Source organism: Telopea speciosissima, chromosome 9 (assembly GCF_018873765.1).
Source record: "Telopea speciosissima isolate NSW1024214 ecotype Mountain lineage chromosome 9, Tspe_v1, whole genome shotgun sequence".
Taxonomy (NCBI): Eukaryota; Viridiplantae; Streptophyta; class Magnoliopsida; order Proteales; family Proteaceae; genus Telopea; species Telopea speciosissima.
In genome coordinates, this window is record NC_057924.1 from 43,191,136 (window position 1) to 43,335,314 (window position 144,179).

At 40.5% G+C, this 144,179-nt stretch overlaps 1 protein-coding gene across 2 annotated transcripts; it reads left to right on the plus strand.

The window, feature by feature from the left end:
* The first annotated feature begins 8,851 nt into the window (after positions 1–8,851).
* On the plus strand, positions 8,852–74,204 carry LOC122640881 (putative callose synthase 8). 2 transcript variants are annotated; one of them, XM_043834149.1, is made up of 41 exons: positions 8,852–9,202; positions 9,563–9,663; positions 11,647–11,768; positions 11,886–11,973; positions 12,089–12,199; positions 12,340–12,453; positions 12,641–12,733; positions 12,818–12,909; positions 13,098–13,224; positions 25,199–25,333; positions 25,416–25,492; positions 25,624–25,783; positions 53,719–53,844; positions 53,934–54,051; positions 61,522–61,850; positions 62,002–62,054; positions 62,144–62,204; positions 64,612–64,693; positions 64,787–64,836; positions 65,062–65,148; positions 65,236–65,370; positions 65,469–65,563; positions 65,643–65,727; positions 65,808–65,968; positions 66,176–66,299; positions 66,402–66,496; positions 66,581–66,719; positions 66,802–66,953; positions 67,724–67,830; positions 67,924–68,049; positions 68,160–68,228; positions 68,468–68,654; positions 68,747–68,855; positions 69,908–70,027; positions 70,094–70,209; positions 70,855–70,938; positions 71,229–71,341; positions 71,429–71,658; positions 72,293–73,141; positions 73,627–73,812; positions 73,899–74,204. In XM_043834149.1, exons 1-41 carry the CDS (start codon positions 9,001–9,003, stop codon positions 74,127–74,129), a joined length of 5,841 nt encoding a protein of 1,946 aa, XP_043690084.1. In that variant the 5' UTR covers positions 8,852–9,000; the 3' UTR covers positions 74,130–74,204. The 2 variants fall into 2 exon arrangements, with proteins under 2 accessions (XP_043690084.1, XP_043690085.1); XM_043834150.1 differs by lacking the exon at positions 9,563–9,663 and having other exon boundaries at positions 9,083–9,202.
* The last annotated feature ends 69,975 nt before the right edge of the window (positions 74,205–144,179 follow it).

Sequence of the window (144,179 nt, forward strand, 5' to 3'; positions counted from 1 at the left end):
TCTCCATTTTTGTGTTGCACAACACTTGTCCTTTACAAAAGCTTAGTGCACAATTATATGTTACAGCATCACAAAAAAAACCTTGGCAGAGAAATCTGGGATTCACTCAAACACTTTTTTTTTTTTTTTTTAAATTTATTTGTAAAAGAAATTTATTTTGAAAACCTATGGTTATTCACATTCTGACTCAGTAATGCACAATTCCACATAGGCATATTATTCACATCCCCGTTACACGCGTAGGCTCGACAAACATCGATTGGCCAACATCGAACGAGTGTTGGATGAATTTTTGACAAAGCGAGTCAAAGGGTAAATTGAGGGAATGTGTATGAACAAGATGGGTGGATAGGTCACTCTTCCCTTCCTTTTTGGAGAGAGAGAGAGAGATCACAAATCAGTCCTTTGGTGTAAATACACTTTTTGAGTAGTATACAATTTTAATTATGTTTTTAGATGTAATTAATAGCAATTACAAACATGTAACAAATCATGTATGTATATGGTATGAGATGGCTGAGGCCAGAGTTTTTAGATGTTCTAGCAATGTTTAAAGTATTTCTATTTCGATATCCTGATGTCTCTAATATTATATGGTAGATGTTATAGTTTCCACATACAGAAAGTAACAGAAATGAATGTCTAGATGTTACTTAATGGCGGTCTGTGAGGGCCTGCACCATATCTTTAACTCGGATTTGGGAGTGTTACATGACTAGCATTAAGATCTGTAGGGGGTCAGGGTGGTGAGTTACCAATTACGCTTAGGCTACATCAAGGATCAACCTTAAGCCCTTACTTATTTGCGCTTATCATGGATGATTAAACCCGAGACATACAAGATGAGATCCCTTGGTGTATGCTTTTCACTAATGATATTGTGTTAGTAGATGAGACAAAAATAGGGATTAACGCCAAGTTGGAGTTGTGGAGATCTACCTTGGAATCAAAATGTCTTAAGATAAGTAGAACAAAAACAGAGTACATGGTGTGCAACTTTAGCCACAATATGACAGTTAATGAGGTGGTCGATATTGATGGCAAAGAGATACCTCAAAATGATTTTTTTCAGATATTTGGGCTCTATTATAAATATTAAAAAAAATAGGTGAAATAAAGGGTGATGTTTTCCAGATAAAATAGGATAGTTGAAGTGGAGAGGTGTTAGCGGCGTTCAGTGTGATTGATGTATTCCTTTAAAAGTCAGGAAAAAATTTATAGGACTGCCATTTGACTGGCTATAATATATGGTGTAGAAAGTTGGGCAGTGAATAAGCGACACGTACACAAACTAAGTGTGGAAGAGATGAGGATGTTGAGGTGGATGTGTGGCAAGACTATAAATTAAAGTAAGGAATGACCATATTAGAGTTGAGTTGGGAGTAGCCCTATACATGAGAAGCTACGAGAGAGTCATTTGAGGTGGTGTGGTCATGCTCAATGGAGGCTTCGGGATGCACCAGTTCAGAGGAGTGACTTGAGTCAGATTGAAGGTTTTAAAAAGCTAGGTGCAGGCCTAAAATGACCCTTGGAGAAGTAGTGAGGAAAGACATGCATAGTTTGGGCCTTCTATCAAGCATGACCTCGAATAGAGATGTATGGAGGACAATGATCCATGTTGCCAACCCCATTTAGGTGGGTTTTTTCTGAGTTTTCGCCGATGTTGTTGTACTCTTTCCCTTTAATATTTTTTAGTTTTAGCCTTTGCAATGATCCATGTAGCTGATCCCATTTACTTGGGATAAAGTTGAGTTGTCGTTGAAAAAAAAGTCTAAGAAAGTATAAAGTTTTCCTCCACCTGTAGTGGACGGTCCACCCACCATCCTAGGGTTCATAAAACCCTATAGAGTTTTAGTATATTCTCAAAATACCCTGATGCAATCTCCCGCTCATCCCATGCCATTGTAAATGGAAATCCTTTCATCATGGGTGGAGGGAAACTCGGTCATAAACAAAAGGGGAAAAGATTGAGGACACCGTCAGAGTGCCCAGGATGCGTCATCCTCTCCTCCCCTTTGAAAAATATCCCCTTGCTCTCTTGTGTCCAGTCCTATGATTGTTGATTTGTTGACTTCTTTGTCGCCTCAATTGGTATATCTTAGCTTGACACCAGGGTTATAAGTTCTAATCTAAGGCGAGAAATAAGTTGAATTGTTTGCCACACACACAAACTTTTTTATTTATTTTTGTGGTCTATCCTACTCAAGGGCCCAAAGGCCAACTACAAGCCAAGGGGAAGGCTTAGACAAGCCCACAATCTACATCTACGGTGGGGGTGGGGGAGGGGGAGAAAGGTGCCTTTTATTTTTTTTGACACAAATGCAAAATGTGTTGTTCCCTCTATATTATTTATTTATACACGTATATAAATTGGTTACAATTGAATGAAACAAGACTACATGGTGATGACATGTGAGATGACAAAGTGGCCTGAATGGGTCGTCATACACACAAACATTGTGATCCCTTGGAGAGAGAGAGATAATACGTATCTTTCGAAATTGGTGTCAAGGATACGTGGAACTGCCCTTCTGTGGTGTTGCAATTGATTTTAGAGATCCATACCCTTGTCATCGGCTTGCGTATCTTTCGATCACTCAAATTCGAATAGAATAAAGTGCTCTGTTATTACATTAGTGGGGTTGTAATTAGGTAGATTTGTAACCATGGTCTGATTCTCTCACAAGTACGGTTGCAAGTTTGGCCCTGTCGGCCTGAACCCACCCTGGCCTGCCCTGAGCCCAAGCAGGGTTTGGACTGAGATATTTAGCCCTAAGAGCGGGTCAGGGTCGGGTTGGGTTAGGATTGAGGCCTCAGGCTAAGCCTGGCCTGACCCGACCCTATTTTAAATTATACCATAAAATATATATATAGATATAATATATATATTATAAACTTTAAACGCCACCCACATTTTGTTATAAAATATATTATATATGAAGAAAATATGTGATATAATATATTTTATTATAATGTTATTTTACGTAAAATTGATAATTTTCTCTCCGGCCCATTCCTCAGCCCATGGATTTCCTTCCCCCTCCCCATGATCAGGGCCAATCAGGGTCAGTTCGGCTTGACCCTGAGGGCGGGTCAAGGTTGGGTTTTCCAGGCCCTGAGTCAGGGTCGGGTGGGGTTTGGGCCCAGGTAAGGGGACTCAAGGTTGGGCTAGGGTTCTGTAAAGCCCGGCCCAACCCGACTCTATTGCAACCCTACTCACAAGTAAGAATGATGTCATAAATTTGTCTCTTGGAAAAGGGATTAACTAGCTTGATCACGTGTCAAATTTCAAGTTTAAATTCAGCCATATTCTTTCATATAATGTCATACCCTCCCGTGACCATCTTTACTGAGGAAGCTCTGGCCATTAGATCAGGTTTATCTCATGCTCTCGCGTCAGATCTTTCCCATATTCAAGTGAATCAGATAGCAGAGAAATAATCCTTTATCTTAAAACTCCCAACTCACCCCTCCTCTTGAGGCATTATTAGTCCATCAGGATATATCTCATTTTTGCCCTCTTGTTTTTCGGTAAACTTTTTGCCTTTCTTTATAGCTTGCTATTTCAACTTTTTCCCTAGGGTGACTAATTGTATTGCTTACTCCCTAACTAGGAAGGCCTCTGTGGATGACATGTAAGAGAGTGACTGTTTTCCCCTCCTTGATTTCATGATCCTTGTGTCAATAAAGTCTTGTTTGTGCTCCTCGTGTCATTCTCCTCAATAAAGCTTCTCTTAATCTAAAAAAAAAAAAAAAATAGATAAATTAAAATCAGACTGAAACTTGACATGTGAATAAGAGACCTGAGGGTCTATATGTCTAAAAATTTTCAACCATATTTAATAAGCTACCACATCGTAGAATCATGACCATGAACACAATCTAAGTTGTCACCAATGTGGATAAAATTGTTATTGGACAAGAAACGAAGAGATGAGGGAGCTGCAATTAATCCCTACCTTCTTTTAAACAAATGAAAGATTATTTTTTTGAAGCCTTCATCATAAGTTATGGCTCTATATATAGATTTTCCCATATGAGAAAATATCTTCTTACCTCCTAAATCAACGAATGAAAGCTCACTTTTTTCAAGCCTTCTTCTTAAATTATGACTCTATAAATTTTCCTATATGAGAACTAAGATCAATTTTTTTTTGCTAAGAGTCAACAAGTGTATTGTATTAGATGAAAATCAGATAAAAGAGAGAATACAAAAAAAAAACATATCAACGTTCATTGAAAGGTAAGGGTGGCAATTTTCAACACAATGCCCCAACTCGACATGGAAATATAGGGTTAGGGTTGAGGGAAATTCGATATGATACAACCAGATCAATAAATGAGTTGTGTTAAGGTTGAGGCTGTATGACATGTTTAATTTGTCTGATTAAGAAATCATATATTATGTCTATACATTAATACATCAATATGAATGAAGTGTATCGCATGGTGTTCTAATTTATATATTTCTATGCGTATGGCTTGGAACTTAAGATCTTTGTTGTTATTCTTAGAGAAGTTCTTAATTCTAATTTGCCTAAAACAAACTTATATTGATATGATTTTTAATTGTGGATTAACACGAACACGGTCCTTTAATAAAGTGGTTAGTGTATGATTGGGATTACTTTAACACAGTTAAAACTAGATCAGGTAGAGTCGCAATTTTGACACGACTCGAAATTAAAACAAGCCAAACACGACACGATATGACTCATTTGCAACCCACAATTGAAGGTGCATACAATTTGTCAAATTCCTTCATAGAAATAGGATTCTAGGCATTCGGTATAAGACTAGACACAATTTGAAAGATATAGTTGAACGTATATATACAATATATCCAAATGAAATATCAAATTACAAAACAGAAATTAAAATAACTTACAGTAGCATGAAGTATACTTTCTTGTATTTTCAAAAGCAACAATTAGCAGCACAAGCCGAGTCGTACGAAATGTACTTTCCTTAAGGTATTTGAACGCCCCTAATTTGTGCAGAACCGGGTGACCTTTGCGTTCTCACCTCCAAGATAAAACCATTTCAATCAGTAATGGCTCACCCCAAAAGTGATTACAATACAGAGTATCTGAAGATAATACTCAGTAGTCCAGAAGAGAAACAGTGTCATGGTGCTCTCCATACAAATTTTCGAGTACCATTTCGACTTGTTCCTCTTTTGCCAGACAATTATAGAGTATAAAACAACACTGTTTAAAAAGAGAGAGAGCAGAGAACAGAAACACTTGTACGAAAATTGTGTACTTTGAAGCCCATAGCCCTTCTGTATGTATAGGCCCACGTGTGCCTGTACATATGGATGTGTCTTTACACAACTATACATGTACAAGTATGTACAATCCATATACAGAACCCTCTACATATGGGTATATGTATATATCATGTCCCATACACAAGAATGCATGTGCATGATGTCTATATGAATAAGGGTGCATGTATTTCTTTTATCAAAAAGAATATATAAAGTCTACCTATACCCGACCTTGGCCATGGCCCGGCCTAGCGTGTGTGCGTGAAAAGCACCCCAGACCCCAACCTCACACATGAGACAAAGGAGACTTCCCTTGAGAACCCTATATCAATTGTAAGCTACATAAACACTTATAAGCTAACATTCCACATGTCCGTAACAAATGCGAGACTAAACTTGAAGAGGTTCTTATGCGTTTTCAAGTTTACCTTACAAGTCCACACAAGAGGTCTATGGTTCAAGTCACCATACACACACACACACAAGTGTTTCCAAACAAAACAAAATGGAGGGAATGAGTTTTCATATTTTGAAACTTAACTTTTCAAAAAAAGAATCTTTTTTAAAATATAAAAACTAACATTCCTTATTGATAAAAAGCCTTTGACCATAAGTTGAAGGCTAAATAGACCAATCCTGAGTTGTACGGTAGCTCATTATATAGGGTGGTCTAGGATCAGCTTTTCTTGCTTGCTTATAGACCACCTGATTTACAATCAACTTGCGGTCGAGTTAATCTACGACCGCCCTTGCTCTAGTAAACCTTTTGAGCACTTTGTTTGAAATAAGATTAATGTTGTGTTTGGTATACATTCTCAAAATTGATTATGAGTCTAAAACGCATTTAAAAATCCAATTCTTCTTTGTTTTCTAGCTTAAGAATGCATTCTATACCCATAATCCATTCTAAGAATGCATACAAAATACAACCTAAGTTCGGTAGTCAAAAAGCCCACTTGATCTCGTATTCAATGTATAAGGTGCAAAAAGCAAAATGTATACCGACTCGATCTAACACTTCCGGGGAACTCTCCAAATTTCTCTTCTCCAATTAAATAAGCCGGATCAAATAGTAAAGGGCGATGAGAGGGAAAAGTTTCTTCCATGGTGAAGTTCTCTATAGCTATTGGTCGAAGGACTTTATTAAGGGAAACAATCGGAAATATTTACATATAATACTTGGACCCGAACCAAATGAACCAGAAAACCATGCAAAAACTGGTTCAGGTTGCCTCTCTACTTGAACCCATCCAAAATCTCACTAGCTAGCTAGGTTGTCATCTCTTATCCCTACAGCCTCACTAGGAGTATAGAACCCTAAAATTGGATCGATGGCCCGTGGTTTGGAATCTGCCCAAAGGTCTTTTGGCTCAACCTTAGACAAAATATATTTCAGAAACTAAAAAAAAGGAGGCGACGTTCTCTGTCTGGGAGTGCATCTACACACATGGGGCGGGATATGAGCAGAGTTTGGGTCATTCAGGGGATGAATCGGTCATTTCGTCCACGCCATGTGTCTGGGCGCATCCTGCGCCCCCAGTGCAGAGAATTTTATCCTAAAAAAAATAAATAGACCAGCCCATGTTCCATACTGGACCAGTTTCAAAAATTTGATAATCAGGTTCAAAGTTCTGACAAGTCAATAAGCCATATTAGTGGATCTATTGCTTGGAAAAGAAGGAATCGCCTTGGTGATGCTTTTCCTTTGTTCAACAGTTCAAGTGGGTATATACTCAGACATGCTTTTGTGGTCTTTCCTAGTTAGCTCTACCTTCACTAATTTTATTGTTAAATGATGTCTCAATTATTGAAAGCTTTAACTGCCGTCCCATATAAAGCTATAAGCCACCGTCCGCACTCGTGGTAGTATAGCTCATCATCACGTTAACCAATTGAATTTGGTCACTCCTTCTCCGTCCGTCTTATATTGCTTTCCAAAACTTATAAAAAGGCATGGGCTTAGTTACTGTCAAATCTCTATTTACATATTTTATAAAAGAGGCTACTTTACTTCTTGCCATTGTCATTCAACCTTTTGGAGAGGAGAGATGGAGAGGCTTTACTTCGTCCGTTTGTCTTCCAGCCGAAGTGGCTTCGCATTTGCCCTTCCTGGGTGTTTTATTAATAAGGGGTGATGTTTGGTATGACCACAGTTGTTTACACAGCCAGTAATCATATTAAAGAGTCTTGAGACCATACTGTAATCGCAATAAGGAACAAATTTTTTTCCCTATAAGGGGCATAATAGGTAATGAAAAAAGTTGATGTGAAGTATAATATTATAAGGTAAAAGTTTTTATGCATGTCGTGCATGTGCACATCAATGTTCACCCAAAATGACAAAAACACCCTTGCCCTTTATTTTTTTTGTTGGTAAAACCACTGCCCTCTATTGGATGGAGTTAATGGGAACTAGGATCTCCCGGGATCATTATCGGCTCCATTTCCCGGGCAGCTCCATTTCTCCAAGTTCCTCAAATAGGGGGTAAAAATGTCCACACTACCCCTATCCGACCACATTACCCGGGTGGGGTCCATCCCTCTATTAGAGGCACTTGGGGAAATAGAACGAACAGAAAATGGAGCAGATAATTTTCCGGATCTCCCATGGCCGAATATCTTTTCATATTATAATTGGGAGAAAGACTGTTGCCAAGATGCATAATATATGGTAATGCCTCCCTTTGTCTATCTCTCTCCTCCCCTTATATGAAATGACACATCTGCTCCTTATTATGGGAGGAGAAAGATAGATGAAGGGAGGTGTAAGGGTATGCTACGCAGCCTTGCAATGTTTTTTTCTCCTATTATAATTATGGGAAAAATGTCTTTGAACATGAAGAGTAGGAAACACCTAGACACACTTTAGATTTTTGGGAAGAAGAAAATTTCCCATTCGTGTGGCCTCTACACCAATGTGGGGGCCAATGAAGGAACGTGCACAACCATCGATTAGGAAGGGATTTTTCATGTTGTAAAAAGACATTGGGCCTCTATGGCTTCTGATTTGATTTGGATTTGGATTTGAATTGACCAAAAGTGGCTGGAATGGTCAGACTCAAGACCATAGTTTAAGTAATTAGTTTCTGATTGATCGCATGGGTGTTAAACATTACCTGAACGTGTGGCCCCTACACCAATGCGTTTGACTTTTTTCTTGTTGATGGACAAATGGTAAAATTGTCCAACAAAGTTGATTTTCCTTTTTGAAGAAAATAAAGGGTAAAACCGTCCAATACGAGCCGACCCGATGCCTTTTTCACGTATGATCGTCCCGTGCTAATATGATACCCAAGTACTACTAGCTAGCCTCATTTATCAGTAGATTCCAACCCAGATTGGCTGACCTGATGCTCTTTTCACGTATGATCGTCCCGTGCTAATATGATACCAATGAACCTGACTCATACTGAATAATTCCATCAAAATGAAACTCTACTCGTACACAGCTGTCAATTCTACAAGTGCTACACCTCTTTCCCGGGAAATTCAAAAAGAAGTCATATCATAAGAACCCCAAATCTCCTCACCTTCCCACTTCGCTACTCTAGAGAGAGAGAGAGAGAGAGAGAGAGAGAGAGAGAGAAAAGCAAAAGCAAAAGATCAAATCTTCTTTCCATTCACCAAAAAGCCAAAAAGATGGAAGCACGCAGAGATTTAGAAATGGAGATTGGAAATATTTACGTCTTCTCAGTGTCATCAGTAACAGAATTTTCGAACTTTCAGCAATGTCAGAGATTGTGGTTGCAGATCCAAGCTATGGCAAGAGCAAAAACGCTTCGAGGCCAATTACAAGGTCGAAAACAACTGGTTACGTTCCAGAGCCCTTCGACAGTGAGAAATTGCCTCAAACTTTGATTTTAGAAGTTCGCCCATTCCTTCGAGTCGCAAATCAACTAGAAAAGGAGCACCCTCGTGTTGCATACCTCTGTAAGCTATTAATTAATGTTCTCGTGAATTGGATTTAATTTACTTCGTTAACAATCGTTCCTTTGATGCATAAATGAGACAACTGAGACTGTGGATTAGACCCTTTTTAATAGTACAGTCTCATTTTTTACATAATTCCTTTTGTTAGGTAGAAAATTTATATTTGGTTAGTCAATTTGGGTTAAACAACTGATACAGTCGATCCAAAGGTCTCATTCCAACTTCTACAAGATCATTTATCAATGTTTATTAATGTTTTTCTTTGAGTAAACGTGGTCAATTACAGTTCTTCTGCTTCATTTTTCCTTCTCTTTATTTTGTTTAGTACCTTTAAATTACTCTAAATGGCTTTTGGGGCAGGCCGCTTTCAGGCTTTTGTAAGAGCACATACCATAGATCCTAATTCGAGTGCCCGAGGAGTCCGGCAATTCAAAACCTCTCTTCTTCAGAGACTTGAACAGGTAGTGAAATTCTATATTTTAAAGAACTGAAGCCTGTTTTATTCCATGGCAATGATTTACATATAAATTCTTGTTTGTTTGTACCCATGATGGAGAACTGCATTCATATACACGCACACACACACATTATATCTTTCTTGAAATTGCTAGTATCAATTACCTTTTTTTCTAGGCCTTCTGGTATCTTCTGTTTCTTATGTTGTTTCATACATTTACAAAACAACATAAGATTCTTTGGAATGTGGAATGGTTTGTTGATGGGTATATTTGCTATTCAAAAAGTTGCTCAGGCTTTGTATAGATGCTAAAAAGTAGGAAACCCTGCTTCTCTCATTAGTAACCTGTATTATGTGCTTCATGTGCTTACCAAACACACTGTTCACATTCTCACTCCGTCAAGGCTTAGCATTGCTAAACCAAGGAGGTTGAATTGACTTGATAAAGAAGAAAGACTGTGAACTTTTCTATGGATATCTTCAGTTCTATCCACAACCTTACATGCCCAACTTATGGCCTTCCTAAGAGGCTGAGCTGCCCTTAGTTATTTCTTTTTCTTTTGGGGGGGGAGGGGGAGGGGGGGGGGGGGGAATGGCTTTCTGGACCCCCAGGATTGAGACAGCACTACTCAGACTCAAGTGAAAGATAGAGATACATTGTGCCGTAAAATTGCATAGGTTCGTTACCAATGTTACTTATATATATTTGGATCAAGAGAAGGCATTCTGGAGGAAAATTCAGAGAAGGAAAATTTTCTGGGGTTGAGAGATGCTTGTTGGAAGTAGTGGCGGAAACTAAAGAAAAAACAAATTGAATATTGCATAGTGAGGAATCAAAGGGATCAAGAAAGTGTTTCTTCTATCCTTAGCTACGTCTTGCAAACTAAAAATAGACTCCCAAAAGGTACTTTTAGGACCTAGACTTAAGCTCTCTAGGCAACTCACTCCCCCCACTCAAAAAAAAAAAAAAAAAAAAAAAAAAAGGAAGAAAGAAAAGAAAAGAAAAAAGAAGCTTGCTTTATTATCTAAATATGATTTAATCTAATCAAACAATCTGAAAATAGATATTTTACTCAATGTAACTTTAACCTATCCTGAAACCTTAAACTATACGGGCATTAATGCAGTTTTTTTTTTTTTTTTATCTTTTTCTTCTTCTTTTGAGCGATACCTAATCTATAGATGGGGAGAGGGGAGAGGGGAGATGAGGGCCAGGAGGCTCGAACCCAAGACCTCATGGTGAGCATGGGCTCACCGCACCATGACATGCCAACTGTGCTAGGCAGTTTTCTACAAATAAAAGCAGGTTGACCCCATTAGCTATATACATCCAGTCTCTTTCAATATTTAGGAATAATATATATATATATGTATATTTAATACAATACTTGATTGCTTATGAGGATTTGTCAGAATACAGGAGGCTATTTACTGAACATGTGGATTGAAGCAAATAAGATTGATTGGGCCATGTTTGATGCAAATTGGTGATCTATCTTATTGGAAGATTGATCACAGGTTTGTCGTTGTGTATGTTCATATACGGGGGAATACAACTTTTAGGTACAGTGCAGATATGCTGGAGTGTTTGGTCAACTTGGCATAATGACTCTGACATGGACACCCTCATTCTTGCATTCACAGCTGATGCTCAACCTGCCATTTTTTTGACTGGCTCATCCTTGTATCCTATCTAGTGCTGACTTTCACTGACTATGCGCTCATGTCTTGCACATGGTTTCATAAATCAATGACAGTTTTTTTTTCCCCTTCTTGGATCAGCCTGTAATTGGAATTTCTAATTCTTCTGTTCCCCTTCATATTATGCATGTTTATTTTGGACTTCTGCCGTATGATTTTTCTCTTGTCAACATCTTTGACCTTCAAAGTGGTTGTAAGGGTTGACACTTAATAGTAATTTACTCATAATAATTGTTTCCTATAGATTTATGTTTCTCCCCACTTTTAATGCCTCAATGATTTATAGGACGAGCAAGCCACTTTTCCTGTGCGGAAGGAAACAAGTGATGCACGTGAATTGGAAAGTGTTTACCATATGACCGAAGACTACATTCTTAAACATGAAGGAGATTTTGATTTGAAAAATAGGTAATCTTAGATTAAGAATTGTATCTAATGCTTCTTTCAGGCTAATGTTGGTCCAAATTATTGCAATAATTTGCTCTTGGCAAAGGCACCTACTAAATTTATGTGAAACCTTCACAGGCAGAAAGTACTAGATGCACGTGCAACTGCGTCTGTTCTTTCTGAAGTATTAAGGGCTATCACATCTGGAACTGGTCTTGAGGTTGCGGTTTCTCCCTCCCTCTGCATGAATTGAATGCATATCTACATTAGTCATTTAACAAATTTACCGTTCGAAAAGATATTTTTTACTTCTGTTGTTCATGCTGTTAATATTTTCCTAGATTGTTGCTGGTGGTGATGACAATGAGGCAAAATCTAAGTTTGATGTTCCATACAATATCCTTCCACTTGATCCTGGAGGTTCACAGCAAGCAATTATGCAACTCCCTGAGGTATGCAGTTGAAAGACTGATACGCTGTCTAGCGATTCTATTGAGAGCTCTCTCTGTCCAGTAGCATCAATGCTTCCACCTGAACCACTGAGAGTTTTCACTGATGGAATACTTACTGCTACTGGTATGATCATATACAGATTAAAGCTGCAGTTGCAGCTCTCCGCAATATTCGTGGCTTACCACTGGAGGAAAATCAACCAGGGACTTCCTTTGATTTATTTGATTGGTTGCAGTGTTTGTTTGGATTTCAGGTAATTTCAAAAATTCCTTATTTCTTGCATTTTTTTCCACTTTATACTGCTCGTGCTTTCTTACACTGTAGATCATATTAATGTATAACAAAATATCTCTGTAGAGAATTTTTTTCCTTACTCTATATTAATGCTTATTTACGGACACTGATGAATGTCGCTCCATTAATTCCATGTTCCTCTGCAGAAAGGCAACGTAGATAACCAGCGAGAGCATCTGATTCTACTTCTTGCTAACATCCATATTCGACAGACTAATAAGGGAGTATCCATGTCAGAGGTATTGTTTCTATTGAATGCATAACTTATTGCTTTAAATATATCTACCATATGAAGTTGAAACTTATAATCCTTTTGATATTAGCTAGGGGAAAAAGTTGTGGATGAACTGACGGATAAGTTGTTTGAGAATTATACAAGCTGGTGCAAATTTTTGGGAAGAAAAAGCAACATCTGGTAGGATTAATGATCTATTTTGATCTTTTCCTTCCCACTAAGAAGCTATGGCTTTCCTGAATTTATTTCATCTTTATCTAATGTAGCCTATCTGTTTTACCTTTTTATGTATTTCTTGCAAAATCTGTGACAAACTCTTTTCCTCCCACTTGTCTGCTTCTCAGCTTCAGCTACTATTATGTCTGCAGGTTACCATCTGTGAAGCAGGAGGTACAACAATATAAAATTTTATATATGGGGCTTTATCTTCTTATATGGGGAGAGGCTTCAAATGTGCGGTTTATGCCTGAGTGTCTCTGTTACATTTTCCACCATGTAAGCTGAGATTAAGTCATTCCTTATTTATTGCACTCTTCGTTCTGCTCTAAAAAAGTTAGTAATTTTCATATTTTGCTTACTCTTTTTCATACTCTTTGATTGTAAAGATATAGACATCTTGTGCCATTTTGGTTTCATCTTCCACATATTCTAGTTAAACCATTACACACTAAGCTGCTTCAACATATCCTCCTGCCAAAGGAGCAGCAGGAATTGATACATTTTTTTTGGTGAATAAAAAATTCACTAACCAAAGGAAAGAAAGGGGAGGGGGGAGGGAAATACAAGCACGAGTCAAGCTGCTTCAACATATCCTCTTGCCAAAGGAGGGGCAGGAATTGATACATTATGTCAATAGTACCAAGTACATGAAGTGCAGTTTTAGTAAAAATAGTAGTGGAAATAGGGGAATAGTTAGGATTCATGAGTAACTGATACCCCATACAACCACTTCATTATCTTGGTTCAATCATTTATGGAAAGAATTTGAAGAACATTGACTATTCTAATGGTAGAGTAATGTGGAGGCAGGGTTTAAAGTATCGCACCGTCTTGTCTCGTCTCAGCCGATACATATCTGTATCAGAGGGTATTTATATGATGCAATGAGATACGTCTATTTTTTTTTTTAAAAAAAAAATGGTATCGATCAGTATTGTATTGTATCGGCCGATACTGTGCAATACGATACGATACGATATGATCGATACTCTCGATACAATTGATTTAGGGGTTGAAAAAAAAATTAAAGTATACGCACATATCGCATTGTATCGGCCAATATGGTGCGAAACAATGCGATGCACACATTAAAAGGCACACCAATATGGTGCGAAACAATGCGATACATTGCGATACACACATTAAAAGGCACATGTGACTTCTGAATCGTGATTCCAGAAAGCATCAATAGCACCTGGACTGACAAGTTTCCACCCAAAACTTCAATTTCGTGACATCTTTCAAATTTCACACTTGGGGCTTTGATTCCTTGCTGAGAAACTGTTAAGATGGATATGGTTAGATGCAATTGCATCAATTTGACTTCTTTGTTTTACTAGAATCCAATAAATACAAAATCTAGAGCTACGAAAATGGAATGTACAATGGAGAATATTCACAAATATGGAATATACAACACACATGAATTGTCATGCCTAATACTCCCCCTCAAGTTGGAGCGTGGAGGTTACGAACGCCCAACTTGAAACTAAGCAACCGAAACTGATCCCGGCCTAGAGCCTTGGTGACTAGATTGGCTGGTTGAGAGTTTGTATAAATTTTCGTGGGTTGAAGAAGACCCTGCTGAAGTTTGTCACGAACTAGATGGCAATCGATTTTCAATGTGTTTCGTGCGCTCATGAACAACCGGATTCGCAGCTATATGTAAAGCAGCCTGATTGTCACAATATAATGGAATTGGCTGAGAAGAGGGAAGGCCAATGTCCTGAAGTAGAGTCGTTAACCAGGTACGCTTGCATGTGACAACAGCCATTGCCCGATACTCAGCTTCGGCAGAGGAGCTAGAAATGGTATGTTGCTTCTTCGTATTCCAGGAAACAAGACTATTTCCAAGGAAAACACCATAGCCTATGGTAGAATGCCTAGTCATCGGACAACTCGCCCAATCAGAGTCGCAATAGGCCTGAATATTGAGAGTAGTAGAGGCGGGGAAGTGAAGACCCTGGCCAATGGTGCTCTTGAGGAAATGAAGTAGTCGATGGGCGGCATCAAGATGGGGCTGCCGTGGTAGATGCATGTATTGACTTAAGATATTAACAACATGAGCAATATCAGGGCAGGTGATGGTCAAGTAAATCAAATGACCACTTAGCCGGCGATAGGAGGAAGGATTGGCTAAAATGTCCCTGTTATCATTTGTGAAATTGAGATTCTGTTCCATTGGTGTGTCTGTGGGCCGAGCACCAGTGAAGCCATAAGAAGTGAGAATATCAAGAACATACTTGCGCTGGCAAAGATAAAGACCAATTGAGGATCGAGCGACCTCAATTCCAAGAAAATATTTGAGAGGGCCAAGATCCTTAATGTGAAACTGCTGATGAAGCATTGTCTGAACACCGCAGATTAAAGTGGCATCCGAATTGGTGATGATAATATCATCCACATAAAGAAGAACAAACACGGAAGCAGTGCCACGGTGGAGTATAAACAGTGAGTAATCGGCTTGAGAATGAGAAAAACCAAAGTCACATAATGCTACCAAAAATTTAGAATACCATTGCCGAGAAGCCTGTGTCAGGCCATATAAGGATTTATGCAGCCGACAAACCAAGTTCTCCCCCTTCCGTCGATATTAAGGGGGTTGATTCATGTAAACCTCTTCATTGAGATCACCGTGCAGAAAGGCATTATGGACGGCCATTTGTTCCAAGGGCCAATGTTGAGCCGCGCAATGGCTAAGAGAACGTGCACGGTAACCAACTTTGCCACTGGGGCAAAAGTGTCATGATAAATTCCTTCAACCTGAGTGTACCCTTTGGCGACCAAAAAGGCTTTATACCGCTCAACAATCCGATTGGATTTTCGTTTGATCTTGTATACCTATTTAGAGCCAATGTGATTTTTGCCAGGTGGTAAAGGTAACAAAGACCAAGTATTATTTTGGGACAAAGCCTGAATTTCAGCTTGCATTGCATCACGCCATTCCTTTTGTTTCATAGCTTCGATGTAAGTGGCAGGTTCAAGAACACTAGACAACGATGTCAGAAAGGCCAAATGGGGGGGGGGTTGAAATGAGCATAATCCAAATAATTTGTCAGGGAATGGGATGTACATGAATCCAAAAGGGAAGAAGGTTGCGACAAGGTAAGAGAGCATTGATAGTCCCGTAATTATCCTGAAGGTTGGTGAGTAAATTGAGGATGCGTGGATTGAGGAACAGGATTTTCGGTGGGAGGGGGTTCCGGAGATGGAGGCACAACAGAAGGTGAAGGAGTGGGTTGATCCTCAGATCGATCAGGAATGTGAACGGGTAAAATGGGAGAACCAGTGGAAGTAGGAAGTTGGGTAAGGGAAAAGAGAAAAATATGTTCATGAAAAACAATGTCCCTAGTAACATAATACGTTTGGTTTGGAGATCGAACACTCGATAACCCTTTTGGCCGTGAGGATAACCAATGAAAACACCCGGAGAAGCAAGTTGGTCAAATTTGTGTTGGAGGGAAACATTTCGACCAAAACAGAAACAACCAAAAACCTGAATGTGAGAAAGGTTAGGGGTTCGCCCGTGAAAAATTTCAAATGGTGTTTTACCCTTGTGAAGAGAAGTGGGTAAACAATTAATTAAATAAGCAGCAGTGAGCACACATTCTCCCCAAAATTCAATAGGTAAATTGGATTGAAAACGGAGAGCCCAAGCAATGTTCAAAAGGAGTCTATGTTTACGTTCCGCAACCCCATTTTATTGAGGGGTGGAAACGCAACTAGACTGGTGAAGGACCCCTTTTGATTAAAGAAAGGAAATGGTAGGTTCATTAAAAAATTTCAGTCCCATTATCAGACTTGATGCATTGTATCTCAGTATAGAATTGTGTGTGTGTACCATAGCAAAAAATGAAGAATAAAATTGTGCAAATCACTTTTAGAAGACATCAAGTATAGCCCGGTGCTACGAGAAAAATCATCCAATATAGTTAACAAATAATGGGCACCACATAAAGCAGCAGTCCGGTATGGACCCCAAACATCTGAATGAACTAATTGAAAACAAGCAGTAGTTATAGTACTGGAAGGAAATTTTAACCGAGTTTGTTTAGCCAAAGGACAAACAGTGCATGAACATTTATTGAAGAAGAAATACTAGAATCTAAACGATGTAACTGTGAAGAGGGGTTGGGGCCGGGGTGACCTAAATGCCAATGCTAGAGATCGAAATGGCCACCAAGAGAAGCTGCAGAAACAAAAGGAACGGATGCGCCAACCTCACGATAATAAAGGCCACCATGACGCCTTCCTGTCGCATTAGTCTTCTTCGAGTGTGGATCCTGAAACACACAAGAGTCAGAAGTAAAAGTGACAAAATAATTAGATGTGGTAGTCAGTTTGCTAATAGAAATAAGATCAAAATGAAAGGTAGGAGCACACAAAACATTATCAAGAACCAGATCAGGAAATAAAGAAACGCTACCCGTTTGGGTTACGGGAATGTGGGGGCCATCAGGTAAGGTGATGGGAATAGAAGGGGCAGCATGATCAATAGAGGAAAATGTTGAGATAGGCTAAATTACCTGATAGGGGTAATTTAGTCCTTTAGTTTTATTAGTTTTTGTCCTTTATTTTATTTCCTTTTTTTCTGTATTGTTTCCCCCTAACCGATCTCTATTTGGGATTCCTAGTTATAATGGGAATTCCTAATAGGAATAGGTAAGGGGGTTAGTCCTATTTTGATTAGGAGTCATTCCTACTTTGATTAGGAGTAAGTTTCATTCCTAATTAGACTAGGAATAAGGTGTAATTCTGTTTACTATAAATAAAGGGGCTGGGTGATCGATTATGATCATCTAAGCATTCATTCTCAAGGCTGTTAACATGGTATCAGAGCAGAATCTGATCTAAGAACAGCTTTCTCGATTTCTGGTTCTCTCCCATCTCTCCTTTCTCAGTTTTCTCAGTTTTTTCTTTCATTCGATCCCCTTTCTTCCACTCGATCTTCTTCATTTTTTTTGGTTTCTTCTTCTGAATTAGGGCAGATCTAATGAGGTGATCTGTTGTTTAGATGCTGCCCTAATTAATCACCTCGAAGCTTTTTGGATCGATAGCTGCTGCACATTCCTCTGCGATTTTGTTTGGAGTTCTCCCCACCTGCAGATCAGTCTCCTCTATCAATTTGACACTGGTTTGATTATTGGGATCCATTCCTGCAGTTTATATTGGACAGCTGCTATCACAGGTTCTCTTCTCCAGATTGAAGCACCTCCTCAATCGGTATACATTCAGGTTGTCAATTTTTGGTTTTTTTTGCTGGTTCTCTGTGTGGATATTTTGGAGAAGCTACTTTATCAACAATCAGTACCATCGATGCAGATTTTCCTCAGCCTTTGAAGACCTTATATCTGCAGCCTTTTTTCTCAGCATTTGAAGACCCCTAAAACCACATCGATTACCTTTCTTAGGGTTTTTTCTTAAACCCTGCTTCTCGGTTTTGGTTTAAGGGCAGTTTGTTGCTGTCTTCCAGCTTCTTTTTTTGTTACCACAGGGCAGTCTGAGATCAGGCTCTCTTTGCGGATCTGATTTTTTTTGCCTGGCTGAATCATGGGTGACTCAGAGATGACTACTGCTACTTCTGGAGGAGATCAAACAAGGTCTGATTTTCTTCCCTATGCTGCTGCCATTAAGCTTGATGGTACCAACTACTTAATTTGGGCCAGATCATTATCCCTAACAATGGCTAGTAGGGGACTCACTGGCCATTTTACTGGCACCACCAAACAGCCTACTGAAGAAGGTGCTGCTCGTACTAAATGGGCTGCCAATGATGCAATGGTATTGTCCTTTGTTCTGAACTCTATGATCACTGACCTCTCTAGTCAGTATCTTCTCCTTGACACTGCTATACAAATATGGACAGCTGTCAAGGGCACTTATGGTCGTTCAGGTAGTGGTGCTCAGGTTTATGAAATCAGGAAGACATTCCAAACCACTACTCAGAAGGAGATGTCTGTCACCAAATACTATGCTGCCCTCAAGTGTTTATGGCAGCAATTGGATCACTATGCTCGGTTTTGGCCTACTACTACTGCTGATATTACTGCCTACCACACCTATGTAGACCAATTCTGTGTCTATGATTTCCTGGCTGGCATCAATGATGACTATGACCCTATTCGGGTGCAAGTCCTTGGACGGGTTCCTTTCCCCACTCTAGAGGAGACTTTTTCTTATGTTCACAGTGAAGAGACATGAAGGGATGCCATGATGATTACTCCTAAAGTTGAGAGATTAGCCTTACAGACTGCTGGCCCCACTCCTGTTGCTTCTTTTGACAGTGTTGCTGCTTCTACTACTACTACCAGAGAGCCTGTTAAGTGTGAGCATTGTCACAAACCATATCACACTAAGGCTCAGTGTTGGAAATTACATGGGAAGCCAGCTGATTTAGAGGCCAAACGTGGTCGTGCTAAGACTAAAAACAAAGCCAATCATACTGAAAGTGTAGCTCCAACTCCCACTGCTGACATTGGTTTCTCCCAGGAAGAACTCCAGGCTCTGCGTCGTATGTTGAACACATCAACTGCCTCTACTATGTCTGCTGCCAATTCAGGTTCCTTCTTTGCCCGTACAGGTATTTCTTTTGCTGGTTATTGTGCATCAGTAGTATCCACTCCATGGATCATAGACTCCGGTGCTACTGATCACATGACAGGTTCTTCTAGCCTTTTTAATACATATTCCCCTGCTTCTGGTAAGGATAAAGTCAAAATTGCTGATGGGTCCCTCTCCTCCATCTCAGGGAAAGGATCCATTGGTTGTTCTCCTTCCCTTACCCTGTCCTCTGTGTTGCATATTCCCAAATTTACAACTAACCTTCTTTCCATTAGCAGTATCACTAAAACCCTGAATTGTAAAGTGACTTTTTTTCCCACTTACTGTGTTTTTCAGGAACTGGACTCGGGGAAGACGATTGGATCGGGTAAAGTGCATGGCGGATTGTACTTGCTTGATGGCGATCCTACACCTACCCAGGCTTTACCTTCGGCATCTTTCTCTTCTGAATTACATAAATGACACTCTAGGCTAGGCCATCCCCCTTTAGGTACCTTATCACATTTATTTCCAGCATTACTTAAAGACTGTAATAAGGAAGATTTTTTTTGTGAGCCTTGTGTCTTGGCTAAACAGACATGTTCCACTTATCCTATTTCTAATAGAAGATCCTCTTCCTTATTTCATGTGGTTCATACTGATGTGTGGGGTCCTAGTAGGAAAGCTTCCTTGTCTGGACATCGTTGGTATGTCACTTTTATTGACTGCTATTCTAGGTTCACTTGGGTATATCTTATGCACACAAAGAATGAAGTTTTTACATGTTTTCAGCACTTTCATTAATTGGTTAAGACCTAATTTAATGCCACTCTTCAAATTTTGAGGAGTGACAATGGGAAAGAGTATATGGAAGGTCAGTTCCAAAAATACCTTGCTGCCCATGGAATCCTCCATCAGACCAGCTGTGTCGACACTCCAGCCCAAAATGGTGTGGCTGAGAGGAAAAACCGCCACCTCTTGGAGGTGGCTAGGGCTCTTATGTTTGCCTGCCATGTCCCTTCCCTTTATTGGGGGGATGTTGTCCTTACTGCAGCCTATTTAATCAATAGGCTGCCCAGTTGGGTTCTTCTTTCCAAGGCCCCTATTGAGCTACTACTTGGCTCTTCTTCCTTTATAGTCCCACCTAAAGTGTTTGGCTGCGTTTGTTAGGATACACGGTCCCCTAGTAAACTTGACCCACGTAGTCTCCACTGCATTTTCTTGGGTTACTCTGCTACACAGAAGGGGTACAAATGTTATTACCCTCCATTCCGCAGGACTTTTGTCAGCATGGATGTTGTCTTTCATGAAAGTATTCCATATTATATGTCATCACCTCTTCAGGGGGAGAGTGTTAGTGAAGATGTGCTGACTAGTGATTTTCCTCCTCCACTTCAGTCTGTTTACCATGAGTCTGAACTAGTTCGGCCTCCCCTACCCCTAGTACTCCCCCTGACTCCTATACAGGGGGAGACCATTTCTATTTAGGGGGAGCAATCTACCCCGGTCCAGACTCCTATCCAGAGGACTATTAGTGAATTTCAGAGGAGGATTGATGCCAGTAATGTGAAGACCTATGCAAGGAAACATAAGCAGGTTCAATCAACTGTTGCTCCAGTACCCATCCAATTGCCGAACCCGGATCCAGAACCTGCCTCTCCACCTGGTAATGTTCCTGACTTACCTATTGCTCTTCGTAAAGGTGTCAGAACTTGCACTCAGCATCCCATATCTCATGTTGTTTCTTATGATGCCCTTTCCCCATCCTTTCGTGCCTTTGTTTCCTCTCTTTCTTCTGTTCGTATTCCTAACAATTGGCAGGAAGCTTTATCAGACGGAAAGTGGAAGGCAGCTATAATGGAAGAAATGGAAGCCTTGAAGAAAAATAACACATGGGAGCTTGTGGTTCTTCCACCTGGGAAGAAAACCGTTGGATGTAAATGGGTGTTTGTGGTGAAACAGAAGGTGGATGGCACTATGGATAGGTATAAGGCTCGACTCGTGGCCAAGGGTTTACTCAGACATACGGCATTGATTACCAGGAAACTTTTGCACCTGTTGCAAAGTTAAATACTGTTCGTGTGTTATTATCTTGTGCAGTCAACCTTGGATGGGATTTGCAGTTGCTAGATGTAAAAAATGCCTTCCTAAATGGAACACTGGATGAGGAGGTGTATATGGACATTCCACCAGGGTTCTCTTGTGACAGAGACCAAGGAAAAGTATGTAGACTGAAGCGTGCACTTTATGGGCTGAAGCAGTCACGAGCATGGTTTCGCCGGTTCCACAAGGCCATGATTTCTGTGGGTTATAAGCAGAGTAATGCTGATCACACACTCTTTATAAAGAGGGTTGGTGAAAGACTCACTGTTCTTATAGTCTACGTTGATGATATAGTGGTTACTGGCAATGATGGTGATGAGATCAGACGGTTGAAGACCTTCCTTGGACAAGAATTTGAGATTAAAGATCTAGGGAAACTACGATACTTTCTTGGGATTGAAGTAGCCAGATCATCTAAAGGCATTTTTCTCTCCCAGAGGAAGTATGTCCTAGACCTATTGGCTGAGACCGGGTTACTAGGCTGTAGTCCTTCAAATACTCCTATGGACCCTACTGTTCGACTCAAGGAGAAAGAGGGTGAGCCTATTGATAAAGACCGGTACCAAAGGCTTGTAGGGAAGCTGATTTATCTTTCACGCACTCATCCTAACATTGCTGTCGCCGTGAGTACTGTGAGCCAGTTTATGCATGATCCCTACTCTTCTCATATGGAGGCTGTTCTTCGTATCTTGCACTATTTGAAGTCAGCTCCTGGAAAAGGAATTCTTTTGTCTACACATGGTCATCTACGGATAAAAGCATACACTGATGCTGATTGGGCTGGTTCTGCAGATCGCAAGTCTATTTTTGGGTATTGCTCCTTTGTAGGTGGAAATCTTGTCACGTGGCGTAGCAAGAAGCAAAATGTGGTTGCTCGTTCTAGTGCCGAATCTGAGTTTCTAGCTATGGCACAAGGTATTTGTGAGTTACTATGGCTTAAAGGTTTGCTACAAGATCTTGGTGTTCCTATTCGTCTTCCTATGATGTTTTACTGCGACAATAAGGCTGCAATAAGCATAGCACACAACCCAGTACAGCATGATCGTACCAAGCATGTTGAGGTGGATAGGCATTTCATCAAGGAGAAGTTAGAAGATGGGCTGATTTGTATTCCCTTTGTGACATCTACTGATCAACTTGCTGATATCTTCACCAAGGGATTGTCTGGGAAATTGTTTCATCCAAATCTAGTCAAGTTGGGTATGATCGACATCTTTGCTCCAACTTGAGGGGGAGTGTTGAGATAGGCTAAATTACCCGATAGGGGTAATTTAGTCCTTTAATTTTATTAGTTTTTGTCCTTTATTTTATTTCCTTTTTTTCTGTATTGTTTCCTCCTAACCGATCTCTATTTGGGATTCCTAGTTATAATGGGAATTCCTAATAGGAATAGGTAAGGGGGTTAGTCCTATTTTGATTAGGAGTCATTCCTACTTTGATTAGGAGTAAGTTTCATTCCTAATTAGACTAGGAATAAGGTGTAATTCTGTTTACTATAAATAAAGGGGCTGGGTGATCGATTATGATCATCTAAGTATTCATTTTCAAGGCTGTTAACAGAAAATAATGAGGAATCAAAAGTAATATGGTCGGTAGCGCTGAAATTCAAAATCCAGACGTTAACCGAAGTGAAACAGAGAGGGCTACTTGCCAAGTTCACCAATGGATGAGTACTAGCGGGAATGAGAGTGAGCAAGTGCTGTATCTGATTGGCAGTGAGGGTGGGAGTCGACGAAGAGGACTCTGATGTGGCAGCGGAAGCAAGGCAGCGAGAACTTGAAGCACTGAGATTCAGTGTGTCCATCCTTGTGGTAGAAATCACAATGATAGGATGGCTTGTTGGAGAAGACCCAGAACGAGGTTGCTGATCAATAGGCGGTTTAGTGACGGCCATGGCGGGACAATGATCATGTAAGGAACGTTGGCTTTCTTCTTGAAACAGAAGAGAGTAGGGTTTATTTACCGATGGTAAAGGCTCCATCAACAAAGTCTGACTTCGAATGGCTGCATATGAGTCATTAAGGCCTTGAAGAAAATACAGAAGTGAATCAGTGTCAAGGAACTGCTGAATAGTAGAGAATTCGCCACAGGAACAAGTGGGAAAACCCAATAAGAGAGCAGCTCATCGCGGTATCCCTTGATGATCGTATAATAGGCAGATATAGAGTCGGTTCCTTGAACATGATTTGAAAGAGCACGTCGAATCTCGAAGATGCATGGAGCGTTCTTGGGAGAGAAACGATCGCAAATCAACCCAAACATCGCGGGCAGGATCAATCCATAATATGCTATGTGTTATAGATGCAATGGTGGAGTGCACAATCCAATACCACACCATGCTGTTGCAACGCACCCAATGGGGTAGATCGGGAGAGGAGGGATTAGGTTTGAGCAAAGAACCATCAACGAAGGTGAGTTTGTTTTTCGCCTCAAGGGCTATGAGCATGGCGCGATGCCAGGTGGGATAGTTATCCCCATCAAGAAGAGGAGTCACAAGGGAAGCTCCAGGTTGATCGCTGGAAGGAAGAAAGTAGGGCGATGAAACAGAGATCGCCAGAGTGGAGAAAGAGGTCTCGGTCCCCATGAGAAACGACCGGGAAAGAAATTAGGCTGATACCATGTTAAGATGGATATGGTTAGATGCAATTGCATCAGCTTGACTTCTTTGTGTTACTAGAATCCAATAAATACAAAATCTAGAGCTACTAAAATGGAATGTACAATGGAGAATATTCACAAATATGGAATGTACAACACACATGAATTGTCATGCCTAATAAAATTGAATCAAATCAAGGAAATAAACTGCACTTTGGTTGAATCAAGGAAACAAACTGCAATATTGCTTATTTATATTGTTTTTTTTTTTTTGCTTTAAACGTGTATTTCTATGTGTATCTTGACCATTTCCATGCGTATCTGTAGCTTGCGATACGTATCTCAGATACAATACGTCTCTTAAATCACCCCACCGATACGATACACGATATCGATACTTTAAATCTTTGGTGGAGGTTCCATCAAACCATGTCTGCTATTTTGATTTGGACTGATACTGATTAACTATCATGAGGATCTTTTACTTAACATGGAGGGGACTTAATTAAGTTGTAAAGATTGATAAAGTTGTGGACATGATATGTACTTAATTGCAGAGTAACATAGACATGATCCAATGATAACAGAAGTACAAACCATTTTGATGATCAATGCCTCGCTACCAACAAAGATGCTCTTACTCAGCAAGGAAGAGCAAAACGCAAAGGGAATCCAGGAAAGGCTCTCCTATCTCCCTTAATCTGTTTCATCACTCCTACTTATGCAACTTCAAAGGGCCTACTTATAGGACTCCAAAAAGCCTAATACTGTCATGATGCCTGTTTAAACTCAGTTGTAGAATTTGATATTATTATAAGTCAATCTGATAGAGTCATTGTTTTCAAAACTCTGAGTGCTCCTTGTAAATTTTCTCTATCTTACCTGGCATGGCTTGAAATAGAAGTGAGGCCTTTCTCAATGGTACAAAGTTGGTATATTTTCAAATTTATATTGTTTATACAGATTAATTAAACTAGTACTCATAACTATCTTTTCCTTTTTCCTTCAGATGGCATATGAAGTGCATGGTGTATTGTGTGGTCATGTTACACCTACTGGCGAAAAGGTCAAGCCAGCAAATGGAAGAGAATCTGAGTCATTTCTTAAAAATGTTATCACTCCTATATACAGGGTTATATATGAGGTACTTGATCGCTTTATGTATTGCATACAGTCGTTTTCAGTCTTCCCATTTCAAGTCTAAGTTTCTTGTTGAACATTTGAAGGAAGCCCAGAAAAACAAAAATGGGGTAGCAGACCATTCTAAATGGAGAAACTATGATGATCTGAACGAGTATTTCTGGTTAGAACCATCATTCTGATCACATTTGATTTATTGTTATGTTCTTTGTAACATTATTTAAGTATCTGAGGCTAATTTCTTTCCTAGAATATGTGATTTGAAAGTACTAATTTTTAATTTAACTTTTGCAGGTCTCCTGATTGTTTCCAGCTACAGTGGCCCATGCGTCTTGACCATAATTACTTCCATGTACAGTCTTCCAATGATACTGAAGTTAAGAATTCTTGTTTTTCATTTATGGCGGCAGTGAAGAACAGAAAGAAAGAGGAAAAAAAAGCTGAAGAGATGATGGTAAACTGTTTCTCATTACACTATTTATCTTATCTACTCCGTATTAATCAAAGTGAAAATCTATTGTTTTAGTCATTTCTCCATCTTGAGGGTTCTAGAAAAGCGATGATTTGTATCTCCTTACGGGAGTTTCTTTTAAGAGAAAGTTTTTCTATCAATGAAAATGGTGATGCCAAGAAGATACTTTGGTTGATATTGAAAGAAACATTTCACCAGTTGGATGTTTATATGTTTTTTTTGTTGAAAAAAAAAAAACTGAATTAATACTGGGTCCTGGCTGTGCCCCTTTAAAATTTCATTCATACAAGAAGAAAACTTGTGAATCAACAGAGGGGGGCTAGGCCTAATTCAAAACCTGTAACTACATCCAAAGTAGAAACTCAGTATCTTTGAAAGACTGAACAATCAACTTTATGATTGCAGAGAGCAAGCTTGGGTTTTGAAGAAACAACCCCCTCCCCCACCCCCCCCCCCCCAAAAAAAAAAAAAAAAAAAATCCTAGCTTGGAGCAAGAGGATTTATTGCTCAACAACAACAGCTGGAGGAGATTTGCTTATTTAAGTTGTTTTACCCAAACAAGCTTAGAACAAGATGATTTATGAAATGGTTTATAATTTATGTCTTTTCATTCCTATTGCTTATTTAAGTTGCTTATGAGGGCGGGCCTTGGTGCAATGGTAAAGGTTGCTCCATTCTGACCAAGTGCTCACGGGTTCGAGTCTGAAAACAGCCTCTCTGTGAAAGCAGGGGTAAGGCTGCGTACATTATGACCCTCCCCAGACCCCACAATGGTGGGAGCATCGTGCACTGGGTACGCCCTACTTGAATTATGTGTGTTCTAATACTAAAAATTGTGTGGAATATGCCATATCAGTAATTCAGTATATATATATATATACATACACTACCAACCTAGGGCCCTAAGTCAAACTACTATTTTGGGTGTGATTTTTAAAAAATTACGGGTTCCACTATGTTTATAGGGCATTAAATAGGTTGTCCTGCAAGTTTCATGACCTAATTAGGTCATATGGCCCCCGAAACCAAGGTCCAAAATCTTGTTATCACGCCTAGACAACTTGGTTTTTGGGTTGACCAGAACCATGCCTGAGACTGAGACCTCGAACTATGACCGCATGGGTATTATTGTCCTATGGTACTTTAGTTTGTTAGTGTCCCTATCATGGTTTGTAATCTTGGATTGAATTGGTATCAGCTGGATCCAATCCCGAAGTATGGCAGATCCTACTCGGTTTAAGTAGGTTGCTCCATGGATTGGGAAATCCAATTGAATCTCTCATCCAATATGCGTGACTGGCTCAAAAGGGTTTTAAAACCCAAATTTTCCATGTTCTTCGTCTGTGTACACTTTCCAGAATCGATTTGGAGATTTGGGAGGATAATATCCACGAGAAAATGGGGGTTTCTTACCGTTTTTGAGTGAGGAATCCATCTAAGGCAAGATCTTTGGGAGAGATTGGCTGATTTTAGAGATCAAGAGGCATCTTCAACTACCTCCTCTTCCCAACCGAGTTCAAGGTGTTTTCCATCTTTGTTTTTTATTTTTTTCCCCCATTTTGGAAGGATAATATCCGGGAAAAAATGGGGGTTGCTTAGCGTTTTTGAGTGGGGAATCAATCTAAGGCAAGATCTTTGGGAGAGATTGGCTGATTTTAGAGATCAAGAGGCATCTTCAACTACCTCCTCTTCCCAACCGAGTTCAAGGTTTTTTCCATCTTTGTGTTTTTTTTTTCCCATTTATATACATGAATCAGGTTACAATGGATGTCGTGTGTGCACGTTTAGCTCTGGTGGTGCACAATAGGTTTTCCTTTCTCTTCACGTGGAGTTTAGGTTATAGCGTTACCTCCTTCTCGGGAGGAACGCCCCCTGATCCTCGTCTTGGGGCTATCGCTAGTGGGGTCGCGCCTGCTTCATTTGCTGCCGTGGTGTCTAGATCACTAGCGGTACCACATGTTGACGTGGAGGTTAAGAAGCCATCGTCCTTTTTTGGGGAGCCTGTGGTTTTTTTCTCTCAGGAGGAGGTGGAGCGATCTGAGAAGGCATTCTTTACTGTGTTGATTGCCAAGTGCAGTTATGGAAAACCTTAGTTGTTTTTGATCAAGAAATACCTTCTGAAGTCTTTGTTTCTGCAAGGAGATGTCGTCATTTCATCTCTTGACCCGAGACATGTGCTCCTTTGATTTTCTTCTCAGGCTGATTTCGTAAAGGTTTGGTTGAAAGAACATATTCACGTCCAGGGTCGCCTCCTGCGTTTCTTGAAATGGTCCTCTGAATTCGTCTTTGGCTAGGAATCCCCCTTTGCGCCTATTTGGGTTTTCTTGCCAGGGCTGCCTGTAAACTTTTATCAAGGGAACTTTTTGGTGTCTATTGTGGGTACAATAGAGAAGTTTTTAAAGGTGGATGGTGCAACGGCCAATTGCACTCGAACTGTGGAGGCACGGGTTTGGGTTGAGGTAGATCTGAGGGCTTCGCTTTCGACGAAGGTGTGGATTGGCTGTGGTGCAGAGGGTTTTCACCAGAAGGTTGCTTATGAGAGGTTGCCTTCTTATTGTCAGGGCTGTTCGAAGATAGGACATTCGATGGAGTCGTGTAGGGCTTCTTTGAGGAAGAAAGGTGCCGTTGATCACACAGTTTCTGTCAGTTTGTCTGGTGGTAAAGATGGTAACATTGATTCAGGTGATGCGGTGGTGGGTGTTGAAGAGAACAACAGGAATGGAGACGGTGTTTTTATTCCGAGGGGAGAAGGATCGTCGTGTGGTGGCGCTGGTTATGGTAGACTTGCGGCAGGCCGGCTTGTGGGCAGAAGGGGCGGTCGCTGGAAACCTGTTGCGCAACAGGCTGCTAGCTCTCGTAAGGTGTTGGCTGCGGGTGATGGCCTAAGAGCTGGTGTTGCCGGTGAGGCGGTGGCCGCTGGAGTTCGGTCTGAGGGTGTGGTTTGTGTGGTTGCTTCTCGACCTTTGGTGGGGGATTGTGTCGCACTGCATACAGCGGGAGATGTGGTTGACGCTCAGCCCTTGGAGGAGGGGGAAATCCCTTGCGATGGTTTAGAGTTCAAGAAGTCAGGGGATGTCGCTAGCAGGAAGTTGGTGCTCATTGCGCCTGGTCAGGCGAGGATGGAGTCGTTCGCAGAGAAAGATAAGGAGGCTGCTTTTGACGATGCTTTAAGAGAAGACTATTCGCAATCTATGGGTGTGTAGTCACTACCTTTCTTTAAAGACAGGGATAGACCACTGCGGACCAGAGATGATTTACAGGTGTCTTGTAAGGCTGCCACGCTCATGGACCATAAAGCATTGCTATAAAGTTTTAAAATTTTTAATGCTTCAATTGAGGGTAGGATTCGCAGAACTTTCGAAAGGTTGGGGGAGGAGAATAGTGTCCCTGTGCCAGCAGATACTCGTGCAGGGAAGCGATTGAAGCAGATGCCTTCTCGGTCAGCGGTGCTCAGTGCTGCTCAGGTTTACAGGAGAAAGAAAATTAAGAAGATCAAGCAGGGGCGACCAGCTAGGGAGGGGTCCCTTCAGCGTGTTACGAGATCCATGAGATCGGTGGAGTCAACTCTAAATAGTTCTAAATGAGTTGTTTGTTTTGGAATGCTCGGGGGATTGGCAATAAGCCTACTACGAGGCGGTTGAAAACTTTGGTCAGTCAGCATAAAATTGATATTGTTGCAATCTGAACCTAAAGTGCAAGTCTCGAAGGCACAAATGGTGTTGAGAAGAGTTGGTTTGGGTTCGGTTCATACTTTGGAAAGGCTTTGGGTGTTTTGGAGGGCCTTAGTGCAGATTATGGTGGTGGAGGAACACCATCAGTTTGTTACTTTAGAGTGTGTGGATATTAGTGTGGGGAGGTTTTTTATAACCTTTGTTCATGGTCTCTATTCTGTGGTCGAGAGAAGGGAGATGTGGACCAGGCTTGGGACGTTCTCTAGGTCTATATCTTGTCTATGGGCAGTGGGGGGTGATTTTAATGCTGTAGCATCCCCTTTGGAAAAAGTAGGTGGTAGACCTGCCTGTTCGACTTCTTTGGAGGAGTTTGGGAACTTTGTGAGTGGTGCTGGTCTCTTGGATGTAGGATATTCTGGTAGTATTTTTACCTAGTCGAATAACCAGGTGGGTGCTAGAATGGTTATGGCTAGGTTGGACCGGTTTCTGGTGAATGCTGAGTGGGTTGGTGCTTTTCCCAGGTGTGATGTTTCCCATTTCAATCGAACATGTTCAGATCATGCTCCTATTTGGCTATCCTTCGCTCTTGCTTGCAACCATTCTTTTTCGGCCTTTAAATTCCAGTAAAAGTGGTTGCTTCATCCGGGATTTATTGACTTTGTTAAGGGTCAGTGGGAAAAACTAGTGTTCGGTTTACTTCTCTTTGTGTTGTTCATGAAGCTCAAAGGCCTCCGTTGTGCCTTCCGTAAATGGAATAAGTTTTGGCAATATCCCCCAGAAAGTTAAGGATGCTGAGGATTCGGTTAGCAGGTCAGAAGCGGACTCTGACCAGTGTAACAGTGTCGAGTCCAGGGAGGCTTTTGAGGACCCCAGGAAAGTTTTGCAGGGGATATTGCTTCAAGAGGAAATTTTTTGGAAGCAGAAATCCAGAGTAACTTTGTTAAAGGAGGGGGATCGGAACACGAAGTTTTTTCGTTCCATGGTTAATGTCAGAAAAAGGAAGGCCGGCATTAATAGAATAAAGGGAGAGGATGGTAAGTGGATTTCTGACCCTGATGGGGTGCAGTTTGAGGTTGTGCGACACTTCTCAGGGGTGCTTGGTTGATGAGGGGCTTTTATCCTTGATTCCCAAGGTGGTGACTGATACTGATAACTCCACTCTTCTGTTAATCCCCACTTTGGAGGAAGTAAGGGAGGCAGTCTTTTCTTTATCTGGTGATAGTGCGCCGGGTCTAGATGGTTTTTCTGGGATTTTTTTCATGGCCTGCCGGGAGGTAGTGTGCAATGATGTTATGGCTGCAGTGAAGGATTTTTTTGAGGGAGGTGTTCTCCCTAGAAGCTTCACCTCTGCCAATCTAGTGCTCATTCCAAAGAAGAATAACCCTGAGGTAATGACTGATTTTCAGCTTATTAGTCTTTATAATTTTTCTTATAAAATTTTTGCCAAGATCATTACCTCTAGGCTAGTAGGGCTTCTCCCATCCTTAGTGGCAGAGGAGTAAGGTGCTTTTGTGCAGGGTAGGTGTATACATAATAATATTGCCGTTGTTCAAGAGGTGGCTCAAGACTTAAACAGGAAAGCTCGGGGGGGGGGTAATGTGATTCTCAAATTGGATATGGCAAAGGCCTATGACCGATTGGAATGGAAGTTCCTTTGGTTGGTTCTCTCTAGATTTTGCTTTGGCGACGCTTGGATTAATTTAATCAGGAAGACTATGGAGAACTGCTGGTTTTCTATTGTTTTGGGGGGCAGTCAGTGTGGTTTCTTCAAGTCTACCAGGGGAGTGCGGCAGGGGGACCCTTTATCTCCTGCTCTTTTTATATTGGTGGAAGAGGTTCTTAGCAGAGGTATTAAAGGGCTATTTGTTGAGGGGCATGCATCTTATTTCAGGCTTCCAAGAGGGTGTCCGGGTATCTCTCACTGCTTTTTTGCAGATGACCCCATCATTTTCACGGGATTGAAGAATTCGCTCAAGCAAATTATGGGTTTCATTAGCAGATATGAAGGCTTTTTGGGACAGCTAGTCAACAGATAAAAAAACTGCTTTGTGTTGGGTGACAAAATCTCGATGGCTAGAGCCTGTATGATAGGTACGGTTACTGGATTTCCTAGGGAGTCGCTCCCAATCACCTATTTGGGGGCTTTACTCCATTCGGGTAGACTCAAAATTTGTTTCTTTGATGGTCTCGTGGAGAAAAGCAAGAACAAGGTAGCTAGCTGGAAGGGAAGGTTGTTGTCTTCAGGAGGACGTGTTACGCTTTTAAAACACATTCTCTCTTCTATTCCGATCCATGTTCTGGACACATTGGACCCGCCGAAAGCTGTCATCCGTAGGCTTTATGGGATTTTTGCTGATTTTCTTTGGGGAAGTTCGGAATGGGGAAAACGTAGACATTGGGTGTGTTGGCAGAAGGTATGTAGGCCGCTTGAGGAAGGGGGGCTGGGGGTTAGGCTTCTGAAGGATGTATGCCTATCCCTCAGGCTTAAAGGCCTTTAGAGGATCTTTTCAGACCATTCTCTGTGGAGTTGCTTTTTCAAGGCAAAGTATTTTAAAAATACTCATGCTACTCTGGCTGGGTCGGTGTGGGTTGGCTCAAAGACTTGGCGAAATACTTTGGAATATAAGGGGTTCATGATGGATAATTCAAGGTGGCTACTTGGTTCTGGCAATGTTTCTTTTTGGCTTGATAATTGGGCTGGGGTTGGCCCCTTGATTGACTTTGTTGACAATGGCCTTCTGGTTGATCCGGAGTTGTATGTAAAGGATGCGTTTGATGAGGACGGTTCTTGGAGGGAGGACATTTTAAACCACATTGATTCAGCAACAGTAAGAAACACTATCACCCTGGGTAACTTTACTCTTTCAGATAGAGATGATGTTCTGGTGTGGACTCCTTCTAGTGATGGCTGTTTCTCAACTAAGTCGGTGTGGAATGAGGTACGGTGTGTGTCACCAGTTACATCCTACGCTAAGTGGGTCTGGAATCAAGCGTTGCCCTTGAAAGTGGCCTTTTTTTCTTGGCAGGTCCTTAATGGAAAGATCCCCACCAATGATTCTTTAATGTCGGTTGGTATCCCTCTGGCTTCCAAATGCAATTGTTGTGGGCAGCCAAGGAGGGAAACTACTGATCACTGCCTGGGTTCTGGTATAATGGCTTCTAAAGTTTGGGGCTATTTTTCACGGCTTTTGGACATTTCTTTTATTCCCTCCCAGGAGGTCAGAGGTCAGGTAATCCTTTGGCAAGAATCGGCAAGCTGTAACAGCCTAAGTGCTTACATCGTAGGGATTTTGTCTTCTTTGATTGTTTGGGAACTTTGGAAAGAGAGAAACAATAGAAGGCATGGAGAGATAAGGTGTGCCACTGGCTCAATTATTGAGTGCATTAAAGGCTGGGTGAGAGAAATTCAGCTTCCCTCCAGGTTTGGTCGGTTGGGGTCTTCTAGAGATGTTTTAATTCTTCAGTGTTTTGGCCTTTTGGTGCCAATACCAAGGCGGAAACGCCCACTCCCAGTTTTTTGGTGCCCACCTTTTGTCTCAGTAAAGCTCAATGTGGATGGTGCTTACAAGGGTAATCCTGGCTATGGGGGGGGGGGGGGAGGAGGGGTCATTAGGGACCTGAATGGAATGGTACTAGCAGCTTTCTCGAACTTCTATGGTGTTTGCACTAATTCGATAGCGGAGCTTAGAGCATTGATGGATGGTTTGCAGCTATGCCAGGAGTTAGGTTTTGTTGATTTGGCGGTTAACTCAGACTCTGCTTCCACGGTCAGAATGATTAATCTCAAGAGGTGTAACTTATGGAGGGGATGGTACTGGTTCCAGGAGGTTTTGATTCTAGTTTCCCATACTCGTGCTAACGTGACGTTTGCTTACCATGAAAGTAGTAGAGCCGCTGATTGGTTGGCTAATCATGCTTATGATACTGGCTACTCTTTCACTTTCCATCAGGGCAGTTTGCCTACGGGGGATTTTCAGGGTATTCTTAGGGAAGACAAGGCAGGGTTGCCGGTTCTCAGACATTAGTTATTGTGTTTTTCTTTTTTAACATCTGTATGGGGTTGGAAAGGTTTCGCTTAGATAGGCTTTTGAGAGTTTGTGCTCCTTGGGTTGGGGTAAGGTGGAATGTCCCCCCCTTGTATTCTTTCATTATTTTTGGAAATTAATAAAAAGCTAGGGGCTGGCCCGGGTCCCAGGTGATATTTGGGGAAAAAAAAAAAAAAAAGAGCAGAAGAGTATTTCCATCTGATTGTAACTACAGGAATTCCCAAAGTGGTTTTTCACTTGGTTACTTATTTACCAAAGATTCACATTCTAGATCAAACCCTTGTAGCGCTATATCTTTTCATAACTATGGCCATCCAAGACAGCTTTCAGGTTTGAGTATTGGTGCAGTATCCATAAAAGGAGACAAAGGCAGGAACCAGATTTCTCTTGCCCTTCCATGTACCAGGATCGCTGATCAATATTTATTTAGCTTTAAGAAGCCAATCTTTCACTTAATCTCTAACTGCTTGATGAGAATGAGTCATTTAAACTGATTTCTCCTCTCTAATCTGAGCTAATTAATCATATTCACTTCATTTTTTTTTTGAAGGGCAGCAACTATCGGGCATAAATATGGTTTATGTCATGAAGAAGATGAGGTGGTTTGAAGGGCAGCAACTAGATCATAAGATCACCTCATTAGTGCTGCCCTAAGGTGAAGGGAAAGAACCAAGAAGAAGAGGAGAAAGAAGATCGAAGAAAGGAGGGAAGAAGGGGAAAACGATGGAGGGAAGGAGGTGGGTTTTTGGCCTTAGATCAGAATAGGGTTTTAGAGTCCTGCTCTGATACTATGTTAGCAAGACAGAAATTAAGAGAATGGCTTGAGTGAATTAATCTTCACACTCAGCCCCTTCATTTATAACATTCACTTATAAGGCAGAATTACAATACTGTCCTTGTATAGCCAACTATGCTTATAACAGGGAATAAATAAAGAAAAAAACCCAAAATACCCTTATCGGGTTACATAACTCAACAAAAACATCTTCGTAGGTTGAGTAATTGGAAAACTCAATTCTTGAATAAGAGACTTCGACCACATCAACTCAGCTGCAGTATAAGCCATAGCTCTATACTCAGCCTCAACAGTGGATCTAGCCACAGTTGTTTGTTTTTACTATGCCACGATACAAGATTGCCACCAACAAATGTGCAATAACTTGTGATTGATCTCCTATCACCATAAACAATGGCCTGATAAGCATCGGAAAACCCTATTAGATCAACATTCTGATGTGGATGATAAATTAGCCCTTTTCCTGGAGCCCCTTTAGGTACCTTAGGATATGACAAGCCACCTCCCAGTGAACTTTCTTTGCTGACTGCATAAATTGGCTAATGACACCCACACCAAAGGAAATGTCAGGTCTAGTAATAGTTAAATAAATAAGCTTTCCAGCTAAGCTTCTATACTGGAGAGTATCATCAAATACTTAACCATCATCTATGCCAAACTTCTATTGTGGATCCATAGGAGTATCAACTACATGCACGTAGACCCCTTTCAGACAAAATATCCAACACATTTTCCATTGTGATAGACTAATTCCTTTCTTTCTTCATATTGCTTCAATACCAAGAAAATAGCCGAGGAATCCAAGTCTTTCATCTAAAAATGCTGATGTAGAAAAGATTTTACCTCTACAATACTAGATGCATCATTTGTTAGAGTTTATGTGTTAAGGGTATAATTGTCTCTGTTTCTATTTTAAGTCATAGAGTTGTAATTTTACACTTTTATTCTCTTTCTTATCTTTTACCTCCTTAGGGAGTCCCATGTAATTCCTAAGAATTGTTAGGGAAGTAACTAGGAGTTAGGAGACATCTCTCCCTAACTCTCACGTTTCTCTCATCTCTCTTCTTCTCTTCTTCCTTTCTTGGTTCGGTTCAGCTGTAAACTCTTGCTGTTCAACTATTATCAAGCATCCTACATATTCTAACTTGGTATCAGAGCTAGTTTGAGAGTCGATCTAGCTCTCCTTGCTTCCTTACCTCTCCTTCCCTAGAACAGTAGAGGGTTCCATAAAGCCATACCATGTAAAGTTTTTCACAGAAAAATGGTTCATTATGGTCTACTCTTCAAAGTACTGATGAATGGGAGGAGCTTCTTGCTTGGCCAGATGGATTGAAGCCTAAAAAATGGAACCAGATTGCTGCCCAGATTTCCGCCAGCTCTCTCCTTCTTAGTTTTGATTCTGCCTATTGGCAGTTTGGTTTGCATTGGGGCTGGGCCCCTTTTGAATCGCCTGGAGGCCCTCTTTAAGGCCCCTAAGGTTCGGTTGGTATATGAAGCAGGTGTGAGAGCTTCACTCTCATCTTTGGGGCCAGCAGGGTGTGTCCTTCCTCTGTTTTTCTGTTGAAGCTCATTGTTGAGGCTGTGGTATCTTGTGTGGTTCTTAGCTACTGTGAGTGGCAGACTTACTTAGTTTTATGGCCTTGGATACTATGTGCTGCTGTTGTTTGGTTTTTGGAAGCATTTAGCTTGCTGTTTTCATCAAGTGTATGCTCTCGGTTTACCTAATGCTTGCTGTTTTTTCCTTCTTGTGGCTGGGTTGAGGTGTCTCCCCACTTGTGCAAGGCTCTATCTTAAGTTTCCTTGAGTTGCTTGGCAATATGTCTACCATGTCTGGGACTGATTCAGTTGTTAGTAGATCTTTGAGAGCTACTAGTGGCAGCCTAAGTGGTGCTCTCCCCACCATGAACTTCCTTGATAACCGCAACACTCAAACTTTCTATTGTGAAGCTTGACACTACAAACTACTTGGATTGGTCTCGCTCGGTGAAGTTGTCCTTGCGCAGTAGAGGAAAGTTGGGATATATTACTGGCTCCATCAAGGCACTTGAACCTATTGCCTCAGACTATCTAAAGTGCGAGACTAAGAACTCCACTGTTATGACCTGGCTGATATTCTCCATGAAACCTGAGATAGGTAGGAGATTTATGAGCAAGGAAACTACGAAGGATATTTGGGACAGTGTTTCCAGAGTTTATGATAGAGTTGGTGATTCAACCAAAGTGTATCAAATCCTCCAAAAAATCATCCATATGAAACAGGGTGATCGGAGCATATCTAACTACTATAATACTATTATTAGTTTGTGGAAAGAATATGATCACTACAGTAATCTCCAACTGTCCAATTCTGAAGATGAGGCCAAGGTCTATAGAAAACAAGAAAATGAAAGAATCCTTAGTCTACTTGGTGGTCTTAACCCAGAGTATGGACCTCTTCGCTTGTAGATCTTAGGGAGGTCTCCTCTCCCATAAATGAATATGTGTAGCTACTTGCAGAGTGAGGAGACTAGAAGAGGGTCCATGGACACTACACCCTCACTGGAGAGATCTGCTCTCGTTTCTAGTTCCCACCGCGACCAGAGAGGTAGAGGGAGAGGTCGAGATAGATTTAAATGTGACCAATGTGGAAAGTTGGGGCACACTAAGGATAGGTATTGGGCTCTTCATGGGCAGCCTCCTAGTGGGCGTGGTGGATCATTTGGTACCTGAGGTGGTAAGACCGGGGGAGCTAGAGCCCACTCCGTTACAGCTGATACTGAGTCACCTAGACCACAGACTGATCCTGATTCTCTCTCCAGAGAGGACATTGCAGCACTACGTCGGACGATGTCCCGACTTGCCCATTCTTCTACTACTCTTGCAGCGTCAGACTCAGCCTCAGCCTTGCAGACCTCTACATCTGTCCCCTCCACTGCTCCCACTTCAGTCGTTGACTCTGGTGCCACAAATCATATGACTGGTATGTCTCAGTGTTATGACTCTTATTCTATTTGCTCCGGTAAAGATAAGGTTAGAGTTGCCGATGGTTCTCTTTCCTCTATCTCTGGTAAGGGCAATGTTCGAGTCACTTCTTCCCTTTCTCTTGATTCTGTACTTTAAGTTCTTAGTTTTGCCATTAATCTATTATCTGTCGGTCATTTAACCAAGTCCTTGAACTGTTGTGTCACTTTGTCATTGTATCTTTCAGGATTTGGTGACGAAGAGGGTCATTGGCAGTGGACGTGAGGAGAAAGGACTCTACCTTCTTGAGCCCCAACCATCTGTTTTGCTTGTTTTGCTTGTTTTTCCTACTGCTCAGTCCTATGTATGTGGCCAGAATGATAGGAGTACTGTTGATTTTGTGATGCTTTGGCATCAATGTTTAGGTCACCCATCTTTTGTTGTTATGAGGAAACAGTTGCCTCACTTGTTTACTTCTTTTTCTTCTTCTCATGTTTTTTAGTGTGAACCATGTATTTTTGCTAAACACTATCGCACTTCTTATCCCTATCATGGTAATAGATCCACTGTTCCTTTTTATATTGTACAAATTGATGTTTGGGGACCTGCTCCCACTACCTCTTTGTCTGGATATCGTTATTTTGTTTCATTTGTTGATGACTTCTCTCGGACCACTTGGACCTTTTTAATTAAACAAAAGAGTGATGTTTATGATGCATTCAAGAATTTCTATCAGTTAATTTTTACTCAATTTGGTACCCGCATCCAGATAGTTTGCTCCGATAAAGGGGGGGGGGGAGTACATGTATGGGGGGCTCCAACAATTTTTTATTGATCATGGTATTATCCACCAAATTGCATGTGTTGATACACCTCAACAGAATGGAGTGGCTGAAAGGAAAAACCGCTATCTGTTGGATGTCACTAGAAGTCTTCTTTTTAGCATGCATGTTCTCAAGACTTTTTGGGCTGATGCTCTCCTTATTGCTGCCTTTCTCATCAATCGGATGCCAACTCTACTACTTGGCTCCAAATCCCCTCTGGGAACTCTGCTTCCTCAGACATCTACCTTTCCTCTTCCTCCCAAGGTATTTGAGTGTGTCTGCTATGTCCATGTCAATAAATCGGCTAGGACTAAGCTTGATCCTAAGGCCCTCAAGCGCCTCTTCCTTGGTTATTCCTCTTCTAGCAAGGGGTATAAATGCTATCATCCCGCTTCCTAATAGTGCTTCCTCTCCAAAGATGTCACTTTGTTTGAGTCTATACCCTTCTTCCCTCCTTCTCATCAGTATCCTCTTCAGGGGAGAATAAAAGGAATAAAGAGGATGTTGCTATCCCTTTCCTCCCACCTTTGCCTACTTCCCCATTTCTGTTTGACATTGGTAAACCTAAAGAAGGGGCTGTTGCAACTTGCAAGTGGTTCTGGTCATGAGAAGGACTACCACATTTACTATAAAAAAGGTGAATGCTTGAAGAGTAAAGGAAAGAAGACCTGCCAAGAGCCCTCTTTGGATTTGGATCCTGAGCTTCATCCTCCTCAGTCAGGTGATCCTCCTTCTGATTTAGATCTCCCAATTGCTACTTGAAAGTAAAAAAGAGCTTGCACTAATCATATTGCCCAGTTTGTTTCCTATGATGCTATCTCCCCCACAGGTCTTGCTTTTACCACTGCTCTCTCCTCTGCAACTATTCCCAGGAATCTCACTGAGGCTATATCTGACCCAAAATGGAAGAAGGCTATGTCTGAGGAAATGAGTGCTCTTGAGAAGAATGGTACATGGACTCTTGTTGATCTCCCCAGGGGGAGAGTTCCAGTTGGATACAGGTGGGTCTCTACAATCAAGTACCGATCAGATGGTACAATGGACAGATACAATGTTCGGCTGGTAGCCAAGGGGTATAGCCAAGTTTATGGTATTGATTACCAAGAAACTTTTGCTCCTGTAGCCAAACACAACTCAATCAGAGTCCTTCTATCAGTGGCAGCCAACAAAGAATGGCCATTATATCAGTTAGATGTGAAGAATGCTTTTCTTCATGGTGATCTAGAAGAGGAGGTGTATATGCGACCTCCACCTGGTTTCAAGTCTCCTTCAGCAGAAGGGAAAGTGTGTCTCCTCAAGAAGGCACTTTATGGTCTCAAACAGTCACCCAAAGCTTGGTTTGAGAGGTTTCGACAGGCCATTCTAAGGAATGGATATTCCCAGAGTTAGGCTGACCACACCTTGTTTATCCGGAGAGGAAATAGAACAGTCACTGCTCTTATTGTTTATGTTGATGATATTGTTGTGACTTTTTTTTTTTTTTTTTTAACCCGAACTTCCCTGGGACCCGGGCCAGCCCCAAAATTTTATTAACTCATAAAAGAATATAGAATACAGGGGGGGACATTCCGCCTTACCCCAGCCCAAGAAGCAAGTGCTTTCAAAAACAAAATCTAGCCTAGGCTGCCCTTACTGCAAAGCCAACAAAGGAAGCTATACTCTAAGGATCGGTAGGCCCTCTTTATCCTCCCTTGTAATGCACCGAAAGTCACCGAAAGGTATATTGTCCGGCTGGAAAAAAGTAGAGGCACCAGTGTTACAAGCCCGCTTGGCCAGACAATCAGCAGCCTTGTTACTTTCCCTAAAGGCAAAAGAAACAGTAGCCCTCGTCTCATTGACTAGCTCCAGGATCTCATTAAACCAGTACCATCCTTGCCACAATCCACACCTCTTTGTTAAGAGTACTTAGTTTCAGGGGTATATTTGTACTTAGACACTTACTTATGTATTTTATGTGCTATTTGTATTAGGCTAAGGGCCTGAGTGTAATTAGATATTCTTCTCAATATAAGGCTGTTTGTCTCAAGTTGAGAGACATAACAGATTACACCAAATCGTGTTTGAACTTAGCCTCCCTTGGAGCTTTTCTTCTTTCTTCTCTTTCTCCTCTAAAACCTAACATGGTATCAGAGCACTTTCTTCCTGGAGTTTGAAGGTTGTGTGGAAGGCTGGAGTGAGCTGCAATTTCCTTGTTCTTGCTGGTTTGCGAAGGAAACCTTGAGGTATCTTCAATTCTTCACCAAGCTTCTCCTTCCTTGTTTGACAACCAAATAGGGAGCAACCAGATGCTCTAGCATCGTTTGGAAGTCTTCTTCCTTAGCATTTGATCCTCTCAAGTCTGCTGGTAGCATCAGAGGAGAGAATCTGAGTTTCTGCCAGACAGTTTTTTCTCCCACTTCCGCCAGACTGATCTCTTGGAGTGATCCAGCTCTTAGTTTGAGCTTTGTTTGCTGCTTTCTTTGGGCCATACAGCATCATTTTTGGGTAAGGAAGACTTACCCTTGTTGCTCCGTTGCTGTTTGCTGCTTCGTTTGGGTTTTACAAGCCTTTTTTTCAGTTTTCTGGTCTCTGTTTTTGCTGTTTTTCTTCTTTGTGTTCGGAAGCGTGGCTGTGGTTGAAATCTTGTTGTTTGGACTTATTAAGCATTTGATTTGAGTTAAATATGGGTGACAAAAATGAGGAAACAGCCTTGCCTTTGTCTGTAGACCCACTTGTTGCATCATCCTCTGTCCCTTCATATGAGAACCCCAATGTGCAGCTTCCCATTGTCAAGTTGGACAATACCAATTGCCTAGATTGGTCTCGATCCATGAAACTGATCCTTAGGTGTAGGGGAAAGATGGGGTACATAAATGGCAGCATCAAGGCACCTCTTCCTACCGATCAAGGGTATTCCAAATGGGACACTGAGAACTCACTGGTGATGGCTTGGCTTCTTTTCTCAATGAAGCCTGAGATTGGACGGAGGTTTATGGGTAAAGAGACTGCCAAAGATATTTGAAACAGTGTAACCCATATCTTTGATCGTGTTGGAGACTCTACTAAGGTGTACCAACTTCTCCAACAGATTGTTAGCCTACGCCAGGGTGATAGAAGCATCTCTGACTACTATTGTCTTGTTGTTGGCCTATGGGAGGAGTATGATCACTATAGAGATCTTCAGTTGTGTCCTAATGATGAAGTCAAGGTACACAGGTTGTTTGAGAAGGAGAGGGTACTATTTCTTCTTGGTGGCCTGAATCCTGAATTGGAGCCTCTAGGGGTACAAATCCTTGGCCGACCTAGTCTTCCCTCACTGGAGGAGGTGTGTGGATATCAACAGAGTGAGGAAAACCGTAGGGGTGCCATGGAGACTAGTATCAACACCACTGTTGAGCGCTCTGCTCTTGTTTCTTCCGTCTCTTAGGACTCCACTAAGGGAGCTGATAAGGGGGCTGCTAAGGGGTCTTCGAAGAGCCGATTCTTATGTGACCATTGTGGTAAAACTGGACATACGAAGGACTTCTGTTGGGATCTCCATGGGAAGCCCCCACCTGGTTCCATTGGGGGACTGAAGGGACAGCGGAAGAAGGGACCTAAGGCTCATGTTGGGGTCATTGAAGCTGATTCATCCTCTCTTTCCCTAGCTGACATTGCTGCCTTTCGCCGGGTTGTAGCCCACCTGGACAGTTCACCTACAGCTCCTACTTCCACTGCACTACAGGCCTCTTCCTCCTCCGGCATCACACCTTGGGTTATTGACTCGGGCGCCGCGGATCATATGACTGGTAGGTCCCAGCTGTATAATTCCTTCTCTATTTGTTCTGAGAAAGATAAGGTAAAAATTGCCGATGGTACATTCTCTTCCATCTCTGGTAAGGGAGATATCCAGGTTACACCTTGCTTACCCCTGAAGTCTGTTTTTCATGTTCCCAACTTTGCTACTAACCTTCTTTTCATTAGCCAATTGACTAAATCTTTGAACTGCTTTGTCACCTTCTTTCCTACCCATTGTCTTTTTCAGAATTTGGTGACGAGGAAGGTGATTGGCAGTGGTCATGAAGCTGATGGCTTCTATGTTTTGGAGACTGGTACTTCCTCTGTTGTACAATCTCAATCCTATGTTTGTGGGCTAGAAGGTGGACGTACTCAAGAGGATATTTTGCTTTGGCATCGTCGGTTGGGACACCCGTCTTTTTCTGTTATGAGGAAACAGTTACCTCACTTGTTTACTTCCTTTCCAGTCTCTCATGTTTTTCATTGTGAACCTTGTCTATTTGCCAAAAGTTGTAAAACAGTTTATACATCCAATGGTAATAGATCTACTTCACCTTTTCATCTTATACATACTGATGTTTGGGGGCCTTCCCTTGTTACCTCTTTACGTGGCTTCCGCTACTTTGTCTCTTTTATTGATGATTATTCTCGGATTACTTGGGTGTACTTGTTGAAACATAAAAGTGATGTCCATGTTGCATTTACAAATTTCTATGAGTTAGTGTATACCCAATTTCAAACCCGGATCCAAATTGTTCGTTCTGACAAAGGTGGGGAGTATATGTATAGTGGTTTGGAAACCTTTTTTTCTGACCATGGCATTATTCATCAGGTGGCCTGTGTTGATACCCCACAACAAAATGGGGTGGCTGAAAGAAAAAATCGCCACCTTCTTGAAGTAGCTAGGTCCCTTTGGTTTACCATGCATGTTCCCAAAACTTTTTGGTCTGATGCTCTACTCACTGCTGTCTTTCTTATTAATCGCATGCCGTCTAGTGTCTTACAATTTCAAGTTCCTCTTGATGTCCTACCCTCACGGTCTTCTTCATTCTCTCTCCCTCCAAAGGTGTTTGGTTGTATTTGTTATGTATATGTTAGCAAATCTGCCCGCACTAAATTGGATCCTAAGCCTCTAAAGTGCATCTTTCTCTTGTATTCCTCCACCTCCAAAGGATATAAATGCTATCATCCTCCCACTCGTCGGTGGCTTCTCTCCAAAGATGTCCGTTTCTTTGAAACCATACCTTTTTTTTAGTCACCTCTTCAGGGGGAGTGTTCATCGCTTGGTGGTGGTATTGCAGGTGAAGAGGTTCCCGAGTCTGTCTCACTTCCTATCTCCTATCCTGTTCCTATTTCACCTTTTCAGATTGACAAGGGAAAGAGAAGTTCTGTTGAGGGGGAAGCCTTGTATAGAGAATGTAGTTGAGGGGGAGCATCCTTGTGTACAGGGGAACAGAGAACAGGGGGAGCTACTGGTGTATACGAAGGAAAGGAGAAATCCTGCTTCATGGCTGCCTATAAAGAAGACCTGCCAAAATCCTTCTTCATCACCTCATCCTGAGTCTCCATCCATCGAGACAGGTATACCTTCTTCTACTCCTATATCCTCAGACTTGGACCTTCCTATTGCCCACCGCAAGGGAACTCGGGTATGTACTAATCCCATTGCCAAGTTTGTTTCCTATGATTCTATTTCCCTTACAGGTATAGCCTTCTCTGTGGTTATCTCCTCCATATCTATTCCCAAGAATGTAGCAGAGGCTATGGCAGATCCAAAATGGAGAGAAGCAATGAACACAGAGATGTTGGCACTTGAGAAGAATCATACTTGGGACCTTGTTGAGCTCCCTAAAGGGAGAGTCCCTGTTGGGTGCAGATGGGTATTCATAGTCAAGTTCAAGTCTGATGGTACCGTGGAGAGATATAAGGCAAGACTTGTCGCTAAGGGTTATACATAGGTGTATGGCATTGAATTTCAGGAAACCTTTGCTCCAGTGGCCAAGCACAACTCCATCCGGGTACTTCTCTCAATGGCAGCAAATCTTGATTGACCTTTGTACCAACTGGATGTGAAGAATGCATTCTTACATGATGACCTAGAAGAAGAAGTATATATGCATCCTCCTCCTGGGTTCAAGCATACTGGTAACAGTGGGAAAGTGTGTCGTCTTAGGAAGGCTCTTTATGGACTCAAACAGTCTCTTAAGGCTTGGTTTGAGAGATTTAGACAAGCTCTCTTGCAAAACGGATATACTCAAAGTCAAGCTGATCACAAATTGTTTATACAAAGGAAGGACAACATTATTACGACTCTCATTGTTTATGTTGATGACATTGTGGTCACGGGAAACAGTGAAGCCGAAATCTCAAAGCTTAAACTTTACTTGTCTCGACAGTTTAAGATCAAGGACCTCGGTCCATTGAAGTATTTCCTGGGGATTGAGGTTTCTAGATCCAAGCAAGGGATCAATGTTTGTCAAAGGAAGTTTGTTCTTGATCTTCTTACAGAGACAGGCTACTTGGGATGTAAACCAGTCTCCTCCCCCATTGAGCAGAATCACAGACTAGGGGAAGATTGTGGTGAACCGCTTGTGGATGCTGAAAAATACCAGAGATTAGTAGGCAAGCTAATCTACCTTTCCCTCACCAGACCTGACATTACCTATGTTGTGGGAGTGGTGAGTCAGTTTATGCATGCACCCAAGGTGGGACATCTTGATGCAATTTACAGGATCCTCAGGTACTTGAAGTCATGTCCTGGAAAGGGTCTTCTCTTTTCTAGGAATGGTCACTTGAGAATTGAAGTATATACAGATGCAGATTGGGCCCGGTCTATTTCTGATAGAAGGTCCACCTCTGGATCTTGTACATTTGTTGGGGAAACTTAGTCACCTGGAGAAGCAAGAAGCAACCTGTGGTAGCTAGGTCAAGTGCTTGAAGCAGAATTTAGGGCCATGGCTCATGGTGTGTGTGAAATCTTGTGGTTGAAGAAACTTGTCCAAGAATTGGGGTTTGAGATGACAGAACCTATGAGTCTATACTGTGATAACAAGGCAGCCATAAGTATTGCACATAATCCGGTCCAACATGACCGGACAAAGCATGTTGAGGTTGACAGGCACTTCATCAAGGAGAAGATAAAGTCTAAGACTATTTGTACCCCTTTTGTGAAGACAAGTGAACAAGTGGCAAACATATTCACCAAAGGACTTAGTTCTCATCACTTCAGTTTTATGTTAGACAAGCTGGGTATGTATGACATATACCATCCAGCTTGAGGGGGAGTGTTAAGAGTACTTAGTTTCAAGGGTATATTTGTACTTAGACACTTATGTATTTTATGTGCTATTTGTATTAGGCTAAGGGCCTGAGTGTAATTAGATATTCTTCTCAATATAAGGCTGTTTGTCTCAAGTTGAGAGACATAACAGATTACACCAAATCGTGTTTGAACTTAGCCTCCCTTAGAGCTTTTCTTCTCTCTTCTCTTTCTCCTCTAAAACCGAACACTCTTTAGGTTCACCTGTCTAACCGTGGTGGCCGAATCTGAGTGAACCATCACATCTTTGAACCCCAGGTCCTGGCATAGACGTAGGCCATCCCTTAAGGCTCTCAGCTCCGCTATAGAGATGGTGCACCTCCCATAAAAGTTTGAGAAGGCTGCAAGGATATCACTAGCCACGTTCCGAATAACTCCTCCCCCTCCCCCATCTCCGGGGTTGCTCTGGCAGGCCCCATCCACATTAAGCTTGACAGCAGAGGGAGGGGGGCACCAGTAAACAGGAATGGGACGAACAACCTTGGCTGGTGACGCCTCACGGCCGAAGCACTGCAGAATAAGACCGTCCCTCGTAGACCCCCTTCTACCAAACTTGGAGGGTAGGGGGAGCTCTCGAACCCAATTTTTAATACGACCAATAATCGTGACAGCAGCTCGACCAGGCTCCCCGTGCTTCCTACTGTTTCTTTCTTTCCAGAGCTCCCACACAATAAGAGCTGGCAGCAGCCCTGCAATAAAATCACTGAGACAGCGGCAGCTTGCCATTCCATGCCAAAGCGCAATCCGACTCCTGACGTCTTGGCTGGGGATAGGCACCATGTCATACAAACGTGAGAAGTAGTCCCACACCTTGGTAGTAGTACCACCACCAACCAAACAATGGTCTGCTGTTTCCATCTTCGGGTTCCCATAGCAAAAGCACCTAGAGGCCAGCGGAATCCCCACCAGCCAGATGATATTGTTGTGACTGGGAATGACAAAGTTGAGATAAAGAGGTTAAAATCTTACCTGGCCGAACAGTTTGAAATTAAGGATCTTGGACTTTTGAAGTATTTCTTGGGGATTGAAGTATTAAGATCAAGGAAGGGCATCAATATTTGCCAGTGGAAGTTTGTTCTAGACCTATTGAAAGAGAGGAATGTTAGGATGTAAACCAGCCAACTCCCCAATTGATCAGAATCACAAACTTAGTGAAGGCTGTGGTTCTCCTCTTGTAGATGTAGGGAAATACCAGTGGTTGGTCGGGAAATTGATCTACCTCTGCTTGACTCGGCCAGACATTAGTTATGCAGTTGGAGTGGTAAGTCAGTTCATGCATGCTCCCAAAAGTGGACACCTTGATTCTGTCTATCGCATGATCAGGTACTTAAAATCCTCTCCAGGAAAAGGCCTTCTATATGCTAGACATATTCACTTGAGGATAGAGCGCTACACTGATGCAGATTGGGTTGGTTCTATTTTTGATAGACGATCTACTTCAGGTTACTGTACCCTCATGGGTGGTAACCTTGTTACATGGAGGAGTAAGAAACAACCAGTTGTAGCTAGATCTAGTGCAGAGGCTGAATTTAGAGCCATGGCTCGTGGGGTGCGTGGACTTATATGGCTGAGGTGATTGGTTCAAGAATTGGGGTTTGATTGTGAGGGACCTATGCAGCTCTACTGTAACAACAAGGCTGCTATAAGTATTGCTCATAACCCTGTTCAACATGATCGAACAAAGCACATTGAATTTGATAGACACTTCATCAAAGAGAAGCTGGATTTAGGTTGCATTTGTACTCCATTTGTGCAGACCGGTGATCAACTGGCAAACAATTTCACTAAGGGTCTTATCCCTAACCAGTTCAGTACTCTTCTATGTAAGCTGGGAATGTATGACATTTATTTACCAGCTTGAGGGGGAGTGTTAGAGTTTGTGTTAAAGGTATAATTGTCTCTGTTGCTATTTTAAGTCATAGAGTTGTAATTTTACACTTTTATTCTCTTTCTTATTTTTTACCTCCTTAGGGAGTCCTATGTAATTCCTAAGAATTGTTAGTGAAGTAAATAGGAGTTAGGAGACATCTTTCCCTGACTCTCACGATTCTCTCATCTCTCTTCTTCTCTTCTTCCTTTCTTGGTTCGGTTCAGCTGTAAACTCTTGCTATTCAACTATTATCAAGCATCCTACATATTCTAACTTCATTATCATTTACCAGACATAGTCTGCAATACTAGAGGCCTTGTCTGTTGAGAAATTAAGGCATCTTTTTTTGTTTCTATAGTCACTTTCCACGCAGGATTAGATAAGCCTCATGATTATTCTTAGGAATAGAGTTAGTAGATAATGACAAGGCAAGGTTATGTAAATGATATGGAAAGGAAGATATAGAAACATAATTCTCAGTAGGGTAAACAATAGAGGCTTTGCGAGACCGGGACCTTTGCGAAGAGCCAATGGTAAGTCGGTAGGAGCTTCAGTAGGAGGAGCAGACTTAGTGGTTGGCTGTGAAGCAGCAGTAGGCATTACTGGTCATTTACGCCACTGATTTACTTGCAGTGGTGCAGGAGAAGAAGCAACTGGGACATCATCAAAGGGCACAAGAACCGGTAGAGGTGGTGTACAAGTACTATCAGTATCAAGAGTAGAGCTTGACACAGGAGGAGAAAAATATGGAGTTTATTCAAAGAAGGTAACAAGGCACTGGAAAATTGCTGATGAGTAACCGGGTCATAACATTTATACCCTTTCTGAGTTCTAGAATAACCAATAAAAACACATTTTACCACCCTAGGAGACAATTTTTCTATGCGGGTGTAAAATGTGAGCAAAGCAAACATAACCAAAAACCCTAGGTGGCATTGAAAACAAATGTGGTTTTTGGAAATATTATAGAAAAAGGTGAACGAATATCTAGAACAGAAGAGGTCATTCGGTTTATCAAATAACATGTAGTGAGAATAACATCACACCAAAACTATTTGGGAACATGCATATATATCATAAGAGACCGAGCAATCTCCAATAAGTGCTTATTTTTCTGTTCAGCCACCCCATTTTGTTGAGGAGTGTACAAACACCTTGTTTAGTGCGTCATACCATGAGTGGAACAAAAAGTGGAAATTTCACGCTGGGTGTATTCTAGAGCATTATCAAAATGAAAAACATTTGTAAACAGCAGTGAAAAATAATGCTTGAATGATCTTAACCGATCACCAAGGCCCTTTATTTATATAGAATTGAAGTACAATTAATCAAAGTACAAATAGGAATGTTGCCTCAGTCCTAATCCTATTAGGAATTCCTAATACAACTAGGAATGCCAGAATAGGACTCGACTGAGGGAAAAACAATAAAACAAAGGGAAAAATAAAAGAAGAGAATCATAATCTGACTAGTACTACTCCTAACTTGACTAGGACTAATCCTAATCAGCTAGGACTAGTAGGACTAATCCTAATCTAACTAGGACTACTTACCCCAATCGGGTAAGCAGTCTATTTCAACAACATTAAATGACACATCAAATTAGGCTTTATTTCATTATAAAAATCTTTAAAAGTAGACACTCTGAACAATCTTTCAACAAATACACCCAAGTTAAATGGGAGTGATTGTCCATAAAAGTAACAAATTAGGAAACACCAAACCTATTTTTGACACAACAAGAATCCCAAATATCAGAATGAACTAATGAAAATAAAGACTGACTTCTAGACACTACGAGTGGGAAAGGATGACGATGATGCTTCCAGAGTTCACAGCTTCACACTCAAGACGAGACACTGATTTACAACTTGGTACCATAGGCTGAAATTTGGGTAAAGAGTGGTGCCCCAACCAAAAATTCCATTGAAGAGGAGAGAAAGCACAAGTAATAGTAGTAGCAGCAGTAGAAGGTTCAGTGCAATTCTGATAGAAAAGTCCAGCTTGTTCAAGCCCACCACCAATCATCCTTCTTGTCTGAAGGTCTTGGAAAACATAATAAGAAGGAAAAAAGGTGGCAAAGCAGTTAAGAGATTTAGTTAGTTGACTAACAGATAACAAGCTTAATAGTAAATGAGGTATACGAAGGATAGAAGACAAATCATTGATGAAGCATGGGAAACTGTACCATGACCAGTCACTGTGATAAAGGATCCATTAGCAAGAATGAGATGTGAAGTGTTAGACAATTTGGACAAAGAAGTAAATAATTTTGACTTACCAGTCATATGTGTTGATGCACCAAAGTCAATGATCCATCATGTGGACGAGGTGGTGCAAGGAAAGCTGATGTACCTGTGTGGGCCAAGTATCTGGGATGAAGAGGCATCAGTAGATGGCTGCAGGTTCTGGATAAGTTTAACCAAATGATCATAGTCATCTCGAGACACAGACCCTGTGGAAGGAGCTCCAGAGGAAGAAGCAAGATTGGTGTCACCATAAGACACCTTTGTTGTAGTACCATCAGATGCAACAATATTAGCTAACGGCAGTGCCCACTCTGGTTTACCATGTTTAGTCCAAAATGTATCAATTGTATGATTTGGCTTACCACAAAAAGCACACTGTCTGAAAGGTCGATCACTCTGCTGTCCACCTGTACCTCTGCCGCCACGGCCACGACCTCTCCATGAACCATGTCCTCTCCTAGAGAATCCTTGACCACGGTCAGCAACAAAGGCAGAATTGTCTTTAGGAGAGGGTGAGATAACAACCTGGGAAGGAGCAACAATACGCTGAAGATGTGCAAAGGACTCATTAAGAGAGTGAAGCTTTTCCCCAGCAAGTAACCGACTCTTGACAAACTGATAACCTGGATGTAAGCCGGCCATAAATTTTGCAACAAAAAATTCTTCCTGCTAACACTGTAACTGTTCCAGATTAGTAGGAAGGGGCTGGTCAATATTGAGTTCCTCCCTTATACCTATAAAAGCATTATAGTACCTATGCAATGATTTGTCCCTTGTACGAATGAAAACAATTTATCAAATAAATCATAGACACTGGTGATATTCTGCTATTGGGAGAAGGTGCACTTCAACACATCCCACACTCCTTTAGCAGTGGGGTGGAACATGACATTTGCTGCAATAGCATGATCCATATTGTTCCATAATCATATATGTAAGGTGTCATTCTAATGGATCCATTCCTCATAGGCTTTCATATCAGCGGGTTCTTTGGAATCAGCAGAAGAGGGTCAGATGTAAGATATTTCAACTTCCCTTTTGCATTGATATATACCTTAACTGCCTGAGCCCATAGTAAGTAATTTCCTACTCCATTGAGTTTAATAGCAGTAATCTGGACATTGACATTGTCTGAGAAGAACTTAGGATCAGCCTTCATGCAAGGAGAAATCCAATCAAGAAGAAAACTGATGTATAGGTCCCATATATAGTAGACCAATAGGGGATAAAACCCCACTCTATATCAGTAGAAACAAAGTTCCAGTAATCAGCAGTGAACTTATGCAAGGCTGAAATTATAAAATGAAGAATGTGGGAGAAATCAAATAACCAAAAAATAACAGGTCAAATTGACCTGAAACTGAGGTTGAAGGAGCTGCTAATGAAAGGCAACAAAGCCCTAAAAGATCATAATGATCAGCTGGCTAGAACCAGACCAATCCCAGAAATCAATGAACTGAATAAACACCCAAAAAACCAGAGTACTGTGGGCTAAGTAGCAGCACCTCTGATCATAAAAAAAACGCAGGTCGATTATACCTGAAGGTAGGGTGAACAAACTCCTAGTCAATCCATAGGATTCTTCTTATCAGAACCTACCCAAATCCAGAATTGGATATTGCAGAAAAACCTTCACAAAAATGGAGTTTCGTACTTGTTTAAGAGAGATTTCTGAGTACATAAGTTCTGAAGACCTGATCAGCACCAAAAACTGAATCGAGGTTGCCTGGGAACTTGATGAAACATGTCTTGAAACTTGAGAAAACCCTGATGGTTTGAAGTGAAGTGTATGGTGAATCAGATTGCCACCATGAGAAGAAAAACCAGAATCTTTATAGCCGACTTGTATCATTGATGGTATAGAACTCCAGCAGCAGAAATACTCTTCAGATAACCATAGAAATACAGATCTAGTTGTTCATCTTATATAAACTAGATCTTCATCTAAATAATTGCAGCACAGGTGGCTACACACCTGAAGGAGATCGACAGTAGACATTTAAACTAAAGGAAAAAATAAAAATCGCAAGTATTAGTTATTCCGCTCTGATACCATGAAACAAGATAACCCTAATAGCAAACTAGAAATTGAAGAATAATAAGAGAAGGAGATGATAGAGAGAAAGAGAGGAGAGAACCAGCGATAGATTCTCAGTGAATGAATTCTATTGCTGGGCCTTCAACCTATATTTATAATATGTCAACCAATAAGAATTAGAGTTACAATCAGACAAGGAAATCTAAACCAAAGAGGAAACTACCTAACTAAGACTCAAAACCAAAACTAAGAAATACTACTACTGCCAACACACCCCTATTTGACAATAACTCAACAGTTACAAAGGCTCTCTTGTTTCTTTCAGGAAAAATTTCTGAATTAAATCACAGAATGAAAGTTACTGAGAATGCTTATCTTTATTTTTACTCACATAAGCATTCCAGCTCTGCATAGAAAATTGTAGCTATGACTTTTGTTGGGAGTTATAGATCTATAGTCCCACATCGATTTATTCAGGTCTGTGGTGCGTTCATATACTTGAGAAACTCTCTAAATCTAATGCCTTAAGGTTTTGGGTTTGACCCTCCAACAACTTTCAAATATTAGGATTTCAGATACAACATTTTGAAGGTGGTTCATTTTTTCTTGAATTTCTGGTCTTAACATCCAGGACTAGAATTATCTGTGAATCGGGAAAGGAATATAGCCTGGGGTTTATAGAAGAGAAAGAGAAGAAAGGAGAGGATAAAATGTGTGATTTGGTGAATTTTGCTACCATTCATCCAATTTGTTTTATTATAATAATGTGATGTTATCATTGTACAAAATACTTTGTCAATGTGTTGCGTTGACAAATGGCATAAAGCCACTAATAAATAAAAGAAAGACAATAATATATGGAGGAGAATATAATAAAGAATGGTGTTTAAAACTCCCCTCAAGTTGGTTCTTGGATATCAGTAATGCCCAACATACTGAGTATTTCAATCTGATTCTTACTGGCTCCATGATTTCATAGTTAGAACTCTAAGATGGATCGATTCTAGGTAAGAGAGAAGAGATTTGCAGCAAGGAGGAAAGAAGAGAAGAGAGGAAGAAGAAGAGAGGTTGAGAGAATCGTATATGTTACGAGAGATTTCTCCTAACACCTATTTACTTCATTACTAACCACTTTAGGAAATTACAAAGGCCTCCCTAGGGAGGTAAAAGATAAAAGGAAATAAAAGATAAAATTACAACTTTAGTGACTTATAATAAAGACATGGACTAAAGTACCCCTAATACATAAACTCTAACTGTCATATCTTCGGCCCCTGAACTGACCTGGTAGACCACAGATGATCCTCTGTTTGCACAACCAAAAATTTGACTAGGCTAAACCATGTGTTATTATGAATGGTTCATGTCTGCTGGCCATTCTCGGTACCAATCCTGTCCTGAATACCCTTCCAAACAAGCAAAATAACATTTTTATGCAAATATTTATTGTAAAACCCATGACTGCAATTTGTAAAAGGGTAATAAGATCTATGTTCTTTCTAGAATCTGAAAATATGCATAGACCACAGATGATCCTCTGTTTGCACAACCAAAATTTTGACTAGGCTAAACCAAGTCAAGTTATAACCTCCAGTTATTATGAATGGTTCATGTCTGCTGGCCATGCTCGGTATCAGTCCTGTCCTGAATACCCTTCCAAACAAGCAAAATAACATTTTTATGCAAATATTTATTGTAAAACCCATGACTGCAATTTGTAAAAGGGTAATAAGATCTGTGTTCTTTCTAGAATCTGAAAATATGCATAATTTAAGATTGGATAGAAAGCACTGAGGCTGATTAACTATTTAAGCAATATCTTTGAGTTGGAGAGGAAAACATCCCACCATTTTGAAAATTTGTTGATCATATAAAAAGGTTGCTCTTAGTGGGTAAAGGGCATATAATTCTACATAGATTTGTGAGAGATGTAAACGCTTGGGTTAGATCTTTCTCATTTCTTTTGTATTTTTCCATGTGATATAAGGAATTTGTTTTGAAAACATTGAAATATGTTTCAGTGGGCCAGCGCTTGCTATAAAGCATGCACATTGACAGTTGTAGGATACTTGTTTTTGAATTGTTGCAAAATTAGGCTGCTAAAGTTTGAATTCTTCATTTCCTTTCTTCAACTTGGAAATTTGGACACTAGGTTTTGGGCATTGCTTAACATTTCCTTTAATTTTGTTCAGAACAAAATAAAAATCATAAAACTGGATAATTTCTTGATTGATGAGCTTAGCCTTGGCTAGCTCCTTTTTGTTTTCTTTTCCTTTCACGGAATTGCCTTTACATATTGCTCATATATTTTCTGTTTTTAATTTATTTTATACTGAATCTTTTTATTTTATTTCTATCTTTTTTGTCTTCTTTGTCCAGACTCATTCATTTTCTAGTGCTGATTTCAGGCTAATGTAGAGGAGACTAGGAAACAACAATGGTTGGGGAAGACAAATTTTGTTGAGATTCGTTCATTTTGGCACCTGTTTAGGAGCTTTGATAGGATGTGGGCATTTTTTATTCTAGCTCTTCAGGTATATTGATTTTAAAGTAGTATAAAAAGCAGACAGTTGCTCCTGGTTTGATATTATAGCTTTTCTGATTAATACTTTCTTGTTATTAGGCTATGATTATAATGGCATGGCATGGTATGGAATCATTGTTGCAATTTTTTGATGCAACAGTGTTGGAAGACATTCTTAGCATATTCATTACTTCTGCTGTTCTAAAACTTGTGCAAGGTAAGATCTTATAGTTGCTTAATATTAACTTAAATGTTTTGAGGGATAATTTCCTCGGGGTAAATTTGTTGCATGAACATGTTGAACTTTTTTCAGTTATCCTCATAGATTTGTTATTCTTGTAGCCTTATTGCTGTTGTGGCTACAAATTATCGTACTGTCCTTGAATATTGAAGAAGGAAGTATGCAGCCTATATAACAACAAAATGTATTTTTTAATAAGAAATTTTTATGTAAATAAAAACAAATTATAACGGAGAGAAGCGAATCATAGGAGATACAATACTAGAACAGGAGTAAATGCTACAAACGAAAGGTCTCTAGTTCATACTAGTCAACAGAAACATAATCTGTTTACCGGAAAAAAAAAAAAAAAAAAAAAAAAAACAGAAACATAATCTGAGCAGCAGGAAAAATAAGGGGGGAGGGGGAGAGATAATCAGTCTATATCAGGAAATCCTATAAATGTACAATAATATGAAAACGACCATTCTTTACAAAAGAACAGAACAATCACAACCTGAATGGAAGGGATAAAACAGACACCACATCTTATAATTAAGAACAAAAGACAAATGGGTCACCAAAATATCTTAGTCAAACGCCTCAAATTTAAATATTTCGTCTGAACCACAATAGTGAAACATACTCATTCTGGCTAACCAGAGACAGAACACTTAGGTCCAAAAGTTACATCAGAGGTCTACCCAAACAAGCTTCCACTTCCCTCCCTTCCATCATTAAACTCTGTCTGCCATTATTTTCCACCGCTTCTATGACTTAGTTTTATATCTTTGTGTCCTCTTAGCAGCCAACATCCATAACTTTAATGCTCTTGACTCTACATATCTTCTGTAACATCCTAAGAAACGTGAATTTTGTTGATAGGAATCAACATGCCAAACCTATTAAAACCTGTAATCAAAGGATTAATAAATCCTATCTAGCCTATTGGGGAGGCTCACACCATTCTTGGGGGGCCATAAGGTGTGACTTACCTACAGATACTTTCTCCAGGGCGGGCTCAAGTATATAGTGTTGCATTGAGTGCAGCTTACTAAGATCTAGTTTCTGTTGGACCAATTACAGCAAATGGTTTCACTACCTCTGTATGCCGTCTTGCATTGGAGTTGTGAAGAGTTTGTTTGTCCTGGGTTGTACAGTTAAGTTTCTTGGTAATCAGTGGATATCAACTGATATTATTGAAATCAATCTGAGAAATAGAAGACGGAAGAAGGAGAATGAAGAAGAAGTGAAGCAGAGAAAGATGGGAGATTGATTCCCTTCTCAATAGTATTAATGACTCAGAAATGAAAAAGTACTTATTTATCCTTGTATATAAGTAACATACGATGTACAAGATATATGCATTCCCAAAATAACCTTATCACTCCAACACTCCCCCTCAAGTTGGGGTATAGATATCACACATGCTCAGTAGCAAACCAGGAAATTTTTTATTCATCTAAAACTGGTTTTTGAATTGCAACCAATCCATCACAAATGGATTTGAACTGTTTTTGATAGTCCTCAACAGTTGAAGACACCTTCCTGCAAGTGTGCAGCTTCATTTGTAACATTCTTTCTCTATCCTTTGTATCAACCAAAGATCACAACCAAGGATTGTAATATTCGGTTACCTTATTTCTCCAATATCTCCTACCATATTTGTGTTATTCTTATTTCCATTTTAATCTTGTAATTGTTGGGTTTCCATACCACAGCAGATTATGATTGATTGTAATCCTCATTGAATATTTTATAATGGAAAAGGTCCATCTCATTAGATGGTGGGCTGATTCATGGTTAGCATGGTATCAAGAGCTTGGCTCTCCACCGAGCTTTCTTCCTTCTAATTTCTTTCTGTTTTTTTAAGCTCCACTGAGCTTCTTTAATGGTTGACGATATATCTCAGCCCGTCTCCCCTCCAGGGATGCCTTCTCCAGTCGCTACAGAACCCTCTCCCCCTATCTCACCTCTGCTGGCCTCTCCTCTCATGGCTGACAAACACCATTGACCCCTCTACACTGCAGCCGCCCTTCCCTCTCTGGTGAACCCCCCTGCCGCGGCTCCCCTCACAGGCACCCATCACTTTCTCTCTATAAAACTCTCCCCGAAGAACTATATTTTTTGGTGCCTTCAGATCACAAGTTATCTCCGTGGTCAAGACCTTTACGGCTTTGTTGATGGGACCAATCTTTCTCCCACCGATCCCGTTGCCGCCCATGCATGGCTGAAGCAAGACAACATTATTATGAGTCTGCTGATTGTGTCCCTCTCTGAAGACACTATTCTCATTACCATTGGGAAGACAACCAGCAAGGACCTGTGGGACGCGCTACAAGGAACTTTTGGTTCCACCTCCAACTCACGCCTGATGTCGTTGCATATGGTGCTTCAGAATTTGTCTATGATGGCAGATGAATCCATCACCCAGTTTCTTCAACATGCAAAATCGATTGCTGATGAACTTGCTGCTGCAGGTAAGCCACTATCTCCGGCTAACTTCAACATTCATATTTTCCATTCTCTCTGTCAAGATTTCATGGCAACTGTGCCATCAATATTGACTTGCCAAGAGCCTATCTTGTACACTGAGCTCCATGGGCTGCTGTTGAGCCAAGAATTTTTGAACAATAGCTCCATCAACAAGCTCTCCATCAGCGATTCTACCACCACCACCATGCCACCTTCAGCCAATTTCAGTCAACCCGCCACTCCCACCGGTTAGACTGCCACATCCTCAAACCGTGGTGGTCATGGCCATGGTGGGCGGGGACACAATGGTCGTGGTCATGGGGGTCGCAGTCGCTGGGTATGTTTTACGTTATCTGTCATCGGACAAATCACTTGGCGAGTACTTGCTACTACAGGACCCCAAACGCCCTTCCCCTGTTACTCACCCGCCTATCCCCCACCTCCATCCGTCTACCTTACCCACCCGATCCCTCACACCAACCTTTACCTGTATCCCTCCTCACCGGCCTCTCATCCATATAACCGCTACCCTTCCCTATCGGCTGCACTTACCTGTTATCCGGATAAGGGAGCTACTCATCACATGACACTGGACATTTAATCTCTCTCATCCTATGACACTTACATTGATACCCAACAACTTCAAGTTGGCAGCGGTAAGGGGCTTCCCATTCCTCACACTGGTTCATCTGGTCTCTCCTCCCCCCTCCCCCCATTCCTTTCTGCTTTCTAATGTTTTGCATGTTCCCTCTCTTACAAAATCATTGTTTTATGTACAACATTTTGCTCAAGAGAATAATGTGTTTTTTGAATTTCATGCTTCTCATTCTTGTTAAGGATAAAAAAACCAGGACTACTCTTTTGTCCGGTCCGGGAAAGAAAGGCCTCTACACCCTCAATGTTTCATCTTCATTTCCTCCATCTTTTAATATTGCTAAACACACTTCCATTGAAGGGTGGCATCGTCGGCTGGGCCGCCGTCATAAACAGGCCCTTCGTCATATGTTATGCACTCATAATTTACCTAATTCTTCTACTAGTTTTTCTTCTTTGTGTACTACCTGCCAACTGGGCAAGGCCAAGAAACTCAGTTTACCTGTTACTTCTTCTTGTAGTGCATTTCCTTTGGAATTTATATTTAGTGATGTGTGGGGACCTTCTCCCACTGTTTCGCCAGATGGTCACCGTTACTTTGTTATATTAATGGCAAAAATACTAAATTTATTTAGTTTTACCCTTTAGTGTGTAAATCTGATGTTTTTGCCACCTTCCAATGTTTCAAATCTCTTGTAGAATGTCAGTTTTCCAAGAAAATCATTTCTGTCCAAACGGATTGGGGCGGTGAGTTTCGTACTCTACCCTGCTTCTTTGAATACCTTGGCATTCATCACCGCCTCTCCAGTCCTCATACCCATGAATAGCAAGGCAGTGTTGAATGCCGTCAGCAACATATCGTTGAAACCAGACTTACACTTCAAGCTCAAAGTTCAGTACCAGCCCAATATTGGCATTTTGCATTTGAGACTGCCATTACTTAATCAACTGAATGCCGTCCCGAGTAACTTGTAATATATCCCCGTATCAACTAGTTTATCATACCCCACATGATTACCGGTTTCTACAAGTGTTTGGTTGTTCCTGCTTTCCCCTATTATAGCCCTACAACAGTCACAAAATGGATTTTCACTCTAAGCCTTGTGTTTTTCTTGGGTACAGCCCTTTCCACTCTGGTTATCATTGCTTGGACATGTCCGCAAAGGCGCAAACTGCATTAACATTGCGCGCCATGTTCACTTTGATGAAACCAGCTTTCCCTTTCACTCCAGGTTTATCCTTGTACAAAAGCAACCTCTAAAGCTTTCAAATCTCTTGTTATCGGTAAACTGGTAACGACATAAAGAATACTCTGTGAGAGATGGCCATGAATCCAAGACTTGATAAGGCTGTCTTCTTTCTTATAGGTATTGTAGGATAGATTTACCTTGCTTTCTTTATCATCGGGAAACTGAGATGGTAGTGACACAAAGATGTATAATTGGATTCCAACTCCTTCAGTAGGGATTGGATTTGCTCCATCTCCTTAAGTATAGATTGGATTTTCTCCTTCCACATCAGATAATTCGTAGAAGTCAATTTGAGTGTAACAAATCTTGAGAGGCCTGATGCAAAGATTGGCTGTGTGTGTGTGTGTTCAATCAAAGTGAGCCCAAGAACCCTTCTATTCTGATCTCTTGTGCTTTGTTACCATGTGAATTTTCATGGATCAGAATGCCTAGCCATTCAGAACAGAATGAATGGCCTAGGCTCGGGTAATTTTATTTATAGAATATAGAAGAGTACAATTGGTTACGCTGTTGTAAAAAAAGGAAAGTTCTATTCAAATTAGAACTCTTAACATTAAAGGAGGATTCTGGTATCTTAAACATAGAAACAAATAAGCCTGATTATCTGTTTGATTCCTCCCTGTTAACTCAGGCACAATGGTGCTGGAAATCTAGCTTGCCTCTACCATGTAGAGGACCTTTGTATATATAGAATTAGTGTGAGATACAAGTAATCTTTCTAGGATGGAAACCCTAGAGGTATACAAGGTAAGTGAATATGCAATGAAGTTATACAAGGAAATAGGATAAGAGACACTAGTATGCAATATTCGCAATGGTGAGATACGAAGGTGAGATCGTATGCTCGCTGAAGAAGATATTCTGCTGTTACTCCCTGATTATCTGCCTGATTTCTTCCTCCATCCATATGTCTTGTGTGAGGAGTAGAAACTCTATCCTTATCAGCCTGAGAGCTTCAGCGATTCTAGACAGGCAGCAGGACTTCTAATTGGCCTCCTTTCCTGTGCCATGATCAGTGCCATAACAATCCACCTTCCATTTGCAGCTCAATCATAAAGAATGAGTCCTTTATTCCCCATCTTGAACAATGGACCTTCTTCTGTTGTTCACTGTTGCATCAAGAAATCTCCACAGATTATCTCCCTGCCCTGTATCCTGCACAGATGAGCAGAGTAAACACCAGAGAGCTGGTTTGCACCAGCAGGGTACTCTCCGATGCCTAAGTTAGATTTCTCTGAGCAATGATTGATAATAAGCCAGATGGTTCTGTACATGGTTATACCTGAGTTTATATAGCGTCCCTGTCAAGTAGAGATGATGGAGGAGAGAATCCCATTCTGGTAATCTTCTATTTGTAGTAAGAACATCTACCAGAGTTCCTCTAGGAGTGTGATCTCTAAGAATCGTGGGCGCTACTCCCGTAGTTTCCTTATAGGAGTAGACTGATGTGAAGATTGATCCATGCTTATATGGCATGTGGCTTTATTCTTAGTAGGCTCCTTATTAGAGTAGATATGGAAATGATCCGCCAGGTTCTTTCCTCATTAATAGGTCGTTATGCGTTGGTGACGTGGCATGGTTTGATTGGATGTTATATTTGGGGTATAACATAATCCATCTGTAAAGCATCTTTGTGTCATTGCCATTTCTTTTCTTGGATTGTATACTGATAAGGAATAACAAGATCAAATTTCATTCTAATGGTTCGTTGAACATGTTGGTGTTGGCCAAGGATTAAAGTATCGGTCCGTATCATATCGTATTGGCCAATACAACATCGGTATCGGTCGGTATCGATACGATACTGACCGATACGTCTCTTTTTTAAAAAAAAAAAAATCATATTGTATCGAATGTATCGATCGATACGTGTCGATACGATAAGATACGGTCGATACCTATCGATATATTCTATACGTACAATTAATCACTGTTTTTTGCATTTTTAAGTGTATCAATATGTATCAGTACGTATCGATACACTAAACTTAAGTCGTCATATCTGCCCAGAACACAAAACAGAGACTGCAGAAGCGGAAAAAATAGCCTCCAAACAGGCTGAAAAGCTTGTAAACCTTGATTTTTAGTCCTTTTTTCATCCAAATCTTGTTAGGACTTCCATTCCATAGTGAAAAACAATCTAACTGTGGTGGAACAGCAGCATTTGCATCATCCAATAACCAAAAATCGAAGATTGAAGGAGTTCTTGAAGGGAAAGGTAGGTTTTTACAAAAAACTTGATCGTTTGCTCCAATTTTACTTGTTTCGCTTGTACAAGCCACTGCTAATTCCATCTCTGATGTTGAAATTGTTTTATCAAGTGTTCTGTAAGAGTAATAAAAATGACAATGAAATAATGTTAATTAAGAGATAATATAGCCTAATTAAGGGAGATTAAATTTTTCTGAAGTAAAATTTGAAGATTATAACTGAATGGGTTTATGGGTCTTTGTGACCTCTTCCATGATATCTCCAGGATATGGTTCAGCCATTCTCTGACAGATAAACAACAACGGAACGGTTAAACTCAAATACATATTTTATGTAATGGACCTAGATTTCCTCACAACGGAATCCATTCACCATGGGGTTTTAGATGCGCGTGGGAAGGTATTTTGGGGAACATACTAAAATTCTATAGGGGTTTGTGAACCCTAAGATGGTGTAGTGAAGGAAAACTTTCTCGTCATATAATTGTAGTTTGTGAACATGTAACAAATCTCATCTTTTATAACAATTTCAAAGTGCCGCACTTGTCTGGTTATACATTATTGACAATTCTTAGTGTATATGCATGATGTATGACATATATTGCTTATTTATATTGTTTTTTGTGTCCAAAAGTGTATTTCCATGTGTATTTTGATCATTTCAATGCGTTTCTACACCAATCGCTACGTATCTCCGATACGAAACGATACGATACGTCTCTTAAAATCGCCCGACCTATACGATACCCGATACCGATACTTTAAACCTTGGTGTTAGCTCCTTTACAAATTATTCTTTGTTCTATGTGAAATGTCAGAGGCATTTTTGGTGCAGATACTTCAGTCAATGAAATACCTTTTTGCTGCTGCTTATCATTAAAAAAGGAAATATATGAGAACATTTTGAAACTGCAATCTGAAGTAAGATTCACTTGCAGCAATTCTTGATATTGTCTTTACTTGGAAGGCAAGGAATACGATGGACTTCTCTCAAAGATTAAGACATCTTCTTAAGCTTTTGGTAGCAGTGGCATGGACTATCATACTTCCAGTTTGTTATGCTGCTTCTCAAAGAAATTCTACTTGTAACGCCAAAATATATGCAGATTGGGTTGGAGAATGGTGTATCTCTTCCTATTTGGTTGCAGTAGCATTGTATTTAGTGACTAATGCAGTTGGGATGGTGTTATTTTTCGTTCCTACAATTAGTAGATACATGGAGACCTCAAATAGATGGCTGTGCACTATTTTTTCTTGGTGGGCACAGGTATGGATAGTGCTCTTCCTTTTGTCTGTTATCAATTGATTACTGGAGTACATTATTCTGTTTTTAGAATCATGAACTATGTGATGCATTTGTGAATAGCGATGAATACTGGGATTTTTTGTTATCTTAAGAAATTTGCTTCATCATGCAGCCTCGACTATACGTTGGACGTGGCATGCAGGAAAACTTACTTTCCCTTTTAATGTGAGTTCCTCATGATATTGAATCTTTCTTGGAGTATTTTTTTATAATTTCTTTAATTCCTATGTTGATTATCTTTTTCTACCTTAAAGGTATACAAGTTTTTGGGTGCTTCTGTTATTGACCAAAATTTTGTTCAGCTACCATTTTGAGGTAAGCATTTTCTTTATAAAATTCAATCTATTAGTTTTACTCATGGTACTAAATCTCGTTTCGTTTCGGTGTTTCGGTCTGACCGAAATTTCCGAGATACCGAAATTTCGTCAAAATTTCGTCGAAATATGGTATTTTTCTGTGGGTGTAAAATGCCAAAATGACCGAGATTTCCGAAATTTTCGAAACGAGATTACCGAAATTTCCAAAATATTCGAAATATTGCACGTGACTTTTTCAATATCTCGCGATATATCGTGAGTCCACGATATTTCGTCGATATCTCACGAGATATCGTCGAAATATGGTATTTTTCCATTTCGGATTGGTATCGTACCTGGGACAGCTCGAGATATACGAAATTTCGCGAGATTTTGAGCTATGGTTTTTACTTTTACTTTACAAACTAACACTTAATTGAATGTAATACATTATATCTTACTCATATTTTTACAGTCTTGTAAGATCTGCTGTACATGATACATATTAGTTGATGTTAGGAGTGTAACAGAAGCACCTATTTTAAATACTTTGACATTTTTATTGTCTAATCTGTGGAATTCGGAGTTAAGGGCCTAGATGGAATTCTTATGTTGTTCTTCTCAAGAAGACTTTCTTTCCCTTTTAAAACCTCACTTTCTAATATTTAGGACGTGTTTGTGTTATATTTTGGTGCAACGGTTAAGGTTGCTTCATGGTGACCTAGAGGTCATGGGTTCGAGTCTGGAAACAGCCTCTCTGCGAAAGCAGGGGTAAGGCTGCTAACATTATGACCCTCCCCAGACCCTGCAGTGGCGGGAGCCTCATGCACTGGGTATGCCCTTATTTTGTTTGTGTTATATTTTGGTTTAACAAGGTCAAGCTGCACCCTACTGCCCCTGAAAAATGTATGTGCATCTACATTTTCTATGCTTTGATATTACAATAAATTTTTGCTGACAATATTGAGTGCCTAAATGAGTTAGCACATTAAGAATGTTGATAATATGATTAAATTTTCTGGTGTAATGATTTATCGGAAAGTATGAAACTTGTGAGGTGGGTATAGTGTTTCTGTTGGGGGGTATACCTGAAGTTCTTTAAGCTTATGTAAAATAACATTCCTATTTTTCATTCATGTGCAAGATACTGACATGTGTGTAGATTTTACTGGACATTTTAATTAAAAAAACGGAGAAGAATGTGAAAAGTGGCCGGGGAGACTGACTCCAGGAAGAAAGAAATGCATCAATGGGCATGAAGAAGGCACTAACTGTAGGAAAAAAATATATTGATTGGCATGACTAAAGATCATAGTACAGTTGTCCTGGGTGATTTCCTCCTCCTTTTGAAAGTTAACTCTTTGGAAATATGAGTTTTGAGGAAAAATGTTAATAACAGGAAACAAGGAATATTTGAGGGAGGCTTGCTGATGAACAATGAATGTTTTCTTCCATTAACCTCAGCCCATAAGTTGGAAAATATTGTAGCACCTCTACTAACATAAAAAAGGGTGTACCTAGTGCACAAGGCTCCTGCCACTGCAAGGTCCAGGGAGGGTGATAATGTGCTCAGCCTTACCCCCGCTTTCGTGGAGAGGCTGTTTCCTGACTCGAACCTGTGACCACTTGGTCACAATGGAGCAACCTCATCCATTGTGACATCTATATATATATATATATATATTAAGTTTTACTCTGCCAATCTAAAAATGTCAAATATAGTAGGGGATCCATAGAATCATTTTCTCCCTTCATCGACAATTGCATACAGAGTAAAAGAAGTAAGCTTATAAGAAATACCATAATAGGTCCAGTCATGTCAAAATTCAAAGGTCAAGGACTTGGCATGTCCTACCGCCTAGGTGTTAAGAAGGGTAACAACCCTGACTTGGATTCACACTTAGAACAATAAAAGGAATTCCTCTTTTCTCAAACAGCGAATATTTTCATGTGAAAAGATTTGATTAGGATTAGAATTGGCTGACATATGAAATGGTGATATTCTTTGGGTTGTAATAGGTTAGCTGGTCCCTGAATCCCCTGAAATTGGTATTAAACAAGCAATACAACCACTATTGTAATAATTGATATAATGTGACCGTTTTAAAATTTCTTTGCTACGGCAATTGAGGACTAGGTAAAGTTACTGTAGTTTTCAAGCTCAGTAGTTTGAGGATGTTTTTCCTGTCTATTGATTCTGGAGGAGTTCTTTTGTTTCTGTATACTGGAATACTGATATATTCTTATTGGAGAAAGAATAACCGTGAATCTGTAAATGTAAAAATGGTTACTCCCTTTGTCTTTAATTCAATTTTATCTTTCCAGTTCCATGTGTTCCATTGACTTATTCACCTGCGGAGACATAAAAACGATAGCAATCTTACATTTTTTAATCTTTTTTCTGTCGGGGTTTCGGGAAAATAAAGATAAAACCACTTGTGGAACCAACAAAGCAGATCATGAGAATTAGTGTGAGCAAATATGAATGGCATGAACTTTTCCCTAAAGGTAGGCTTCATTTCTTTGCATTCAACCCGTATCAATACTAGAAGTTGGTCCAATGGAAATTGATATACTAACTTTGAGAATATCTTGCTTCAGTGAAAAGCAATGCAGGTGCAATCATTGCTGTTTGGTCTCCCGTTATACTTGTAAGTTTTTCATTTATTGTAAGGGCTTGGTGTCCTTTTTCTTATACCATCTCTTATATCAACAACCCTTCAACGTTAAAGTAGGTCCACAACATCAACTAGAAATCATGAAGTAGAAATTCAAAACCTTCTCAAAAGATATCAGACATGTAATTTCTTTTATTTCTTATATTTCTTTGGCAAAAAGCTTCCGGACCTGACAAGTATGGATTCTTTTTCATGCAGGTGTATTTTATGGATACACAAATTTGGTACTCTATTTTTTGTACAATCTTTGGTGGAGTTTTTGGCGTATTACGCCATCTTGGTGAGGTAAGTTGCCCCTTTTATCTGAGTGAAGTTGTCCCTTTTATCTGAGTGATCATGTGGCAGTTGTCTTACTTTTCTTTCTCCATATAGATACGTACACTGGGAATGCTGAGAAGTAGATTCCAGCTATTGCCTTCTGCTTTCAGCCTTCGCCTTGTTCCACCCTCATCAAAAAATGTACGAAAGAGGAGACTAAAAAATTTCTTCTGGCCCAAATTCCATAAGGTATGCTTTGTATATTTCTGATAAAGTGATTTTCACTTTTTGAATTATTCAGGATCCTCATAGTTGTTGCATTAACTTTTGAGCTGCTATTATCTCAGGCCTCAGAAAATGAGAAAAGTGGTTTTGCTAAATTTGCCTTAGTATGGAACCAAATTATCAGTAGTCTTCGTTCTGAAGACTTGATAAGCAACAGGTAAGAGTTAGTTCATTGTTAAAGATATATATCATCCACTACCAAGAAACTCACTAGAAATATGTTTAATTGTCAACAGAGAGATGGATTTGATGACTATACCTTTATCGTCAGAGTTAAGCTCTGGCCTGGTCCGTTGGCCTGTTTTTCTTCTAGCAACTGAGGTATTGTATTCATTTCTCAGTAAGGTTTGATTTTACCCTACTTCCTTCCATGTCTAAACATCCCTTCCTGCACTTGTCAGTTTTCAATAGCATTGAGCATGGCAAGAGATTTCATTGGAGAGGATGAGAATCTGTTAAAAAAGATGAAAAAGAACAGCTACATGTACTGTGCTGTGAAGGAGTGCTATGAGTTGCTCAAAGATATCCTTGACTTTCTTGTTGTTGGTAATTTAGAGAAAAGGTAGAGAAGCATATTCTAATCAGTTTTTATGCTTCTATTTACTAGTGTTGGATTCTATATTATTCTCTGGTTTCACTGATTCATTTTCTTCCCGCTCCCCCCCCCCCCCTCCACACACAATCTCTTATTTTAGAGCCATCACATTGTCTGATCTAAATTTTTTTTGGTCTTTAAGTCTGTTCTGTTGTTACATGTGTTGATTATCAGGGTTCTTTCGGAGATAATAGGTGAAGTAGAAACAAGCATCTGCAGATCCAGTCTACTTATGGACTTCAAGATGAGTGAGCTACCAACTCTACATGCTACATTTATTGAGCTAGTTAGTCTTCTGGTAATTGCCTTAACTGAATCTCGTGTCTCAATTTCTGCTGCCTTTTATTTTACTGTTTTGAACATTAGTGATATTTCCCTTTTTATATGATAAATCTTCAAGTTTGAGAACAAAGCATGTCACAAAGATAAAGTAGTGAAAGTACTGCAAGACATCTTTGAAGTTGTAACCAAGGATATGATGATTCATGGATCCAGGTTTGTAACATTCAAACTCTATCTCCTTTCTCAAACCAAGTCATTTTTGCACTGTACTAAGATTTATACATTGATTCCATACAGCATATTGGATTTGCTCCCCTGCTACCAATCAGAGGAAAAAGATTTCTTCACGGGGGTTAAACCAGAATTATTTGTATCAAGTCACGGAAATCCTGCTATCCGATTCCCATTTCCAGATGATAACCCTATGAAGGAACAGGTAAGCTTCTCATTCATGAAGACATTAACCTCTCTTAATTTGAAATATATGGCACTTATCTATGAATTTTTATTTTTGGCAGACCAAACGTTTGTTTCTGCTTCTTACTGTCAAGGAGACAGCTTTGGAAATCCCTGTGAACTTAGAGGCTAAGAGGCGTATTTCATTCTTTGCTACTTCTCTTTTTATGGATATGCCTATTGCTCCAAAAGTTCACAATATGCTGTCATTCAGGTTAGTTTTGTTAATCCCACATCGATTCTTAGTGAGAAATCCATTTCGTAATATACTTGTGAACACCCTCCTCTCATTAGCCGGTCTTTTGAGTTGGAGATTTACATGTATCTGAGCAGGCTAAGTCCTGCTTCCCTTCCGGTTCTGTCTGGCTACATTCTTCCGCCATGCCTTGACAACTATGCTCCACGTGGTGCGGTGGTTCTGACCCACCTACATGTGAGGGGGGAGTGTTAATCCCACATTGATTGTGAGTGAGAAATCCCTTTCCTAATATACCTGTGAACACCCTCCTCCCATCAGATCGGTTTTTTGAGATGGAGATTTACATGTTTAACCCTCCTTCCTCTCTCTAGCATGGATCAATGGACTTATATAAAGATTCCCAACCAAATGCCTACAGCTGAAATTGTTTTCTTATTTAAACTCTCCAAAAAATATTTGTTTGTTTTGCATATATCTTCCTGACTGAATGCCACCTGAAGGCTGAGTTGTTGTTGTACTGAATGCCACCTGAAGGTGAATTTTTTTTTCCAAAATATGAGCTCTCCAACCAACCCTTTGGGTTCTATCCCTAAACTCCCTTAATCGGCTATTAGATAAGACTTTGATCCAGTGGTTCAGCAAATGAGAAACACAAAACAAGGTCCCTGTTTGTATTCCATAGAACAGATATGCTTGTTAAGGTATTTGATCATCTTTATTACGGAGAGATATTTTTGGGACCATAAGTTTTATCTTGGTCTAACTTAATTCTCTTTGGGAGTCAGTGTTATGACACCACACTACATGGAAGAAGTTAAATTTTCAATGGACGAGCTTTTTTCAAGCCAGGAAGCTGTTTCCATCATGTTCTATATGCAAAAGATATATCCAGGTATAGTAAAATAGAATTCCTTTTGATCATTCCATTCCTTTCATTTGAGATCAACTGCTACTTGAACATTATTATTACTTTCCTTTATTCCAGATGAGTGGACAAATTTCCAGGAACGTGAAGGATGCATGGGATGTGAATTGGATGAGTTAATAAAAAACAAGCCTGAAGAGCTTCGAAATTGGGCTTCTTTTCGTGGACAAACACTGAGCAGAACAGGTGAAGTAAAAGGCTTCAACGATTCTTGTGTTAAACTCTGATCTAAGATAACACTAGATTTGGCATTCACCTTGAATCCAACCTTAGTTTTTCTTTGATGATTGTAACAGTTAGAGGAATGATGTACTATAGGGAGGCCTTGAAACTGCAAGCTTTCCTTGACATGGCTAAAGATGAAGGTGAGTTACACCCAAGAATTTCATAAGTATATTACCTGTTCCTGTCTGCAACCCCATCATTATATTGCCTATCTTTGCTCTAGTGAGAGAATATCCTGAAGCCTCTTACCCTTTTTTCTCCTCTTTCCAGAATTATTTATTTATAATACTACAGCCTACTTGACATTAATGAAATTAATTCCTCTCTCCAATGTTCACTGATATTATTTACTGTTGGGTGGCAAATATTGCAAAACCAGAAATGTTTGAAGACTATAATGCTATTGAAAGGGGACTTGATAAGAGAAATAGTCCACGCTCATTATCAGCTCAACTAGATGCACTTGCAGATATGAAATTCACATATGTCATCTCTTGTCAAATGTTTGGATCGCAAAAATCTTCTGGAGATCCTCGTGCACATGATACTCTTGCCCTGATGATAAGGTAATCCTTAGACAAAATCTTTTGGAAGTTTTTCATTTTTATGGCAAACTTTGAAAAACCTCATGATACTGCTCTGCACCTATTATCAAAAGGTATCCATCTTTGCGTGTTGCTTATGTTGAGGAGAAAGAAGAGATTGGAAACAAGTCTCAAAAGATTTATTCCTCGATATTGGTTAAAGCAGTCAATAATTTGGACCAGGTAAAAGTTCAAAATAGTTATTTTACCCTCACCCATCCCCCACTCTTTGATGAGGATATCTGTGCTTTCTAAGTTGTAGAAGGATCTGCGGGTGTTTATAGTTTAACCAAGGTTTACTCAAACAATTTTCTACTAAATTAATTATCATTAATGAAAGTTATAGAAATGGAAGAATTAAATATTACAATTTATTTTCATTTTAAAGGAGAAACCAAATTTAGAAGCATTAGATGGAGTTGTATGTCCACTTTTTAATGCTTTCCATGCTTATGCTCAAACTCCTCCTCCCCCCCGCTCCCCCCCCCCCCCCCCTCTCTTGAAGAATACCCGTTGCTTTTATCTATTCACAATCCTTTTGTTTGATGGTCATAATATAACTTGATAATTGTAGATAATAATTCAAGGGCCATTACTCATGGGTATCTCTTGATCATTAATCTTAACCTCTTGTTCATTTATATTCATACTTCAAGAAAATAATGCTCCATTGCTACACCATTATGAAAAATCCTGCAAAGTATATGCCTTACAGAATGCTTGACAGCTCGAAGATAATAACATCAAGACAAAGTGAAAAAAAATCACCAAATTCCTTTTAAAACATTGCAACTTAAATTGTGTTTGTTCTTAAATCATCTCTCATCTTTATTACTAAATTGTGCATTTCTATAACCTCATTTCTGCACTGTCCTTTTGACTGGATATCCTTCGTACATTTGAGGTTACTGAACATGAGGTTAAAGTGTAACTCTTTTAAAAATGGCTTAGATTGTAGGAATTAAGAACTCTAAGGAAACTAGTATTTTGAATGTTAGTCAAACTGTCCTGCTCTAGGCAGGGTGGTATAGGATCCTTACCATGCCACGATTAAATTCCTATTATACTTTTACATTGTTAAAAATGCATCAGTATAACTATTTAAATGAGTATGTTCTCTTACTACTTGCATTTCTTTTGCATACAGCAGTCATATACCTCTACCAATACCTTCATTCTATTAAAGCTTGTTTTTTCTATCAATCTTATGATATATTGGATGTGGTCCTCTGCAGGAAATATATCGTGTTAAACTTCCTGGTCCACCCAATATTGGTGAGGGAAAACCGGAGAATCAAAACCACGCCATAATATTCACACGTGGTGATGCTGTACAGACAATCGATATGAACCAAGTATGATCTTTATTGTATTCTTAAATATCAATTACTTTTATTAATTTTTATTCAATGGTTTGACAGGATAACTATATGGAAGAAGCCCTCAAGATAAGAAATGTTCTGCAAGAATTTCATCGGAACAATGGACTACGATCTCCTACAATCCTTGGTTTGAGGGAACATATATTCACAGGAAGGTTAGGTTCTTGCTTCTCTAACTACCATGTAGTTTAGATTTTTACACAAGGATATGATGCAGATGAGAAACTCACAAGAACCCCACCCCAAAAGGTTGGGAGAAGACCAAATTTTGCTAGTGATGATGAATGGTGCTTAATGGTTAAAAAAATGCCAATTTTTTAATGACCCAGACTCATCTATTCTAGATTTGATACTTAACAATTGAAGATGAGTAAGTTCCAAGAGTATTAGGCATGGCTCTGGAAAACTTGGCAAACTTGAAGCTAGAGTTTTTGTCAGGGCGTCTAGGCGACCCAAGGCGGTGAAAAGGGGTTAAAAGTAAGGCGACACCAATTAGGCGGACAAGGCATCCAAGACGCCTGCCTAGGCGACCAAGGCGCCCAAGTCGAACAAGGTGCCTGGATGCCTAGGCGCCGCTTAGGCGACGCCTTGACAACTATGCATACAACTCAAATGCATGCACACTAAATTGTATGAGACAGAAGCCCAGTTCAATGATCTAACTGAGGATAAAAATATGAGAAAATGACTAGTATACGGCTAACAATCTACATTCATATACACACAAATTCATACACATGGTAAGTTTAAATTTGAATGTGTGCTCTAGTAACCTCATAAGTTTGTCTTTCTAAATGCAGTGTTTCGTCTTTGGCTTGGTTCATGTCATACCAAGAGACTAGTTTTGTCACCATTGGTCAAAGGGTTCTAGCCAATCCTTTGAGGTAAGGAATGAACTCTATCTACAGGTTCAAATATTATTAATTTTCTAGACATAAGGCCCAAGAGATTGGAAAAAGTACATGATCTTCATAGTCATAAATATTTGGTTGATGTTGGAACAGCAATCATTTGAAATTGCATTATGGCCCTTTGATTTTGTCTCTGTCCTTTCTTGTTCATTTCTATCATTTTTATGTTGAAACATTGGTGTGATATTCGTTAATTGCCTAAAGGAAGTGCTAATACTTATACAAATTTTTGTTTTTTTTCTTTGACATTATTCTGGCATCAGAGTGCGATTCCATTATGGCCATCCGGATTTATTTGATAGGGTTTTTCACTTAACAAGAGGTGGCATAAGCAAAGCATCAAAGACCATTAACTTGACAGAGGATGTGTTTGCTGGTATCAGTTAGTAGCTTTGATCTTTTAATTTTATAAAATATGTTTTTTAGCCTTATCAGCAGTTAATGGCCATCTTTTTTCTTGTAGGATTTAATTCCACATTACGACAGGGATATGTTACATACCATGAGTATATACAAATTGGCAAAGGGCGGGATGTAGGGCTAAACCAAATCTCCAAGTTCGAAGCTAAAATAACAAATGGGAACAGCGAGCAAACTCAAAGCCGTGACATATATCGCCTTGGACGTCGATTTGATTTTTTCCGGATGCTATCCTGTTATTTTACAACTGTGGGATTTTATTTCAATAGCCTGGTATTCTGTTCATTTATTGTTATCTTCCTCCATGAAAGTAGCATTATTATATTTTCAAAGAGAATCGATATGGATGTTTTTCATGTTCCATATTTCTGTATTAGCAGTTTGGTTTCAGCCATTAGTTCAGTCTGAACAGATTGTCACCCAGCAAATTCTTTGATTGGCATTCTTGTTTAATTAAGAAATTTTGAACAAAAAAGACCCAAGTAGAGGAGCTTGAGAGGGTAGAGAAGATTCCCAGAAGGACATGAATTATTTTTGGATGTGAAAGTCTGTGTGGAATAGACTTGTTTATGAATGAAGCATCACCTGAATGTTCTTTTGCTCGCAACTGCTCATGTATCATTTCTTATAGAATTCCATGGGAAGCCCAGAATATAGCAATTTTCAAGTTTTCACATAAAAAAAAATGGCATTCGGACCTTTAAGAATTAGTGGTGTAGATTACCTCATAGTAACATTTTTTGGTTCCACTATTCTTCTCTAGTTTATAATAATTAATAATTGTTACCTGTTTTGATTTCATATAATGCAGTTGAGTTGTAATTATTATATTTTTTTATTCTGTTTACATAATCTCCTTTTTTTCTTTCTTTTTTCCTTTTTGTTTTCTGTTGTCAAAATTGTGCAGCTATCAGTAATCGGGATTTATGTGTTCCTCTATGGGCAGCTATACCTAATTCTTAGTGGACTGGAGAGAGCATTCCTTCTTGAGGCTAGAATGCAAAACATAGATTCGTTGGAAACAGCTCTTGCATCCCAGTCATTCATCCAGCTTGGACTCTTAACAGGTTTACCAATGGTGATGGAGATTGGACTGGAGAGAGGGTTTTTTACAGCCTTCAAGGATTTTATTCTTATGCAGTTGCAGTTGGCTTCTGTTTTTTTCACTTTCTCCTTCGGAACAAGATCTCACTATTATGGTCGAACAATTCTTCATGGGGGTGCCAAGTACAGACCTACTGGCCGTAAAGTTGTGGTGTCCCATGCGAGCTTCACTGAAAACTATAGGTTATACTCCCGTAGCCACTTTGTGAAAGGATTTGAGCTGCTGCTCTTGTTAATTGTTTACAATTTGTTTAGACGATCTTATATGAGCAGCATGACATATGTGCTAATCACATATTTCATTTGGTTCATGGTGGCTACCTGGCTGTTTGCACCATTTTTGTTTAACCCTTCTGGATTTAATTGGGGGAAGATCATGGAAGACTGGAAGGACTGGAATAACTGGATTAAGAATGAAGGTAATATAGGTGTGCAGCAGGATAAGAGCTGGGAATCTTGGTGGGAAGCTGAGCAGAATCATCTTCGACATTCAGGCATGATTGCTAGGATACTTGAAATACTTCTTTCTCTGCGGTTTTTCATTTACCAGTATGGACTGGTTTATCACCTTGACATATCACATGATAACAAAAATTTTCCAGTTTATCTACTTTCCTGGCTTGTGATTGCTGCAGTGGTCCTCTTAGTCAAGGTAAATTTCACCCTTCCTTGTTTGAGAAGCTGTCTATGATATGCTTAATTGACCTTTTGCATAGATGTAACATTCCAGGCAGTTGTTTATAAATGTAAGGCTGCTTATAGTTAGTCAAACATACATAAAATAACTCAGTGTTTAGTTGATAAGTAATAGAGGAGTGATCATTTTTATTGTGTCAAGGAACTACTTAGGCACTAACTACCGAGGCACCACAATCTCGTTCCTTAGGTTGGTTAGTCTATAATCTAAGTGCTGGGATCTATTCTCTTCGGCATATGTTGTGCAAAGTGGCCACCCTCAAGACTCAAACCTGGGCATTTGCCCTGGTAGACCTAACCTTTTACTTGTATGGAATGGTATAATTCTTGTAAATATTGTTCACCATCTACAGTTCTTGTAAAAAGGAATCACCAGTTTGTTTATACTTGATAGTAGATATCTTCATTCATTCATTAACACTATTTCCAAAACCAACGCAGGCAGTAAATTTTGGGAGGCAACGGCTTGGTGCTAGTGTTCCATTTCTGTTCAGGCTTCTTAAAGCAGCTCTTTTCTTGGGTGTACTGGCTGTTATAATAATTCTTTGTTTTATCTGTGATCTTTCTGTGATGGACTTGGTTGTGTGCTGTTTCGCATTTATACCCACAGGATGGGGTTTGCTATTGGTAAGTTCTGTTAAAGAAATAGTAAAATGAATGATATCTGTTTTTTTTATACTGGCTCTCTGATTAGTTATTTGGGTTGTTTTCAGATTGCACAAGCTGTGAGGCCTCTGATAGAGGATTCTGGATTATGGCAGTTGGTGCTAGTCCTTGCTCAATCATATGACTATGGAATGGGTACTGTACTTTTTGCACCAGTAGCCATATTGGCATGGCTTCCAATCATATCAGCGTTCCAGACTCGTTTTCTTTTCAATGAGGCATATAACAGGCGGCTGCAAATTCATCCTATCCTTCCAGGAAAGAAAAAGAAAACGTAAAATTTCTATATTTACTAACTGTTTCTTAATGTATAAATTATTAGATCTGCCAAAAATGGGAAAAACAATATGTATATATCAGTATATTGTATATCTATTTTGTATATGTTATTCATTAATATATGGTGTTGATGGCATCATCACCAAGGGGGTTAACAATAATTTCATTACACTAATCTCAAAAGTTGAGGAGGCACTTACCCTAGATAAGTTTCGGCCTATCTGTGTTGGTAATTTTCTATATAAGCTGATTCCCAAAATCCTTGCTACCTGCTTGTCTGGCTTTCTTCCTAGGCTGATTTCAGAGGAACAAGGGGTTTTCCAAAAGGGGAAAGTCATTTTTTCCAATATTTGTGTGGCTTCTGAGCTGACTAATATTCTACATGTGAAATCTCATGGTGGAGGGATGAGCCTTAAGCTGGATATTCAAAAAGCTTATGACTCCATGGAATGGGACTTTATGTTCGATGTATTGAGAAAGTTCGGATTCAATGACACATGGGTCAACATGATTTATCAGCTACTTTCTTCTGCTCGGCTCTCAATCCTCTTTAATGGAGGACCCGTTGATTTCTTTGGTGTAGAGAGAGGACTACGACAAGGTGATCCCCTGGCCCCCCTCCTTTTTATTATTGTTGAAGAAGTCCTGTGTAGGGATTTTGCAGAGTTACAATCCAACCACAAGATCATCCCCCTACCAGGCCCTAGAGGTGTGGTGGTTCCAACCCATCTCTTGTTTGCAGATGATGTGTTTCTATTTGTTAAAGCAGGCATACATTCAGTTCGCTGCTTGAAAGCCTTCTTGGGGATGTACCAAAAATATTCAGGGCAGTGCATAAATGTTCAAAAGAGCAAGATGTTTCTCTGCAATGTGAGTGTTGCTAGAAAAGCAAGGATAAGGAACATTATTGGGTTTTCAGCTAGTAGCTTCCCTACTAGATATTTGGGAGTTGACATTTTCAAGGGTAGGGTCAAAAAAGATGCTATTATGGCTTTGATGGACAAATTCAAAACCAGGTTAGCAAGTTGGAAAGGAAGGTTAATCTCCATGGCAGGGAGAGTCCAGCTAGTAAGGTCTATGATTTCAAGTTTGCCAATCCACATCTTCTCTATTTATTGGTGGCCTACTTCGCTAATAGCTTCAATGGAAAAGTGGATGCGCAACTTCATATGGAGTGGTGACCCTAATGTTGCTAAGGGAATTACTGTTAAATGGGAGGCAACCTTGTAAACCCAAGACTGAGGGGGGCCTTGGCATCAGGAAGCTCAGGGATGTGAATAAAGCACTGCTTTGCAAGTTGTGTTGGAGCATCAAGTCGGACAGCAGTCTTATGTACACTTTCCTTCGTGCACGGTTCACTTCAAAGGGTGTTTTGAAACAGCATTTTAACTCACCTTCTTCAATCTGGTTGGGGATAAGAAGATGTGGGCTTTTGTTTCTGATCATGAGTCATGGATTGTTGGTGACGGGACGCAAATAGATTTCTGGCATGACAAGTGGATTGATGGCAGCTCGGTTGCAGCTAGAGCAGGGATTGATGATCCGTGGGTGAAAAGGCTGCACTCGCCTTTAGCTTGTTTCATAAATAATACCACTTGGACCCTCCCCCAAGTTGATTCGTCTACCTTGCGGCATATCTTCAATGATGCAACGAAAATTACCCTTCCTGCAATCCAGGCGAGTGATGAAAGGGTGTGGACCCTATCTCAACAGGGTAACTTCACGGTACAATCTGCGTGGGAGGGGCTTCGTAGAACAGCAGATCACCCCCCTTGGCATGCAGCGGTTTGGGTACGTTTCTTGTAGCCCTGCCATTCGTTGTTTGGATGGCGTTTTTTCCAGGGAAAACTACCTACTGATGATAAGGTGGTACAACAGGGAGTGCCTTTTGTTTCTCGTTGCAACTTGTGTTTGAAAGCCTATGAGTCACAATAACATCTCTTCTTTGAATGCCCCACTTTCTTTGAAGATATGGCAAGGATTTCTTGCAATTTTTCAGAAGGCATGGCTGATGGTGATCTCACTATCTGACTTACTCACATGGTGGAAAGACAACGCCACAAGCGCCCCTCTACCGCAGGTATGGATGGTGGGGTTAATTTTGATTCCTTATCAATCTAGAACGAAAGAAACCATACGAGATTTGAGGGGCAGGGGAAGACTTCTAATACCATTCTGCATCGAGTCAAATCAGATCTTAGAGATGCTTCATCCTTTATGAAATGTGCTATCAAGTCCATACAGGACCTGGTGATTGCACGTGATATTGGTGTTGCATTCCCACAGGCATAGGCCAATGAAATCATTGAAGTATTGTGGAAAAAGCCGAGCTTTGATTGGGTGAAGTTGAACATTGATGGCTGTTCATTGGGGAACCTGGGTCATTCCAGTGCCACTGGAATTTTTAGAAATTCCCAAGGACAGCCTGTGGGAAGCTATGCCGAATACCTGGGAATTACTACAAAGCATACTGCAAAATTTACGGCTTTCTTTAATGGTGTGCAGATGGCGTGTGACAAGCACTTTATACGACTGTGGATTGAATGTGATACAGAGATAGTCGTGACAGTTATAAAAAATGGGAACATCCCCTGGAAATTCAAACAGGCTTGGCTTGGCGTGGCAAGCTATCTCCAAGGCATCAGGTGGGAAATCACTCATAGCTACAGGGAGGCAAACACAGTTGCTGACATTATTGCAAAGAAATGTGCCTCTACTCACACCTCTCAACGATGGGATAAAGCACCACCTTATGCTCACTATGAGATTGAACGGGACTTGCAAGAGAGGAGTCGATTTCGTTTTCGATGAAGGTAGACTTATAACCTCTGATCTGTGCTGGTGTAGGTACTCCTTGACTTCCTGTTGATGGCAATGCTGAAGGTGGGATTTCGGGGATGTCCTATAACTAGTTTTTTGTAGGCATAGTGCCAAGGATGGTTTTGTATCATTGGAATCCCCTACCTGGGGACCCTCTTGAACTTGTATTTTACTCATTATTCTAATACATACTTTGCTGACCTTTAGCAAAAAAAATATTGTGTATGTACTATAAGTAATTAAATATCATTATTTTGTTCTTGCTATTAGTGAAAATCTTCTGACCACTGTTTTTCAGTCTAGGCTGATATTCATACCACAAAGACAAATGATAACAAAACATATTTAAACTGAAATGGTTTGATCTCCTTGTGCATATATGTATAGGAAAAAAGATTGCTACACTGCCCTAGTACAAATTCCTTTATACCCTCCTCACATAATAAATAGTGGGACCCATACTGACGTTTCTCTTATTCTAACCATGTGGGCCCCCATATGGATCATACCATTTTCAAACCATCTGGAGTTCTCTCTGTCCTTTTAGGTACGGTGTAGATGCATCATATATGTCCATAAATAATATGAATTGTTTTGAGGAACATGCAGCCCTATATTACACTTGTCAATTTGTGGAACTTGAATACCTCCTGTATGAATTCTTTGGGGGGGGGGGGGGGGGGTGGAGCTTTTACCCCAATATGGCAAATGTTTTTGCTTCATTTTTTTTAATATTTTTTTGGCAAAATGTTTTTGCCTTGTTTATTTCCTTCTTTTTTTATCATTGCTAACCCCATACATAGAAGATACACTTTTTAGAATTACAAATAATAAAACCAAAAGGACCATGTGACAACCAGAATCAGATAAGCAGTACCAATTCGAAATGAAGAAGATGAGAGAGAAGACTACTGCTGGGGTGAACAATAGTCCACACGATACAGTTTCCCCTCCTCATAGCTTTTGTTTGCTACCAAAAATAGTCGGTCTAGGTCAGGCCAGGCCAAAGGACCAGGTTGGACGGCCAGGCTGCGAGCTAGGGCTGCAATAAGGTCGGGTTGGGCCGAGCATTTTAAAACACTAGCCCAACCCTAAGTCCCCTTAGCTGAGCATAGGCCCGCCCCTGACCCTGAGTCAGGGCCTAAATACCCTGACCCTAACCCTGACCCTCACGGGCCAAGCCTAGCCCAAGCCCGCCCTGATTGGCCCTGATTGGGTCGGGCTTGGCCTTTTGGCCTTGACCCTGGCCTTGTAATAAGCAAATTAAAATAACAAATGTAGGGAAGATGTGAAAGAGGAGGCTTGAACCCAAAACCTCCTGATAGGAATTGTCTTTCATGCACCATAGACGAGCAAGTTTGCTAGGCACTTGTTTATATGTATACTAACTTCTATTGTTTAATAAATAAAGAATTTTCTTCAGGGCCAAAATCAGGGTTAAAAATCAGGGTCAAAATCAAGGTTGAGCTGAGCCCGAGGTCTCAACCCTGACCCGACCCAACCCTGACTCAGGGCCAGGAATTTCTGGCCCTAACCCGCCCTCAGGGCCAAAAATCTTAGCCCATGCCCTGTTCGGCCTCAGGGTGGGCCAGGGCGGGTTCGGGCCGACAGGGCCAAACTTGCAGCCCTACTGCGAGCCGTAGGTGGATGGGTTGCTTGAGACATGGTTTCATCCCATCACCCAGGGATTGAGCCGCGTGGCAGAGATGCAAGAGGCGCTAACCGAGAGCAACGTCGCTCAAGGGACATGAGAGTGCAGGACAGAAGGGGACCCCACCATGGTGTTGGCAGTTAAGGGCAATATAGGCTTGGTGGGACACGTGGCGAATACTGGCTGGGACTGGGAAGTATGGACCGAGAAAGGTGGATTTGGTGGGGAGCAACCGCACGGACTGATAGGAAGAAGGACCTATCCTATATAAGGAGATCGACTGATCTAGAAAAGACACACAAACACAACTGACAAGATCAACAGCTTTATTTTTACTTTATTTTTTGCACTTTTATTTGTCTTTCCTTTATCATTTGCTGGTTTCTGTCGTTTTCTTGGACTGAGAGGATGTACAGTCATGTTCTTGGAGTGACGCGGGTGTATTTGCAAAGTCCACGTTCATATCTGGTATGATCAAACAGTACATTTATTATTTCGGTCTTATTTATCTTTGTTTGTGCTCAGTGGTTCTTTCTTTTGGCAATCTGATAGTGCGTTCAGTTTGCAACCTACGTTGTTGGCTTAACCCAAAAGACCTTAGAGCTACTCAGGCAAGAGGGAGACCGACTTGCCTGGTTAGGAGTCAGATCAGGTTGTGTTCAGCCTCGTTTGAGCCTGCGCAAAGGTTCTAGCATGCCTGCGCTATTTGCACCACTTGCATTTTCCCCTGTGTGTGAGTGTTGCGATTTTTTTCGCCAACATTTTGGCATGCCCAGTGGGACCCTCATAAGCCAACGACTGCTATGGTCAAACAAAAGAAGGGACCCAGAGATCCTCGTAGTTAAAAGGAAATCATGGTGGATGAAGAGATGGAAAACCCTATGGCGGTCGAATTCGCAGACCCGGCTGAGGACGAACCATGTGGTTCACATAGCAGCAATGCCAGTCATGACTCAGCGCACCGATTAGCAGTTGTGATGCACGATGCTGTGGATCCCCTCACGGATAGTATACAGTAGCTTGTGGACGTCTTCAGACCCATTTTCGATGATTTACGGCACATGATTGCCACGATCGATAAATCGGTCGCCAACCAACAAACCTAGTTTGAGGAGTTTCGTGAAACCCTCCTCGCCCTAAGGCACCAAGCCACAGTAGGGGCAAGGCCGTATGTGACGGCTGCCCCACCTGGGGGAACCGTTGCACAGGCCGAGGGCAGAGGACTCGATGTGGACCAAATTGACCCACCTTTGCAGGCCGTATATGGCAGTAATTCCAACCAGAACCCTGTCATTGGGGATCGGCCTAGGGTAAGTTTGCCACAAACAACCTTTGTCAACCCCCTGTACCAGGCTACCTCTGCAGGTGTCATCAACCCCATAGGGAGTTATGTGGTGAAAAGCCTTCTCTCAGGTTTCCCCAGCTGTACCAGTTATGTGACCGACCTAGGGGCAGGTGGAAATCCCACAACTGCTACCCCAATGGGAATACAGTGGCCGACTGCCACGAGTACTGCACAGGCAGGGGGCACTAGACCCGGTCTTGGCCCAAGCAATACGTTCGCCACAGGGGCAAACACTGTCCCATTAGGAGGGTACCCCCCCCCTCGCAGGGCGAAGTAATGCTAGCACCAACACCCCAGGGTATAGGGACACGGGGGTAAATATCAGAGTGAACGGCCTCGAATTTGAACAGAGGCCGAAAGTATACTCAGGGGGCCAGAACGGCCTGACTAGTCACAATGGCCTATGGCCAGCCAACGTCAGAGGACAAGTCGCAGCACAAGGGGCACCCATGATTATTGATCGAGGGGAGCTGACTAGGATTATCCAAGATAGCATTAACCCTTTTTACAGGATGACCCCTCGTCCTGCCTACAGGAAGCCTTACCCAGAGTATTTTGATGCAGTAGATCTTGGGAGAAACCACAAAATCCCAGAGTTCACCAAGTTCTCAAGGGAGGACAAGGTGTCTACCATTGAGAACATAGCCCGCTTTATGGTGTAGTGTGGAAACCTAGGTGGGATAGAGGCGGCCAAGCTTAGGCTGTTCCCCAATTCCCTGACAGGCTCGGCCTTTACCTGGTACTTCAATTTGCCTGCCAATTCTGTGCAGAGCTAGCAGGAGATGGAGGAACTGTTCCACACCCAGTTCTATCGCACTGAGCCTGAGGTCACAATAGGGGATTTGGTAAAAATGAGCCAAGAACCAGGGGAAACCATTGAGGGGTTCATCTCTCAGTTTAAAATGGCCAAGTATAAGTGCCCAACCGCCCTGCCCAAGGGCGAGTACGAGAAAATGGCCTTAGGAGGCTTAGGTTTCTAGCTCCGAAAAAGGTTTGCTGGCCAACACTTTACTGACCTTGGGCAGTTGGTACTATAGGCCGTGCCCTATGAGCAACTCCTAAAAGAGGAAAGCCAGCGGAAAGCGGCCTCGGTTGGGACTTATTATGAAGATGCCACCGGTTATGCTTTCCCACTCTTGGGGAGTAGTGACCAGAAACAGGTCAACTATGTAGAGTTTGAGGTAGACGCTGCCAAAATAGCGGAGGGCAAACCCTAGGTATGCAAGGCCTTAACCAGGCTGGCTGACTAGGCCAAATAGGCCGAGCAGTCAAAAAATGCACCCCAAATGACCTTCGATTCGAAAGTAACGTAATCCTTTGACATTTCAAAGGCAGAATTGATTTTCGATCAGCTACTCAAGGATAAGCAGATCAAATTATCACTAGGGCACCAAATACTGCCCAACCACGAATTGAAAGACCAAAAGTATTGTAAGTAGCACAACACTCGTACTCATACTACTACTAACTACGTGGTTTTATGGAATGCCTTACAGAAAGCAATTACAAGTGGACGTCTCCGATTTTTAGGGAAGTAGAAGGGCATCATGATGGTAGATGAAGATCCTTTCCCAGTGAACATAGTTAGCGCTGATTTCTCAAAGTTGGCCGGAACCAAGAGGAAGTGCGGCACCGGCCTAGAACCTCGGACAGAAGAATGAACAAGCCCGGCCAGATTCCCCTGGGCGACCATAAGGATCTCAGTTGAACCCTTGGGCAGTTCCATTCTAGAGCAAGGTCGATAATGGCCGCACGGCGGAGAATTCAAAGGAGATCATAGGCCATGCAGCATGAAGGGGAGCCCGAGGATTGATAACCCTGCCAGAACAGCCTAGCGCACCCGTTATGGGCCAGTCTAGTAACCTGTCTACTCAGGGAGAGGAGCGATTCACGATGCCCAGAGGTGGGGGACGTAGCAAAAGGCCGACAACATATACCTGCTGTGAGCCCAACTCCCTAGGGGAGCCAAATGAATGGGGAGAACAGAGGATTACTATGCCCAGACTGAATGAGGCGCAGAAATTTCACCAGAATCTCTGCCCCAATTGCAGTCAGCCTATAGAAGATCGTCGAAGGGGGACCCTGGCACAGTCAGAAAGGACCTTGCTCAGCCAAAGCAAACAGCCTGCTCCCGAGACCAAAAGGAGGCCGAACAGGGCGCCTAAGCAGGACATAGCGATTGGTTCCTCTCATACGTCTTACACTCCCAGGCTGTCAGCCAAAGACCAGCTCGAGAGGGTTTCAGTACGGTGGCGTTTGTCATATGATCAGTGCAGGCCAGACGATGCTCGAGGGGAGTACTTAAAGTGGCCGGTCCCTCGGTATTATGAAGGACACAGGCCGAGGATGGTCCACCCTAAGGTGGATGGAGAGAACTGGAAGGTAGCAAGGCATCCAAAGTTCCCAGTAACCTTGACCCAACAAGTATGACCAGGACGCAAAAAAGGTGGCAGCAGAAGATGGCAGCTTGAAGGAGCGACCAGGGGCCCCTGCAAGCGACAGCCACAAGGATGCAGTCTCTCGAGGTCAGGATGAGCAAGGCGCAAGTTCTGCGGACCAAAGTCAAGTGATCATCAAGCCTTCGAAGGACCTAAGGCCGGAGACTGTGAGTAGAGAAGGGGCAATTTTGGAACCAGATGTGTCAGGCTACAAGACCGAAGATAGCGACCCAGACAATTTCGAAGACATAGTGACGGGTGCCAGCCCCAGAGCAGACAATACGGATGCTAGTGATCTGCTTCAGTCCCAGGAGATCGACTTCGGGGAGTTGGTGGAAATGATGTTTGGGACAGTACCAACTCAGGTTCAGATCTCAATGGTATACATCTTGCCAAGGACTTTCTAGTACCAGCCCAGCCAGGCAATGGAACTAGAAGGAGATGTGGATGAGGGAGATACGTCCCTCGGAGTTCTGGGTTTGGAGCTGGTGTCCGCTAAGGAGCAGGCCTCCAAGGAATCAGGCCGTGAGGAACCGGACCACTAGGAGCCGAAGGACAACGTCCGTACGGTCATCACAAGAGAGACAGAGTACACTTTCAACACCCCCATGCCACGGGAGAAGATGACCGACATATTTGAAGAGCTTACCAGAGAAATGACCTGGTACCTGAAGCCGCTCTATATCCAGTCTCACATGGATGGCAAACTAGTGGCCAGGGTTTTGGTCGACAATGGGGCGGCGGTGAACATTCTGCCCTCAAGAATGATGAAGCACTTAGGCAAGGATGAGACTGACCTGCTGCCCGCTGACGTTTCGGCCATGAACTTCTTAGGTGGATCAACTAGTCCTAGAGGTGTCCTCCTGATCGATTTGAAGGTCAAAAATCAAACGTCCTTAACAACTTTCTTCGTCTTGGATGCCATGACCAACTACAACCCTACTAGGGTGGGATTGGATTCATGCAAATTCTTGCGTTCCTTCATCCCTGCACCAACTCCTGGTACTCTATCATAAAGGAGGGAAGATTGAGCTGGTAATGGCTGACAATAGGCCGTTCATGGTTGACGCCAGCCATGCTGAAGCTGCTTTGTACGAAGGGTACATCGGCCCCATCTGGTTCACTGGAGCAGATGAACATGGGAGGCCTACGTCCTTAGTTACCTCAGCAATGATAATGGAAGAGGTGTTTCAATTGACAAGACCTCAAACAAGAGCTCTGCCGAACATCGAAGACAGGCGGAGGCGGACTGACCAAGATGATCTATGAAGATGGACCGAAAGGCTGTTACAGACATACTGCACCTGCTGGCTGTGGTAGGCCTGGAGCAGAGGATGTCTCATGAGGCAAACGTGGTGGCTGAAGTCTCAGCCAGGGAAGAGGTTGTATAGGGCCCAGAAGTCAGGCTGTAGGACCTGCCGCCCTCACCACCTAAAATGGAAGAAACCCTAGTGGAAGTCCAGGATCCATTAGTCGAAGTTAATTTAGGAACGATCGAGGACCAGCGGCCTATTTATGTTAGTGTTAAGGGAGGAAATTGTAAGTTTATTAAAGGAATTTAAAGATTGTTTTGCTTGGGACTACTCTAAGATGCCTGGTCTAGATCAAAAATTGGTTGAACATCGATTACCTATCAAGGATAACTGCCAACCAGTAAAACAATTGCCCAGGCGCATGGTTCCGAACGTCGTTCTGAAAATCAAGGATGAAATTGAATGGTTGCTTAAGGCAGGCTTCATCAGGACCGCCCGATACGTAGAATGGGTGTCCAACATAGTACCAGTTATAAAAAAGAACGGGAAACTAAGGGTATGCATTGACTTCAGAAACCTGAACAAAGCCACTTCCAAGGATGAATACCCAATGCCGGTGGCCGATATGTTGGTTGACGTGGCTGTGAAAAATTGGATATTGTCCTTCATGGACGGCCACGTAGGGTACAACTAGATATTCTTAGCAGAGGAGGACGTCCCAAAGACGACCTTCCGTTGCCCCAGAGCACCGGGGACGTACGAGTGGGTGGTTATGCCATTCGGACTGAAGAACTCCGGCGTAACCTACCAAAGAGGTATGAATACCATATTCCACAACATGATTGGTACTTTCGTGGAGGTCTACATTGATGACGTGGTGGTCAAATCGAAGCACGAGCAGGAGCACCTTGACCACCTGAGGAGGCTATTTTCCAGGATGAGGACGCACGGCCTGAAGATGAACCCACTGAAATGTGCCTTTAGGGTAGCAGCCAACAACTTCCTTGGCTTCTTGGTCCATCAAAAGGGGATAGAGGTAGACAAAAACAAGGCCAAGGCCATCTGGGACGCTAGGCCGCCTACAAACAAAAAGGAGCTGCAGAAGTTCTTAGGATAGGTGAACTTTCTCCGGCACTTCATCTCCAACTCCGCAGGCTGAACGAAGATTTTTTCCCCTGTAGTAAAACTAAAGGTCGGCGAAGTCTTTAGGTGGGACAGCCTCCATCAGAGAGCGTTTGATCAAATAAAAGACTACTTAACAAGGCCTCCTGTCCTAATGCCCCCAAGGAAGGGGGTACCCTTGAAGCTATACGTATCAGCAGCAGAAAGTTCAATAGGAAGCTTATTGGCATAGGACAATGAGGCCAGGAATGAATAGGCTGTCTTTTACCTTAGCTGGGCCTTAATCGAGGTAGAACGGAGGTACACGGCCATCGAGAAACTCTACCTGGCTTTGTCTTTCTCCTGTACCAAGCTACGATACTACCTTTTACCGACCACGGTGAACGTGATTTGTCAGACCGACATGATTAAGTACATGCTTACGTGGCCCATTTCCAGGGAAAGGATAGGGAAGTGGACCCTAGCCTTGGTCGAGTTCGCCCTACAGTATATACCCAAAAAGGCGGTCAAGGGGCAGGCTTTAGCGAATTTCCTAGCGGATCATCCTCCCATTGAGACAGGAAAGGGCACGGTGGAGGTGCCACACATCGGTCTGACACCTTGGAAACTCTTCTTCAATGGGTCCAAGACCGAACAAGCCGCAGGGGCGGGGGTTGTGATACAGTCACTAGAGGGGACGGAAACCCAAGTGGCTTTTCAGCTTGACTTCCCTTGTTCCAACAACCAGGCTGAGTATGAAGCCCTCATACTTGGGATCAGCTTGCTGCTCGATCTGAAGGCTGATGCCATAGAGATCATTGGAGATTCGCAACTGGTAATCAAACAGCTGGCTGGTGAGTACCGGTGTGAGAGCGAATACTTGGTCAAATACCATGCGCTGGCCAAGAAGCTGATCGACGGTTTCTAGGACATGGTCATTCGCCACATCCCACGGTCAAGGAACCAGGCCGCGAACATCTCTGTCCGGCATCGGACTTCCAGAGGGTAGCTTGGAAAGGACCATTGTCATCAAAAAGCAAACGCGATCTTCCGTCCTTGAAATCAACCAAGTAGAAGTCAACCAAGTCGAGGACATACAGCCCGATTGGTGAACTCCAATCGCCCAGTACTTAAGTAACCCTGGGCCAGAGTTTGACAGGAGGATCAACGACAGGGCCACAGGATACGTGCTAATTGGGGGTGATCTCTACAAGATGGGAAGAGGCGATCTTTTACTCAGATGTGTCAGCCTAAATGAGGTCACGTTGATTATGGTCCAGAGTTTGACAGGAGGATCAACGAAAGGGCCACAGGATACGTGCTAATTGGGGGTGATCTCTACAAGATGGGAAGAGGCGATCTTTTACTCAGATGTGTTTGCCTAAATGAGGTCACATTGATTATGGTCGAGGTTCATGAAGGCATATGTGGAGCGCACCAAGCCGGGCCCAAGATGAGATGGCTGATTCAACGTCATGGGTATTATTGGCCGCAGTGGCAACAGACTGCGTCAGATATGCCAGGGGGTATTGGGCATGTCAAGCCCACGGTCCAGTACAACGGTTGCCAGTGGCGGAGTTTAATCCAGTAGTCAAACCGTGGCCATTCAGGGGATGGGCTATGGATTTGATAGGGAAAATTACCCCCCGGCCACGCAGGGGCATTACTTCATCATCGTGGCAATCGATTACTTCATAAAGTGGGTCGAAGCAATGAAAGTGGTTAATTAGGTAGACATCATCCAGTTCCTCAAGAACCACATCATCCACAGGTTCGGGCTCCTAGAGACCATCACTTGTGATAATGGGACCTTGTTCACAGGGGACGAGGTTGTAGCCTTAACGGCTGAGTTGGGAATAACATTCAACCGTTCCACTCCGTACTATGTACAAGGCAATGGGCAGCCTATGGCTAGTAACAAGATATTAAAAAGTTGCCTGGCCAAGGTGGTGGATGATAACCCGCGGAGGTGGGCAAATATGCTTTCTGAGGTTTTGTGAGCATTTAGGACATCGCAGCAAACTAGTACGACCACCACACCTTTCGCCTTGACATACGGGCACGACGCGGTGCTTCCCATTGAGATAAGTGTGAAGTCAGCACGAGTGGCATACCAGCAGGGACTCACACCAACGGCCTACAGCGAGGCAATGCTGGCCGAGTTGGATGACTTGGATGAAGAACGTCTGGCCGTGCTCGATAGGATGCAAGTACAGAAGAGAAAGGTTGCAGCGGTCTACAACAGGAGGGTCGACCTTAAGCACTTCCGGGAGGGGGAACTCATTTTGAAGGCCATGCTACCAATCGGCTCGAGGGATCCCAGGCTGGGCAAGTGGTCCCCAACGTGGGAAGGCCCATTTACGATCTGCCAAGTGCTCTAAGGCGGCGCCTATAGACTGAGAGACCTGGATGGAAATGTTCAGATAAGACCCATAAACGGGAAGTTCCTTAAGACTTTCCATCCTACGATTTGGGATCTGGGGTGAGCCACAGGATGTCGAGGGAGAAGGTGGAGCACCCAAAGTAAGGCCAAAAGATAAAAGAAACAAGGTCCATTCGCAAGAAAAGGAAGGAAACACAGCCCAAGCAGGCCGAAGCCAAAAAAAAAAAAAAAAAAAAAAAAAACCAAACTACCAATGTGTAGACTCTCAGGCTGATACTAAAAAAGGGGGGGGGAAGGCACACAGGCCTACTTAAAGAAATCATGTGGCAAGGACTTTTGAATTTCGCTCCATTGTTTCTCCATAACCGACAGACATTCGTTGTTGTTTGAGTTTAAAATAATACCATAAGCGTACGGGTCAATCGTAGCTACGGGTCGAACACGAGGAGATGTACGCCACTCTATTTCACTAACTTTAAAGCAATGCAAAGTGAACCAAATTAATTAAAGCACTAAATTAAACTAATGATGATTAAACTAACACGTCCTAACTCACAAGCATCTAACAAAATTACGCATTTAAGGGATTAAATTGGCGTCCTAACACATGAGCATCTAACCTATCAAACTAACACGAATTGGAAGGAATAAAAATGCAGTCACAAACCACAACCACATAAAAAAAAACAAAAGAAGAAGAAGGAGAATGAGATAGAAGAGAGGGAGAAGGAGTTTAAGAGTTTAGAGAGTAAACCTGGATGTGCTTGAATACTTGCACAAACCTTGCATGGCTTCCTTTTTTAAATCTCCAAGTCTTGTCATCAACTTAGGAATTTAGACTAGAAAGCTTGAAACTAAACTAGAATTATTATAACCAGATTGAAGACATAAAATTAAAGCATGAATCAAAAGCATTACAACCATGGAATTGAAAGCATGAAACCAAACTAGAACTTAGAAAACCAAAAACTAGAAGAAGAGAAGAAGAGAAAAAGAAATTTCACTAATTAATTGAACTAAAAACTGAATTAAAACTAAACTAAAACTAACTTAAAAACTAAACTAGAACTAACTAAAAATTAACTAGTTACAATCCAAAGGGCAAGGGGTATTTATAGGGGGAAGAGGAGAAGAGGGAAGAGAGAAGAGGTAGGAGAAATATTCCCTAAGAGAAGAGAATATTCTCTTCTCATTCCTTTTTTACATTACTTGAATCCCAAGAAAAAAGAGAAAAAAGAGAAAAAATAGAAACTAAGAGAGATAAAAATCCTAGCTACATAAACCTTCTATTTTTCAAAAAGTAGCTTTCTAATTCTAAACTTGTGCTTCCTTTTCTTTGTAGGTGTCTTCTCCAAGCAATGAGATCAATGCATCTTTGACTTTTCAACCTTTCATGGATGAGAGAATATTTTTTAAAAGAAATTTATCCATAGTAAAATTTCAAAAGTGCCCTTGGAAACTTGGAGGAGAGAGAAAGTGATGACTAAGCTTCCACTCAACAAATAAAATACTCATTCTGTCCTTCAAAAAAGGTGGAGCATGGGATGCTTATATAGGCCTCACTATTGCATTCCTTGCGAAAAATCACTCAAAATAGACCCAAATTTCGTCCAATTTGGAGTTCGGGAGCCCAAGATATCTCAAGTTGAAGTTGGACTGCTTCAAAGCCTTCCAAATGAAATCTTTCAGCTAACAGGAAAGATAACTTCTGATAATTCGCTAAAGCCCCTCGAATCTGAACTTTCGCTTTACTTTATCCCCTGCCAATTTTTAATAATTACAAACAAACCCCTATAGACCATTTTCACGCGTCGTTACGAAAATGGCCGTAACTTCTTCGTTTCAACTCGGAATCAAGTGTCGTTTGAACCGTTGCGAAGCTGACTCGATGGACTACCAATCAATGTTATTAACACCTCAAAATAATGATAAGGGGCCCACTATAATCACATTCAAATTTGAGTAATTGGCATGATTCTTTCAGTGCTCAATCCAAACTTGATTTTCTCGACTCCTGGGCGCTTTCGACTACTGCCAAATACCACTAAATAGCTTAAAAATAGATCCTTAGCATCATTTGCTCCATTTTCACAAGAATTCTCCTAAAACTTGAAAACACAAACAAAAACCTCGAGTAGTTCTGTTTCAAGTATAAAAATGCATGCTTTATGGCCCTAAGATTTCACACATAAATGTGCTCATCAGATTCCCCCACACTTGAACGTTACTTGTCCTTAAGTAAACAAGAAAAAAAACTAACCTAGAATGCAAAAATCCTAATTCACTTTCGTAGGAATCACGGTTGCACTTAGCATGTGCAACAAGCCTTTAAACCCCTAGGTTACCTCTAGTGGACGAGTTTTGTCTCGTGGGTGTTTGCAGTGAATATACAACCAAAATTTAATTGTAAATGAATGCTACAAATTTTAATCATGGCATAAGTAAGACAGTGCACATAATCCGAAAAAGTGTTCAACTAAAGATCAAAGAGCCAAAGGTTCCCCCACACTTGAATTTTATCACCTCACATCAATTCAAGTAACAAGCATGCATTAAGTTCAAGGGATCTCCTCATATTTCTGAACACTACTCACCTTCAAGTAAACCCCCCATAGCATCGATGGAACCAAAGACTTAGGCATTGAGTATTGTTGACCATACTTTCTTTTTTTTTTTCAGGCATTAAGGCAAAAGTTTTTTCTTTCTCAACCACAAACTCTATTTCTACTCCACTACTGTTCTCTGAATGACATGGTGGAGCATACACCAGACACCCAAATACTTGGTAGCTTCGCTTTTTGCATATATCCATAAGACATTGAGACATTGATGCAAGAGTTTTTTGAGTTTCCTTCCAAGGAATTTCGATCAAGTCACCCTGCTTCATGAGATACAGTGCCCTGTCTAGTCCCAAGGAATTCCACTTTCTTTTCTGTTTCTTTTTTTCTTTTTCTTTTTTTATTTTATTTTATTTTATTTTATTTTTATTTTTATTTATTTATTTTTTTTTTATACTTTCATGCCTTGCCTTGCCACAAACAAATTGGTCTCAACTACTAGCCAAAAGATCAAGGGGTTCATAAAACACAGAGGATTCTAGCCATCAAATGAAATAACGCTCATATTTTTCAACTCAATCCCTCTCATCGGATGCATACCAACGACCGTCCTTGAAAAGGGATTTTTTTATTATTTCGTATGCTAGGGCACCTAATTCCCTCTCTCTCTCGCTTCGCAATCAAAGAAACGTATGCACAACACCAAACTACCACCACAATCAAAATTTACCAAATAAGCAAGCTCACACACCCCCCACGCTTAAGTCATGCAATGTCCTCAATGCATGCAGAAAATAAAGAAGAAGGACAAGGGATGAGATGAAGGGGCTTACCAGATATAATCAAAAAGAGGATCATGAAGAGTCATGAGCTCTACAACAAGTACTTGGGAGCATCAATAGAAATCTCAATCCATGGCCAGTAATTATAAAAAGAGCTTCAGAACCAGAAAATACTCGACCATGAATTTTAGTAAAGCAAGAAATAATATAGAAGTTAAACACAACTGAGAAATATCCAATAGAAAAATCTATCCTCATGGGACAGTGGAAAATGAAGGCATTAAAACTCATGCCATAAATCCTCCCATTCTCTCCCGTTTGCAATGTAGAACACACATCATGTTTAGAAAAACCAACCAAAAATGGATCGCAGTAAGCATCAAAAGGATGATAAATATCAGTAATCTCATCAAGATAATCATAAAAAATGGAAGGTTTAATCAAATCAATCCTAGCAATAAAACTATCTGCTCTTTGCATAACTTGGTTTGCCAAATAAGGATTACGATAATTTGCTTCAAAAGCATCATGACTAACATTGTCCTCCTCAATAAAATCTTCAAACCTAGGAGGTTTGGACAAATCAACATGTGAGACAATGGAATCCTCAAAATGATAATTATCTAGGTTTTCCAAAGAGAGAGGGGGAGATCGAATTTCCAGGGTTTCTATGCTATCATGAAAATTTGATTCTAAATCAATAGAAACATTAGGCTCACTAAAATCAGAAATTTCAAGCAAAAGTTGTACGTCCCCAGGTAGCTCATCAAGTCTCGCTTCACTAACATATTCAGGAGGTTCAATCTCAACAAATAAATCATCTTGAAAATCATTGTGTTGGGAGTGACTCTCATTAACCTCAAACTGGGGTGGTGGACTTTCAACATCATTAAACTGGGGATGGGGTGGTTCATTCAGAATTGAAATCTGGTAATAGAGATTAGGTTCAGGCTGACTAGGTAATTTACCCGTTTCCTCCTCTTGCAAGATTGTGACAATCTGGGTGAGTTGCTTCCCTATAAGGGCAAGCTTATTCTCCATCTCACTCATGCTTGTGGAATTCATTGGAGGGTTGGGCATTGGAGGACCAAACTGATCATGACATTGGAAATTAGGTGGTCCAGCTTGGTTATTCCATTGATCCCACAAGAAATCGGGATGATCACTCCACCCCTGATTGTGAGTGCCAAAAGAATTGTACTAAAATAGAGGACTCATATTCTCATCACCATAGCTACCCCCATAAAGATTATGGCATCCTTCCACAACATGGATAGTCTGGGGATGTGATCAATCAAAATTTCCTGAAAGCCCATAGTTGGGTTGGGAAACAAAATTGTACTGGGGTGGTGCAAAGTGGTTCTCTATCTCACTACTTTTGGCTTCCCTAGCCTGTTTAAACATTTCTCCCAAAGTCATGGTTGCCTTAGCATAGTTTCATCTTTCCCCCAAAGTCATATGTGAAAATGTATCTCCCATTATTCTAAACTAACCACCTATCCCAAATTGAGGTCCCCCTTAGAAAAATTAAAGAAAAATAAAAGACTAGAAAAAATTCACTAAAAATATGAGGGAATAAATAGACAGTTGGTGCATTGCCCTAAAAAATTGAAATAATGATTCCAAAGCTATAAGGTAGCCATATAGGTTGACAGCAAGGGAACCCCTATAGTCTTCAAGAGCCACCTACGGGTGACTCCAATTGGATTCTAATGTAGAGTGGAGGACTACTATACGTTTCTGTTTCCAGGGCACTCACTATGTCGCCTTCTTATTATCAAAGTTGGTCATCTTCAAAGATAAGTCATATGCCATTCCACCCAATCGAGTCAAGATGCAGCGTCATAGGTAACTTAATCCTATGAGGGACACCAAAAGAGGTTGGGTTTGAGCATAAGAAGGACTTTAGATTGGGAACACAGTCTTTGAAACAGAAGAGAAACAAGATGAGGTTTTCAAAAACTGAATTTTTTTTTTTTGAAGAAGAAGAAGAAGAAGAAAAGGAAAAAAAGAAAAGAAACTAAGCACTCAGAATTACTTAAAAATCAAAAAAATAAAGTGGGCAATAATCTCCCCGGCAATGGCACCAAAAACTTGTTTGAGTTTAAAATAATACCGCAAGCGTAAGGGTCGAACACGAGGAGATATACGCCACTCTATTTCACTAACTTTAAAGCAATGCAAAGTGAACCAAATTAATTAAAGTACTAAATTAAACTAATGATGATTAAACTAACACGTCCTAACTCACAAGCATCTAACAAAATTACGCATCAAAGGGATTGAATTGGCGTCCTAACACATGAGCATCTAACCTATCAAACTAACACGAATTGAAAGGAATTAAAATGCAGCCACAAACCACAACCACATAAAAAAAAAAAACGAAAGAAGAAGGAGAATGAGATAGAAGAGAGGGAGAATGAGTTTAAGAGTTTAGAGAGTAAACCTGGATGTGTTTGAATATTTGATCAAACCTTGCATGGCTTCCTCTTCTAAATCTCCAAGTATTGTCATCAACTTAGGAATTTAGACTAGAAAGCTTGAAACTAAACTAGAATTATTACAACCATATTGAAGACAAAATTAAAGCATGAATCAAAAGCATTACAACCATGGAATTGAAAGCATGAAATCAAATTAGAACTTAAAAAGCCAAAAACTAGAAGAGAAGAAGAAATTCCACTAACTAATGGAATTAAAAACTGAGTTAAAACTAAACTAAAACTAACTTAAAAACTAAACTAGAACTAACTAAAAATTAACTAGTTACAACCCAAAGGGCAAGGGGTATTTATAGGGGGAAGAGGAGAAGAGGTAGGAGAAATATTCCCTAAGAGAAGATAATATTCTCTTCTCCTTCCTTCTTTACATTACTTGAATCCCAAGAAAAAAGAGAAAAAATAGAAACTAAGAGAGATAAAAAATCTAGCTACATAAACCTTCTATTTTTCAAAAAATAACTTTCTAATTCTAAACTTGTGCTTCCTTTTCTTTGTAGGTGTCTTCTCCAAGCAATGAGATCAAGGCATCTTTGACTTTTCAACCTTCCATGGATGAGAGAATATTTTTCAAAAGAAATCTATCCATAGTAAAATTCCAAAAGTGTCATTGGAAAGTTGGAGGAGAGAGAAAGTGATGACTAGGCTTCCACTCAACAAATAAAATATCCATTCTGTCCTTCAAAAAACATGGAGCATGAGGTGCTTATATAGGCCTCACTATTGCATTCCTTGTGAAAAATCACCCAAAATAGACCCAAATTTCTTCCAATTTGGAGTTCGGGAGCCCAAGATATCTCAAGTTGAAGTTGGACTGCTCCAGAGCTGTCCAAATGGAATCTTTCGGCTAACAGGAAAGATAACTTCTGATAATTCGCTAAAGCCCCTTGAATCCGAACTTCTGATTTACTTTGTTCCCGGCTGATTTTCGATAATTACAAACAAACCCCTACAGACCATTTTCACGCGTCGTTACGGAAACGGTCGTAACTTCTTCGTTTCAATTCGGAATCAAGTGTCGTTTGAACCGTTGCGAATCTGACTCGATGGACTATGCATCCATACTATTAACACTTCAAAATTATGCTAAGGGACTTTAATCACATTCAAATTTAACTAATTGGCGTGATTCTTTTAGTGCTCAATCCAAACTTCATCTTCTCGACTCCTGGGCGCTTCCGGCTACCGCCAAACACCACTAAATAGCTTAAAAATGGATCCCTAGCATCATTTACTTCATTTTCACAAGAATTCACCTAAAACCTGAAAACACAAACAAAAACCTCGAGTAGTTCCATTCCAAGTATAAAAATGCATGCTTTATGGCCCTAATATTTCACACATAAATGTGCTCATCATACAACTGCATAGAGCTGCAATCCACCTTCTGGCAGGTATGTAGGAGGTCATTCTCAATGGTTCAGCTACTGGAGTGATGCTCCTCAGGGTGTTTGGATGATTGGCCAGAGGTTCCTGTCCTTCACTTAAAATTTCTAGCCAGTTAGGGGCAGGCTTGACACCAAAAGATGGTTCTCCTGATGGCGAGACCGAGACAGAAGAGGGATCTGGTAATGATGTATCTGGTGGTGGTAACGTGCCCGAGCCCCCCAGGTCCAGGACTCCTCCTTGTTAGCCAGATCCTCCCATTGCCCTGTGTCAGCTCGCCTTGTGGAAGCTCCCTCGGTACGTATTTCTAGATCGAACGCCTTCTGAAATCTCTGCACCACATTGGCTGACGTGTTTTCTCTTCCAGGTTGTTAGTCTGGAAGCCCTCTTGGCTGACCTTGGTTCCTCTGACGATGAAAAAGATCTAGTGATCCCTCGGGCTCTGGGCATGCGTCCGTCTCTGCCCAAGTCACACAAGCCAAATCCCTCCTGTTTTCCTTTTTGCAGACCCCTTTTCGTGACGCCGTTGGTGCTGGGAACCTGACCGCTATCGCCGAAGCATTACGGAAGCTGTTATCCTCGCCTGACCTCCCTATCCTTGTCAAGGAATGGCTGGACCAGGCCGTCGTGTTCATGTTTGAAGTGACAACCTCGGCCCCCCTTGCCCTAAAAAATGTGAAGGCCTTGGAGGACGACCTCAAAGAAGGCGACGCTCTGGATGAAAAGGTCAAGAAAATCTGAGGCAACCTTCAAGCAATCCTGGCCAAGGTGAAGGAAGGACAGGACAGACTGGCCCAAATTGATAATGCCATTCAGGGCCTAGAAACCCAACTCGTGGCCCTTCGGGCTGATAGGACCGCCCTGGTCCTAAAGGTTGAGAAGAAACTAAGCGGTTCCTAGGCCATGACACTCGAGGCCATGACACACCTGGAAAGATGTGTATTGGATGATGAGCACATTTATGTGTGAAATCTTAGGGCATAAAGCATACATTTTACCACATTGGACAGAGTTACTTGGTGCTTTCTTGTGCTTTTTAGGTTTTAGGTGAATTCTTGTGAAAATGGAGGAGATGATGCTAAGGAAATGTTTTTAAGTTTTTTAGAGGTGTTAATAGTATGGATGCGTAGCCCATTGAGTCAGCTTCGTAACGGTTCAAACGGCACTTGATTCCGAGTTGAAACGAAGAAGTTACGGCCGTTTCCGTAACGAAGCATGAAAATGGTCTACAGGGGTTTATTTATAATTATTGACAGTCGACTGGAGACAAAGTGAAGCGAAAGTTCGGATTTCATGGGCCTTCACGCAATTACCAGAAGTTACTTTCCTGTACCCGAAAGTTTCCATTTGGAGGGCTCTGGACAGTCCAACTACAACTTGAGATATCTTGGGCTCCCGAACTCCAAATTAGACGAAATTAGGGTCTATTTTGGGTGATTTTTCACAAGGAACACAATGGTGAGGCCTATATAACCACCCCATGCTCCACATTTTTTGAAGGATAGATTTGGCATTTCATTAATTATGAGTGAAATCCTAGTCACCACTCTCTTTCTCCTCTAACTTTTTAAGGGCACTTCTGGAATTCTACTTGGGATAGATTTATTTTAAAAGATATTTTCTCATCTATGGAAGGTTGAAAAATCAAAGATGCTTTGATTTTATTGCTTGGAGAAGATATCTACAAAGAAAAGAAAGCACTTGTTAGAATTGGAAGTTTACTTTTCTAGAAATAGAAGGTCTATGTAAACAATCTTCTCTTCTTCTTCTGTCTATTTTTTTCTTTTTTCTTAGGATTCAAGGCATTGTAAAAGAGGAAGGAGAAGAGAATATTCTCTTTTCTTAGGGAATATTTCTCCTACACTTCCCTCTTCTCTCTTCTCCTCTCTTCCCCATATAAATACCCCTTGCCCTTTGGGTTGTAAGAAGTTAGTTTTTTAGTTTAGTTTTTAGTTAGTTTCTAGTTCATTTTTAATTCAGTTTTTAGTGTAATTTTTAGCTCATTCACTTAGTGAAATTTTCTCCTCTTCTCTTATTTTTGGCTTTAGTTCTTAGTTTTGATTTCATAAATTAGTTTTTTCAAGTTCTTAATTTTGCTTTCATAAGATTAGTTAATGGTTGTAATAGGATTAGTTTATGTTTTAATGTCTTCAATATGGTTGTAATAGTTTTAGTTTAAAGCTTCCTAGTCTAAGCTCCTATGTTGATGACAAGACTTGGAGATTTAGAAGAGGAGGCCATGGTAAGTTCATGCAAGTATTCATTCAAGCTTCTTCAATTAATCCGGTTCAAGTACATCTAGGTTTGCATTCTCTAAACTCTCAATCTCATTCTCCCTCTCTTCTATCTCATTCTTTCTTTCTTCTTCTTCTTCTCCCTCTATTTCTTTTATTTCTTTTTTTTATGTGGTTATTTTGTTTATGTGGTTGTGGATGTGTGGCTACACTTTCATTACTTTCAATTTGCGTTAGTTTTATAGTTTGTTTTTATTCTTTCCAATTTGCGTTAGTTTGATAGGTTAGATGCTCATGTGTTAGGACCTCAATTTAATCCCTTAATTTTGTTAGATGCTTATGAGTTAGGATGCATTAATTTTTATTAATTTAATTAGTTTAATTTAACACTTTAATCTGGTTCACTTTGCATTACTTTTAAGTTAATTAAATAGAGTGGCGTATATCTCCTCGTGTTCGACCCGTAGCTACGATTGACCCGTACGCTTGCGGTAATTTTTAACTCAAACAAGTTTTTGGCACTGTTGTCGGGGAGATTATTGTTCACTTTATTTTTCTGATTTTTAAGTCGTTCGAAGTGCTTTAATTTACTCTCTTTCTCTTCCTCTCTTTCTAAAAACAAAAAAACAAAAAACAAAAAATAAAATCAGTTTTTGAAAACCTCTTCTTGTTTCTCTTCTATTTCAAATAGTGTGCGCCCAATCTAAAGTCCTTCATATTTCAATCCTCCATCTTTTGGTGTCCCTCATAGGATTAAGTTACCTATGACGCTACATCTTGACTTGGTTGGGTGGATTGGCATGTGACTTATCTTTGGAGGTGACCACTCTTGATAATAGGAAAGCGACATAGTGAGAGTGTTGGAAACATAAACGTATAGTAGACCTCCACTCTACATCAGAATCCATTTGGAGTCGCCCGTAGGTGGCTATAGAAGACTATACGGGTTCCTTTGCTGTCAACTTATATGGCATCCTTACAGCTTTGGAACCATTGTTTCGATTTTTTAGGGATAGATGCACTATCTACCTTGGGCTCCTTCTTGTTTTTAGTACATTTTTTCTAAGTTTTTTTTTTTTCTTTAGTTTTTTTTTTTTTTTTTTAAGGAAAACCTCAATTTGGGATAGGTGGTTAGTTTAGAATTATGGGAGATACACTTCTATATAAGACTTTGGGGGAAAGATGGACCTATGCTAAGGCAACCATGATTTTGGAGGAAATGTTTAAATAGGTTAGGGAAGCCAAAAGTAGTGAGATAGAGAACAATTTTGCACTACCCTAATACAATTTTGCTCCCCAACCCAACTATGGGCATTCGAGAAATTTTGATTGGTCACTTCCCCAGACAATCCATGTTATGGAAGGATGCCCTAATCTTTATGGGGGTAGCTATGGTGATGAGAGTGTGAGTCCTCAATTTCAATACAATTCTTTTGGCACTTACAATCAGGGGTGGAGTAATCATCCCGTTTTCTTGTGGGATCAATGGAATAACCAAACTGGACCACCCAATTTTCAATATCATGGTTTGTTTGGTCCTCCAATGCCAAACCCTCCATTAAATCTCAATGGGTCATCTCTCTTTGAACCATATCACCAACCCCTTGAGTTTCAAAACATGGGTGAGGAGGCCAGACTGAATGAGCTTGAGAAATACATAGACCTTCTCACAACAAGCCAAAATACCATGGAGAAGCAACTCTCTCAACTGATAACCATGGTGCAAGAGGAGGAAACGGGTATATTACCTAGTCAGCTTGAACCGTCCCATCTCCAGTTTAATGATATTGAAAGTCCACCACCTCAGTTTGAGGTTAATGAGAGTCATTCCCAACAAACTGTTTTTCATAATGATTTATTTGTTGAAATTGAGTCTCCTCAGAATATTAGTGAAGCGAGATTTGATGAGCTACCTGGGGAAGTCCAACTTTTTCCTGAAATTTTTGATTTTAGTGAGCCTAGTGTTTTTATTGATTTAGAATCAGATTTTCACGATAACATAGAAACCCAGGAAATTCGATCTCCCCCTCTTTCTTTGGGAAACTCAGATAATGGTCATTTTGAGAATTCCATTGTCCCGTTTGTTGATTTGTCCAAACTTCCTAGGTTTGACGATTTTATTGAGGAGGACAATGTTAGTCATGATGCTTTTCAAGCAAATTATAGTGATCCTTATTTGGCAAACCAAGTTCTGCAAAGAGCGGATGGTTTTATTGCTAGGATTGATTGGAGTAAACCTCCCATTTTTTATGATTATTTTGATGAGGTTATTCATAATCCTTTTTATGCTTATTGTGATCCAATTTTGGTTAGTTTTTCTAAGAATGACAGGTGTTCTACATTGCAAATGGGGGAGAAGGGACGGATTTATGGCCTGAGTTTTAATGCCTTCATTTTCCACTGTCCCATGAGGACAGATTTTTGTATTGGATATTTCTCAATTGTGCTTAACTTCTATATTATTTTTCGTTTTACTAAAATTCATGGTTGAGTGTTTTTTTGGGTCTGAAGCTATTTCTCCATTTACTGGCCATGGATTGAGATTTCTGTTGCTGCTCTTAGCACTTTTTGTAGAGCTCATGACTCTTCATGATCCTCTTTGTTGATTATATTTGGTAAGCCCCCTCATCTCCTCCCTTGTCCTTATTATTTCTTTCATGCATGCATTGAGGACACTGCATGAATTAAGTGTGAGGGGGATGTTGGGCTTAATTGGTGAATTTTGATTGTGGTAATAGTTTGGTTTTGTGCATGTCTCTTTGATTGCAAAACGAGAGAGAGAGGGAATTAGGTATCCTAGTATGCGAAATAATAAAAAATCCCTTTTCAAGGATGGTAGTTGGTTTGTATCCGGTGATGGGGATTGAGTTTGAAAATATGAGCATTATTTCATTTGATGGCTAGATTCCTCTATGTGTTTTATGGACCCTTTGATCTTTTGGCTAGCAGTTGAGACCAATTTGTTTGTGGCAAGGCAAGGCATGAAAGTGGAAGTGAATGAAAAAAAAAAAAAACAAGGAATAGAAAAGAAAGTGGAATTCCTTGGGACTAGACAGGGCACTATGCCTCATGAAGCGGGGTGACTTGATTGAAATTCCCTGGAAGGAAACTCAAAAAACTCTTGCATCAATGTCTCAATGTCTTATGGATATATGCAAAAAGCGAAGCTACCAAGTATTTGGGTGTCTGGTGTATGCTCCACCATGTCATTCAGAGAACAGTAGTGGAGTAGAAATAGAGTTTGTGGTTGAGAAAGAAAAAACTTTTGCCTTAATGCTTGAAAAAAAAAAGAAAGTATGGTCAACAATACTCAATGCCTAAGTCTTTGGTTCCATCGATGCTAATGGGGGTTTACTTGAAGGTGAGTAGTGTTCAGAAATATGAGGAGATCCCTTGAACTTAATGCATGTTTGTTACTTGAATTGATGTGGGGTGATAAAATTCAAGTGTGGGGGAACCTTTGGCTCCTTGATCTTTAGTTGAACACTTTTTGGGATTATGTGCACTGTCCTATTTATGCCATGATTAAAATTTGTAGCATTCATTTATAATTGAATTTTGGGCGTATATTAACTGCAAACACCCACGAGACACAACTCGTCCACTAGGGGTAACCTAGGGGTTTAAAGGCTTGTTGCACATGCTAAGTGCAACCGTGATTCCTACGAAAGTGAGTTAGAATCTTTTGCATTCTAGGTTAGTTTTTTTTTTGTTTTACTTGAGGACAAGTAACGTTCAAGTGTGGGGGAATCTGATGAGCACATTTATGTGTGAAATCTTAGGGCATAAAGCATGCATTTTACCACATTGGACACAGTTATTCGGTGCTTTCTTGTGCTTTTCAGGTTTTAGGTGAATTCTTGTGAAAATGGAGGAGATGATGCTAAGGAAATGTTTTTAAGCTTTTTAGAGGTGTTAATAGTATGGATGCGTAGCCCATCGAGTCAGCTTCGTAACAGTTCAAACGACAATTGATTCCGAGTTGAAACGAAGAAGTTACGGCCGTTTCCGTAACGAAGCGCGAAAATGGTCTACAGGGGTTTATTTATAATTATTGACAGTCGGCTGGAGATAAAGTGAAGCAAAAGTTCGGATTCCAGGGGCCTTAACGGAATTGTACCCGAAAGATTCCATTTGGAGGGTTTTGGACAGTCCAACTACAACTTGAGATATCTTGAGCTTCCAAACTCCAAATTGGACTAAATTAGGGTCTATTTTGGGTGATTTTTCACAAGGAACACAATGGTTAGGCCTATATAACCACCCCATACTCCACATTTTTTGAATGACAGATTTGGCATTTCATTAATTATGAGTAATTAATGAAATCCTAGTCATCACTCTCTTTCTCCTCCAACTTTCTAAGGGCACTTCTGGAATTCTACTTGGGATAGATTTATTTTAAAAGATATTTTCTCATCTATGGAAGGTTGAAAAATCAAAGATGCTTTGATTTTATTGCTTAGAGAAGATATCTACAAAGAAAAGAAAGCACTTGTTAGAATTGGAAGTTTACTTTTCTAGAAATAGAATGTCTATGTAAACAATCTTCTCTTCTTCTTCTTTCTATTTTTTTCTTTTTTCTTAGGATTCAAGGCATTGTAAAAGAGGAAGGAGAAGAGAATATTCTCTTTTCTTAGGGAATATTTCTCCTACACTTCCCTCTTCTCTCTTCTCTTCTCTTCCCCATATAAATACCCCTTGCCCTTTGGGTTGTAAGAAGTTAGTTTTTTAGTTCAGTTTTTAGTTAGTTTCTAGTTCATTTTTAATTCAGTTTTTAGTGTAATTTTTAGCTCATTCACTTAGTGAAATTTTCTCCTCTTCTCTTATTTTTGGCTTTAGTTCTTAGTTTTGATTTCATAAATTAGTTCTTTCAAGTTCTTAATTTTGCTTTCATAAGATTAGTTAATGGTTGTAATAGGATTAGTTTATGTTTTAATGTCTTCAATACGGTTGTAATAGTTTTAGTTTAAAGCTTCCTAGTCTAAGCTCCTATGTTGATGACAAGACTTGGAGATTTAGAAGAGGAGGCCATGGTAAGTTCATGCAAGTATTCATTCAATCTTCTTCAATTAATCCGGTTCAAGCACATCTAGGTTTGCATTCTCTAAACTCTCAATCTCATTCTCCCTCTCTTCTATCTCATTCTTTCTTTCTTCTTCTTCTTCTCCCTCTATTTCTTTTATTTCTTTTTTTTATGTGGTTATTTTGTTTATGTGGTTGTGGATGTATGGCTGCACATTACTTTCAATTTGCGTTAGTTTTATAGTTTGTTTTTATTCCTTCCAATTTGCGTTAGTTTGATAGGTTAGATGCTCATGTGTTAGGACGTCAATTTAATCCCTTAATTTTGTTAGATGCTTATGAGTTAGGATGCATTAATTTTCATTAATTTAATTAGTTTAATTTTACACTTTAATCTGGTTCACTTTGCTTTACTTTTAAGTTAATTAAATAGAGTGGCGTATATCTCCCCGTGTTCGACCCGTAGCTACGATTGACCCGTACACTTGTGGTAATTTTTAACTCAAACATTGGACCCTGGGTGAGATATTGGTGGAAGACCCAAGCCCTGGGCCAAGCCCCTATGCAAACACAGTGGAATTATAGCTTTGCTGAATTCTCTGGGTAATGCACTAGGCGATTGGGCCTATCACCCAGTAAATCGCCCAGAGTGGCTGAAATGGTTATTTTAGACTCTAGACAAGTGGGGACCACCCATACAGACCATGGACACCCTCTAGGGGTAGATGAGAATTTTGGGAACCATTACCTACCCTTGGACCCCTGTGGACCCCACCTGAGTTGCCAGAATTGCCCAGAATCAGTTTTAAAAACACATTCTTAAAGAGGGGGCTGGCTGCCAAACAGACCCTAAGTTGGGCTGGCCTATAAATAGGCAGTCCCAGCCCAGAATTAGAACTCTTACACTATTCAAACCGTGGAAGGGAGAAAGGAGAGGAAAAAGAGAAGGAGAGAAGAAGGAAAGGAAGAAGAAGAGAAGGAGAAGAAGAGGAGGGGAAGGAGGACACTGGACAGCTCATCCAGCCTTAGATTCAAGTGGCTCACCCACCTCATGTATATGATTACAACCCCATATGCTGTTGCTGCTGTTCCTTATTTTCTCCTGTGTACCTCTACTCTGTGGAGGTGAAACTGGCCAAGGACAGCCCAGAACACCTGGGGGCTGCCTTGTGCTGCCTCTGATCTAACATGCAAACCTGTTGCATGTAAGATCAGGGCAATTTATATGCATTTTTGTTGCTATTTTATACCTGAGACTGAGATCAGTCTCTATGCCAGACTGCACTGCCTAGTTGTACCCAGAACAGGCAGTCTAGGCTTGGATCTATGCATACAAGCTAGCCCTTACTTGGATTTATGTAGGAACAACCTACTGCCATAATTTCATACATAAATTTGTCCTTGCATGCAGCCCAAACCATGGCTGTAAAGCTGGAACACAGCTTGGCTGCTGTTCTCTTAGCTGTCTAGACAGCTCCTGGCTTCCAATGGAAGAATCAAGCCATGATCGATAAGGACCATTGCATTCCTCTCCAAATGGGGCCCACAACAACCCCACATGCAAGAAGAATCAACCTAGGCACTGCCCATGCAGAAAAATTCAAGAATTGGAGCCTGTTCACGCTTCAAACAGGCTCTAGGCGATGCACTGGGCGATTGCCCTATCGCCCAGTGAATCGCCCAGAGAATTAAAATGGGCTGTACAGCTGTCCTGTCTCTGTGGACCTTCACTAGTGGGCCATATACAGTGTGAGGAGGTGGTAAATGACCAAAATACCCCTCTTCACATTTGTTCAATGATATTCATACCTTGGGTACCCAAGTGAGCCCCACAGGGCCTGGCAACCCTGCTAGAGATGGTCCAGCTGAACTGTTGACCTGAGGACTGATTTGTATGATTATCAGGACTATGTATAATTGATTTCACTGGTAAATACCAGATTTGGCCCTGATCGACATCTCTGGATGATGCACCGGGACATGGACCCGAAGACCCAGTTCAAGACCCGAAGAATTCCAAGTGATACCAGACTGAGCACCGAGTCAGACCAGTGATCCTAGATCAGCACTAGGTTATCCAAAACAGTTTTGAATATTTAAATAATACATTTCTGATTTATTACTTTAGGATTTAATCCCACGTTCGAGGTGCACTGCCCGATACTAGCTGGAACTGAACCTGTAGGACCAGACCAAGGTGAGTGAAATATCATCGTGTAGGTAAATGTAACATGATTAATATGCTGAAATGAATTATAATATGATAATAATGTTGCTGTTTACTTATTACATAAACATTGAAATCTGAAACAAAGATATGTTTGACTGCTGGATTCTGTAGATGGACATTGAATGCTGTATGTGATTGCTAGAGTAGATGTCGTAGCTGGCTTGGAAATGAGGCCTGTGGTAGCCCGTAGAATGGGATGCGGTTGACACCACCCGACTCATATGATGCCATATAGACATGGGGCTAGAGTTTCATCACCCGTGCTACGCTCCCTTGCCAACAAGGGTTAAGGTGTTGGTTGCCTGTGGGAGTGACCATATATATGAGAAAAGAATAGAAAAAGAAAAGAAAAGGAATATTATGACACCGAAAAGATGAATTATGGGCTATAAGCCAGAGAAAAGAAAAGTGATGAAAAAGGATGGATGCCTCACAGGTTAATCACAGAGGGCTGGTCGGGCTGACCTTGGTGACTGATGTGGGAGCTGACTGGTCCTCTCCGACAACTCAATGGGTGTATCGTGGGAAGGGGTTAAAAGCCCACACCAGGGATACATGTATTGAGGATTGTAGTAGCACTAACCTGCCTTAGTTGTGATGCTAGGTGGCTAATTAATAAAATGAACTGCACCTCATGTAGGACTCATATGGTTGTGATTGCATATGCTTGCATGATGATGTGTTTCATTCACGGGCTCGGTGGAGCTCACACTCTATTATACATGTTTTCTGTTAGATGATTCTGCAAGTGGATGTCACTGTGGCGGGGAGGCTTATTACCCAGAGGAGATCCATGGTGGTAATGAATATATTGGTGTGGACCCAGACGGAGGTCATACAGATGGTACGAGTATTCTCGGTGACTATTGAAGATGACCCGTGAAGGGTGTTGTTGATGCTTTTTGTCTTGGGGACTCCTTTTTGTTTTTGACAAGAGTTTTTCCCTGTTTCATCTTTTAGCTTTCTTCTTTTTGGGGCTCAGGCTACGTTGCCCTATATATATTTCTTTTATATATGGTAGATATAGGTTTTACTGTTTTCTCGGTGGGAGTGAGTGAGGGAATGATGAAAGACAGATATGTATATATTATCATTTCCTATATTGCTACGCTTTTCAAATGCTTTAATGTAATTATAGTTTTTTCGTAGTACTCTGAGTTTTACATGATGTATTATGTGGATGTGTATGTCTGTGAATGGATTAATTCCTTCTAGATCCAGGGGATTTGGAGGATTGTTGGCATGCAATTCGGGTCACCTACCTAATCTTCCCAGAGGGTGGTTTGGGGTGTGACATTTGGAGCCTGAGAAGAGGAGGATTAGGACTCTAAGGAGCTGGTGAGCACTACTTGGGAGGACTTGGTGGGGATAGCCTGTTTCATACGCATACTGGACCGAGTGCGATCTTTCATAAGCACCGGGGGAAGGGTCACCAGAGGATATGAGCCGGCCACCTTAGGACAAGGACAAGAGGAGGCCGAGGGAGTTTCTATGGAGACATGAGGCTGAGAAAAGTCAGCCTTTCCTTTCTGGGTTAGGCTTGGGGCAGGGGCCTTGCCCAGGCCAGCTTTCAGTGGGCTAGCACCTTTATGCTTTTTGCCCACTGGTGGAAGCATCTCCTCGGACTCAACGTCGTTCAGCGATGACCCATGATCTCTTTTGGCTGTTTGAACTGAATGGACAGGCCAAGCTGAGGATTTGGCTGCAACGACAGGAAGACCGGTCAGCAAAACAACCAAGGATGGCATGATGAAAGAGATGGCATAGGAAGTGCTTACCAAGGGATTGTTTGGAGGATGATGCCTTTTTCCACTTGGGGGCAACAGGCTTGTGTCCGACAGTACCTGAGGACGATGGGAGAAGCTTGCTACCCTTTCGATGCGCCCGAGGCTGGAGGAGTGAAGAGACATATGAGCCCCACTAGGATGAAAACTCCTCAAATGCTACAAGTGTGGGAGTGAAGAACTGGAGTTTGAACTGGGAGAGGACCAGGGCATTCATGGCCGAAGCACGAACTATCTCGATCACGTCTGAATATATCAGTCGCTCCAGCTCGCAATCAGTGATTGAGTAGTAATTGGGGCAGGGGATAGCCTGACAGAGGCCGAACTGATGCTCCTAGTAGTGAGGGTTGTACATCTCAAAGCTGCATGTGTTGTTTCCAGATGGCTCTAGGGTAACCCCGATGTGGAGATCCCGATAGACCTGGAACTTCCCCCATAAAGCAGGGGCAGACATGGGGTGATCAATGGCCTGCAAGAGCCATGAGGAAATTACTTCCAGTGAGTGAAAAGGAGTACAAAACTCGCCCTCTGGATTGGCCTCAAAGGAGAAGAAGAAATTGTGATACTCTTCTAGAGTCCTCAAGTCATGGTGAGGGGAAGAAGCGAACAGATAACTAGCCACAGTCTGCACCAGAAGCGGTGATGGCACGGCATACAAATCTTGGAAATAGGCATGAAGCCACATTTGGAGGAGCTAGAATGGGCCACCGCCATATGCAAAATCGAACTCAACAATATCATGACAGCCCCGAAAGAGAGCAGCCAAGGCAAAGGAGGCTAGGTCGAGCAAACGGCCTTGGACCAAGGCATTGGCCAGATGCAGGTAGGTCTTAAAGATCTTGTCGAACGGATGCAAGCTAGGTAACGAAAAATCCAAAACAGAAAGAAGGTCGTGAGTTCTTGGGCTGAGATCGGACTGCGGGTTTGGCGATAGGTCTGCAAGTAGAAACTATAACTCGCAGCCTTTGTGAGTTCAAGGCCGTGGTCCACCTCAACCCCTTGAGCATTTGTCAAGCCCAATGTTGGACCGTTGAACTCTTCTCCTTCAGCCTTGAGGCCAATTAGGGCTCCCACATCAAGGAGGGTTGGGGCCGCCATACCAAAGCGAAAGTGGAAGGAGTTCGAGGATCATACCCAAAAATGAAGAGCAGCATGGAGTAGGGGACGGTCAAGGGGCATAGAGGTGCCTGAGAGCTGAACGGCTTGCAGAACGCCGAGTGTGGTCAGAAGTTCAGAATGGTCGCAGACCACACGGTCTACCCGGGTCTTCCAATCAGGGAGGTAATGGGGCCATAGACGCCTGAAGGCCTTGTCCCTGAGTTCGAGGGGAGTCTCCGATTGGAAGAGGAGCTCTTCTGTTTCATACTTAGGGAAGTTGGAGAGGCCAACAGGGCGAGAAGAGAAATCAGGGCCAAGCTTGAAAAATGGAGGTTCAGGGGAAGGGATCTGTACCTCGACTTGAATGGAAGAAGACAGGAGCGAATGTTTCTATGCTAGCACAGTCTCCACTTCTTGGGCCACCGAGGGGTCAACAGGTTTCTTAACCATGGCGACGCTGGCCGAAAGAATTGCTGAGAGCTGGCGACACTGGCCAGAAGAATTGCTGAGAGCTGGAAGAGATGGATGCAAGAGAAGAAGGAAGAGGGTTTTAGGAGTCTCGTTAAGGACCGAAGACCTTAAATACGAAAAAGTGGGACTTGAGCCACCATTTATGGAAGTAGCAGGAGTCTTGAAATTCAAAAGCTACCAGACTGTTTAAAGTTAGGTAACTGCCTGAGAAGATGAAGAGGCAAGGATGATTTGGCACGGAAAATTAGTTAGAGGCAGTTGCCGTCTCGGTCTCCTCATTCAACACAACCTCCTGATGAGCTTGAGCCACGTGGTGCCACTCAAGGAGGTTGTGAGGGGCATTGTTTGCTACCAAAAACCGTCGGCCCAGGTTAGGTCAGGCCAAAGGACTAGGTTGGATGGCCAAGCTATGAGCCATAGGTGGATGGGTTGCTTGAGACATGGTTTCATCCCATCACCCAGGGACTGAGCCACGTGGCGGAGATGCAAGAGGTGCTAACCGAGAGCAACATCGCTCAAGGGACATGAGAGTGCAGGACAGAAGTGGACCCCACCATGCCATTTGCAGTTAGGGGCAATATAGGCTTGGTGGGACACGTGGCGAATACTGGCTGGGACTGGGAAGTATGGACCGAGAAAGGTGGATTTGGTGGGGAGCAACCGCACGGACTGATAGGAAGAAGGACCTATCCTATATAAGGAGGTCGACTGATCTAGAAAAGACACACAAACACAACTGGCAAGATTAGCAGCTTTATTTTTACTTTAGTTTTTCACTTTTATTTGTCTCTCCTTTATCATTTGTTGGTTTCTGTCGTTTTCTTGGATTGAGAGGATGTACGGTCATGTTCTTGGAGTGACGCGGGTGTATTTGCAAAGTCCACGTTCATATCTGATATGATCAAATAGTACATTCATTATTTCGATCTTATTTATCTTTGTTTGTGCTCAATGGTTCTTTCTTTTGGCAATCTGATAGTGTGTTCAGTTTGCGACCTATGTTGTTTGCTTAACCCAAAAGACCTTAGAGCTACTCAGGCAAGAGAGAGACCGACTTGCCTAGTTAGGAGTCAGTTCAGGCTATTTTTGGCCTCGCTTGAGCTTGCACAAAGGTTCTGGCACGCCCACGCTATTTGCACCATGTGCATTTTCCCCTGTGTGTGAGTGTTGCGATTTTTCTCGCCAGCAGCTTTATAGATAATAATCAACCAAATACATAATCTGACTAGGAGTCTACAATAGGGTTAGAGAAGGAACTGAAATAAAAATAAAAATAAAAATTACTCTCTAAGCCTATCTACTAAATCATACCACAATAGGGACATTCCCCCTATCGTGGTTATGCAACCATACACAACAAACGTACTCCCATGGCATATATCTATAACACTCTCCCTCAAGTTGGAGCATATAAGTCACCCATACCCAACTTGAAACAATACTTCTGGAAAGTAGGGCCAAAAAGAAATTTGGTAAACATATTAGCCAACTGGTCTACAAACGAAACGAATGGAGTAACAATCAACTTCTTCATAATAATATCCCTCACAAAGTGGCAATCAATCTCAATATGGTTGATCCTTTCACAAAACATTGGGTGACTTCAAAAAAGCATGGCCAAAAAAAGACTTGGTAAACATATCAGCCAACTAGTGCATAGACGAAAAGAATGGAGTAGAATCAACGGAGTCCAATTCTTCTATTTGAACTAAGGACCTTTGCTTCCAGGGAAGCTACACCCTTGGCCTTGGGGTCAGTGGCCTAAAGTTAATCTTTTAGAGAAAAAACGTAAAACGAAAAAGACATTAAAGCCAATCAGAGCAAAGTCAATGGAGCCAAAGAGAGTATTATTTAGGGAACATTTCATTATACCTTTTGGGTGGATAGGAAAACATTGGGGATGATATAGGAGTGTAAGCTTGGCCTTGGCCCACCCTGAGCCTGCCCTACCCGCATTCAGCCCAAACAAGGCCTGAGTTTGATTTTTCAACCCTAAGGGTGGTTTAGGATTGAAATTTTTAGGATTGGGGGGCTGAGCCCGGCCCAACCCTGTGTTAGGTTATGCTTTATAATTTAGTGTTGTGTTAGGTTATGCTTTATAATTTAGTGTTTACATTGTACAATTTTTGTTTAGCATCTAATTATCTATTGGTTTACCAAAAAATAAAATCCTAATTATCTATTCAACGAAAGTATTTAAAATTTTAAGTTTTGGGCTAAGTTTTTAACCCAAAGAAAAGTCTAGTACTCAATTGAATATGAAACAAACTAATACCCAATTACATTATCTCGGTTTTTTTTAAAGTGCATAAGAGGACACAAATGGCAAAAAAAAAAAAAAAAACAGGGTCAATCAAGGCCAACCTGACCCTGACAAAAAATAGGGAGGCTAGCCCGCCCTGATCAGGGTCGAGCTGAGTTGGGCTGGGCGGGCTACGAGGAGTCAAGGTTGGGTTGGGATTTTAAAAAACTCGACCCTGTTTCACCCCTAGGTTGATATCTGTGATTAGAGTTTTTTGCATTTCCAAGAAAAAAGAGAAATAAAAAAATAAGAAGAAGAAGAAGAGAAGAAAAGAAATAGACTTAAAGTCAAGTGCAAACCATCATGACAGGCTTAGGTAAAATGGTTTGTGTGCCATAGTCCAATGGCCCAGGGTAAGAAATTTATTAGATTCACGTAACCTATCCTCAATTTGGGTTATAGTTGGGCCCCATAACTAGTGGACCCATGCAGATGTCTTACTAAGCTTTAACTAGCTTTATAAGTCAGGAATCAGATTTTTTTTATTACTTATGTTTCCCTTGAGGCTGTCAACTTGTAATGCATTTTTTTTATTTATTTTTGATGAAAAAGAGAATTTCATTAAACTAAGAGTTGAAATTTGTACAATCCATGCACAATGGGGTAAGGGAGGCCATAGTAGGACAAGATTTAAACCAAGAGACAACAGAGGGGTTAGTCAATTCTTTAAAAATAACACCGCGCGTTCGATCTAGTATCTTCAAAAAATAGGGCAAAACTTCATAAGGCCAAGGAGAAAGGGATGGAGTTGGAAGAAGTCCAGGTAGCATTCTATTAGAGCACCAAACTTCTTTCAGCTGCAAACCTCTCACAGCAACAGTATCAAGGCCATTAAGAATGGCAATCAACTCAGGTTCCAAAAAATGACAATTTTTACAACGTCCAGCAGTGAGAAAACAAATTTTCCCTTGTATCAAAAAACCAAAAGCCCATCGAGGTTTACCTAGATCTTTGGACTCGAACCCTACGCATAACAAAACAAGGAAATCTAAAGTAGGTAAATCCAAACAAGGATCAACAGAAAGACAGTTAGTATCAACCGAATAAGGAAAAACAGAATTCATATTGTAAAGGGTGGGGGGATAAATGTTCATCTCCCAGAGCCATTGGTTGATCTTCTATAGAGTCAACCAAGGATTGGGACCACCAGAGCGAAATACAGAACAGTTCCGAGCCTGCCAAATGAAATAACACGTAACAATAAAAACAGAAAAGAACCAATGGAGAGAGGCCTTATCAAGCTGCTTGCCAAGCAACAAAGAAGTACAGAAATGCTTAAGAGAGGGGGCGGTAATGAGTTCAGTCCTCAACCCCAAAGGACCAACTACCCAGATGTGCTTAACCCAGTTACAAGAGAGGAGGATATGCCAGAGGGTCTCATGACAAGTGCCACAGAGAGCACAAGTGGGATGGATCTGAATCCAATTCGAAATATAATCCTTAACCGGAATCCCTGCATTTAATACACGCCAAAAAAAAAAAAAATTTAAACTTAGGATGAAGTTTAAGTTTCCAAAAAAATTTCCACCATGTGATAGAAGCAAAATCAGTTATAGAGTTACACAAAAAAGAAACAGCAGCCTTAGTCTTAAATCGGCCATCATGAGTTAAAGTGCACCACCAGGAATCAGCCGAATCAGAGCAATTGATATGCAAGATATGATGTAAGAGTGAAGGAACAGTATTAAGCAGAAGGGGCTCCTTCCATCTGAGGTTAGATAAAAACAAATCACATTTCTCAGGGTACATCCTCTGAGAGAACCCAGGCTTAATGGTAAAGGAGGGGATAGAAGGAATCCAAGGGTCAATCCAAAAATAGGTATCCTTACCATTCCCTATTCTTCTAAAACTAAAAGATTAGAGAGGCTTAATAATCTTAGCAATACTATTCCAGCACCAAGATCCCCTATTTTGCAGAGTAGAGGGATCAAAGAGACAAGTCTTGGAATCGTACTTAGCCTTCAAAACTTTAGCCCAGATTGACTATGATTCAGAAAGGAGTCTCCAACCCAATTTAAGCAACAGGGACTGGTTGTGCATTCTGGCCGACCGGAAACCCAGACCCCCCATATGACACAGAGTGCACATAGTTTTCCAAGAAATCAAACTAGCTTTCCTGCAAGAGTCATTACCACCACACCAAAAGTTATAACTAACAGAGTCAATTTGCTTACAAATAGAAGAAGGAAAGTAAAAGCAACTCATAAGATAAGCAGGAAGGGAGCTTAAAATAGATTTAATTAACACAGAGCGACCTGCAAAAGATAAGAGATTAGATTTCCAAGAACACAATCTAAGTTTAATGCGTTGCACCAAAGGTCCCAACTGTTTGACCTTAGACCTCTGGGAAAAAAGTTTGGTTCCCAGATAAGAAGAATCCTGCTTCATTTCAGAGATCCCAAGGATCCTGCACAATCGGGTTCTATCAGCCATAGGAACATTAGCACTAAAGTGCATACCACTCTTGGCTAAATTAATTTCTTGGCCAGAAAGGTCAGAAAAAAGGTCAATGATAGCTTTTATAGTAAGCAAATCCTCAGAAGTAGCTCTGCAAAATAGAAAAATGTCATCAGCAAACAGTAAGTGAGTAATTTTAGGTGCCCCTCTAGCAAAAGTTATTCCCTTAAATAGGTTAAGCTCCCGATAGGTACCAATAAGGCGGGACAAAGCCTCCATCCCAATAACTTGTAATGCATTATTTCACCTGTTTTTCTATTCTTTTTCTTTTAGCAATCAAACAAAGTCTTTCACATAGTTCCAAAACTCTAAAATTTCTACATTATGAGTGGTGTCACGTCTTCCAACAACAAGTGTTTCAATTGGAATTCTTACCTGCAAGTAGGGATGTAAATGGATAATCGAATATCCGAATCCGATTTGCATCCGTTTAGGGACATCTAAAAAAAAAATCTGAATACTCTGAGAAAAATCCGTCCGGAAAAAAATCCAAATACTTAATAATAAAAAATTAAGTAAATAATGATCGTGAGGATTTTTGAAGATTCAATAGGTTCTAGAATATGAGGAAAAGAGAATCATGATCTAAGAAATATGGATTGAGAGTGAACTGTATCCTTTAGGGAGAGGAAGGTCCGGGTTATACAAGGCAGAGATGTAAATGGATGGTCGAAAATATGAATTCGATCCACATTCGAATCCATCCGAATTCGTTTAAAAGTATTTGTATTCATCTAGGAAATATCCGGATCTGATCACATCCGATCCATATCCGAGCCGAATCTGATCCGTTTACATCCCTACCTGCTGGGAGGGTGAAGCTAAACCTGTGAAACACTAAGGCCTCTTCCACTCATTGAATTCCTTATTTTAGTACAAAAGTCAGAAAGTTCCCTTTATCCCTTGAGATTTCTTGTATCCACTAGTGAAGTGTCCATTTGATTGGTCTCTTGAGTCATTCATTGCACTGAACTGCCACCTGCTATTAACAAGCCCAAACTAGTGCACGAGGCTCCTGCCACTGTGGGGTCATAATATACACAGTCTTACCTCTGTTTTTGTAGGGAGGCTGTTTCTAGACTCAAACCCATGACCACTTTATCATAGCTGAAGGGAAACTCCATTTTAGGAAATGTGCCCCCTAAACTTCTAATAGTTGCGAGTAAATTAGGAAACATGGTCTTTAATGTAAAATTTACAATTTAGCTCAACATTCTTCCACAACATAAAATTAAGGGTATAATTGGTATTCAAGTGCTAAATTTGAGGCATATTATGAATTATGTCAATGAGGAAAAGGAAACTATGTTCCATGTGGGTCCCAGGTGGATGATACCTTTCTTTGCACTGCTATTGGTGTAGCATGCAGATTCTCCACACCTTGGCATTATGAGACCCCTTTGATTAAATGAAAGATTTGATAAGTAATTATGTGAACAGAATATTTTTTGGGAGGTAATTTGTTAATTTTTCCAAAAAATAAAATGTTCCTCGTGATGGATTGGTAGACAATTGATCTCTAATTTAAGCATTAGAGGGAGCATGTGCCCATAGGTTTCCCAATCAATGGGTTTTTTATTTTTATAAAAAAAGGCAAAAGTATATCTAGAATGGGCAGGTGTAGAGAATTTATGGACAAGCATTTCGATCATTATCCTCTTAGGTTCTCTGTATGGTACAGTTGTTCGATTCCTCTCATAGAAGGGTGGAAATGACGACCTAACTTCCTGCCCGAACATACTGCTTGGGTGTGGTTAAGTCGTCATTTCTGGACCCCTATGAGAGGAACCGAACAACCGTACTAAGCAGGAACCTGACAAAAAAAAAAATTCTTAAATTTATCATGTAGAGACAGACTCATAGACCCCAAGATATCGTACATCACTAGTGGCAACTTCGTCCATTGAGGACTCATCAAGCTTCCAAAAATTGCTTACCACTTTTATCCTGTAATAAGAATTTTCCAAATCTCGAATTTTATTTTATTTTATTTTTATTTTATTTTTTTGGATTAAGAGCTTGTATAATAGGGGGGGATTTAGGGGATGGGGATAGGCCCCAAGGTGGTTTGAACTCATGATCTCTTATTTGAGAAGTTGGTCTTTTGCCAACTGAGCTGACCCCTTGGGGTTAAATGTCGAATTTATCTTGTAGTTTTCATAATGAATCAATCTCATCCTTTCAAATGGAATATTTTTACCTACAGCTCCAATTGGCCTGCTTTTTTGACCTCTAGTTGACACATTTTGAATCAATGATTTTTCCATTTTAAAAGTAAAATATGATGTCGACCAAGAGTCTTCAAAATAAATATTTATCTAGTTGTTTTCATAATGGACCAATTGTTGCCCCTTAAATGAAATCTTTGTATTTAGATCTTTGGTTGGTTTGATTTCGGTGTCGTTGGTCTCCTATAAAAGGAGGGGGGGGGGAATGAAGGATTCAGATCCTCTACTGCCAAAGTCTTGGCACCCATGGCGTTGCCACGCTCCCATGATATTATCATCTAACGGTATATTTTTAAAAAAATTCAAGTTTTGAAATGTAAACTTAGGTCTCCCCAACCAACTCCAACCAGTCCAAATTGACCAAAACAAACCGAACCAAATGGGTTTCAAAAAACCCTAAGAGAGGAACTGTGATGAGAGAAACCATTTTTAGATCCTCTTCTTCCTCTCCTCTCCTCACCCTGCCGCTGCGGTTCCTCTCCTCACTGTGGGAGTTGGTTGGGGAGATAACCAAGTTTATTTTTCAAAATTTGAACTTTTTTAAAATATACCGTTAGATGATAATATATACACATATCACACCATGGGAGTGTGGCAGCGCAATGGCTGCCAAGACTTTGGCAGTAGAGGATCTGAATTCGAGATGAAGACCTAGAATTTTAAAATATGAGATTTTATCTTGCTATTTTTGTAATAAATTAATCACAGCCCTTTAATTGAAATATTTTTACCGAAGGCTTTGATTTGCATGATTTTCACTACAAGGAATTATCTCACCAGAGGCGATAGAAACTGTCGTTGATTATACCAAAAAAAAAAAATTGTCTCCATTTTAACGACGGTGTTATTTTTTTCCACTGTTAATCCTTCCCAGATTATGCTAAAGCAATTTAATCTTGATAGTAATATACACCGTGATTATAGTATTTTGCATATAGTTGAAAAACCGGGTTTTCGTTCGAGTCGAGTCAAAATTTTGAAAAACATGATCAAAAGTCATATAGACTAGGTTAGAGTAAAAAAATGAAGAGACTGGGTCTTAAATCGTCCAAGTCAAATAAGACTCAGCATTTTTACCCAAGTCATGGCAAACTCGACGAGTTTAGTCATTTTTTAAAATACCATGAAGCCGGTTCACGTAGAAACTGAATTGAGTAAAATAATAAATCCGTATTCAAAAACAATAAGAAACTCTCTACTCTTCGAATCCTTTCTCTTGTTCAATGGTATAAACTCAAAATGCATTGATATGTGATTCCTTATTTTATCTGGGTTTTCCCATATTTTATTTGTAATTTTTCTAATTTTTTTACTAATCTTACATATTTATTGTATCAAAAAATTAGAAAACGTGACTCAACTTAATCGGGTTTGACAAGGTCGAGTCACCAGGTTTTTCTAAAAGACGTGTCGAGTTAAAAAACCTAGTATTCCAACTATGATTTAGCAACGACACTATTAGAAACTGACGTGGATAGTCCTTCTGTAGGGATGGTCGCCATTTAAAACTTAAACTAACAAAAAGGGGATTATGGTTACCTCAAGATCTGTTGTCACAGGACCTCCACATGATCTTAGCCCTTCTTCGAAGCACTTTTCCCACCATGGTAGCTTTTAGACTTCACAATGCAGTCCCCTCACCGTTGGCCACTACGACTATCACGTCACACTATCTAGAGTTTCAAAGTGACATTGTCCACATGCTTTCACACACTTACAAGGGGAGGGGAGAGCTTCAAATCATTGGGTGAGAGGGAGAGGAATTCGATGAGAGTCTCTTTTTTTTTTGTGGTTAAGCAATGAGAGTCTCTTACAAGATAAAGAGTGTTAGAAATAGGATTCTAGGCAATCGGTATAAGACTTGACAGAATCTGTTAACCACTTTAATATATATATGTGTGTGTGTGTGTGTGTGTGTGTGTGTGTGTGTATACAAAGTAAGACCGAATGAAATATCAAATAAATAAATGAAACAACAAACTTACAGTATCACGATGACAGTCTTCTTGTTTCTTCGAAGGTAGTAAACAGCAACACAAGTGGAGTCGTATAGAGAGTACCTTTCTTAAGGTGTTGAACGCCCCCTATTTGTGTAGATCCGGATTGACCTTAGCGTTCTACCTCCAAGATAAAACCACTTCCTATTGACAGCACCCAAAAGTGATTATGATACAAAGTATTCGAAGGTATTTACTCAGCAATCAGAAAGAAGAAGAAGAAAACAAAACAAACAGAATGCAAAGAGCACACTGTTTAAAGAGAGAGAACAGAGAAAACACTTGCACGAATTATCTTTGAAGCCCATTAGGCCTTCTGTATTTATAGGCCCACTCATACCTGTACATATAGTTGTATCTTTACACACCTATACATGTATAGACATGTACGCTCCATATACAGAGCCTTCTACATATAGGTGTATGAATGTACATTGTCCCTAAGTATGGGTGCATGTATATACATGTGCCTATACGTTCAAGAATGCATGTGCATGATGCCTATTCGGATAAGGGTGCATGATTTTATTTTACCAAAAAGAATACATTATATGAACCCACACCCACACCCACACCCGACCCTGACCCCGACCTCGACCTCAGCCACAGCCACAGCCTGGCTCAGCTCAAGTCAACACGCGCATGTGTGAAAAGCACCCCAGACCCTAACCTCACACATGGGACAAGGGAGACTTCCCTTGGAATCCTATGCCCCTTGTAAGCTACATGAGCTCATATTAGCTCACCATTTCACTTGTCCCTAACCAATGTGGGACTAAACTTGAAAAGGTTCTTATGCCTTTCCAAGTTTCCTTACAAGTTTACCCAAGAGATCCATGGTTCAAATCACCATACACACACACACACAAGTGTTTCCAACAAAACCAAAACAAAGTGGAGGGAAGGGGTTTTCATAATTTAAAACTTAACTTTTCAAAAGGTACTTTTTGAAAAACATAAAATCCAACAATCCCCCACAAGTTTCAAAATATCGATAAAACGGAACAGACTACTAAGTAAAATTTAGACATAGTAGAATACATTGTTGGAGGTGTCTTTCAGACTTGAATCTACACTAGATCTGCTGAACTACGCTACTGAGTACGGGTGAAGTCAGACTTCTTAAACCTTTCCTCTTCTGTGTAGCTGGGTAGCTCACCGTCCATATCCTACCAGTCAATGTTCGGACCTCATCTTAAATATAACATTGGACACTATACGGCCTTATCCCTATGTTGGTCTATGAATGTTAAAAGAGTTTGCCTTTTAAAAAATCTTATTGGCAGGCGGCCACATTTTCTACACTCATTTTGGTTAGCCAATGTGCACCACAGTTAACACACCACCACATTTCGTAGGATTCAGCTAATTAAGAGTCTATAACTCAACCTTATTTCATTGTGGTGGTACTACTTTACCATCTAACCAGAATAAGCAAACATATAGTGGTACTAAACAGGTCTCCTAATGACTTCGTTTGTACCCTTTGAATCTAATTCAGGATTATTTCTCTTCACATAGGTTGGGTGTCCATCACATGACCTATGACATAGGCCTTAAGCTCATTTCTCTAGATGCTTCATTAAGAAGTATTGTAGGCATTGGTTTTGTGAACACATCCGCTAGATTCCTCTCGAATTTCACATAGTCGATAGCTATCGTCCCTTCACTTATATATTCCCTAACAAAATTATGACATAGACGAATATGTCTCATTTTTTAAGTGTACATCCTATTCTTTGCTTTTGTTATAGCTGTCATATAATCACAGTGAATTGAGATAGAAGGCACCTGTTTCGACCATAATGGAATATCCGTCACAACTTTTCTGAGCCATTCGACTTCAGTTCCTACCTTTTCTAAGGCAATAAATTCGATTTCCATGGTGGAACCTGCACTACATGACTGTTTTATAGATTTTCAAGAATTGCTCAACCACCTAGCATGGATACATACCCGCTAGTTGCTAAGGATTCATTCATATCTGAGACCCAATTAACATCACAATAACCTTCTAGTACAGCCGGTATTCCGCTATAATGAAGACCATAATTCATTGTACCTTTTAGGTACCTCATCAACCTGTTAATAGCATGCCAATGCTCTTCACTAGGGTTATGAGTGAATTGACTCAACTTCCTAACGGCTAAAGCAATATCCGGCCTTGTGCTATTCATCAAATATGAAACAGAACCAATAATCTTATAATATCTCTTTTAATTAACTGGTTCACTCAAATTCTTTCGTAAATGGCATCCCTGATCAAAAGGTGTCTTTATAGCCTTTGTATCAAAATAACCATACTTTTTAAGCATATTCTCAATATAATGAGCCTGAGATAAGATAATTTCTTTCTCTTTTCTGATGATTTTGATTTCTAGAATCATATCAACTTCACCCATGTTTTTTGTGTCAAAGTTAGACATCAAAAGACTCTTGGTTTGTTTCACTATATCCATACTAATTTTCATTATCAACATGTCATCGACATAAACTAATATAAACACACCCATTCCTTGATGAAATTTACTATATAAACATCTTTCTACATCGTTGACCAGAAATCCATTTGATAGTAGTACAACATCAAGTTTCTCGTGTTATTATTTTGGTGTTTGTTTTTGTCCATATAAAGACTTCACCAATTTGGACACCTTTTGTTCTTGTTCAGGTATACTACAATCTTTCGGTTGTTTGATATAAATCTTTTCATCCAACTCACCATATAAAAATGTTGTCTTGACATCCATTTGGTGTATCATCAAATTATATATAAACACTATGGCTATCATAACTCGTATAGTAGTAATTCTGGCTACAGGAGCAAAAGTATCAAAATAGTCAATATTTTTCTTTTGTCTAAAGCCTTTGACTACTAATCTTGCTTTAAACTTTTCAAGTGATCCATCCGCTTTTAATTTTTTACGGAATATCCACTTAGTATCTAATACCTTAGATCTTTGTAGCAAGTCAACAAGTTCTCAAGTATGATTGGATATGATTGAATCTAACTCACTTTTTATCGCTTCCTTCCAGAATACAACATCCTGAGATGTTACTGCTTCTCTATAGGTAACAGGATCCTTATCTATAAGATAGATAAGCCAGTGAAGTTCCTTGTTTATTAAATAAACTATCTAATCATGTCTATAATACTTAGACATCTTTCTGCGTTTACTTCTTCTTAGTTGACTTGTATCATCATCACTTAACACATGATCATCATCATATGCATGATCATCCACAACTTCTTTTGGCACTTCTTTTCCTAAGATCAAATCACCATTATCATCTTTATTAGCCAATAAATTCATATTATAAGGAAATATATTCTCAAAAAATTCAGCATCTTTGGACTCAACAATATCATATTATTCATATACCTTCTATGGTTTTTAGTACCATAAACCAGTATGCATTACTGTGCATTATCCTATAAATACACTATCAAAAGTCTTCGACCCAAGTTTCCTTTTCTTTGGTTCAGGTATTGCTACCTTAGCCAAACAACCCCAAACTCTTAGGTGTTTAATACTTGGTTTTCGATTGTCCCATAACTCAAAAGGCAACGTATCCGTCTGTTTGTGGGATACTCTATTGAGTATATAACAAGCTGTTAAAATAGTTTCCCTCCATATTTCAAGAGGTAATCCTGGACTTGCTAATAATGACTTCATCATTTCCTTTAAAGTTTGATTTTTCCTTTTGGCTATACCATTCGATTCTGGTTGATAAGGAGCAGTAGTTTCGTGTATGATGCCATTACTTTCAAGAAAATTAGAGAGATTAAAATACTCTGAACCTCTGTCAGCTCTAAGTCTTTTAATTCTCTTCCCAAGTTCATTTTCAACTTTCGCCTTATATGAAATAAATGCATTACATGCTTTATCCTTTGAAGCAAGCAAATAAATCATAGTTTGTCTTGAATGGTCATCATGTACTTCTTACCACCTCTTGATTCTAGTGATCTAAATCACATAAATCATTATGAACAAGATCAAGAAGATTACTTTATCTTGTCATAGACTTATGACCTCTCAGTAAACTTGGCCTCCACATATACAGGACATTTGTCCAAAGATGGTTTGATGTTTTCATCAATTAAACCCAACTTATAGATCTTGTTAATGTAAGCAGCACTACAATATCCTAACCTAGCATGCCACACATCATAAGAACCAACAAAGTAAACAGAACTAAATATTTCATTCATTGCATCAGAAATACTTAATACAAAGAGCCCATCATTTAGGTAACCCTTTCCTACGAATATATCATTCTTAACCAATATCATTTTATCAGACTCAAAAGAAAATTTAAATCCTGCCTTGTTCAAGAGTGGCCCTGACACCAAGTTCTTCCTTATTTCAGGAACATGAAGAACATTAACCAAGATTAATGTCTTTCCTGATGTCAATTTCAAAGTGACTTGTCCCTTGCCGACAACAATCGAAGTATTAGAGTTGCCCATAAAAACCCTCTCACCTGAAAAAATCGATGAATATTTGGAAAACATATTTCGATCCCCACTGATATACCGAGTAGCGCCGATATCTACAACCCAATCTTTAGGTTTATCAACCATATTCACTTCGGTTACCATAGCAGTGAAAATCTCACTTTCAATGAGATTAACTTTCTTCTCATTCTTTTTCTGGTTTTGGCAATCTTTTTTGAAATGACCTACTTTACCACATATGAAGCAATTACCCTTTTTCTTCTTAAAGTTCTTATTCTTATTGGTTTGAAGGCTCTTCTTGAATGGTGATTGCTTCCCGATTTCCACAAGATTTGCTTTGAGTTTAGTCAACCCACTTGTCTTGTCAACCTTATCCTTTACTTTGTTCCTTTCCTCAATTTTAATTCGGACCACAACTTGCTCAAAGGTCCATTCCTTCCTCTTATGCTTTATAGTCACTTTGAATGCATTCCAAGAGGAAGGTAATTTTTCAATCTAAGAACTGGTAACAAAATCATCAGGCAAGACTCTATTTTCTTTGGTCAATCTTCCAACAAGTACTTGGAATCTGTCAACCTGAGGAGATATTTCTTCGTCATCATTCATCTCAAAGTTAAGAAAATTTGTCACCACATATTTGCTGCTTCCCACATCTTCAAGAGTATACTTCTTGGTGAGCGCTTCCCAAATCATATAACCAAACTCAAGTGAATTATAAACATTGTACAATTCAAGGGAGAGAGCATTCAATATACAATTTTTGCATTGGAAGTCTGCTTCTATCCATGCAAGCCTTTTTGCATCAAGTGTAGGATCATCACTTTGGTTCGGCTTGGATTCCGTTAAAGCAAACGCTACCCCAATTTGTGCCAAAGCAAACAACATCATTTGTTTTCAACATTTGAAATTTTGACCTTTAAACTGGACAATTTTTTCAAACTCTGAAACAATTCTCATTTTCTCCATCGAAAGCTGAAGAATACTCATCAAGGGCACAACATTAGTTGGATGAGAAAACGTAGTAAGCAATGCAGGGTTAGGGTCTGCCCCATTGTTAGGATTGGCATTAAGTGCATATGAATCAGAATCAGTACCCATGTCTTATACCTATTTCAACACCTTAAGCTTGTTAGAAATAGGATTCTAGACAATCAGTATAAGACTTGACAGAATCTGTTAACTACTTTCATATATATATATATATATATATATATATGTGTGTGTGTGTGTGTGTGTGTGTGTGTGTGTGTGTGTGTGTGTGTATACAAAGTAAGACCGATTGAAATATCAAATAAATAAATGAAGCAACAAACTTACAGTATCATGATGACTATCTTCTTGTTTCTTCGAAAGTAGTAAACAATAACACAAGTGTAGTCGTACAGAGAGTACTTTCCATAAGGTGTTGAACGCCCTTTATTTGTGCAGATTTGGGTTGAACTTAGCATTCTACCTCCAAGATAAAACCAATTCAATCACTATTGGTAGCACCCAAAAGTGATTATGATACGGAGTATCCGAAGGTATTAACTTAGCAATCGGAAAGAAGAAGAAAACAAAACAAATAGAATGCAGAGAGCACACTGTTTAAAGAGAGAGAACAGAGAAAACACATGCATGAATTATCTTTAAAGCCCATTAGGCCTTCTGTATTTATAGGCCCACTCATACCTATATGTATGGTTGTGTCTTTATACAACTGTACATGTACAGACATGTACACTCCACATACAGAGCCTTCTACGTATAGGTGTATGAATATACCTTGTCCCTATGTATGGGTGCATGTATATGCATGTGCCTATACATTCAAGAATGTTTGTGCATGATGCCTATTCGGATAAAGGTGCATGAGCATGTATGTGGGTGCATGTATCTCTTTTACCAAAAATAATACATTATATGAACCCACACCCACACCCGTACCCGACCCCGACCCCAACCCTAACCTCGACCTCGGCCACAGCCTGGCTCGATGGGTACATGTGTGAAAAGCACCCCGGACCCCAACCTCACACATGAGGCAAAGGAGACTTCCCTTGGAACCCTATGCCCCTTGTAAGCTACATGAACTCATATTAGCTCACCATTTCACTTGTCCCTAACCAATGTGGAGCTAAACTTGAAGAGGTTCTTATACCTTTTCAAGTTTCCTTACAAGTTTACCCAAGAGGTTCATGGTTCAAATCACCATACACACACACACACACACACACACAAGTGTTTCCAACAAAACCAAAACAAAGTGGAGGGAAGGGGTTTTCATAATTTGAAACTTAACTTTTCAAAAGGTACTTTTTGAAAAACATAAAATCCAACAAAGAGTTAGATTAGAATTAGCTAATCAAAATCCAAAAGCCTCTTAACCAATTAAGGGTAATATGGCTTTCCATTTTCAAGCAAATCAATATCAATTTCTTAAAACCATGCCTTATGGGATGTTATCCCATTATGGCATGATTCTAGGCAATTTTGAATTCAAAATTCATCGTTATCCTCTTTATTAGGGGTGCAAGTTTGGCCCTGTTGGTCCAAACCCTCCCTGAGGCCGAATAAGGCCTGGGCTAAGATATCTTGGCCTTGAGGGCAAGTAAGGGCCGAAAATTTCTAGCCTTGAGTTAGGGTCGGGTTGGGCCAGAGTTGAGGGCCCGGGTTGAGTCTGGCTCGGCCCAGCCTGACCCTGTTTTAAGTTATATTACAAACTTTAAATGTCACCTACATTTTGTTATATAATATATTATATATGAAGATAATAAGTGATATAATTCATTTTATTAGTGTTATTTTATGTAAATTTGATAATTTTATGTAAAACCCCGTCCTAAGAAAAGATTATAATATTGAGTTTCATTGTTTAATAGGTGTAAACGGGTTTGTTTTGACGAAATCTGGTGCGAGTTAGCCCAACTGTGATATTTGAAAGCAAAAGTAGATGTGATTATTTTCACTATTTAAGAGATTTAATTAAGTTAGAATGACCCTATCTTGAGTTTGACCCTACGGGTGTCTCATAGCAAAGATAAAAGAAAAGAAATTTTAGCACTTTTAATTGAGACTTTACATGAGTTTTAGAGGACTTTAGAGTTGGAGTTTGGGTTTTCCCAAAACACGAGAAATGCATGTAATTAAATTATTTGCTTTGCCATATAAGATGTGAATCAAATGAATATCCAACGAAGAAGTTATGGCCAAAATATTGGCCAAAAACTATGAAAAACTTGTGTAGAGCATTATGGGCAAAGGCTACTGGTTCGAACCGGCAGAGCTTTCGGTCGATTGGATCGTGTCAGTTGATCTGCAGGTCGACCGGAGACAAACTGGATAGTGCAAATAAGAGAGGCAGTGGCCCACCGGCCGACCAAAATGATTTGAACCAGCGCTTTAGGGCTCCTTTGAGCCATTCCAAACATTAGAAAAGTCAAAGAGAACAGAGGAAAGAGAGGGAAACCAAAGGAGAAGTGATTTTAGAGCCATTTTGCCATTGAATCAAGTTGCAAGCAACAAGGAATCACTGCAGAAATTATCAGAGTCAAGTTTGGACATTTAGTTAGGGTTTTGAGCCCAAAAAAGGTAAACCCTAATATCTTTTTCGATTTATTGTTAGTTTTTGGATGTTTTGATCCGTTAGAAAGATGCATAGTACAGTAGTGATGCTGTAAAAATGAATTTCATAGAAAGATGATGTTGTCCACAAAGTTATGTGGAAAAAGGTAGAAAAACCCTAACTTTGGGTTTAGGAATTTATGGTTTTGGCCATTTGTCCGCCTTTTGAGTTGTCCAGTGTTGCTTAGATGCCTAAGTAAGGTTGTAGAGATAAGAACAGTAGAGATTGGATGGTGGGAGATTGTTTCCACTATCCCTATAGTGTAAAAGAAGAGTCTAATGCTTATGAAATGTCCTATAGGGGGTCATTTGGATCCGAAATACGACAGAGGATTGTTGGAAATACTATTGAGAACCAGAGAGTGAAATTATTATACAATAACAGAGATAAGTATGAGGAATTCTATCATATCTTGCATGTTTTTCCATCATGGTATGTATAGTATTATTGCCTCCATGATTAATATTTTTTTAAATGGAAAAGAGATATTGTTTTGTGACTATTCACAAGTAATGCAAGGTGTGATAAGATTAAAGTAAAGTAAAGAGTACATAACATAGTACAGTACAGTAAAAGACAGTATTGAACATAATAGAGTCAAAGCTAAAGGTTTCATTAGAGTTTATGTTAACAATAGGGATTGAGACAAACACTGGGATTCCTAAGTGCCTACCTCATTACTTAGGGACATTAGGGATTCCATCATTGCCCAACTCACCCTAGAGTTGAGATAAGTACTATGGATCGGAAGTTGAGACAAGTAAAGAGAAGTAAAGATAAAGTAAAGGAGCACAAAAGGCTTAACATAGAAAAGCATAGTAAAGAACTTGTGACTGCCCACCCTTTCACCAAAGGGTCTAGGTATTGGTTGAGATACACAAACACAACTGAATGTTAAATGATTCACATAGTTGAATATTCATTGATTCCCATAGCAAACATCCGAATCTTCAGTGATTCCCATAGATGTACTTGAGTTCACTAGTGGTGCTGACTCTTACATATACACAGAGTTTGGATCCTCTTCAATCGTCATAGTTGGATCTTCCTAGATCCCCGTAATAGAGTTTTGTGTATCCTCTATACAAGCTAGTAGCATATCACCCAGAGCACAGATAAAGTAAACCACAAACAAAGTAAAGTAAAGACAGAGAATAAGATACAGACAATGTTTTCATTTTATATAGTCATGCATCGTAGTTATAGTATGATCAAACTTAGTATTACTAATTCGTAGTTATCATAGTAGCATGTCACAATATGATTTGCAAAGTATAGCAAGATTATTTAAATTCATTAGCATGATTGTAAGAACCATGGATTTCGAAAAACCCAAATTCCCCCGACAAGGGGGTTGATTCTTCACGATGCGAACCGGATCTCGCCGGTGAAACCTAAACCAAGGACCCTAATTCCTCCTAAGAGGGTAAACGGGTCAATAGGAAGCCGCCACCTAGAAAGGGTCTAGGACCCTCAGATTTCTCCCGTGAATGGGGAGAGACTGATGACTCATTGGATAAGGCTGAGGTCTACCTAGATCAATGGGTAAGTGTCAAGTTACAAAATGGGAAGGTGTTAGGCACCCAGTTCGCCCGGCCCAGAGCCGGTCATCCTTCTTTTGACCATATGTTTGCATAAGCTGGCTTGCAATCCCTAAAACTAGTTATTCTAGATCTAAGTCACCATAAACTGGGTACCTCAGACTAGGTATCTATGTACAAGGGTTTATGACCTAAACCAGATTTCTAAATTATTCTAGGCTAAAGTATTGGGTATGAAATACTAAAAAGATTAATCTAATTAAGCATTGGATGGAGAGATTTACACTAAAACATGAAACATGGAACATGAAATAAATTTCTAAGCATGCATCAACTGAAGATAAGATATTCTAAATATCCATGGGCTGGATGACGGGCCAGCCCAATTCCCGTTCCAAAGAGCGTGTAACTACATCCCAAGGGATCCCCACATTAAACGTATCAACTCAGGCCACTAGATGGGCATCCTCACTGCTTCGCACATGCACTAAATCCATGATTGGTCATTGGGCCAATACTTGGACGCCCATGACCCAAATGATCCCTAAACAGGGTCTCAAGTGATCCGAAATGGGGTGGGGGACTAACATGACGACTATGCCGAAAGACCGGGATTGAAAATCCCGATACAAGTCATAGGCTCATTGGTTTTCACGGCATGATGTCAAGATCACATATGACCCTATATTCTACCCAAAATCCCTTTTTGAAATTTGTTTGGAATCCCATAACCACGATTCGAAATTGAATGAATTTGGGGGAGTATATTTATTTAATCCTAAATTGCAAACTAAAATGCTCTCATGGGCCCACGCCAGTGGGCTCGAACTCTCCCCTCAATCTAAACTCGGTTGATGGACCAAATGCCCAAGCCGAAAGTCCCAAATCCAAATGGGCCTAAATTGGAAATACGGCCCGTGCCCACAATCCCAACTAAACCAAATCCATATCTCGTAATTGATTTATCACTATTGGAGGTCCAAACCAAACCAGGCCCAAATTTTGATCACATGGCCCATTGCCCAAAAGTCCATACCCATTTCCAATGGGCCGGTTCAAATCTAAAATCAATCTCTTTAATAGATGGGCATCAAAATGGACCCTATGATTCAGCCAAATCCAAGACATGCCAAATTTGAAATCTGAAATTCTGCATTTTTCTAACCGAACTTTAAAAAACCAGATTGGCTTAATCAAAGGGCCCATATCATGCATTACCCAGCTCAAATCATCATAACCCAAACCAAAGGTTAAAATCAAAGCTACTTAAAATTAGTTAATTCAATCTAACCCAATGAAACCTCAAAGAGACCATTCCCAAAAGATAATCCGAATCAGAATATAAAATGGAAAACTAAATCAAACTAAAAATATCAATCGAATCAAACATAACCAAATCTGACCATTGGATCTAATGATCAAATTGCTAAAGATAAATATGATAACTCATATCAAACACACATTCACAATTAATATAAAGAGGACATAAATCATATCAAGAACATAAAACCGAACAGGATAAATCGTGGAAGGGAGTCATTGGATCACATACTTAAAGAAAATTAAATAAAATACACTAACTAAAATAAAATGGAATGGCAACATCCAAATCATCAACAAAAATGAACTAAAGGAGAACAGCAACCGCTCAAACAGAAATAAAACAGAAGGAGGTGAAGTGGATTATCTGAGGTGCGCATGAATCCCGTATCTGCAGCGGCAGCTTGCGATGGTCACGAACCAGTAGATAGAACGAAGGAGGATGGGGATTGTTACAAACCGATTGATAATAAAAAGAAAGCCAAATCAAACAAGGGGGAGGGATTTCAATTACAACCCATTAATAACTTGAAATGAAAAATGAAGAACATGAGAAGGGAGAAGTTGGGATCCGAGAATGCGATGCATGCTACTCCGTATGCGCTGCAGCGACGATGATGAAGATCGACCGATGAATCCCATAAGCCAGGAAAGGGATCGCCACTGCTTCGACCATGTCAGAGGTACATTGAGGTAACAGATGAGATGGAAGGGGTTCGGTCATGGTTGATTGAGGTTGGAGTTTCAGCTATGGATGATGGGAGCTGGGATTTGAGCGATGGAGATTAAGGAAATAAGGATCGGGATGGCGGTTTGGGCTATGGCCATTTGGGTCCAGTGGTGATGATTCTTAAAATAGAAGATAAAGAAGATGAAGGAGATGAGGAGAAAGAGAAGGAGAAGAAGAAAAGAATTGGTACAGCTAATTCACTATTCTTCTCCGTCTCAGGGGAGTCACCGCTTCGCCGTCTCGGTGCCATCTTCTTTTCCTTAAATCGCTTCTCTCCTTCCACTCTCGCTGTTTCTTACTCCCTTTTTCTCTCCGTTTTCACTCTCTGTCTCCTTTTCTCTCTGCATTTTTTCCGGTTTTTTGGTCTCTGTCTTCTTCTTGAATGATGACCTCCTTTTTTTTAATCCCCTCTTTGACCTTTTGGAATGACGGCTCCCCCTTTCCTTTTTTAATCTTTTTGTTTTTATATCTATTTCACCCCACCTTTATTTTAGGGTTTTTGTGTTTCTTTCCCATTTTACCACTTCCCTCTTTAGATTTAGGTATCTTTTTTAAAGAATATTCTTTTTCATTTTACCCCTTTCTTCTTTAGGGTTCTAGACATTTTTTCTATTTTATCCTCTCAAACAATAACTCATTTTTTTTTAATCCTCCCCCATCCTCTTTAGGGTTTAGAAATTTACTGTTTTACCCATTCCCTTTAAGGTTTACTTCTTCTTTTCTATTTCTCTTTTGTGGTTTCCTATTTTGCCCTGTCACGCCACAACCTCAATGGGCTTGATCCAATAAACCTTCATGGACCGGGACATTCTATTTTTATTTTCTTATTACCATTATTATTATTTATATTTTTTTGGAATCTGAGACAGAGATTGCCGACACTCCGTGTATCGTCATCGTCAAGAAGGGTGACAAAAATTAGGTGTCTACAGAATGCCCCTCTTTGACCGAGACCGGTGTGCCAGTCGAGAGGCAAAGACAAGAATCACCATAATTCGTCACCCGGAGCATGTACTGCCGACATCTTGCTCAGGGATGGCGGAGGTGCAAATGCAAATGCAAATCGAGCAATAAAACCAAAATCGGAAAAAATTGATCGACAATTCATGCAAAATCCAGTGGTAAGTGGGTGCTACTGTGATCGGCAATCTGCCATAGCCAGCCAATACTCACTAGTATTGACCGAACTAAAGATGCACGTGCAAAATGAAATGCAAAAATGAGATGCTTCTGAAAAATCCAAGGGAGTACTCTGGCTTTAAGGGATTTACAGGGGGAATTCTAAGATTCTCTAAAAATCCATGGGAGTGTACTGGCTTCCAAGGATCTCCAAGGGACAAAAATAAATAACTTTTCTTTCTGAAGTTTTTTGAAAATCCATGGAAGTTTTACCGGCTTCCAAGAATTTCCAAGGGACAAAAATAAATAACTTTTCTTTCTGATCTAAAAATCCGTGAAAGTTTTACTGGCTTCCAAGAATTTTCAAGGGACAAAATAAATAAATTCATTCTGAGACTTTCTGAAAATCCATGGAAGTTTTACCGGCTTCCAAGAATTTCCAAGGGACAAAATAATTAACTTTTCTTTCTAAGACTTTCTGAAAATCCGTGGAAGTTTTACCGGCTTCCAAGAATTTCCAAGGACAAATTCTGGGTGCTAATTCTGACTCTGGTGCTAATTCTGATGCTAATGGATCACTACATGTACTACATCCTGTGCCTAACTGAAACTCTTCTAGGATCACTATCTATTGTGAACCTAAGACACTATTTTTCATGCCTAACTAAAACTCTTCTCCAGGGATGCAATCCAAAGGATCATTCTAAAAGATATGATGATACACCATCACTCGGAAAGGTTCTACGAGAGCTAAACAGATTCACACTCAAGGTGATTTCAATTTGGCACCATTCTAGTCAAAGATCATAAAGGACGGGTTCATGGCTCTCTAGGTGAGTTGGTGGTGGACAAAAGGCTCACGATAATGAACTTTGAATGTTTTAATGATTGGATGCTATGCATGAATGGGTTTGATGGTGAGGTGAGGCGAGTCTTCCCTCTTCAACAGAATCATCTCAATCCAAACCAAAAACACAAGCATACTCCTACACTCTCTTGTTGTTCCATCTCCGTCAACAAGGATGTCATTCTTCTGCTATCAATGGGTATCTGGATCCAAACGTGATATTGAACTTCTCATGAGAGCTCTGCCCCTTGCAACCTTGTTTTCTTTCTTTTCTTCTTCTTTTTTTTTTTTTTTTTCCTTTTTTTTTTCTTTTCTTTCTTTCTTTTTGTTTCTTCCTTTTCTTTTCTTTTCTTTCTTTTTGCTTCTTCTTTTCTTTTCTCTCTTTTTTCTTTCTCTTCTTCTCTTTTGTTTTCTCTCTTTCATCATAATAGATAGTATTGGGATCATGAGGGAAATGGTCAAACGTCATGCCTGGACTTGAACTCTGGATGACATGAAAACAAGTGACCCAGAAAGAAGACAACGCTATTATTCAGAATGGCGAGTTCACAAGAGAAATCACGCCAATGAAGGACTAATATAGAAAAGAATGACTAAGAGGTAAAACTCTTGGGAATCCACCGGAATGATAGACGGTAGTAGAAAGAGTTTTTAGTCGGAGTAGACCATCTTCTGATGATAAAAGTAGCGACATTCTGAACCCTTTCGAGAAGGAAAGCTCAAACAATGGTTAATCGAGCCTGAAGTTGACTTCTCAGACTGCCTACGTATCCTGAATAAATCAGGAATTAGGTCGGGCGTAGTTCCTGCCACCGATGATATGCTAATGTCAAAATCTTGATAGTTAAGTTCCATCATAGCCGAGTGAGCTCAAAGCTACCGGAGGAAATCTCACTGCATCTAGCCTAGGAAGACTTTCTTAGGTTGTAATGGGGCTTAGGACTGGGCTTTAAAGGGCGGTAAAAGGCTCAAAGTACGCTCCCAAAGTCTACTTGGAATTGTGACGCCTTTTGCCACCAAAGTTTCCCCCTCTCCTTTTCATTTTTGTGAGGACTTCCTTTTTCTTTCCCCTGTTTGGGCTCATGAATTGTCATTGTCTTTTTCTCCTCTTTTTTTTTTTTTCTTTTTTTTTTTCCTTCTCTTTCTTTTTCTTTTGCCCCTGTTTGGGCTCAGATTGCAAATTTTTTTTCTTTTTTTTATTGTGGGTAATCAAATTCCGTTTCCTCTTTGAAATTCTTATTCTTGTCCTTCTCCTTTCTTTTCTTTTTCAAATTCTTTTTCTTTTTGAAATTCTTGTTCTTGCCCTTCTTCTTTTCATTTCTTCCCTCTTTTTTTTCATTTTCAAGTGCACTTTTCCTTTTCTTTTTCTTTTTGAAATTCTTGTTCTTGCCCTTCTTTTCATTTCTTTTTTTCTCATTTTCAAGTGCACTTTTCCTTTTCGTTGCCAGGCAACTTTGGACTTTGGCATGACATTTCTGAATCAAACCCTGGGAGTGGATAGGATTAAGCGGTTGAAGGGTATCCTGGTGGTGAGCTATGGGTGGGCCATGACAAGGTTTTCCAAAGAAGAGGCTAAGGCCCAAAGAGGGTGACTATTGGAATTCAAATGCTTCTGGGATTTATTCAAGGCAACAAGCGGCCAAGGATGACCTCCCTTAATAGGCTCGATAAGGTAAGATTCCCTTTTAAGCTCCTTGCTTGTTTGAAGGGGATCAGATGTGTGGAAAGCTCAAGGTCTTTTACTATCAAGAGATCGACACCAACAATGAACAAATGATCACTGTTGAACTTTTTCTTCTGTTTCTTTCTTTTCATTCCTTTTTTTTTGGAACGAGTTAGGCCATAGAACATCGCAAGATTCACCATCAGAAGATGGGAAGAAGGAAGAAGAATCAATATACTGAGAAACACTCATTTCATTGATAAAAGGAGTATTTACATCAGACCTAGTTCAGACTGAGACCGACTCAACGTAAAACAAAACATTTCCCACAAGGGGAGAAAATAAAGAAAACCTGATAACTAGACTTACTCGAATCTGTAATCACGTCAGACTTGGTCCAGACTGGGACGTACTCAACATAAAAAGGAACAAGAGGAGAAACAGACGAAAACTTGACAACCTGACTGCCTATAACTCTAACCAGCTCAAATCCAAACATGACCATAAAAGCTTTGCAATTGCTAGCTCTAAACCTGGTTACCTCAAGCTTCGGCTACCACTGCACTCCTTGACTCAACATCATTCTGCACTATTGCCAGATGCTTGCCCCTGACCAGGATTGAGGCCAGGAATACTAACCTCAAAGCCAAATTGACTTGACATATAGTGAATCTCATCTCCCTGAGCCCCAGGCTCATTCAATCCTCTCATGTTGGTAGTAGTCCTGGTGATCTGTGGAGAAGAAAGAGACATATTTGCATCTTGAATGGTAAACGCCATTGGAAGTACTCTGCTTGTAAAAGGAACATCCAAACAGACTGATTGGCCATGATTTGCCAAGTCCTTGTTCAACACGATCTGATCCAATTCCTTCAAATCCTTTTGGAGAGCAGCACCAAATTGATGATGAGGAAGACTTGTAAGAACATAAGGTTGTCTGGGCTTGAGCTCGATCTTCTTTGCATCAAGAAAGTCTTGTATTTCATGTTGCAGTCTAGGGAAAATGTCCGTGTCATGACCCATCTGTCCATGGAAATGACAATACAGATTTGGATCATACCAATGCGGTTTGGGCTCACTAACAGGCTTTGGTTCAACTTTTCCAAGTAATCCGGCCTTCAGAAGTTGATCATAGACAACACCGTGGGGCATTCCCAAATCAGTAAACTCTCTTAGTTGAGAGCGGGGACGTGAGACATTTGCAGGCTCTAGCACATAAGGAGCTTCCATGGTGACTATGACTGGTGTCGCGGGTGATGAAGCGTTCATTGCAACATTCACTCTTGAACTTTTTCGCTTGAAGGATGTCCTACTGTTACCGACCTCAAGTGCATATCGATTCACCTTGTGGACCAGATCTTTGCAAGCAGTGGTATCCTCAACTCGTTGGCCAGCCGCTATGAGGCGTTCAAAGGTATGGATGCCTTGACCATATAGAACATCTTTATATGGACTCCTTAATCCTCTTATTATCGTCCCAACTTGTTCTCTCTCATTCGGTCTGTTCTCCATCTGTCCTGCTCTTCCTAGGAATCTCCCCAAATAGGAAATGAACTATTCATCCAGTAACTACCCTATTGCTTCCAATTCCCTCCTACTCGACTCGATCTCCTTGTTGCCGCTATACTCTTGAGTAAACGCTTTGACCATGTCAGGCCAAGTATGGGTACTCGACAGGTCCAAAGACATCAACCAGTGATGAGCAACGCTGATCAATGAAAATTGAAATGCCTGACCTAACATGTCATTAGAATAGCCCTTGGCCCTTAGTTGGCCAATGAAAGCTCTCAAATGAAAATGAGGGTTCCCTGTGCCATCAAATTTCTTAAACTTCCACTCGAAATCATTCGGCAAACTGACATTAGGGAAAAAGCTCGCCGCCTTCAGGATTGAGAACCTGGCCTTCGATTCCTTTATAAAATGGTGCCTCTTTATGTTCCTCTGATGACCATACAATGGGTGCTTGAATTTTTGACATGATTTCTTTTTCGACTTCTTTCCCTTTGACATCCTTAAGAGCATATCTCGCGCTTTTCGGATCCAATGCTTTTCCCCTTTCAAATTCAAGCACCTCTGCAGTATGATCAGAATTCGTCACCTTAACCTTTCCTTTCAAAGTTATGTCTGAGCGAACAACCTCGAGAACATGAGGATGACTTTGATCCATAATTTGCACTGACTTGTACGAATCCATTGACTTGTGTACCATGATCGTCAGGTTAGACAACATCCATTCTATATTGGCCACTCGGGCTTCCAACGATTCCAAGCGAGTGAGAGGGATATCTTTGTCTGAACTCATGCTTAGGGACTGTCTTGAGATTGTCCTGGCGAAGAGGGATGGAAAGAAACTGGATGAGGGTTGGATGCTAGTGGAAGATCTAGTTCACAAATGGAAAAAAATATTCAATGACTAAAATGATGCCAAATCAAAACTCAACCTAAGCACTGGGTCATTCTAAATGGATCTCTCATGACGCTAGCTCAAACTCAGATGGAGCTACTCCTATGCTCAAGACTTTTGAAGGATGGAGACCAATCCCAAGTCCAAATGGTTTATCTCTCAACCAAAACAAAGCAAAAACCATGCACACAAAACATGCAATAATAGGATTCTAAATGCTTACCCAAAACATATACATGTGACCCAAGTCAAAGGAGGTTAGTATAACAAGTTAATATGGGAACAAAATCATCCCTGTTCTATGTCGACCCAACTCATTGAGGACCAATATGCTTAGCTCAGATCATCCAACCCGAAAGGAGCGAACCATGCTACATGGGAAAGCTTCTGATGACATGGGAAACAATGCTATGACCAATATGGGTTCAAACTTCCTATCCAAAACAAAGCCATGGATCGAAAATCATTTGATGCAGAGATCGCTCCAATAAAAGCAACTTCTGAAAAAGCTTGATTGAAATTTTATTCAATGGAAACTTTGACACAAATTCATTTTGATGGTCTACAATCAAAATATCGAGAAAACGACCCAAGGCATTCTCAAATTCGAAAGGCAAGGGTAAAACCCATCTACTCTTTAGAAATTCAATGACTAGAATCTGGTTGATTGGAAATCAATGATAAAATCAAATGGCTCTTTGGTCTGAAAATGCTAAGGCTTGAACTATCTACATTTTGAAAATCAAATTTGCAAATCAAAGATTCAGGTAGATTCTATTTCAAGGACTCTAACTGGCTGCCTCTGAATCGAAGGGGTCTGCCAAAGATCTAAAGATCCTAATGTCTCAACCATCTATGTGAAACAATGCTAAGAAAATCTTCTGAATCAAAGGTCTGGTTTGAAAGAGTCCAATGAGGCAGCCTAGATTAGGCCGAGCTAAAACATCATGGTTGACAACAAGTTGGACCGGATAGAACCAAGCTAAGGCAGTTCCAACATGATAAACAAAGAATGACTCTACCAAACAAGTTAGTTCAATTGAGAGTAGCATCAACTCAATGCCAAAGTTGAGGGAACTCTCAACTGACAGATCAAACAAGGTGGTTCAAACAAGAAAGTCCGTGTAGATTGCACTACATCGAATCAATCGCCAAACACCGTGTGATGGAGGAAATCGAGTTCGTCCTCAACATCAAGGTACAAATGTATGGTTCCCTATCAGCTGAGACACACACTACTTCTAGATTGGTCGTGTAGGCATTACCCCAATCACAACAATCTTGGAGTGGACATAGGAATCACCCTATGATACCACCCCTACAGTGGAATGAAACACTGGTAGAGAAAACAAACACTCATTCCTCAATGAAAAAGAGGATAGAGACTCAAAACCTCCCGTTGGTGGGTGACCAATTGAAACGGATAATACTGTCTACAATAGGGGTTCTAACTTGAACCTCAAGCAATATGTACGTTAGTTGTGGCGAACCTATGCATCGGATCTATGTTCCTACATGATGCATGCTGGGTTGGCATAGGACAGACAAGGTTCCCTTGACAGAGACTGCCGGTATACCTATCACTCGTCTACACGAAGTGAGTCGAAGGTATGTGACACATCTCCTTATATACTCATGGAACCGAACAGACGATAATGATATAAACGTATCTTCTTGGGCGGGCCCAATAAATACATCAATGACCATACTCGCTGCGGTCCATACTGTACAGATCAAGAGTTGTGGTTTCACAGTGGGCGATCCAAATCTACATAAGGGGCTCGCCTGCTACGCCACGAGGCTAAGCGAATTCCGTGCTATGCTCAATGCAATGACGTGAGTACGAATGCATGAAAAGGAAAATTATCAATGAAAACTACATAAGCTAAATTTACAAGCAAGCTAAGCAAACAATGGTCAATTAGGAGTATGACATAAATCCCCAGTGAAGTCGCCACTATAAGAACCATGGATTTTGAAAAACCCAAATTCCCCCGACAAGGGGGTTGATTCTTCACGATGCGAACCGGATCTCGCCGGTGAAACCTAAACCAATGACCCTAATTCCTCCTAAGAGGGTAAACGGGTCAATAGGAAGTCGCCACCTAGAAAGGGTCTAGGACCCTCAAATTTCTCCCGTGAATGGGGAGAGACTGATGACTCATTGGATAAGGCTGAGGTTTACCTAGATCAATGGGTAAGTGTCAAGTTACAGACTGGGAAGGTGTTAGGCACCCAGTCCGCCCGGCCCAGAGCCGGTCATCCTTCTTTTGACTATATGTTTGCATAAGCTGGCTTCCAATCCCTAAAACTAGTTATTCTAGATCTAAGTCATCATAAACTGGGCACCTAAGAGTGCGTTTGGTAACGTTCAGAACAGTGTTCTGAACAGTTCTTTTGTTCAAAAAGAACAAAAAAACATGAAAAAGTGTTTGGCTTTGTGGTTCGTTTTTTCGTTCTTTTAGAACGAACCGGAGGTTATTAACACCAAAAGAACGTTCTTTACAGACCGTCTTGGAGACGGTCTGTAAAGAACAAGAACGACTAACGAAGGCGTAAAACGAGGAAAACCCGATAGAAAGAGCAAAGGCATCTGCAACTCTTGGAGAGGAAAAGGGGCTTCACATCGACGAAGAGGAGAAGGGCTTCCGTGCTCAAAGGCATCTGCAGAGGTGAGTTCCAACCGATGTTCTACAACTCGCTCTCTCGCTCTCTTGCTGTCTCTCTCTCTCTCTCTCTCTCTCTCTCTCGCCGTCTCTCTATCTCTCTCTCTCTCTCTCTCTCTGTCTCGCTTTCTCGGTCATCTCTGTCCAAATGCATTCTCTGCTACTCTCTCTCTCTCTCTCACACATGAGTCATGAGTCCTACGGTAGTCTCTCAAAATATGACTTTCCTCTCTCGGAGTGTAACAGTTGTTTTGGGGAGGGAGAGAGAGAGAGAACCTTCACTTTCCTCCTTTCTCATTTGAAAAATGAAATCCGCTATACATGTCGCTCTTCTAGGGCTTTTGGGGGCTTCAATTCAGTTCTTCTTAGATTTTCGTGAGGAAACTCTCCACTCTCCGGTGCTTAGGGACTAGCACAGGAGTCCCTTCTCAGGCCTGTGTCACGCGATGCGCCGTCATAGTCTGAATTTCTCCGGAGAAGAGATGGCATTTCTTCAAAATCATTCTCGAGACCAACATTCTCTCTCTCATATTCTGGTTTTCTATTATGGGTGTGGGTTCTCTATTATTTGATATTTCGGTGTGATCAGCTGTTTATGCAGGTATTGATTTGTTGGTTGATCAGCATGAGAATCATAAGTTACAGAGTACTAGGAGACGGAAATGATTTTTGCTTTGTGTACAGTTTGAAGTTTCAGAAAAGTTAGCAGGATTTTGTCAAATATCACTACATGTGAGAATCACTTGTTAGTTTTCAGATACAATGGGGACTCAAATTTTTATGTTTGTATATTCAATACAACAGCTTCTGAGATAGAATAACCGAAGCTGGTATGTTCTTTAAAATCAGGTTCTTGAATGAATTAGTTCGTTTGTGTAATCATTTTGTCAATAAAATGTAGATTGGTGCACTAGAGACCTTCTCACATCATGTGGTCAGCAAATGCAGAGGATTCAGTAGCACAGAGGAGGCCTATTTCTATATAGTTTTTTCTGATTCTGTGGGATTAATTAAGCCATCTGTTGTGGTTGTTTAGGAAGCATTTCTTGAAGGGCCCTAAAAACCACAAATTTGTGGTCATGTCATCAACATTAGGCCTTGAATTTTGACAGAAATGTAAAATTGACTGGAAACATTTGGCTTTGAACATTTCATTACTGTTAAAATCATTCAGGATTTCTACCACAATAACAATAGCAATAACTCTGAAACTTTGTGCATCATTCCAATATCTGTACTTGGAGTGGGAGACTAGGACTAGCAAGTGCTGCTCTGGTTTCACCATCTTCAGCATAGGTTGTGGTATGTGGCACCAAATCAGAGCTGATGATGGGCTCTAAATATTCTGTAGCTGCTCGGTATATATGGACACGTATTCCATCATTATCCTCTGTTCCTTCTTGTATATCATGGTGTTGTATAGTTTTGGTTCTCCTCCTTATATTTTCTTCATTGCAATTGGACAATTTTTTAATATTGGACCTTGTAGGTTAGTAGTATGAGACAAGTCATGTTTGGTCCTGTTTGATAAACAACTCATGTTTGTTTATGCAGCTAGGAGGCAGTGGTGCATTTCATGTAGAAAAACAGGGTTTTGGAGGTTCAAAATGAGTTGATTAGCTAGGGTTTTGTGGCATTTACTGCTAGGTGCAATACAAGATCGAGACTTGAATATTTGATGATAACTGAAGGATCAGACTACATATGTTGATGGAATTGGATGTGTTTGAGGGGTTATAATGGCCAGCCATATGGGTCTGCAGTATCAGGTTTTAAAATAAAAGAGAAACCAATTACAAAATCCATTATTCACCTCAAAAAGCTTTAACTCAACTATTTCTGTGAAATGGGGTCGTGGGTATATTGCTTTGATGGATTTTTGAAATCTGACTTTTCTCTATTAATTTTCTTGCTTTATAATTTTGGAATGTTGTAGATTCAGATTCTTTTCTTAGAAAGTTAGCATACCAAACACAGCATGAGATTTGTGGATCTTCACTATATATAATTGTATGAGATATATATCTAGGGTATGGCATGCATGTCCATGTTTAATTGCTGAACAGTTGTAAATAGCTAATGTGTATTTGGGTTTAAAACCACTGCGGCATATATGATCTAATCAATTTCATGCTTTTCATGTCCTCTTTATATATCCAGATATATACTACTAGAAACTTGCACTCCTCTTACGCCTACCACATGTGAATGAACAAATTCTAAAGTCAACTTATTTCTACCAAGTACCATGTCCTCCTTTTCATGCTTTTCATGTCCTCCTTATATATCTTGATGTATTTCTGTTTTAGACCTTCGCTCATTGCATTCCTCATGTAGAGATTCATGCTACTATGTCTTTTTTTTTGTTGTATTTCTGTTTTGGATCTCTACTTGATGGGTCTTTAGCTCAATTTGGTAGAGCACTTGGAACATGAGCATGTTCCAAGAGGATGGTGGTTCGAGTCCACCAAGGCCCTCTTTATTCAACTGTCCATAGCATAGTTAGTTATGCCACTAATCCACACAAGAACCCAATTTTAATGGCATCTTTGAAATTTGACATCTTTTTATACTTACTTTGGTTATGTTAATGAGATATTTTAATTTTATGTTAAGGTTGATAAAAGAAAAGGATTTTACAAGTCTTTTTTTGGTATAATTGACAAAGAAATGGCATTATTATAATTAATATCAAATAGGGAAGAACAGATTTTACCAAACACCATTTTCGTTCTGAACAGCATTCTTGAGAACGTTACCAAATGGTCATTTTCGGTCTCAGAACGCCGTTCTAGACCAAGAACGCAAAAGAACGTTTCTAATCAAGAACAGGCGTTCTTTGTTCAGACCGTTACCAAACGCAGCCTAAGACTAGGTATCTATGTACAAGGGTTTATGACCTAAACCAGATTTCTAAATTATTCTAGGCTAAAGTATTGGGTATGAAATACTAAAAAGATTAATCTAATTAAGCATGGGATGGAGAGATTTACACTAAAACATTAAACATGGAACATGAAATAAATTTCTAAGCATGCATTAACTGAAGATAAGATATTCTAAACATCCATGGGCTGGATGACGGGCCAGCCCAATTCCCTTTCCAAAGAGCGTGTAACTACATCCCAAGGGATCCCCACATTAATCGTATCAACTCAGGCCACTAGATGGGCATCCTCATGCCCTCACTCCTTCGCACACGCACTAAATCCATGATTGGTCATTGGGCCAATACTTGGACGCCCACGACCCAAACGATCCCTAAACAGGGTCTCAAGTGATCCGAAATGGGGTGGGGGACCAACATGAGGACTATGCCGAAAGACCGGGATTGAAAATCTCGATACATGTCATAGGCTCATTGGTTTTCTCGGCATGATCTCGACATCACATAAGACCCTATATTCTACCCAAAATCCCTTTTTGAAATTCGTTTGGAATCCCATAACCACGATTCGAAATTGAATGAATTTGGTGGAGTATATTTATTTAATCCTAAATTGCAAACTAAAATGCTCTCATGGGCCCACGCCAGTGGGCTCGAACTCTCCCCTCAATCTAAACTCGGTTGATGGACCAAATGCCCAAGCCGAAAGCCAAAGTCAATTGGTCCCAAATCCAAATGGGCCTAAATTGAAAATACGACCTGTGCCCAAAATCCCAACTAAACCAAATCCATATCTCGTAATTGATTTATCAATATTGGAGGTCCAAGCCTAACCCAGGCCCAAATTTTGATCACATGGCCCATTGCCCAAAAGTCCTTACCCATTTCCAATGGGCCGGTTCAAATCTAAAATCAATCTCTTTAATAGATGGGCATCAAAATGGACCCTATGATTCAGCCAAATCCAAGACATGCCAAATTTGAAATCTGAAATTCTGCATTTTTCTAACCGAACTTTAAAAAACCAGATTGGCTTAATTAAAGGGCCCATATCATGCATTACCCAGCTCAAATCATCATAACCCAAACCAAAGGTTAAAATCAAAGCTACTTAAAATTAGTTAATTCAATCTAACCCAATGAAACCGCAAAGAGACCATTCCCAAAAGATAATCCGAATCAGAATATAAAATGGAAAACTAAATCAAACTAAAAATATCAATCGAATCAAACATAACCAAATCTGACCATTGGATCTAATGATCAAATTGCTAAAGATAAATATGATAACTCATAAACAAACACACATTCATAATTAATATAAAGAGGACATAAATCATATCAAGAACATAAAACCGAACAGGATGAATCGTGGAAGGGAGTCATTGGATCACATACTTCAAGAAAATTAAATAAAATACACTAACTAAAATAAAATGGAAGGGCAACATCCAAATCATCAACAAAAATGAACTAAAGGAGAACAGCAACCGCTCAAACAGAAATAAAACAGAAGGAGGTGAAGTGGATTACCTGAGGTGCGCATGAATCCCGTTTCTGCAGCGGCAGCTTGCGATGGTCACGAACCAGTAGATAGAACGAAGGTGGACGGGGATTATTACAGACCGATTGATAATAAAAAGAAAGCCAAATCAAACAAGGGGGAGGGATTTCAATTACAACCCATTAATAACTTGAAATGAAAAATGAAGAACATGAGAAGGGAGAAGTTGGGATCCGAGAATGCGATGCAATGTTATGTGTCGATTTTTATTTAGGTGTAGTTCTTTGTAATTAAAGTTAACTAGTATAAATTTATTATTAATTATGTGTATCTACGGGATGGTAGTTATTTATTATAAATAGTTATTAACAGTGGGATAAGTTTAGAAAGATATTTTAGGAGTTGAGAGAAATTATAGGAGTGAGGAAGTGGGTAGTTAATATTAGCCGTGTATTTATTGATGTATAAAGAAATAGAAAAGAAGAGAAAAATATTAATTAATTCTTGAATTTTTATCTTGAAAGAAGATTGACAATCTCCCAATTGCGCCAGCCATTGCTTGGTATGTAAAGTAAACTTTATCCCAAATTTATATCTCTCTTTCTCTTTTTCTATCTTTACTATTTCTCTTTTATTTTATTTTATTTTCAGATTATTTTGCATGTAACAATGCTACTCCGTATGCGCTGCAGCAACAATGATGAAGATCGACCGATGAATCCCATAAGCCAGGAAAGGGATAGCCACTGCTTCGACCATGTCAGAGGTACATTGAGGTAACAGATGAGATGGAAGGGGTTCGGTCATGGTTGATTGAGGTTGGAGTTTCAGCCATGGACGATGGGAGCTGGGATTTGGGCGATGGAGATTAAGGAAATAAGGATCGGGATGGCGGTTTGGGCTATGGCCATTTGGGTCCAGTGGTGATGATTCTTAAAATAGAAGATAAAGAAAATGAAGGAGATGAGGAGAAAGAGAAGAAGAAGAAGAAGAAAAGAATTGGTACAGCTAATTCACTATTCTTCTCCGGCTCAGGGGAGTCACCGCTTCGCCGTCTCGGTGCCATCTTCTTTTCCTTAAATCGCTTCTCTCCTTCCACTCTCGTTGTTTGTTACTCCCTTTCTCTCTCCGTTGTCACTCCCTGTCTCCTTTTCTCTCTGCCTTCCCCCTATTCTCTCTGCATTTTCACTCTCTGTCTCCTCTTTTCTGTGTTCTCTCCTTTCTCTCTACATTTTTTCCGGTTTTTTGGTCTCTGTCTTGTCCTTTTCTCTCTGCATTTTCATCCTCTGTCTCCTCTCTTTCTGTGTTCTCTCCTTTCTCTCTGCATTTTTTTCGGTTTTTTGGTCTCTGTCTTCCCCTTTCTTGAATGATGACGACCTCTTTTTTTTAATCCCCTCTTTGCCCTTTTGGAATGACGGCTCCCCCTTTCCTTTTTTAATATTTTTGTTTTTATATCTATCTCACCCCGACCTTTATTTTAGGGTTTTTGTGTTTCTTTTCCATTTTACCCCTTCCCTCTTTAGATTTAGGTATTTTTTTTAAAGAGTATTTTTTTTCCATTTTACCCCTTTCCTCTTTAGGGTTCTTGACATTTTTTCTATTTTACCCTCTCAAACAATATCTCATTCTTTTTTAATCCTCCCCCTTCCTCTTTAGGGTTTAGAAATTTACTGTATGACCCATTCCCTTTAGGGTTTACTTCTTCTTTTCTATTTGCGCTTTTGTGGTTTCCTATTTTGCCCCTGCTAGGCCACAACCTCAATGGGCCTGATCCAATAAACCTTCATGGACCGGGGCATTCTATTTTTATTTTCTTATTACCATTATTATTACTTATATTTAGATAGAGATTGCCGGCGCTCCGTGTATCGTCATCGCCAGGAAGGGTGACAAAAATTAGGTGTCTACAATGATATGAAATGTATTCTTTCTCATTGGGCTAGGGTAGCTCACCCCATAGATATCATTATTTTTACAAAGCATGCACACATTGAGTGCCCGTGCACCGACTGTGTCAGGAGAGCGAGAGGACAGGGTGTAGCTCCTTTCAAGTAGAGAGACAGAGCCAAAGATAGAGTCAAATAGATATGGACTTTCGATGCATAAACATACACTATTTGTCATGACCCTATCCAAATAAGGAATATAATAATATGAAGGGTGTGATTAGGATGACACATGTCATCCAAATAAGCCTCCAAGATCACAGATATAGTGTCCCAAGCCACAGTCAATAAACCAATATTAAACATGATAATATTAGAATGTGAAGTAAAGAAATATAACATTTCATATAGACCAAAAGTAAGTGGAAGCATTAATAATTAATAGTTACAAGATGTTCACTGGCTAAATGATAAATAGTACTATAGTTACACATTTCCCTATGACCATCAAGTAACTACAAAATGGTATAACATAAATGTTTATACAAGGAGCGGCTGATTGGCTGGCTAATTTGGTTTGCTCAATTAATGGTAATTCTTCCTTTCAGTCTCACTCAACGCTTCCCAGGGACCTCCAAATTATAATGAGGGAAGACAAGGTTGGTTTACTGGTATTTCGATTTTAAAGGTCCTGTGGGTCTCGGGATGGTTTGGTAGGAGTGTTTCCTTGAGTGAATTTTGTATTGGGTTTGGGGTAAGGCAGGTTATGTCCCCCCCTTTATTGCTTATTTGATTTAATAAAATTATAGGGGCCAGCCCGGGTCCCAGGTAATATTCGGGTTAGAAAAAAATAATAAATAAATAAATGTTTATACAAGGGCATTAAGCCCCAAAAGAATCAATAGGGAACAAGTCCCAAGTAATCAGGATGCTCCGTTAGCACAATCATCGCATGGGCATCCATTGTCATGCTCCTCAGTCACAACCTCTAGATCCTCAACACCAATGTCATCATATCCCGAGGTTTCAACCTCGAGTCCAGCAAAGCAGTCACCACATGTATCATCATCTAAAAAGAGTGTATACACGGGGGTTAGCTCCATCGAGCTAGTGAGGGGATGGGGATGCACATACATACAAAATCATTGATAGTCCATGGTGCCTGATATTATTAATCATTTACCACCTAACACACAATACTAAGTCAAGGCATATGCTAGTGCATTAACTCGGGACACACTGTGGGTCCTTCCATTATAGTCACAAGGAACCCTCAATTATTATCTTGGGGCCCACGCCGGTAGTAGCCTCCCAGAGGCAAACCCCGATAACCATTACTAACCCTGGCTTGGCCTCTCAAACTCTCTACAGGTGG

Excerpts from the sequence above, each read along its gene's own strand:
- LOC122640881 (XM_043834149.1), top strand. The coding sequence starts at position 9,001 with ATGTCAGAGATTGTGGTTGCAGATCCAAGCTATGGCAAGAGCAAAAAC. Across the intron at positions 9,203-9,562 it reads CCCTCGTGTTGCATACCTCT|GCCGCTTTCAGGCTTTTGTA; the intron begins GTAAGCTATTAA and ends CTTTTGGGGCAG. Across the intron at positions 12,454-12,640 it reads AGTGTTTGTTTGGATTTCAG|AAAGGCAACGTAGATAACCA; the intron begins GTAATTTCAAAA and ends GTTCCTCTGCAG.